General features: G+C 33.7%; 17 protein-coding genes across 25 annotated transcripts; 8 read left to right on the top strand and 9 right to left on the bottom strand.

Annotated features, from left to right (window-relative positions):
• Positions 1-28541: 28541 nt before the first annotated feature.
• LOC119633335 (eukaryotic translation initiation factor 4E-binding protein 3) lies at positions 28542-29446 on the top strand. Its single transcript, XM_038026838.1, has 2 exons — positions 28542-28754; positions 29139-29446. Exons 1-2 carry the CDS (start codon positions 28616-28618, stop codon positions 29345-29347), a joined length of 348 nt encoding a protein of 115 aa, XP_037882766.1. The 5' UTR covers positions 28542-28615; the 3' UTR covers positions 29348-29446.
• Positions 29447-41235: 11789 nt separating this feature from the next.
• LOC119633187 (phosphatidylinositol 3-kinase regulatory subunit gamma) lies at positions 41236-51136 on the bottom strand. Its single transcript, XM_038026570.1, has 3 exons — positions 51051-51136; positions 50092-50965; positions 41236-42334 (listed from the first exon to the last, which is right to left on the bottom strand). Coding segments are annotated over exons 1-3 (1560 nt in total). The 5' UTR covers positions 51052-51136; the 3' UTR covers positions 41236-41649.
• Positions 51137-52053: 917 nt separating this feature from the next.
• LOC119633188 (NADH dehydrogenase [ubiquinone] 1 alpha subcomplex assembly factor 2) lies at positions 52054-52542 on the top strand. The gene has a single exon (XM_038026571.1). It carries the CDS (start codon positions 52079-52081, stop codon positions 52508-52510), a length of 432 nt encoding a protein of 143 aa, XP_037882499.1. The 5' UTR covers positions 52054-52078; the 3' UTR covers positions 52511-52542.
• On the bottom strand, positions 52539-55008 carry LOC119633186 (nucleolar complex protein 2 homolog). The gene is made up of 2 exons (XM_038026569.1): positions 53914-55008; positions 52539-53856 (listed from the first exon to the last, which is right to left on the bottom strand). The coding sequence occupies exons 1-2, from the start codon at positions 54928-54930 to the stop codon at positions 52600-52602; spliced, it is 2274 nt and encodes a 757-aa protein (XP_037882497.1). The 5' UTR covers positions 54931-55008; the 3' UTR covers positions 52539-52599.
• A 5191-nt stretch (positions 55009-60199) lies between these two features.
• LOC119632957 (ubiquinone biosynthesis O-methyltransferase-like) lies at positions 60200-61374 on the top strand. Its single transcript, XM_038026122.1, has 5 exons — positions 60200-60249; positions 60338-60535; positions 60589-60964; positions 61030-61189; positions 61250-61374. Exons 1-5 carry the CDS (start codon positions 60200-60202, stop codon positions 61372-61374), a joined length of 909 nt encoding a protein of 302 aa, XP_037882050.1.
• Positions 61375-66917: 5543 nt separating this feature from the next.
• On the top strand, positions 66918-69309 carry LOC119633375 (ubiquinone biosynthesis O-methyltransferase, mitochondrial). Of its 3 annotated transcripts, none has more exons than XM_038026911.1 (6): positions 66918-67020; positions 67081-67287; positions 67350-67725; positions 67782-67941; positions 67996-68073; positions 69231-69309. In XM_038026911.1, exons 1-6 carry the CDS (start codon positions 66962-66964, stop codon positions 69287-69289), a joined length of 939 nt encoding a protein of 312 aa, XP_037882839.1. In that variant the 5' UTR covers positions 66918-66961; the 3' UTR covers positions 69290-69309. The 3 variants fall into 3 exon arrangements, with proteins under 3 accessions (XP_037882839.1, XP_037882841.1, XP_037882840.1); XM_038026913.1 differs by lacking the exon at positions 69231-69309 and adding an exon at positions 68149-68228; XM_038026912.1 differs by lacking the exon at positions 69231-69309 and having other exon boundaries at positions 67996-68130.
• LOC119633376 (M-phase phosphoprotein 6) lies at positions 68235-69027 on the bottom strand. Its single transcript, XM_038026914.1, has one exon. It carries the CDS (start codon positions 68834-68836, stop codon positions 68336-68338), a length of 501 nt encoding a protein of 166 aa, XP_037882842.1. The 5' UTR covers positions 68837-69027; the 3' UTR covers positions 68235-68335.
• A 521-nt stretch (positions 69310-69830) lies between the features above and the next one.
• Positions 69831-71931, top strand: LOC119633739 (transcription factor E2F2). 2 transcript variants are annotated; one of them, XM_038027447.1, is made up of 5 exons: positions 69831-70178; positions 70368-70477; positions 70555-70810; positions 70868-71225; positions 71317-71931. In XM_038027447.1, the coding sequence occupies exons 1-5, from the start codon at positions 69993-69995 to the stop codon at positions 71397-71399; spliced, it is 993 nt and encodes a 330-aa protein (XP_037883375.1). In that variant the 5' UTR covers positions 69831-69992; the 3' UTR covers positions 71400-71931. The 2 variants fall into 2 exon arrangements, with proteins under 2 accessions (XP_037883375.1, XP_037883374.1); XM_038027446.1 differs by having other exon boundaries at positions 69833-70178; positions 71293-71931.
• A 1203-nt stretch (positions 71932-73134) lies between these two features.
• LOC119633365 (probable ATP-dependent RNA helicase DDX47) lies at positions 73135-75058 on the bottom strand. Its single transcript, XM_038026886.1, has 3 exons — positions 74819-75058; positions 74496-74754; positions 73135-74277 (listed from the first exon to the last, which is right to left on the bottom strand). The coding sequence occupies exons 1-3, from the start codon at positions 74987-74989 to the stop codon at positions 73235-73237; spliced, it is 1473 nt and encodes a 490-aa protein (XP_037882814.1). The 5' UTR covers positions 74990-75058; the 3' UTR covers positions 73135-73234.
• A 1780-nt stretch (positions 75059-76838) lies between these two features.
• On the top strand, positions 76839-80548 carry LOC119633227 (GATOR complex protein MIOS). Its single transcript, XM_038026657.1, has 10 exons — positions 76839-77171; positions 77279-77452; positions 77530-77670; positions 77735-77848; positions 77909-78770; positions 78830-78920; positions 78985-79248; positions 79317-79594; positions 79656-79845; positions 79916-80548. Exons 1-10 carry the CDS (start codon positions 77045-77047, stop codon positions 80210-80212), a joined length of 2538 nt encoding a protein of 845 aa, XP_037882585.1. The 5' UTR covers positions 76839-77044; the 3' UTR covers positions 80213-80548.
• Positions 80549-80963: 415 nt separating this feature from the next.
• On the bottom strand, positions 80964-83092 carry LOC119633519. The gene is made up of 2 exons (XM_038027115.1): positions 82883-83092; positions 80964-82830 (listed from the first exon to the last, which is right to left on the bottom strand). Exons 1-2 carry the CDS (start codon positions 82948-82950, stop codon positions 81042-81044), a joined length of 1857 nt encoding a protein of 618 aa, XP_037883043.1. The 5' UTR covers positions 82951-83092; the 3' UTR covers positions 80964-81041.
• A 4185-nt stretch (positions 83093-87277) lies between these two features.
• On the top strand, positions 87278-99408 carry LOC119633424 (alkaline ceramidase). 2 transcript variants are annotated; one of them, XM_038026972.1, is made up of 4 exons: positions 87278-87971; positions 96616-96872; positions 97238-97375; positions 98900-99408. In XM_038026972.1, exons 1-4 carry the CDS (start codon positions 87876-87878, stop codon positions 99216-99218), a joined length of 810 nt encoding a protein of 269 aa, XP_037882900.1. In that variant the 5' UTR covers positions 87278-87875; the 3' UTR covers positions 99219-99408. The 2 variants fall into 2 exon arrangements, with proteins under 2 accessions (XP_037882900.1, XP_037882901.1); XM_038026973.1 differs by lacking the exon at positions 87278-87971 and adding an exon at positions 95077-95980.
• Positions 99409-99418: 10 nt separating this feature from the next.
• Positions 99419-104128, bottom strand: LOC119633425 (6-pyruvoyl tetrahydrobiopterin synthase). The gene is made up of 4 exons (XM_038026974.1): positions 103959-104128; positions 103746-103825; positions 100830-100975; positions 99419-100333 (listed from the first exon to the last, which is right to left on the bottom strand). Exons 1-4 carry the CDS (start codon positions 104024-104026, stop codon positions 100121-100123), a joined length of 507 nt encoding a protein of 168 aa, XP_037882902.1. The 5' UTR covers positions 104027-104128; the 3' UTR covers positions 99419-100120.
• A 3279-nt stretch (positions 104129-107407) lies between these two features.
• LOC119633097 (transcriptional regulator ATRX-like) lies at positions 107408-120780 on the bottom strand. Of its 5 annotated transcripts, none has more exons than XM_038026326.1 (18): positions 120432-120780; positions 118171-120351; positions 117946-118105; positions 116727-117838; positions 115685-115878; positions 115487-115624; positions 115245-115420; positions 115104-115184; positions 114944-115039; positions 114416-114466; positions 114125-114348; positions 113965-114059; positions 113597-113892; positions 113015-113136; positions 112716-112952; positions 112511-112634; positions 108411-111130; positions 107408-107693 (listed from the first exon to the last, which is right to left on the bottom strand). In XM_038026326.1, the coding sequence occupies exons 2-18, from the start codon at positions 120339-120341 to the stop codon at positions 107588-107590; spliced, it is 8103 nt and encodes a 2700-aa protein (XP_037882254.1). In that variant the 5' UTR covers positions 120342-120351; positions 120432-120780; the 3' UTR covers positions 107408-107587. The 5 variants fall into 5 exon arrangements, with proteins under 5 accessions (XP_037882254.1, XP_037882253.1, XP_037882251.1 ...); XM_038026325.1 differs by having other exon boundaries at positions 118171-120438; positions 120498-120780; XM_038026323.1 differs by having other exon boundaries at positions 118171-120438; positions 120553-120780.
• Positions 120781-122824: 2044 nt separating this feature from the next.
• On the top strand, positions 122825-123772 carry LOC119633869. Its single transcript, XM_038027670.1, has 2 exons — positions 122825-123429; positions 123497-123772. The coding sequence occupies exons 1-2, from the start codon at positions 122980-122982 to the stop codon at positions 123623-123625; spliced, it is 579 nt and encodes a 192-aa protein (XP_037883598.1). The 5' UTR covers positions 122825-122979; the 3' UTR covers positions 123626-123772.
• A 143-nt stretch (positions 123773-123915) lies between these two features.
• On the bottom strand, positions 123916-127018 carry LOC119633868 (repressor of RNA polymerase III transcription MAF1 homolog). The gene is made up of 3 exons (XM_038027669.1): positions 125471-127018; positions 124429-124706; positions 123916-124370 (listed from the first exon to the last, which is right to left on the bottom strand). The coding sequence occupies exons 1-3, from the start codon at positions 125825-125827 to the stop codon at positions 124319-124321; spliced, it is 687 nt and encodes a 228-aa protein (XP_037883597.1). The 5' UTR covers positions 125828-127018; the 3' UTR covers positions 123916-124318.
• A 4013-nt stretch (positions 127019-131031) lies between these two features.
• LOC119632956 (heart- and neural crest derivatives-expressed protein 2) lies at positions 131032-140238 on the bottom strand. The gene is made up of 5 exons (XM_038026121.1): positions 140061-140238; positions 135694-135867; positions 135356-135555; positions 132851-133006; positions 131032-131112 (listed from the first exon to the last, which is right to left on the bottom strand). Exons 1-5 carry the CDS (start codon positions 140170-140172, stop codon positions 131032-131034), a joined length of 723 nt encoding a protein of 240 aa, XP_037882049.1. The 5' UTR covers positions 140173-140238.
• Positions 140239-142340: the final 2102 nt, after the last annotated feature.

Below are 142340 nucleotides of genomic sequence, written 5' to 3'. Positions count from 1 at the left end.
TTAGGTAAATATTTTTTGAACTTGCTTTTATTGTCATTGAAGGTTTTTGGCACTTTTGTGTTTATGTTTGTATAGCTCTATTCGATTGTGTTTATAGGAATTTTGTGTACAAGTTTTTTGCACTTAATCATCGACGTCAATGAATGATACTGACAATCGTTCGAAGGATTTTCTAAGCAAAACTAATTGAAAATTGAATTTTTAGCCAACAAAAAGCTTCGAAAGTGTTAAACGTTGAAAGTAAAATAAGAGTAGGCACAATAGACAAATAAATGAATATTGTATTAAAAGTAAATAAAAAGAAGTGAGAATGTATAGTCGGGGTAGATAAGCTGCAACTATCTTAGCAGATAATATGCAGGTTTAACCCATAAATGATCAAAGTAACAGCTTTGGGTTGAACCTAAATATCAGCAAAAGAAAATTTATGATCGCAAGTTGAGCGAAAACTCTCTATGCAAAAGACACTCTATTAATTAATAGCAAAAATTTAGAAAGGGTTTTCAAGTTTGTGTACCCGTTACACGAAGCCACGAAATGCTTCTAATGATCGGCGCTCTTATATGGTCTTGAATCATGAACATTTTTTCTCGGTACAGATTAAAAAAATCCAAAAATATCGTACGCAGATCGCATGTCCAACGCTGAAATAATAAAATGAGAAGAATAAACTCTCCATGTGAGCTATTAAAATGTAGTAAAAAACACGTAGTAAATACATGGTGCGTGAAGAAAAATACGAATTTGATAGTGGAAAGCCGCATCACAGCGCGTAGAGGCTTGGGCAGAAAACATATATCGAGAATGAGTGTTATTCGAAATTGGACTGGGCAAAGAACCATTGGTGAAATTATATATACACACACCAAGGAGCCGAGAAAATTTTTGGGCTTTAGTTAATAATATGATTTTAGTTACAATATTATGTAAAATTGTGACCACCTATATCCAATAGTGGATAGGATGGAAAAGAGAAAAAGGGAATTTCTTTTCTAAATTACTACTGTGGGTAAATTTTTAGGATAAAATGTTAAAAATCAAGCATTTTCTGAAGTGTTTATTATTAGATGAATTGGAGGGGAATCCAAGAAATAGACCCATGTGGTTCAAATTTCCTCCATTTAATTTTTATGCCAAATTACTATCGTGAGGAAATTTTTATCATGAAACGCTAACAATTTGGCCTTGCGGGTTCCATCAGAATTCTTGTAACGGTTGGTATCCAAAAAATATAGCTACGTGGTCCAAAATCGGTAACGATGATTTTTGTGCCAATTTGCTGTTATAACTACTTTTCATCATGAAATATTCAAAATTAGCTGCTTTACCATGTAAAGGCTCAGCTTGCACAGTAACATTTACGCGAGACGGGGTTTCAAAAAGTGCCAACGCACGTCAGTGTACCAAATTTCATCAATGTATTTTAAATATTGTGACCTGTAGATTGAAAACAAAAATACGTAGACAGTCATCAGACAGACACACGGACAAATAAGCTTAGTTATATTCAGAAAGTGATCGGTGATTCGGTGGGTCACAACGCAAGCTTAGTATATCCCGTACCACAAGTGGTAAAAATTAAAACGGCTTTGGCCAGTTATACCGATTATAATAACCTACACCGCGTGGTACAGTCCTTGACCTAATCCATCCCATAAAGTATCAAAAACTGTATGTTGTTGCTGTATAAATAAACGCTCCCTTTTAAGAAGAATATATGTAACCTATAGAGCCTAAACGATTGGATGAAATTGAGCCAAAACAAGCCGCCGTACAAGCCTCATCAAAATATCAGGCAAGTTGCGATCTGCCCAATAGCAAATCTTGTGGGCTTGAGTTTTAAGGCTTTTTAGTTGTTGCCGACATCCGCACAAACTTAAAGAGAACGAATGGAAATAAATTCCATACGGGAATTATATGTGATACCCATCGACTCATGTTTCTTATATGTGACTGAAAAAGTGTCTACACAGAATTAAGTCGATTCTGTTTACTTATATGTAGAATGAAACGAAGTTTTCATATGTTCCGATTCCCTATAAGTTATAAAGAATTTGTAAAAAGATGGGATAGTTCGTTGAATCTTCGTCCTTATGTTTTCTATTGTTGGTCGCAAATGAAGTATAGCAACACCTATGCTAAAAATAATATAAAAACAAAAGGAGAAGAAATTATATTTGACTTGGACAAGTTTGATCATCGCTTATATCGCATATATATATAGGCATTATTGCTATATATACTTTATAAATATCACATCGTCCATTATTTTTGCAAGATCCTCTCCAAGAATTGACATTTCGTGCCGGTATCTTTGGCAAATCAACGTAGAAAGATACGCAGTCGTACTTCGTATGGAATTCGTTAATATTTATTACAAATTTATGAATGAATTTTGTCTACGTCTCGCGCATTACGTGAAATCGAGCCACGCAGCTTATTGTTCATAACGAAATTAACAAATTTGGGTTTAATGGAAGTTTTCCGGCAGGTTACAATCTAGAGTAACCTAAAGCACAAAAAAACATATACACATAGCTGTTATTTGATTGCAAAACGTATTTGATCAGAAGATAGAGCGATGCTTCATTTGATTGATACGCGTTGAGTCTATGTTGAGCTTATCCGTATGTCTCACTACACTCTACTTATCACACATAATAAATTAAATATCAGCGGATGTGTGCAACAGCCGGAAAGTAGAACCAAAATCATATTTTAAAACAAATTTAAGCATATCTGTCCGTTTGACGTCTGTCCATCTAATTTGTGTTCCAAACTGCAAGCCGCAAATTTTGAAATTATTTCAAGAAATTTGGTAAATTGACGTGTTTTGGTACTATTGAAAATGGATTGGATCGGATGATCCTTACGACCACTCCCTATATAACACCTTACAACAGCATTTGTACTACGCTATAAGTAAATTAAAATTGATGGATAGCATTTAATTTAGGTGAGCGCGATTTTTGCTTTGATTTAAATATAAACGTTCCAACGGAAAGCAGGTCATTATAGGAGAAAAGCATCTATTTTTGAGCATTTCACAGAGAGAATTGGTTCATAATTGTAGTTTAACATAAAAAACACATTAAAGCAAATTCGGCCGGTGTAGTTGTACTTTTCCGTGCGTCACCCCGGGCAAGGGTACTCATCAAAAGCGTATATATCTTTTTAAACGGCAACGAAGTGTTCCTTTTGGTGTTTAAAAAATGGGCCTTTAAATGTGCAATTTTTTTACTTGCTCTGAGTACAGTGATGGTAATGTAAAAGGTGGCATTCAGTATTCTCTGCTGATGAAAACGAAATTTGAAACTCTGATGATGGAAAATTCTGTTAGTATAATACGGATGAGGTGAAGTCATGGCATAAGAACTTTTCGTATATCTTTTAATTTAATTTCTATTAAAAGTATTTTAATCGTCTATAGAACTTTAATTGAATTCAAATCAAGTTTCGTCATATTCTAAGGCTAATATATATAAAATAGCATCATAAGAAGTGAGAAGAGTTTTTTGGCAGCACGTAATGATTGTAAGCGTTTCGCAAGACTTGGATATATTTGAGACGGACATTTAAGATGGTTACAAGGACAAATTTTAGTTTGAACAAGACCTTGCAATGTTCTACATGCACTCGAGTTATTGAAAAATTGGTACATGTAACATCTACTTTTTTCACGTATTCATGAAATCGAACTTAGGCGAGTATTTGCTGTATTTGGACGTAAGGATTTCTTTTTTAAGCAGTTAAAAGTAATTTTCAGGCAAATATGTCCTTCGACGCTCACGTAATTAAAGAAAGAACTCAGTGTTGATTATTTGTAGTATTGATAGTGGGTATTAAAAATTCGACTAAACCGGAAGAAAATTTTGATGTTTACGTGTCAATTACTTGAAAATTAATCTTGATAATTGCAATTAACTGCTATGTCTAATTACTTGATAATTTTAGTTATTGAAAACTGATAAACATCGTAACTTAATACTTTGTTGTTTTCTCACTAGTTTATCAGTTGTTTATAAAATTTTTAACGATAAGAGCATTAAATTAGAGTGAATTTCTTTGTCTTTTTTTTTTTTTTTTGTTTAGCGAACAAACGCACATATATATATATACAAACTTGATATGCCGCATACCAGTAGCAGTCATCATTCGTTATCTCTCTAGCAGAAGCAACACTAAACACATTGAGATGTTTTATTAGCAAAATGGGGGTGTGTTTCGAACCGTTTTAAAGACAAATAAAACTAGTTTTAAATTATTATTTATGCATACGCTGATAAATAAACAATAATTTGGTTGTATTCCAGTTTTAAATACAATGATATGGTATCCGTGATTAGCGTTAAAGTTATAACGACGAGAAAACGAAAACGAAAACGCTAAACTGCGAATCAGAAAGATATAATAATAATCTTCCCAGTGTTAGTTATTCCAGACCCAACGAAATCCACAAATATTTTTCAATAAATTAAAATTTTAATGCGATTTATTAGCATCCAGTTGCCTGCCCTATGTTGCTGCTCTCATAGTCACCTAAATCACTTAACTTAAGAACAAATTGCTAAGCTTAAGAGATACACTTTTTTCTTAAATATAGATTTAGTTATTCAAATGTATTAATCAATTTTGCAAATTCTACAGGTCAACTATAGATAAAAATTTTAAATATAACAGGTACGAATAGCGTACTCGGCTAAGGTCCATCATACAGTAATTCGCCTAATACACTCATTCACTCATTTTCTTAACAAAGCCCTCACATTGGAGGGCGTACTGAAACGTCAATATTCTCCAAATTTCTTAAAATTAATAGATTTTCTTATCTTCTAATTGCATGCGTCATACATAACAAGCCATAGATTAGGTTTTCTCGCTGCTTTCGTAAGAGCCTCTATATATGATGTGGTGTAAAAAATATATTTATTTGATTCAAATTCCCTATGGTTGATTTACGAATAGGGATAGATTTTCGTCATAAGATATTAAACTTGTCTTTAATAGATGTCTTTGGCATCTGAAGCCTTATTTTACATTAAAACCGTTATATCGGGTCATCATTCAAAAAATAGGCCAACGTGGTCCAAATTCGGTTAGGGTTAATTTTTGTGTCAAATTATTGCTATGAACGAATTTTCATCAAGGGTATTGAAAATTGTCCCTGTTTACCATTGCAAAGAATTCAAAGTTTTCACGTCTATTCAGAATACCGAAATGCCCTTACTAAGCGATTATTGTCGCGAAATTCTAAATATAACCTTTTTTTCTCATAACGACTTAGCAAAATAAAGCGTTATATAGGGAGTGTTGAGAGAAGTGGCACGATTCGGAACAATTTCAGATTTGATGAAAATATCCTGAAAATTGCGACCTGTAGGTTGAAGGCAAAAATGCGTAGACATCCAACAGACGGACAGACACGATTAAATCAGAATCATGTTCTGAATTAGTCAGTATAATAAGGGGTGGGATTATCTCAAGTTGGTTTCGGTCTTAAAGACTTTCGCATAAAATTAATATACCCTGTACAACAAGTGTATCGAAATGGCTAAAGCTCACCCCAGTGTCCAGTAAATGTCTATGATTCCAAAAAAAGCAAAAATACTTTCTATAACCGCTATAATCCTTATCGAAGAATAAGGTCGCGTAGAATTTTTAGACAAGTACGGACTAGCGACTTCATACGTACTCCATTCATCGGATTGTTATTAAGCCTGTTAAAACAAGACTTGGATTTGGCTTTTTGACATGGGCCCGATTCCTTGCTAACTACATTCCATATTGTCATTTTCGTTATACGTTTCACCATCTTAATCTATCTTGGTACCATAATTGCTTTACTAAAGTAAAGTCTGACTTACGAAAAAACGCCAAGCGGCTTGACAACAAGGGTGGGTAATAGTACATTTTTTCCAGCAAAATTCTTTGAATGAACGAAGGCTATGTATTTATGCTGTACATTACTTGTGATGCAAGACATGTAAGGTTATGTAAGTGCGGACGTACGTAACACACAAAAGGGATGTTGAATGGACATACCTTTTATTATTATACCGATCGATTTAGAATCATGTCCTGAATTGATCTAAGCTTGTCTGTCCATCTATTGCAATTTACATGTAATTTTTAATACCAGTCGCTGCTTTTATTTACAACAAAACCTGGGACTATCAAGTTGGCATAAAATCTTTCAGGCTGCTTCTCCTTCTTCCTTTAATTTTTTTCTTGCTAACCCTCGCTGTGTTTATGCACATTCGACGGAAATGCGGTGACGAAAATTTTGTTCAAGAATGGTCGAGGAAGTTCGACGACACTTATTCGAGCAAGGATGTGGATGAGCTGCGTCAAAAAAATTATATAAAATCATATCTTCGGAGAAAGAATCAGTCAAAATGTAAATCACATTTTTGGACAAACAAATGACACTTTTGATTTTTACAATGTTTCGTCGCTTTGTAGATTGTTTGCATGTTGTAATTCGTTTCAGAACAATGTCGTGTCTGTTCTTTACTTCCGTGTGAAATGTTTACCAATATAAAATATCATAGATGATCGATTATAATGCACGCCAACCTAATTTTGAACACATTCAATTTTATTGTTTGACGCAGTTGTGATCCAGTTGAACTAGTTGTGAACTAGTAATGTTAAAAACAAGAATCATTTCAATAAAAGAAAATTTCTTATATACTTTCATAATTATGAATACATACTTAATAACAGGAATTTCTAATTCAAAGCGAAAATTCAAACGATGTTGTTATGATGTACACCATCTATGTTACAAGAGTATATTAAATCTCTGCGGGTGTATACAGGAGCCAGAAGAACTTGAGGTGGACTTAGCAATCGGTCCAGAATCACTTTTTGCATAGATCTAAGCTTGTCTACCCGCCCTTTTTTCTATAGGCCGCAAATTTTCGAGATATTTTGATAAAATTTGGTGCACTGATGTGCTCGAGAACTCAAGGACAAACGTTTTTAAAAATGATTTGGATCGGATCACTTTTTCGACGACCTCCTATACCGCCTTATTTCGAAAAGTCGTTATATGAATGCCTGTAGGCCATTGTTCACCATAGTGTTTTTCCTTGTTATTTGTTTTTATATTTTATTAATTAATTGAATTACTTAACTTTTGTGTTTATGTTTATTTATAATATATATTTATTTTTCTTAATAATTAATAAAAAAAATTCTTAAAATGTTGGCAATGAAAGTATAAAAAATGCTTTGCAACATCACTATGTTAAGAACGATTAAGCGAAGAAAATTGAACTCTTTGCGTATAATTAATATATTATCGGGACGGGTAGGAAGGTAAAGAAAACTTTCAAATCAAGATACGTAAAAACGTTCACATCGAACTTACTGAAACCTTTATTTTATGCTTTTTCATACCCATCAACGACGGATGAGGGTATACTCATTTTATTACAATATTTTCAACACCCAAAAGAAAATTGCAGCGACTCTGCAAGGTATATACACACACTCTAGATAAGCGTCAAATTCTGAATTGATCTAGCCGTGGCTCTTCGCCTGTGTCTCTGCATGGATGCATGCTGTTGACACTCTCTTGGTCGCAAATATTAAGACATCAGCTTCAAATTTTTGCAAAAGTTAAAACTTCTCGCTTGCTATTGAACATGGGACCAATCGGTCAAAGGATAGGTCTAGAGTAAAGCTTAAACTGAACACTCTCCTAAGCAAAACTTTGTGGATTTTTCTTTATTCATTTCTTTTTGACTTTTCCTACTTTTTATTTGTAAGGTAAATAAGATGGAATCCGGTATATAAGATCCGAATAAAACTTTCTCACTTGTTGATTTTCATTGCGTGTCTGTGATGAGGCTTTTCTCCTGTAAATGCCATGAACCCCATCCAATATCCTATTATGATTAAATATTGCTTCTTGCTTTAAAAAAAAAAAAAGGTCGTAGATTCAAAAGCAAAAAACTATATCGTCTGCGTACGAGGTTTTATTTCGTATAAACAAAGTAGTTTTAAACTATAAAGAATTTTTTATGTGATTCTATGAAACTCTTCGTGGTACGATTTGTTGTAAAAACACGTGGGTAGGCATTAGAGTTTACCTTAGAAAAATAATTGATGTGCTTATCGTAGACATGCAATTAATGCATCATCTTTTAATAGATACAAAGAAACGAACAAAATCACAATCAACGGGGGATGGGCAAAACATGAGCGCAAAACAAAATATCTCCTGGATAGAAATTTTTTTAAAATTTTTAAGTTTGAAAAGCTGACGCTAAACTGCTAGTGTCTTCGAAAGTTGACAAGATGCAGTTTTAGCAGCATTAAAAAGGCAAATAAGTTCCTAACTAAAATGGTTGCGCTTTTGGCTTTGATGCAATTAATGGAATTTATTTATTTATTTCTAAATCTTGTAGATATTTGATGAACCTAGTATCACTCCTTTTCTGAGCAAAAAATAATTCTTAAGATGATCCACGGTTTGCTTGTTTGTTTTTCTAATGTTTCGTATTTAAATACATAGCAAGTGCTAAGAGAGTAAGCATGTGGGCATGCAAACTTGCCTTATAAAATTTTTTAAGATTAATTCTCTATTCTCACTCCGAGAACATATCTTTTCTTATTCTCTAAGACGCATTCAGACCTACATATTATATTGACCCTGTACTTTGTGCGTATTTGGGCTACGTGACGTTTCACATGTTTCAATAATACATAAGCATATCAGACACGCATTTACAAATGTGTAGATGTATATCAAGATGTATGTATGTATGTATGATAAGTAAGAACCAAGTAAAAAGAGTACAATCAAAAAGCATACACTACACGCACGCACTCTTATATACCAAGAGGGTAACCCATTTTATTCAGCCATTTCCAAGCAGGGACAACATATTTACGAATTAATTTATAAATAAACAAGTAAGAACATTATAAATAAGCAAGGCCAACCTTTAGATACGCTACACCAGTTGGACTAGCACTTTTCTTCACGCATTTTGATAATAATACAACAAAAATTGCATATTATTTTCATGCAAAGGCATACGTATAATGAAAGCTCGCCTACTGGAGGATGCCGAAAACGTCGCATGACGTGATCCAAATTTGGCAAACTTGATTTACTTCTCAAAAATTTTGTAATTTTTCAGTTTCCGTCATAGAAAAGTAGCATTTGCCCTATACATGTTAGGGTCTACAAAATAGACCTATATGATCCAAAGACCCTAGCGTTAATTGTTTTGCTGTTTTGTTTCATCATAAAATATTAAGAATAAAAGATTTTTCGAGAGAATAGAAGATTTTTCTATCCATGAGAAATCATATATAGAATGAGGTGAAGGGTGAAATAGACCCATGTTCCCATTCAAGTTGGGCTCACTTAATTTTTATGTCAAATTACTATCATGAACAAATTTTCGTTATGAAACATTAACAATTAGGGCTTTTTGGCATATCACGGTCTACGTTTTCTGCGAATTGAATATACGATGGTAATCGAAAAACTGACTATGTAGTAGAAATTCGAATCGATAGAAGGTCGATTTCTTTGTCTTCTTGTCAATTTACTATTATAAAACGATTTTCATTATGAAATATGAAAAGTGACACTTTTTTACTTTGTAAATATTCAGCTATCGCAGGAATGATTATATGAGACGGGGTTGATAAAATTGCCGCTGCCGAACCAATTGCAAAATTACGACCTGCAGGTTGAGCACAAACATACATGGACATAACTCAGACGGACAGACAAGCTTGGCGGTCGATATAATAAAAAGTGGGTCCGTTTTAAGCCCTCCGAACAAACTCAATATACGCCGTACCACAAACGGTGTAGGGTACTATTATGGGTTTTTTTTTCGAGAATGTCTCAGTTTCTTCTATATTGTGGGCATGCATGTGGGCACAGCATTGTTTGCCATTAGATTCTTAATATAAATTTGGGTAAATTTGGCCAATTTTATAGATTATAGAAACGTTGGTAGTCCTAGTATTAATAACTGATACGAAAGAAAGAATTGCAATTCTAGAATACCACAATATCAAAACAAGTAAAGAAGCGAATGTCTCATCATAACTGCGAAATATTTTATTCAATATTGTGGAGTCAGTTGGGCGTTCAGAACGATATTAAGTTGATCCTAACAAAGATTTATTAAAGGCTTCACATTAATATTCAACACATACAAACACATGTGCGCATGTATATACTTCGGCGTATTTTTGTTTAATTCCTGGTAGGATTTGTAAACGTATTCAACGAGATTAAGACCAATGCATTTTAAAGGTTAGCCCTTTTCCACAATTCTCACACTTGACAAGGCAAGAGCTAAGCGAACGTATTTCTATATCAATTTTTACGAACGCGAGTATTCGGACAACAGCAAGCAGACGGTCAGACGGAGAGACACTCGACTTTCTGTACATGTGCCTGTTGCAAACGGAACGATGAATCCAGTACACCCTCGTACTTCTGTGATGCGTACACGAATTCTAATCAAAACTAATGAGAATTTCATCTAATCAAATCATAATTTTGTACGCGGACTTTTGTGAATCATTAAGAAAACGTCTACTAAAAAGTTCAATATCGTTCAGGTTGTGTTCCATTAGTACACTTGCGAAGACTACATATAGTATTTTCCACTATCCCCCTACCAGTTTACCTATCCCTAACCTCTTGCGAAATGCAATGAGGTTAAATTATATTCAAATAATTCAAATAATACCTTAATTAAATTTTTTTTTTTGCATTTTGATTTACTGAGTCACTCATATGTTTGCGCTTATTTGCAATCTACCACGCGCACGACATGTTATTAAAAAATATGAGATGACGCAGAACGAATGAGTAAATAAAAGAATTTTCGATCGTTCGCTAAAAAGATCTTTAACGTTTGTAAGAAAGAAAGAAAATCGAATTTCGCGGAAATCCCGCATTAAACACATTTTGAGTTCATTCGCAGCGGTGAACAAGATTACACAGACTAATTAATGAGATATATGATAATAATGAGGATAAGAACAGACTTTTTGGTTAAACGAATCACGTCTGGGTATTAAAGTGTAGATCGCAAGATTTAGAAGATCAAAAATTGCTTACGAAAGTATCATGTATCATACTTGCAGGATGCATTACAACAGGAACTGCTGATCAAGTTTTATCCTTAGCATCGATCCGTTTTCACGTCTTTCATACAGTAATTTTTTCTTCTTATTTCCTATCCTGCCTACCCGAACTATCTAACTGAAGTTCTTTAACACTGAAAAACTGCAACGTCAAGCATACTTTTAGTCGGCAAACTCGTTTGTTTTATTTTTAAATCGTTTTGCAGCAAAAATGCAAAACCATCATGCTACAATTGAATCCATTTTTTTTTTCTAAGGACGATGGGGTGCCGTCAGAAAATTTCCGCAAAGTAATGCGTCACTAAAAGTCAAAGAGTTTCTTATGAGACAGTATGGAAACATTCGAAGAATGGTAGTTAAAGCAGAAAGAGATATATGCCACAAGTCAGGGAAACTATATTTTGGATTGGGGTGGCGCTGAAAGAGTTCTATATATTATAAGTTGCTGACCATAAGCTTGTACTTTTACTACTGCCAGGTGGATGAACCTTGCTTAGCAATTTAACAAAACGTTCGAAGCTTGTCACCCCAAGGTTCATCGCGTGTCAAGTTAACGGCACAAAAATTATTCATCATTTTAATGAAATTTTCATAAATTCATTAAGGAAACTTGCTTTTGTATCTATAAAAACCTATGAGCGACGATTAGTTAGCTGTAATGCCCACGACCAGAAAAGCGAAAGCTGATCAAAAATGTACAGACGTCCTCCATCAACCGTACGGCACAGTATCCGTACCGGATTGTACAAAACTTTTTTATTTGTTTATCTCAACCAAACTACAATATAGAATAATATATAGGGTAGACTTAGACATAATATAAGTCAAGACAATTTGTAGCGCGTTGTGTCGAATCCCGTTTCGCGTTACTGCGAACTCGTATCAAACGCCACTTTCAAATAATATAAATCAATGCAACCTGTCCCATCTTACGTCGAAACCAGGCCTTAAGGTATAAAATTTTATGATTGCTTTAATTTCGTTCAAAAAACAAGAATGCGAAATTCAACCCATAATGAAATACAAAAATTAAAAATGTATTCAAAAAGTAATGATGACGATCACAAAATTAATTTTCATCCAAAAAACACAGTTAATTTATTTTTTTTTAAAAGCAATAAGCTAGAAAAATAAGTAAAAACAGTATAGCGAGAGGGAGCTTCCCATAGTACGGTGTAAACCAATTATTCATATAGCGATTTTCTATAGCGTCTGTCCTTTTCCTTAAGCATTTAAAAAGACGGCGGACAGACATACGTGCGGACAGACAAGCTTAAATCGATGCAGAAAGTGAATCTGAAGTGATTCTGAATCAATCGGTATAATGGAAGATGGATCCATCTCAAGTGTTCAAGTCAAAACCGAACAAATTTAATATGACCTTGTACCATAAGTGGTGTAAGCTATAATATTTGAATATTTGAAGTCATGTAATGTCACGTGTTGTATATAAACTGTGTCTCCGTGTTTGAGTATTGTAAACGTTTTAACGAACGACTGCGTCCAATACTTCTGGGCTGAGTTTAAAAAGAGTATGACATTTTACGACGACATTGCAAGAACGCACACGTTTTTGTAGACTCATCGCAAATTGCAGATTTTATTTCCTTTCTACGAAAAGAATGGTGATAAGAACGCACATTAATTCACGAACACTTGTGTGTTAGGTGGTTGCTGCTGATTGAAAACAGCAGAAAATTATTAAGCAAAATTGTGTTTGTATGATTCTTCTACGCTACTGTTTGGACAGAATAAAAAAAATTAATTTTGAAGGGATCAATATTTTTAAGCTTTTAGAAACTCTTTACTACCTTCCAGTGACAAATATGATATAGTCGATCCTCTTTGGCAAGATACTATTGCCTTTCGGGTAATCTTTTTGGTTATGTAAGTGATAAAGCGATAAATAGGGCTGACCTTGCTGATTAAGAGTGGAATTCCAGTAGAGATCGTTTTCTTGCCGTTGTTTGCGATATAGGCAAAGATGTGTTTCCGATATTTATTGATAAATAAATAATGCTCTGGCAATAATTGTTCTTAATGTTTTCCAAGTGATGGGTAATAAATCATAATGGTTAGCGTTAAGTGTTTGCTGCGCTTGAACGCTTGGCCATTTACCAAAGGTAAATAAGAAAATCTACTTGGTTTTTGTTTGCTGATCGTTTGGTTTTTGGTTTTCTTTTTATTTTTTGTTTTTCCTATTCATGCATCAGTGAAAGGCGAGGAGGAGAAGAAATTTTAATAGTTAGAGTTGAGTTTAGTAATGAGTTCTGAGCGCCAGTGTCAAAGCGCCTAAAATGAATAAATGAGTTTTCATTTTCTGAGTGCAGAGTGCTATAGACAGAAAAATCCTTTTACTAGGTGAACCGTTTATTTTGAAAATAAGGCAATCACACTTTTCTGAAAAAAATGGTAATAAAGACAGTTATAAAGAACATTTTGTGATCTCTTTTTGAAAGATGGAACTTTTTTGGATATTAGCAATATTGCAAATATGCTTATTTTGGAAGTGGGGGCAAGTCCATTTTATTCACTTGCAATTCGCGTAAATGCCAACCTTGCTAGAAAATCCATTAAATATCCCGAAGAAATATTTTACATTCTATTTTGATTTACAAAAGGGACAACTTTAACCCAAACTAAGAGTATCAATTGCATATTATAAGCGACATATGTAAGTATTGGATCGGAGATTAAACAATTTTCATCACGATCAAGTTAATATTCATGCTTGAGATGAAATTGTAGCATTCAAAATATCACAAGAAGTAGCATTGGGAACTTACGGAATGTGAGCGTCGCAGATGGGCACATTATAGCTTACAGTGCCCATGGGAAAAATAAAGATGAGTTTCATATGAATCAAAAATTGTTCCTGTCCAGCGATCAAGACTTTCACATTGTAGAGACGGCAATCGGGTAAACCGATTCCTTGTACATTCACTAGGATTACTATCAAAGCAAAATCAAATGAATAATTACATATGAATAAGTATATATAGTTCTAGTATAAAATTGAGTAGTGTTTTGCTTTTACTAATTAAACGAAACTCTTAATACAACGGAAATATTAACCCTTTAAGTGACGACTACTGACTCATTAATTTTGAAAGTGAAGTCAGTCCATTTAGTTATGAAAAATCTGTCTTATGTTTTCAGCCAGCACTATAAAAACTATTCTATATTAAACTTACATTATCTGATAACATAAAATACAAAAAATATGTCTATTAAGATTTATCGATATTTTGAAATTTATTGAAATCTTCTATTGTGGTGCAAAAACCAACAAGTACACGCACTATAGTTGGCCGCTCATCTTCCTTCAGGTATTTATGTAACGACTTCTCAAAATGGGGCTTTATATCGGTGGCGATCTAAAAGGTGACCCGATCCAAACCGTTTTCAATAGCGTTCGTCTTTGTGGCAAAACACGTCAGTGCAGCAAATTTCATCAAAACATTTCAAGAATTTGCTGTCTGTAGCTTGAGTACAAGAAAACCAGACAGGCAGCCGGACAGGCGTGCCGATATGCTTAAATCAAATCAGAAAACGGTTTTGAATGTGGCAAATTCAATATTTGCGGGCTATGCATTGAGCATAAGAATATAAGGTGGGCAAGCTTAGATCGATTCAAAAATTATTCTGGACTGATCGGTGAGGGTAGCTCACGTCCTTCTCGCTGTTGCATATCTCCGCTCAAACCTAATCTACACTTATATCAAAAGTGGTGTTGGGTATAAAAACAGACTTGCCCCACTTACAAAATAAATGGCTTACATATATATATATATATATATATATATATATATATATACATATACAAATAGATAAGTTTATATATCTAAAATGTGCTCGTATATCTGTAATACGATAGCTGTTATTATTTAAGAACTATATACCGACATAAGAGCACAAACTTTTTAATACATTTCTGTTTACATGTTTTCATGTTTATTTATTCCGTTGGAAACCAATTTGCATAATCAGTGCAATTCATGTCAACCGGCACGGCGCGACGCGCATATTATTTAATGCCATGAAATAATTTTTACAAAACAATAACAATCTAAATTAAAAAAAAAAAAAAAAAAATTATAAAACAAACATCTCACCGATACACATACACGATATGCATGCACATCTAAGCGTAAACAGTGCTGATCACGTGGTAAATATATCTTTACACAAAAATATATCAAATGTTTCGTTGTGTTAAGCTTTTTAAAAGACAAAAGCAATATTGTTTGAAATAGTCAATAAATATAAAATAATAAAAATTTTAACATTTTATTTATTTATTTATTCATATGCAATGCATAGCTTAGCCCATGTTCGCAGTGAAGACGCAAGTAGGTATTATCAGAATTACGTAAATACACTTCAAACAGCAGCAGCGTTTAAGAAAATACATCGCAATATGATTACGTTCAATGAATGAATAAAATCTTATGAGGGAAAGTCGTAGCACGAATATGCTCTACGCGGAAGGGGAAAACGCACCAGGGCGATACTTGCATTATTCTAAAATTGCGAGGGTGCACGTATATATATTTAAATATATATAATATATATATATATATATATATATGTATACAGATTGTCTGGATGTGTATGTGAATATGCTTTTATATATGTTTTTGTATTCTTTTTAACTTACACTTGTTGTGCTCTTTTAACGCTGCTTTTTTAGCTGATTATCAATAAGCCGTCAAGGGGCGCTAGAGCAATGTACGTGCACTTACGTATTTGCATATATATATATATATATATATATATATATAAATTCCTACACTCGTCTACATTCATACTTTGTGGAAATTGCGTCGAGAATGTTATAAAGTAAGTGTATTGACTTAACAGACAGTGAAAGTGATGCATTATAACGACTTCTCTTAAAATTCCTAAATGCATCACGTTTTCAGAGATGATTTTTGAATTGCGTGAGGTTGTGGTTCTTGCGTACTTTTTTTTGTTCCTTATATACACATATATACATACACATATATATATTGAGTAAATCAAGACATGTCACTTGTACCCATATGCGTAAGAGATAGAGGAACGTGTAAAGAGAGGCAGAAGTATTTTTATTTTTTCATTTTAAAAATTTCGTTAGTTACGTTCGAAAATTCTATGCTATATCTTATGCCAATTACACCGCAGATCCGAGTAAAATGAAAACAAGTAAAAGCATTATAGCCGACCACGGCTCACCATAAAATACTCTATACCACTTCGTACAGCGACTTTTCAAGACAAGGCCCAAGTCGTAGGGCAAGTAGTCGAAAAGCAAGCTCCGATCCGAACGATTTTGTGTAGCGTTTGTCTTTGGGCGAAAGCTTCAAATTACGTTGATCGAATGTACTGAGTTTTACGAAAAATATCTCAAAAATTTGCGATCTGTAACTTGAACACAAAAATACATGAGAACAGACAAAAAGACTGAAGTGATCACTTTCATTAAAGGTGGGTCCGTCCGAAGTTCTTCTGGATGTTGTGTGCATCTGCTTAACATATTCTATACCTTAAGTGGTTTAGGATTTTAAAGTCAATGTCGCAAAAAAACCAAAGGAAGAAACTTGAACTAATGATATTTTATGTCGTATTATTATCATTACTATTAGTATTATTATTATTTTTGTTGTTATTGTGACTATCATTCATCTGTTGGCTAGAAATGTGCGCACATACATACCTACACCTGATCATACAAGTATAAGCTCGTAGTGTTTCCGTATATGTGTTTTTGAGAAAGCGGATTGGTCGTATTAAAAGGCTTGATAGGCGAATCAGAATGACCTGTTTCATCTCGGCAGAACGCTTGCAGAACGCATAGTCAGAGCCATGTAAAGTCGACGTTTACGTGTGTTGAGGGTAAGACATTGGCATGAATCACGAGCATCTGAGCCGTCAAGATTACAAAATTTATTTACACCTATGTATGGAACTGCGTCCCCTTGCTTAAGCTACGATTACATTTCTTCCTTAAGACTACAAATCATTGAAAATCTTGTGGAACAATTAGCTACAACAAAAATATAGAGAGTCCTGCTATATATTTATATTAATGTTTAATTCAATGACCGAAAGTATTGCAAAGCATTTGCGGAGATAGTTGTTATAGGGTTAATCTCGACGGAATGTTAAGGCGCCCGTAGTAAATCTCAGATAATTACATCCTATAGATTATAAATTCAGTCTATAATGCAGTCTTTTTTGCTTATTTTACATATGTTTTTTAATCTTTCAATTTTATCATCAACTAAAAATGTATACAATAAGTAAGTCTGTCTGCCCTTTCTGTCCCTGATATGCAAAAGAGCAGCCAAACGTCATTAAACATCGTCGTATTTCTGAGCATGGTATTGCGAGTGGAATCTAAACTTGTAAAGGAATTGAAAACTAGTAAATTTTTTCTTTCGTGATCGCTATTAAAGTCTCATGATTTTAACATGTTTTCTCTAATTTATATTTGTTGTAATTCGCCAATTTTAAATAAGGAGATTTTAAAAGTTTTCTTGGAGGGCACTTAAAGTGTTCGTAATAATGTATTTTTATCGATTAGCCGCCGTTCTGATAAATTTTTTCTGACAAATCATAAGAATTCGTTCATCTTCAATAGTGTAGTAGTTAAGCGTCTAGCGCAAGAATCAAATGAATCAAGAAAATCAAGTTCAATGAAAGGCCTTGAAGTTCACGCAAACTCAACTTTTTTTTTTTTTTTTTGTACATACTTCTCCTTAATGTAAATATGTAAATGTGCACAGCATATATAAATATTTAAGTGCACTTGTACTATAAACAATTTGTTTATTATTTTACTTTATGAACGCGTACCTAATGAAATTTACGAATTTGTTTATTTTACCACATTCCTCTTAATTACATCAGCAATCGTTATATTCATGTATATACGGCAAGTATTCGACAAGAATCTGTTGTCACAAATAACACGACACAAGATTATTTACACATGTGCTGGTTGTTATTGGATGATGATGATATGTTCTCACGTCTGTCAATTGGCTACCGTCTGTAGTTTGCAATATTTTTCGTTTGTTTTGTTTATTTACGTACCCCTATCGTGTATATACATGTATAAAGGAAATTTTAACGACATGTATTTACTAACTAAATACAAATATAATTGGTTATAGAAATAATTAAGAAAACTAAATTATAAAAAATGCGATATAATATCTTGGGAAAAATTGCTCTCATACAAATGAAAGTCTTATGTGAAATCCTTGAAGGACGTTTCAAGGAAAATATTTCGAAAATCTTTGAGTTGCCTTTAAGTGATTTTGGGAACCGGCTTAGCATAACTGTTTATAGGCGCATAAGATGGACATTACAGTTCAATACAATATTTATTAGTACATGTATCTTGATCGTCTTCTTCTCTCATATGAAACCAGCAAAGGTGGTAGTGACCTTCATATCAAACTTTATAACTTGTTTTTATTATTATTTAGTTGCTTATCTTGCATTTAGAAGAGAACGAACAAGTTTATCGATACACACCCCTACACAGGTTTGCTGCAAAATTATACCAAATCGAGGCTGGTTTATAAGAAAACAATAAAAATACCGTTGTATTGCCATAATAATAATAAATAAGTGCACACGATATTATTTTCGAAAAAACGCATAAAAAACAAACATTTACTGCGAGTTATTTAACGAATGTTTATATAACTTTAGTAAATGGCCATAATAATAATAAGAATACATTTCTGAAGTATTAAAAAAAAAAATAGAAAAAGAAAAAACAAAAGATGAATCGCCGACATTCCGGGCTTCGAACAGCTGTCTTTCTATGTAGGCATCAAATAAATCCACTGAAGATTGCTTTATCTTTAAAATTTTAAATAGGTCTTGGAAAAGGGCTCATCAAAATTTCATACATATAGATTTACCACTTATAGCATCCTACATTCGTCCCGTGTTCTTTAAATCCCTTTTGTACAAGTCACATAGATTCTCCAAATGCTATTTTTTTGGCCATTAAATAATAAAACTCTTTTGTTCACAAAAAAAGCATAAAAATGTTCCAATACACGTTTTGTAGCCCTAATGTCTCTCTTAACAATTGCGACTAAGCTGTAACATCTGTTTCGGTCTTTTGCCATCTTATAGGGGCCTCTCGAAGCATGTTATATAAACATGGTCACAATTTTTCCCCCACGCTGCACGAATGCGTCTTATCTGTGACCGTGTTATAGGGCAGTCAACCGTACATACAAATTTAATCTATTTCGTGATTGCTGTAGCTTTCTAATAATAATAGGTGACCGTATAAATGAATTCACAGCACTTTTACCCTTTATTCGTAAAATTAATGCAAAAATGCATTTTTTCTCTTGCAAATAGTAAGAATTACAAGATCGGGGAAATGATCAGAAAAACACAAGCATATCGGGCAATTTATACAGTCCAAAAATATTGTGCATTAGTGTACGAACAGTACAACCGATTTAGTCATCTGCTCGTCCATTGAAATCGCAATTGTGACCTTGAAAGAAAAGCAATTAAAGACACCATATTGTGTCAACGCCCACCATTAAATACCGTACATCTCTCAACTGTTATTCATAAAATGACTTCTTCAGATAAATCATTACAGGGGAAGTGGTCGAAAAAGTAGTTGGATCCGAACCTTTTTCAGTAGCATCTGTTCTTTGGCCCAAACAAGTGAGTGCACCAAATATAAAAACCTCCACAGTAGACAAAAAAAGTGGAACTCATGAGGTATATGAGGTATATTGAAATAAAATCTGACTTAAATATTTTCATAAATATTCGGCTTTAACTTCGTTCTGCGAATAAAACTAAATTGACATTCCATGCAATGTCTACTTCAATGCAATGCAATCAATCCACTTCTTCAGATTTCGTAAATTTTTATTGATCGTTTTTATTCACGAGTCTATAAATTGAAGAAAGGAAGTAAGGATAATTCCTCTCTCCCTCTACCTTACGTTATATAAAAGCACAAACTTTTTTTGTGTATGCCATATTATGCCTTTGTCATTGTAATCTTCAAACACCTATTCTCCACTCTCTACCATCAGAAGTTAGTTTGGATGTCCGGTTCCTCAGTTTAGATGATTTCAAATGTTTAGTTCGTTTCAAGAAGTTTACAGTGCAAAGATAAGCGAAATAAACATCTGTCTGTTAAGCTCCTAAAAACTGTTCTTCTTAAGGTTTAGATCGATTTATGTTATATAGTACGGTCTAATTTGAGTCGAGTTTTCATCCCATTGAGTGACTCTTTTTAAAAACATTCTTGGGTACGAAACAAAAGTGACAAGAAATATCGCGACTCAAAAAATAGTAATGAAGTAAAAGGTTGGAGGGAAAGTTCTGTCGTATTTTGCAAAAAATATTTGAATTCATTTATAAAAACACGTGTTCAATATTAATCAATTATATATGCTCAATTATATATGCTTCCAACCTGTTGCCATCTTTCAAGTAACCTGTGAATTCCTGTTTTGTAGAGGCTCTCGTCCTTGGATTTAAAATTGTCAGCAACTGCCTTAGAAACACTTTGAAAAGATTTGAATTTTTTTCCCGTTAGATAATTTTGCAAAAGAGCTAAACGGGTAATAATCAGATGGCGCAATGTCAGGTGAATACTGTGGATGACCAAGGACTTCTCATCCTAACGCATTCAGTTGCTGTTGTATCGCCATTACAGGTCGAGCATTATCATGATGGAACATAAATTCTTTTCTGCACGTAAATGCACGCCTTCTTTCTTCAATAGCTGCATGCAATTTATCCAACTGATTGCAGTACAGATCTGCATTGATGATTTCTTCCTGTTTCAGCAACTCGTAGCATACTGGACCTTTCCTGTACCACCACAAAAAAAGCAGTACTTTTCGTTGATGGATACTTGGTTTTAAAACTCTTGCTGATGATGTTCCCGGTTTTTAGTAAGAATTTTTCTCTTCCTATCCTCGTCAAGAATACACTTTTCATCTCCAGTAACCAGCTGGTCCAAAAACGACTCCACATTGTGTCTAATCAGATGTGATAAACACATTCTTACACGAGCAGACAAATTCTTTTCCGTTAATTTATGTGGAACCCAAACACTTTGCTTTAACACAAATCCAAGAGATTTAATGTGATCTCCAACAGTTGTTGGATGAATGCCTAATTCTTCTGCGATTTCCCGACTTGTTAAATGTGGATTATTTTCCAACATGGATCGCAAAAATTGTACTTAAAATACGACGACTTACCCTCCAACCTATTAAACACACATACTATTCATCAGTCCAATACTTGAATAATTATTTATTTATCGCTACAAAACTATTTTCATAAAGTTCGACAATAGTGCTCTTATTGTATTATTATCTAACGAATGAAAACATCGACCATGACCTATCTTCTCTTATGTACCTAAGCATATGCGTATATATACAAAACACTAGTGATATTATTCAGTTGTAATTGTAGTTGCTTGCTAATATAAACTATTATGTTTGTGTATTTGTACAAAAAATCATTTTCATTCTGTTCTGTTTATTAAGGCATTAAATGTTATTTGCACTCGTTAAACAGGCAGACCAATAAAATTCGTAAATACTACGTATTAAGTAGAAATATTTATTAAAATTAGAAATTTCACGATAATAATAAAAATACACCAGCAATGCGTTGAGTGAAAGCGATTTAAGTTCGTCATTACCATCAATTACTTTTAAAATTTTTATATTCCCCCCTAGGATATGTACAAAATGAACACGAAGTGTGATTTTCCAAATGCGCCCGTCCGCCGGCCAATCTTTTAAAATGATTGTCTCCGTACGTCTTGTCTTCACAATATCACTTGGACTATGTTTTCGTTCGACTCTGATAAGCTTAAATTCTTTAGAATTGCCTGCAGTTAGCAAAATTTCGAAAATTTGTAAATACACGTCTATGTCCAAAAAGTAAGGCCGATCTAAATTTCTTTTTTTTGAAAACTATCCTCGATAATAATTCGTAGTGCGCAACAACGCGATAATCGAACAAAGGTGTTAATATCATCTTGACTTTTGAGCAACTTTGGCGTGCTTTTGTCGGTCTTAGTTCTCCTTTTGCACGACATTTGCGCGATTGATTGGTTATTTTTTGATCGTATGCGTCATGGTCGAAAACATGCTTTTTATGTCGTAGAAAGACAAGCGTAGTTTAAGCACAGATCATGTCTATGATGTGAAATTTGGGACAGACATCTGTCACAATGCTAGCAATTTAGGAAGAAAATATTTCTTATTCCAGAGCAATTTAACTTGAATATTGCCATTACCTTTTGGGCGCAGCATCCTGTTAAGCATGGAAGTAAACATAAGCCCATAATTATTCTCCTTTTAACTGATAACTGCGAACTTCGACGTTCAGAATATCTTTCTGCTCATATCGTATTCCATAGCAAGCGTTATCCGTTCGAAATTCAAATTCAAATTTTCGCTTCATTTCTTTTCCTCCCATAAATGAAAAGCAGTGCCACAAAGTGTTAAGCCGCGAGAAGCAGTAAAATATATTCATAATAAACAAATAATACTCCTACAGGATGATTTGTTGTATTTTGATAGGTAAGGTAGCATCGGGAATTATCAAATAAAATATTTTGCTTAAACGATATAATTACAATTAATTGACTTTAATTCCATGCTTACTATGTTACCCTTCTATCAGAAATGCTAGTTTATGAATACGCAGACAAACCTTATTGAATTGAAAGAACATCGTGCAATATACGGGCGCATCACATAGCAGGTTGGTTAAGAAATACAACTACCAAGTCCCCATAGTCCCTCGGGCCTAATCTTCAATGGTGCCAATTGTTCACTTTCCACTTCTTTCTGAGTTTCAGCGTAATACATCCATACGAGGTATCCCCTAAATGATTGATCATACTAGTGTGTGCAAAAACTAAGATCAAATATTATCTGTTTTAAATCTTTATAGTTGCCTTCAAAGTAATCCCCCTCAGATAAAACACACTTTTGCGAACGTTTTTTCCAATCCACGAATCATATGTCCACAATCGATTTCCAGAACGATCTTCAAAACTTTCTGCTATTCAGCTGGTACCTCTCCAATCGAGTCAAAACTTTGTCCCCAGAGTCGAAAAAGTGAAAAAAATTCAAAGGAAAATTCAAAGCGATTCGAAAACGTACCAAACGAAGCTAATGATGCTCTGACTGCGCCAAGTTTTGCTCTTTAGAGTTCGCTCTACTTTTTTACAAAATCCTTATATTTATTATTTATAAATATTATAAATAAATTTACAAAATATGGATTTAAAGGCGACCGGATAACTTAGATTACATACTCGCCTTAATTGAAAACTCTACTGCCCTTGGGATATGCACTCGCGACCACCCTTATATTATTCTGTTAATGGGCAAATATGGAAGTCTCACTACAGGCGTGATTCCTCTCTAGCTGTGTCTATATTGATGCGATTAGTATGGCCTGATTATCTTATCTATAAAAACACATCTGATATAACTTCTTTTTTAGAAAAAGAACAACTTTGGTTATAAAATAATTAACTTTGTCAACTTTTGCTAAATTGCTTCATATAAAAATGTTCTTTTGGTGGATTGGTCTTTTAGATGAACCCACGGAACAAAATCTTCTATACTCCATAAGTCAAGGTTTCTGTCTTTAACGAACTTGTTTTTGTACGAATTTTACGTAGAAGTTTTCAACACATGCTAAGGACTGCAAATTATATTTTGTAGTATATCGTAGACGTGACTTTCCAAAGTCGATTGCTATCAACTGCGGATGTATCGGTGAAGTTTCAACTTTTTATTCCAATTTTTTGGGTCAACGGTTGTCTACAGGCATTGTGATCGCGGTCTTAGAAAAAAACAATGTGGTTTCTTCTCATAATTCGTGTGACTTTGTATTACTGCCGGTATTCCGAAACAGTAGTCACACTAAAACGCTCCAGAATCAATTTGTATTTTACTTTATAAGACGAGGTTGTCAACCCACGCAAATCATAAACAAAAAACCATCTTGCAACTTGTGGTGTCCATGTGATATAGTCCCAGTCCCATCTCTGTTCATATATGTAAAATTTTCTTTGAAGTGTATTCTGAATTTCACGAATTGTCTTCAATTTCATTTATAGCTTTGAGAAGTGGGGAATGCGTGCTTCCCATAAAACATCAATTTCAATTCATTTGTAGAGTGTTTCTATTCAGCAAAATTTTGAAGGCCGCAAGATTTTTCGTTAATTATTTGCAAATCAATCGAAACTATTTTTGACTTTTGAAACTTGTACATGAGCCTCAGAAACTTTTGTAGTACGTTTGACATCGATTTTTGCGGCATATTGTAAGCTGACTTCTTTGTTACGATATGGGCCATTAGCAGTCATAATTGCGTTTCTAGACGGACCAAACCCTTAAAACTCTAGCACTAAGCAAATAACATATGTGTCAGTTTAAATATTCCTATGCCGTACTTGCTAGCCTGAATGCTATATATATATTTATATAAAAGTGGAATCTAGCTTAAAAATGCGCTTTAAGTATGGTTTCATTATCGAATATTCACTTATCAAGGTCATCCATTAATTTCTCTGCACATTATCCATTAAACTGAATCTTGAATCAATAAAAATAACATAAACAAATATTGTTTACTATTGAAAGCTGCATAACAAACCATAAAAAATTTAAATAAAATTCTAACGCAGTCGTAGCGAAACATGGCGAAGGAGGACGTTGTAATTACATTTTTAGCGCAACAGCGTAATTGCAAAACGGCAAAAGAATTATAAAAGATATAAACTTATATGAAATTAAAGGAAAACAAGTAACAATATTATAGTCGCGGAGGGGCGATCATTACCAAATACCCTACGCGACCCTTCTTTTGATGTAATTATTCATGTAAACATTTTCAAAATTTGGCATTGCATAAATATGTCGAATGTATGTATGGTCCGATCTGAACCTTTTCAATAGCATTCGCCCTTGGTCAAAAACATGTCGGAGGTGCACCAAATTTCATCAAAATAGCGCAAAAATTACGCTCTATAAGTTGAACATAAAAACATAAGACGGACAGACGGATTGTGAATCGATCGGTATAATAAAAGGTACGTCTATCTCAAATTGTTCTGGCTATTGAACACGTCCGCACTAACGTAATAATACTCTAATATCGCAGATTGTGTAGGGTATAAGAAATAACAACTTTATAGTCGGGCAGCACCGATCGGTTCGCTTAATACAATTTTCATTTCTTCTTGTAATAAAACGCTACAAACTTTATCTTGTTTCCATAAAAAGGCATACGTTCATGCTGGACATCAAAGAAAAAGAGTTATAGGATGGCGCCTCAAAGCTTGAGCTAAGGTAGTCCAAATTTAGCAAAATTAATTTTCTTGTTACCCGCCTATTATTATTTTTCATCTATTTTCGTCATTACGCATTAAAGATTACACTCCATTGCTATGTAAATGCTTTCGTTTAGTAAGCACTCTTATAAGGTAAAATAGAACGTGAAAAACACTATATATATGGTTCAATTTTTGTATAATGCATTTTACGCCTATAACGATTTTCACCAAGAAATGTTAAAAGTATAAATTTTTTGCCTTATAAAAGCATAAGTTTTGTAGAAAAGATTATATGAGAAGGTTATATGAAGAAGTTCAACTATAGGTCCATTCAATACAAATTTCTCAAGTCAATTTAGTAAGCCATGACGCTATTGATGAGCGATTTCTGTTGGGGAATTTTGTAAGATGAAAATTTCTTTCATCCAAGGGCTTTTCCAAAGTAACGCGTTCTACGAATAATCGCTGTAGAAATGGTCCTTTCCAATCCGTTTTCAACAGCGTTTCAAGAACGTTCGTCATTCGATCAAAACACATCAGAGTACCAAATTTTATTAATATATCTCAATAGATGCGGTCTGCAAATTGCAAAAACCCAAATGTGCATCGGCAGACAACAGACAGGCGGGCGATAGAGCTTAACTTATTTCAGAAAATGATTCTTAATCGATCGATAAAATAAAATGCAGGCCTATCTGTTACATAAATATGCACAAATTTACTTTGCTCACCATGTCAAGGGGTGCCTAGCGGTGCAACTAGTCAGAAATTATTTTGCGACACCGAAAAGTAAAATATCGCAAATCATTATCTGCTTTGATTATTTCTTCGACATATCGGAAAACCTGTCTGGACAGACAGCTCTTTAATATATTTCGGAGAGACTCACCGACCAATTCAGAAAATATATGTCAATTTTCAGGCTTCTACACAAGTTAAAATGTGTGAACGCAGAGCGACATTAAGATGTGACTAAAATTTCTTCCGCTATCTCTTTAGCGAGGAAATTCCATGTTTTTTAAATGGTTTTCTAACACAAATTTCTGAATTTTCGTTATGGGATAATAATATAGCTGCAGTGCACACTTCTTATCTTCAATGAGCAGAAAAACAAAGAAAATGCATTTGTTTGACTGACAACAAATATTGAACTAGAATACTACTTTAACTATTAACCTTTGCATTGAAGGAAAGTTTTCGCATTAGTAAAGCAGGCGACAATTATTAGGAGGTAAAAAGGTATTAAAAGAATTTTACGCGAAACAACAAACGAAGAAATAAATGTAATAAAAGAACTTCACCTATAGCGAACGACCTCAGGCAGCTGTCAACCTAAAGCTGTAATCCGAATATTTACTAGTGTTGTTTAAAAGTTCCAGCTTAGTACGGTCGATAATAAAATGGAAAAGTAAAATTGCTTAAATTAAGCAAATCCATGCTTTTAAAAACTCTTAAGAGTCAATTGTCGCTCGCAGGCAGACGTTGAGATGTTTTTCCTTTTTGCTGATTTTTCAGAGTCATATATTATTACAACACTATCTTCTTATGCAAATAACGCCAAGTGCTACGTATTTACAAGGTGAATGTACAGGCGGCTTCGCCTTAACATGGTCAGTTCGTGGTACACCAAACCTTTTGCTATTTTTCTATTTAAACTAAAATATCATATAAAATACTATAATTGAAACTTAGATATAACATAAATCAATCAAGCAGGCAAACTATATAGCGGGTAACGGCTCACAATTCAATACCACACAGCATCCTGTAATGATTCATACGAAGGGCTTTTTAAAATAATATCTTAGATGGGAAGTGGTTGAAAAACTGAACCGATCCGCATCATATTCATAATAAAAGCTAACTCTATCTCAAATCCTTATGGTTGTTGCAGATGTCCGCAGAAACTTAATATAGCTTTGTACCACAACTGTTGCAGGGCAAACAAAATGTAAATCGTGCTTTACAAGTACCGCGTTAAGCGGGGAAACACATCTTCACGTGCGAAGGAGCTTACAATCCCTCCTGAATTTTTATGAGTGAGAGAAGCCTACAAGAGGATAGGGACAGATAGACTAGGCACTTAACAAAATCGATTTAATTGTTTATGCTTATTAAAAATATAAGTACTTTGTAAAGTCTTCAATAAATGCCATAATATATAGCGAATAACAAAATTATCGGTGTTACGAGCAACGAAAAGGAAGAAAAATGAAAAATGCTTTGGTTTCCTTTTTTTCTAGAATAACAACAAATATTAAGGAGAAAACTATAGGATAAATATTGAAAATATTGAATTATGCTGTATTACAGTTAAACAAAAAAAAGATGTGTATTTAATTGCTAATAAATGGGTATTTATTTATACATGTTTTTGGTTCAAATATATGTTTTTTTTTTCATTCAGTGCGCAATATAATCGAATGGCTAATGAATAATATTTATCAGAGAAATTGTAAGTAAACAAAAAACCTTATGAATAAACACATATACAGAATATACAGAACTATATACATACATATATATAAATATATATATACACATATATATATATTAATTATATTGAAATACATATATATATATATATATATATTTGTGTTTATGTATATATGCATTTATATATATCTATGTATATATATAAAACACGCCACGATATTGAAGCCCCTCAAAAGACGTAAGAAACAAAAAGAGAGAGAGAGAGAGAGAGAGAGAGAGATCAATGTTTTTGAACAGAATTTTCTATTTCTGAGATACTGACTGAAATAAAACGAATGATACAACAACAAAAACCATAACAAACAGTTTGCCGGTTTAAGTGAGAACAATGCCAACAAGCACGTTCGCCATTCGTATAAATACAAGCTACACGGGCACTTAGAACATCATTAACGCTGAGAATATCTTAACGGGCGCAGTAACGTGAGAAGAATTCAAAAAAAAAAGAAGAAAAAAAAAATCAAAAGAAAAGTTTGAAATTTAGAAATTATTATTAAAAAAAGTGATTTTTGTTTTTTTTTAAAAGTTACAAAAATAATTTGTCTATTTCAAAAGAAAATAATAGTGAAAATATATTAAGTAAAAAAAAATTAAATAATATTTTGCATAATGTCTGCATCACCGACCGCTCGCCAAGTACTAAGCATGCCTGTAAAAACTAAGAGAATTACTATCTCTGATCCGATCCAAATGCCGGAGGTATATTCCTCTACGCCTGGCGGTACCATGTACTCTACAACACCTGGTGGTGAGTTAACCAAAAAAAAAAAAAAAAAAAAAAACTGATGAAATCGATTGCAGTAAAAAAGTGACTCATAATAAACCAAAAAAAAAAAAGCCAAAAAAAAGGAGAAACAGTGAATAAAAAACTTGAAATTTCTTCTTTTTTTGTGATCATTAGTATTATTAAGCAGAAACGCGCTTGGTAGACTTATCAACATTAATTTCATTGCATTACAGTCGTTGCAAGACTAATGTTTAGTCTTTTTTTTTTTTGTTTTTTTCTTTTGTTTTGTTTTCATTTGTTTACGACTTTAAAATATACTTACTACGCAGTTGTATATAAATGAACTCTTTTTTTTATTTTTTTTTATTTTTCTGATTTCTCTCTTTATCTCTGCGTCTTTTGCAGGCACTAAAATCATATACGAACGTGCTTTCCTAAAAGAATTGCGTGGTTCACCGTTAAGCTTATCGCCACCGGTTAATATACCGGTATGCTTGTTACGCGGTACCCCTCGTACACCTTTCCGCAAATGTGTGCCACCACCAGCAGATTTAGTTAAGAAGACAGAGTCGCTGAAAATCGAGGACCAAGAACAATTTCAGTTGGAACTGTAAGCTGCAACAGCAAACAAGCAACCAAACCAACTACATATTCTCCTGCCTCTTGCGCCTCAATCAACTTATAATGGCTGATTGGATTCGCATATATACTTTAAAAAAAAAAAAAAACAACAACAACAACAACACCAAAAGTTTCGAAATTGTTTAGTTGTACTTGTTACAAGTACTGTTCGCAAGCAATTCCAAAACTGCCCCTGTATTTCTCCATATAGCAGCGACAAACAACAAAGCACATCTACGAAGATGGAAACCTACCTTTAGTGTTTAAGTTTTGCATTTAGTTTTTTTAGTTAATTTTTTTATATCATACTTTTCTTTCTTTCTTTTTTTTTTTTTGTTTTTTTTTTCAACTGTTCCGATTTTTCTTCGTTTTTTTATTGTGGAAAGTTTCAAAAAAGAATATGTTTTCTCTTATAATATTTTGACTTCTCAGTCATATTGACTGGACTTGTATTGTAAAGCAAAAAAAAAAAGAAAACTAAGAGTTTACATTAATTTATATAATTTGTTTTTCAATCTCATCTAAACGTTCAAAAAAATAATATCATTGTGTATCATAAAATATATAAGATTTTGTTATATTTATAAAAGCATAAATTCATATTAAATTAATTAAGTACAGAAAATAATATAAAAAATAAAAATATTTTTATAAAATGACGTAAGCATTATTTAATTTTATTAAATAAAAATACAGTTCGTTCCAATTATTATTATATGTCGTCTCCGAGGAGTTTGTGCAATGTATGAACAGCTTCTGCTGTTTGGCTTTCTTCCGCACTGATGCACCAAATCTCAATCTTTTACTTTTGGAAATTCCAGTAAAAACTGCATCCACGCTAAGGACTAAGAAGTTTACTTATCGACCAATTAGCCGAACCAATAGGATACATACGTCTAGAGCCTTCATTTTCGAAAATTTCTACATTTAAGATACTGTTCGTGACTATTCTCTACACAGACAACACAAGTTAAGCCACATTGGCTTCATAAACTACTTCTGCTACGATACATTCGTTCGTGGTTTCATACCTTTGCTTGACAATGAAAGCAATTTCTTTCATCAATTGAAAAGAACATTCAAAATAGAAGAGATGCCATACGCTATGCTGCCCGCGATAGACAACACGCACTTTGATAGCGGTGTCTTCATAGCACACTTCGCTTTATCGGAATATCACTTGGATTGATTTTTGGAGATATCCCTCGAAGGAGGCTCAAGGTGTTTTCGCGTTCTTTTGACCAAATCTTTTTTTAATGACAGGAAGAAGCAGCGTACAGATAGATATTTCTGTCGAACTACAAAGAGTATATTCTTGTTTCAGGACACTAAAGCTTAATACTTTGTAGACAACTCATTATAACAGTTTTTGAAAATCTTTGGGCTTACCTTTCGATTATCCAAGAGGCGACCATACCAAGTTTCACAACCGTGCTTAGGAAATGTTGCCACGCGTACACTGTTTCATTTTGAAAACGCTTTGAAATGATTGAAAATGCTTTCCGTTACTCTTTATGGGTTTGTTAACAAAGGCAATGAAAACAATTTAAAAAAATAAAAACCAAACAAGTAAAAAAGTTATATTCGGCTGTCACCGAATCTCGCTTACCCACCCACATTAAAATCTTTGAAGCCCCATGCTTTTATTAATTGTCATAAAAAAGTGAGAAAGACAAAGACTTCACTAAAAGGTGTTGCTCGGAAAACTTCCTCTACCTATCGCTATCGTGATGTCCACCAAATCTTTTTTAGAATTAACACACTTGGCTTTTCGCATTCTGCTCTCCAAGCTCTTCTAATTGACACTCATATCGATGGTAATATTAAGAAAAAATTAATCGAACCCCACGTGGAATGCTTTATGAGATAACATTCATTCATTCATTTGAGGAATGCACAAATTAGTTTTAGTCTTGTTTATCCTATAAGTAATAAATATAAAATCTGAGAAATCAGTGAAAATAATGAAAATTTATTCACTTGCAACGTTGTGTGTGCAACGGCGATTTTCTCATTTTTGCATAGAAATAGTACAGTGTTTCGTAAGTAATTGTGGAAAGTTTCAGACTTTTTTCTTTCACAATTTCCGAGTAATCAGCAGGAACACCCAAATTTTTAGTTTACAAAAACGGAATTGCGTTCAGCTTACGCTTCACTGCAGGTTTGCGCTTTGACCAATTTGGCTCATTTGGCTCGCAATCTTTCCGCGAAATTTGAAATTGATATTTTCATTTTTGCGATCGGGAAAGTGCCAACAGCAAACACCACACAAACACATAGACGGACAGACATGGCAAAATAAATTCACAATTTCACGCTAGTCAAGAATATATGCACTTTATAACGTCTCTAAAGCTTCCTTTGGGTGTTGCCAACCTTATGACATTATGAGCGTACCCCTACATTTCAGTGGTGAGTGTAAAGATAATAAAAGTTAAAAATGTTTACAACCAGATAATAAATCGTGCATTTTAATTCACAGTCGAATGAATCGATTGGCTGAAGGTAGCTCACACGTTTAGCGGCGATACGCTGGACTTGCTTGGTTATATTTTCAGCAGAAACCTCACAGAGCGCTAGGCATGTGAGAACGCATTGTATTTACAGCAAAAGATTAATGAATTCGGAAATAACACTGTTCGTGTTTAAATTTGTGGAGCTGGTAGGCAGCCGTTAAAAACGAACGAATTGCGAACGGTTCAACTCTTGAGAAGATTACTGTTTTGTTCGAGACGATTCTTTCTGTCCGTTATTTACTGGTTATTTGAATTAGTTTGTAACTATTTGTACTTAAAATGTCAAAGAGTTGAGATGCACTAAATTCCTTGTTGCTTGACTCGGTTTAGTTATGTGACAAACGTTCACTGTGGTAAACTAAAATAGTAAACTGGAGCGTGAATTTCCATAGATGATAGTCAAATGGTAAGTGAGGAAAAGGGCAGGATCCACAATTGGTAAAAGAACAACACTTAGTGCATGCCGTGTGTGTACAGTATTTGTAATTCAGACATACAAGGCGTAAGTTGTTTTTTTTTTTTTTTTATAGACTATGCATCTGGCAACAACAAGTGTCGCAATACCTGTTGATATTGCGACACAAAAACGCTTCTTCTAACAACAAAAATTTCGTGCTTTATGTCATGCGATTTCATTTTTTCTTTGCCCCGAACGATGCCAAACAAACACTTTCTTGCAATTTATCTTAAATGGGGATGAGAGGAAGGTCTATTTTGAGAACTCCATAAGGGAAGGTTCTTAGGAAGATCGAGACGTATCGTTTACTTCGTCTACGAGGCTGAATCGCTTTGGCAGGTGACCGATATACTGTGTTTGGCGGGACCATCCCGTAGTTATATGAAAAGTGATCGAAGAAGTAGTCCGATCCGAATCATTTTCAATAGAGTTCTTGCAGGGACAAAAACTCTTCACCGTAGCAAATTTCATTAAAACACAAGAAAATAGAACGGACAGAGGAGCTGAAATCGATCGGTATAATAAAATGTAAGTCTTGCATCACAAATGTCTATATTACTTGGGTTTCACTAAAAATAATAGCACAAATATAAACTGTACGATTTCATCTTCTGAAGAGAAAAATGGAGTCGATACAACTTTCGCGCCATAGCCATCTTTTCTGTTGCTCTTACTCGTCACAATTCTATATCTAGATTAGCAAAATAAAAATTTTGTAAAAATACTCAAACCCCGGTGAGAGTCGGCACATTTTTTAATTAAATCTATTTCTAAAATAAAATTTCAAAGATTTTGAAAATTTTTTTCTGTTTTATTTTAAAAAAAATTTGCGAAAATCGTTCGTAGAATCGGCAAGTTACCATTTGCCGTGTCTGCGAGTACAAAATAACGATTTTTTTCTTATGTCGAGAAAAACGCATTAAATTCAGACGAACGATCAAAAAAAAAGTGCTTTCATTAAAGTATGCTCCATCGCTAATCACATCTCTTTCCCATCTTGCGAAGTATTTATTGACCGATTTTTTCACATCTTCGTACGAACCAAAAATCTGATAAGCAAGTGCGTGATCTATCGCTGTAAATAAGAGTAGTACTCGGGATGACGCGAGTAGAGTATGCTGCAAGGCAGACAACTTCGTATTTCCAGAGTACTTCCGCGATGCCATCGTTATCGATTAATTTTTCCATAAGTACACACGCCTGTTAAGTTCGGTAGATTCTTTAATAATACAATGTTTTTGAAAAAACTGTGGAACAACAATGGAAAACTACAGATGATGAAATTTTTATGAAACTATTATTACATACTCGATGGGTTTACTAAGTCGTCTAAAATGGGAAATTATATATGTTCTTCACGTAATGAACATCTCAAATACGTTTTAAATTTTAAAAATATTTAATATTTATTACAATTTGTTATTTATGCATGTAAAACGTCATTTACAGTATGGGTATGACAATACACAAGGAATTTTAATGAAATCGTGCTTTTGGCTTTCAGAAAAACAAATTTTATACTTTATACGAGAGATAGTATGTTTTAAATAAGTTCTGCGCCAATAAAATCGTCTGTTTTGTTCAACAGATTTATAATAATGTGTATTTGAATAAAATATTTTTGAAAATTGTTTTTAAAAAGTCCTCACACAATAAATTCATCCCTTAAATTTTGCCTTTTTCACCGAGCACTCAAGTTCTTTCGATTTATAACATGAAAGGTAAACATATAATTATTTTCATTGGATGCGTCGTAATTCTCTACAAGAATGATATGATCTAAGATTTAAAATTTTGTTCCCGATAAAGGCTTTATGCTTCTTTGTGTTTAAATCAGCTTTATTTGTGCAACGCTTACAACATTTATGTTTACGCATCAAGCATTTCAGAATACACCTATAGATAATGTGTATACCTAAGTCATGACAGCATTTCTTATTCACTTTAGCCACAAGCGTTAGTCTCTTCCCTTTATATATTTCCCTACTTGCCCGCGAGCCTGCGGTCTCAATTGCACATACTAAGTCAGAAAAGCGAAAGAAGTTTAAATTTATGAAAATTCTAAAGTGAAACAATATTGAAATTGAATCTTAATCGTGTATATGAGGGAAAGAAGAAAATAAGTAATTTTTAAATCTTTTATTCCCTATGTCTCATATACATATGAAGACGTAAAATGTTGAAACGATTGCTGCGAGAATTCGCAGTGTATTACATGAAATCGTTTAGAAGGATCTTTATGGTTCATTCAACAGTGTCGGCAATGTACAAAATCGCTATCCCAAAGTTTACGCAAAATTTGGTTTAAGTAGAGAACAGAGTTATTTTTTTTATTGAATCGCAACGCATATAGGAGAGGGTTAAGTGTGGAATAGTACATCGGCCAAACGGCCTCAACGGCTTTACTGACACATGCGGCCTTTATTTTTAGGTGTCACTTCTTGCCTCAAGTGAGCTTTACAAGCACATATATTATATTCGATATTATCATTTGAACAGATTGTTATTGGACATGTGGCGTCTTCAGCAGCACCGATTAATCCATTCTTCGTGAATTTTTCAATTATTCTCTGCAAGCTCGACGAAGTTAAATCAACATTTCGACCATATTTTGTACGAAAATTGGCGAAGTGTGGCCTCCACAATTTCATTGCTTTTGAAATACTGCTCAACAATAAAAACGCGCTGCTCACTTGTAAAATTGTTGAGGTTGCCCACACTTTACCGCACGAATGGCGGCAAATTCAAATCTTGCGGAAATTGTGGGACATCCCATATGATTTTAATCACAAGTTGTAGATTACTAGTACCACTGTTCGCTTGGGAAAAGGACGTTCGTCTCAGATATCAACTTCTTAATAATTTGATTTTAATATTCCTAGAGGATCTGTGGATATTTAAAAATTAATCAGTATAGATCCACTTACGCAGTGCTTGAGCTTCTTAAGACTTTACGCAAAAGCTGGAATAATGTTTATTACCTTGTTTCCATATCATATTCTATACATATGGTCGGAAATACCATTTTCCTTGACCGAAAGTACTCAAAGTTAAAATAATACCTTTTTTGTTTTAATATTTTAATGAACAATTTAAAAAATAGAAAAATCCAAAAATAAATATTTTTTTTATTGCTGCATTTTGTACGCGGAAGAAACATTTTTCCTCACAAACCGTAACGTATCGAAAAACTACACACTTCAGGCTAATTTCGGCTTTTGATCTTATGGTTAACAATCTTAAACAACATTTTTAAAGCTTAGGTCAACTTAGCAAATAAAATAATTTCCAAAAATTTAGAAAACTCTCGCGAAAAATGATTTTATTTTTTATAGCATTTAAGTTTTATATATTTTGCCTTATAGAATAGACGTACTTATCATCACTTTTGTTTTCCATATTAACTCTTTTTTTTTACACGGGTTCGTTTCTACTGGATCAAGTAATTAATTAAAGTACGCAATGCTGGTTGTGAAGGCGTCGAATAATTCCAATTTTGATGACTCGCCGTATAACGCTAAGGTGCATAGTACAACAACAAAATGATTTTTCTGTTCTGTTCACTTTAGGCTAAGAAAAGTTGTATTGCGGACCATAGTGTACTGGCACGCTTAAGTAAAATAACACAATTAATTGATATTCGAGCTTATTCGAGTCAAAAAGATATAATAAATTTGAGTAGCCATGCTAGGGCTAGTTTTAGTCGGCTGGTCGTGCAGCCCATGGTTATTGCCAATATGCATTTCTGGATGGTACGAGCATATGCAATTTTCGTGTCTTTTCCTTCGTTCTCTTGCTGTCACAAACTTACACTTAATAGTAATCTTAAGTGACTTTCTCCATTAATTTATTTTACTTAAGTCAATTCTACTTCATCTCCAAGTCAAGTCCTGAATTGAGATAATAATGAAACAAGTAAATCTTCTTCATGAGGACGCAATTCGGTTTTCAGATAGTTCCCTAGAACGGCCCCATTTTAAACTGCTATCCATTAATGCAGGATAGGACGTAAGTGAAGTTTTTGATTAGCGCTACTGCCATTGCTCCGAAAATGCTTATCACTTTCAATTACCCTTGGCATGCTGTTAATTTTATGAGCTCGTAGGCACCTTAATTAAACCAATGCTTGGAATCTTAACTAAGATATTCATATTCGTCAAGTCCGTGTAACATAAAACTTCGCAATGACATTTGCTCAATTTTCATGCTAATAAAACCATCTCAGTCTACAACCATGAATGTGATTTGGATTCATTACTGTGCTACCGAACCGTGAGAACAAACCACAGCAAGAAAACATTTTCGGCATCAAGTACCGTGCAAAGGACATTCTCTTTTGATATTGTGCTTCAAAATACCGAAAGGCTTTAAAAGTCAAGCGGACAGCTATTCCGGTATTCAGATCTCAATTTTCGCTGGACGATATTATAAGACAGAAAGCCGCGTTAATATCCTCGACACAGTCAAGAAATTTTAGGCAATGTTTGGGAAAAACTGGAAATGTTTTTTGAATTTCAACTTTTGACATGTAACGCAACCATCGAAAAAATTGCTCTCTTTATAATACAAATCATCATCAACTAAAACTTCTGTGCTTAAAGACTGCTTACAGTTTAGTTTTGCCCCTTCAATTACAATAATGGCCGAATCATCTGCACTCACCATCTTTACCTCAAAAAAAAAAAAAAAAAAAAAAATCTCCGCACTTGGCCGACTTTTTCTATTCTAATAAAGATACTTTAAGATCGTCGATAAAATATGCCTGAAAGATTTGATTGCTGTATCCGTGGCAGTTTCTGGATAATAAGTAAATATACTAATCTTCAATTTATTTTACATTGCAGGTGGGTCCTTCAACCGATTGGACCTATTCTCAAGATTAACATGGCATGTATGACCTTCCAAATGTTTTGTCAATTTTTAAACGTTATTCTGCTGTTTTTGCGACCAGAAGAATGTTTCGTACAGACATCACACGGACAAACAGACAGACATGATTAAACCGATTAAAAATTTGATGCTGATCAAAAATGTATATACTTAATGCGGCCTCCAAAGATTGCTTCTAACTATTGCAAACGTTTTGACGGCTGGCAAATGCTCCCATCTTTCGGTAAATTTCATTATAAAAATAAAAGAAAACTTCTGTCAGCTTAAAGCTTAAGATGAAACTTTGCTAATGATGTATTTTTTTTTTTTTTAACAAATATTTATTCATAAATTTTTTTTTTTTTTTACGAAAATAAATTGTATCGAAATAAAAAAAAAACACATTTTATGCACAAGAGAGATCAAATATTAAATCAAAATTTTTAACTTAGTGTCAACTTAATTTTTATTTGCTTTTTTATTTATTTATTTTTTTCTTTTTTTTTTGTAAGCACATGCATAATAATAAATCTATATAAAATTCGTATACAAAACAACGTTGACAATGTGTGTATGTGTGTTTGTGTATGTGTGTACATTTCTTTCTAATATATTGACAATTTTAAATGTTTTAAATTAACAACAACTAATTATTTTTAGATTTTTTTTTTTTTTAGGCTCTTGAGATAAACTTTTACAATCACTGACTGCTTCGTTTTTTTTTTTTTTTCTTTATTGAGTTTTTTTTGCTAAAAGCTTACTGCACTTATTTGTATTTTCACAGAAATTTTAAATAGAGGGCAAAAAGGATATTGAAATCATTTCATAAATTTATAATTTTTTTATATTGCAGTTGGTAAGATAACATTTTAAAAAATAACATAAATCATAAATCATTTTCATTTCTCTTTAATAACTTAAACTTAAGGCGTGTATATAAAGGGAAACACAGTAAATGGAAAATAATTTTTAAATAAAATCTTAGCAAAATTAAATAAAAAAGAAATAAATTGTATTGGTTTTTAAATATACAATAAAAAATATCAAAAAAAAAACAAACATAACTAACAAATATTTATTATGTAAGTCATACACTTAAGAAAACACATTAATCGTCGTTATTCACTGAATTCTAGACATTTCAAAGCAAACTAATCTTTAAAAACAATTAGAAAAGAATGATTTATCTATCTCTCTATTATTAAGGAGATGATGTTTCCATTTTTATGCCGGTTAGATTTTTGTTTAATGTCCTCTTACAAACGCTCGATCGGAGTAATTGTAATTCTACGTTTGTTAATGAAGATTAACTATTTTTTTTCTCTTTATGTTCATAATCAAGTTTTAAATAACAATTAAAAAATTTAATTACCCAGCAAAAGTTTTATCGATACTTTAGCTACTAAACTCTTGCAGTTCATAGCAATTACCATATGTGGCTTATCACTTAAACGCATTCCATTTATTTTTTATATACTATAAGAGAAAGCTAGAGATTCATTATAATGGAGCTTTAGATGGATCCTTTGTCAGTTTTTTTTTTTTTAAAACATGGTACATTTACAACTTGTCCGATCTTGAATATTATTTTTTATAGTAAAGGCTATTCGCCAGGTCGACGGTTCGGTTTTAGATATTTCCAGTTTGCTGCACTGACGGACTAATGACTGTTGTTATTCAATATAAAATAAAAGATACCGATGTTCTTTGCATTATATTCAATCCTTTCTTTAGATATGGTGAAAACATAACCCGAAATTGATCGGTTCCAATGTTTGAGAAGTTCTTCGAGATCGATTTTTTCTTAAATGTGACCAAGCACTCAGGTTGATGATTCCTAACATGACGGCAGACGGAAAGAAGTGAAAGAGATATGGATGTAGTCGCAGCCTAGAATAGATGTGCCTAATCGGTAAGTGTTATTTTTACCGACTGAGCACACACCGTAGCTATACGATCAAAGCGCTACTCCACCACCAACTCCTCAAGATCGCCTAATAACAAATGTTGCATCACAATGTTCCCCTAATCACCGGACGCTATGCTCTTTCTTCCAGCAGAGCAGTTTTGAAAAAACTACAGAACAGAGAACAACAATATCTGGCTTTTATATTATCCGTCTTAGAAGGAACTTATTTATTAAATTTTTGGAATATGACTGACATCTAAAGTGATTAGTGATGGAAGATGCATTGTGCACAACAGCAATATAGCCGGAAGAGGCAGCGATCTCAGCGATATAATAATATATGGCAAAGTCAAAGAGGTCTGTGCGTTTAATGCATTTAAACGATCGTTGTACTTTGCAAGTTTCAAATCGGAGCGGTAGTGTAGACAGTTATGGACCATGTACATAACAATGCAGTGAAATCAAAAGGTAGTGTGCCATGTATTGCGCTAATAACGAAATCGATCAATTTTTATTTGTTAGTTAATTGTCTTAAACACTAAAAAACTGTAAATGGACGGTTGAACGGATGAACACGGTTGAATAAAGTCAAAAATCTCCGCTCTTATGGGGCCTACAAGGAGAGTTTCCGCACGTGACGTATAGAATGACAAAATTAATATACTTTTTGGTAGAGAAAAAAAAGAATGAAAAGAAGAAAGAAAAAAAAAGAAAGAAAGATACATCGTTGGCCAAGACAGATCGTGTCAAGGTAAAGAGTGTTTTACGACTCGAAATAACATCAGAACATTCAAGTTTAGTTCACGGTAAATCTGCCGTTCTTTCCAAAAATTTAAAAACTAGAAATTTGAAGAATATTTAAAATTACGAGTAATCTTTCAGTTAAAAAGATAGTTGAAAAAAAAAAAATAAATAAATAGATATAATAAAAAGATAGTTAAGCAAATCAAAATTCTTATCAGTCAATGCTTGGCGCGAATATCTCTTGTTCTGAAGAAAAAAAAAATGGCAAGTAAAATAAGACGAACAAATAGAAAAAAGCTTTTCCCGAAACACGTTCGGCAAAGGGATGATGAGGAGACTTTAATTACGTCTCGTTTCGAACTACTGTCTTAGTCGTCATTAGCTCAAAGGCAACGTATTTGCAAAAAAAGGGCCAAGATCCGTTCACGTGATATGTCGTTTCATCTAGTCACGTATGTATTATACGTGATGTATATATATATTCTTCAAGATAAATTTTTATATAGGACGTATAAGAGGGAAAATTAGTAAGTAAATACGAACTTAAAGGTAAGGTTGTTGGTTTAGAGAACATTTTTAGCGATCTTCCTACTCACACGGCATTGCAAAAACCTGACGATTCGACTTTTTAGGGCAATGAGTCATTAATAACTTGGAATTGGAAAAACTACACGGCACACACAAGCTGGGACGGACATCAAAATTATAAAATCGAAATACCTTTCTTTTCAACATAAACTTTTAACTGAATGAATAATTTTAAATAAAAATTTTAATTCTAACCTCGCAATTTCCTATTGTTTTGACTGAGTTATTTTTCAATTCTTTCCTGGAAACTATTACAAGATTATCTATACCGTTTTTAATCGTTATTCCATAATATTTACAACTTATATACAACTTCACTGGGTATTTATCATGACTGTAGGCTTAAAGCCTTAGCTAAAACGTTCGTTTAAAAAGAGAAATATATTGTTGTTGTAGTAAAAGCTTTCTTCACTAATAAGAAGACATATAACGTATTGCATATTATCGTTTCAGCACAATAAACAAAATTAACATACGTGAAATTTGGATAAAATATTGCAATTTTCCGCTAAATAAATAAAAATTGGATTCAAAATTCAAAAAACAATTATTAATATTTAGAAAAAATATGAAATCATAATAAAGTGAATAAAGTGTAAGAAAACAAACGAAAGACATTTAAATATTTTTATATACAATCAAACAATAGAAAAAGGAAAAGAAGAAAAAACATTGAAGGCATTCTCTCAATTTTCATATCGCGCGAAATGCAATTACATTTTCCATATTTCCTTTTTTTTAGTTTGCTCTCCCTTTTCGTTAATTTTTATATGTTAATTACTATTTATGGATTCATATCAAATATGTATATAAATTTGGATTATAATATTTCATATTTCTAGGCTACTTTTATACAAACAAACAAAAATATCGAAGACTTTTTTATCATCATCGGCATATATAAATAGTGTTTTTTTTTTGTTTTTTTTTCTTTTTTTTTTTTGTATAAATTTCCTTATTACATAATAAAAATTTTTATTCTTTCTCAGGAAATTCATTTTAAATTAAAGAGAAAAACAATGTTCAACAGCCAATACTAGCACTAAAGAACGTCTCAATCTTTCTCAAGCACCTTTCATACAAAATCGATAACTTACCTATGTTCGCCTCCTAGTCTCTTTCTATCCTTCGCTCTCACTCTCACCATCTCGCTTCCTTTGTTTTGCTGCACGTTCATATAAAACCATTACATTTGCACGTTTGCCGCTACGACTACAGATTGCTGCTACCATTGCCGCCACTGCTACTGCCGTAGGAATGTGCTTGTGGCGGGGTTGCCGTTGGTGGCGTTTGACTGGCGGCCATATCGTTGCCATGAATGGAAGCAGCCGAACCAGTAACTGCTATCGGTGCTGAGGAGACAATTGGCGACGGCAGCATCATATGCTCTTGCATTTGTTGCTCCAATTCGACTTGTTGTTGTTGTTGTCGTTCCATTTCAATTTCCTCCTGCAATTGTTGCATAATAGTGTCCTTATTCTGATGCCAATATACAACCGGTATACGCAGCGTTGTAGTTAATGTGTCATTATGCTCCTCCAAAGAATTACTTGCATAATGCTCGACCAATTTTTTTAATGTATGGTAAATATTGTACGGGGCCGCAAACCCGTAACCGCTTTCAGTTTTAAAGATCATACAATGATTAATCGAATTCTTGCAAACAATTGACAAAGCATAGTGCCCAGCTTCCCGAGCTCGTATCAAAAAAGTGCCAGTAGGCGCTCCATTTAACAAATCATGCGCGTTACTACGTGAACAGTCTTTTAGGAACCACATAGACTCATCATTATGTGGCTGATTGACAACGCTATCGTAACGCTGTTGCCAAGCTTCGAAACCCATTTCAATCAATTGCTTAATATCTTCGTCCTTAATACCAAAATCCTTAAGACGTCTGCAATATAAAAGACAAACGCTATCAGAAAAAAAGAACTTACGAAATTAACATTGAAAAAAACTCTGATAGAACTATTCCGAAGTGGAAGTGATACTCTTCTGCACGTTTTAAACGATATAAATGCAAGATTTTCTAATTAATGAACGATTTTATATAAATATGTGGCACACAGGCGATCCTCTTAAATAAATAGAAAAATTTTTCACTTTTTAATGTTTCGCTTTTTTTTGTGCAACACGTGATTCTTCTCTGAATCAATTGTTAAGTAAAAAAAACTCATAAATAGATTTAAATATACACGTACAACAGTAAATCGAATACAATTTAAATATAAAACAACATTTGGTTAAAACTTCATCGGCGACAGAGAGAGAAAGAGAGAAAGAGAGAGAGGGAGGGAGAAAAACAAAGAACATTTTTTCATCAGAACTCATGGTGCAGAAGTCGGTATAAAACTGAATTTACACAGGTGCTGATCTTGGCAACAACTGATAAATGCATTAAACTATGAGAACAAGACGACGACGACGACGGCGGCGACGACGTCTAATTGTCTAACTGAACAATAGACATTCTTAGGTGCACTGTATTCTAGCCAAAAAATTCGAGTCGATCGCATTCCTTTTAGTATCTATCTTATAATATCAATCAAAAATTATATACCAGGTGGCGATTAGTTCTCAGATTATAAATCGGGAGAGAAGTAGAAGAAAGAAAAATGGGGAAATGAAAAATTTGAAACTATTAGAGGGCATGACAAAGCACATAGCCCGTTAAAACTTGCTCAAAAGATCTGGCGGAATTATGCAACTTTCATTGCATTCATTTCGAAAGAACCGCTTCGATGGTAGCGGCAGCGGCTTGTAATGCTTTGCGTCTATTTTTTTTCCATCCTCTTATGTAACCAAAGAGGATGTTCCCTATTTGCGTAACTTGGTGATGATCGGAGAAAAAATAGGAAGGGTGTGGCCGCAGCCTAGTGGGTGTGTCTAATCGGTAAGCAGCATTACGCCTTTACGGACTGAGCACTCACTCTGGCGGCGGTCAAAGTAAACTCAACCGCACGCTATCTTAGTAGTTTAGCGATTCTTACCTACTCATGCCTCTTTGTTGTCCACGCTAGCTAACTACCTAGAGTTTCTTGCTACGAGAACATATTATAATTCCTTTGAAGGTCGATGGAATAAAATTTAACGACTAGTATGTTGCAGTGACGGCAACTCCTCTGTATTAGGCACTGGACCACAAATCTTGTGCCATTTGAATGATACGCTTAATTTGCGAGGAATAGTCCCGAAAAACTGTATTTTACATAGGATACAACACATCGTTTCGTAAGGTCGTAGGATGACATATAGAGAGATATCGACACTTTTGTTTTTGTTAAACAATGGAAAAATTTGAATTTCGTGTTTAGCATCACACACTAAGCTGTACAACTGTAAGTTGTAAATTAATGATCGGATCGTTATGAAATTTTAAAACATTCCCTGTGGTTCCGGTTGATGCTGTCTAAAAGTCATCGTAGTCATGATTGTATGTCACGCCAACGAACGTATCGAATGATGTCTTCTCTATAATTCGCTTTTTGCGAAGGTATAATGCCTGTAGGTAGTTATTTAAACGGCACGTTAGGAAAACCATTTGAACGGCTATGGAGAGCAAATTTAGATTCATTGATACGAAAAGAGACGTAAGGTTGCCTTTCCCTACTATCCGTACAGCGCATGAAATCGCTGCTAGCCAGAGCTTTAATGGAAATGAAGTGTTTTTTCATTATGCACATGTTCGTAGCTAAATGCACTTTTTATTAATCCAAGTGAGTCACATTTGCCGTCACGTAACGTAGCTAACACTTCTATCGATCAGCTTTTTACAAAAAAAAAAAAAAAAAATCACAAAAATCAACTACATATGCTTTATATACATAAATGAAGCCACTAATGATAAATTTCTATACAAACACGAGATACATTTGTAATTTAAAAAAATGTTCATTAGTCACAAAAAGTTGAATTGCACATGTATCGATAATAGCAGACAGCATGACGACCACAAAAATGGCACACAAACAACAATAATGTAAGTGCGATCTATTTAATCGGAACTGATGAAATGAATGTGTGACTAAACAGAGCAAATTGTAACGTATGCAAAGACTTCATGCTCTCTACTAGAACAACATCTCTGAACTTTAGTTGTTACGTTTGTAACGTGCTATGCCATGCGTAACGCGATAAAGTTTATGCATAGTTTTAATAAGCATGAAATTCTGATTGGATTCCGTTTGTTAACTTAACAGCCGATTGGAGGAATCTGTGTCGTAATTATGGTCATATGAACTTCTGCAATCTGAACTGAAATAGCAGATATGTCATCGGTCGGCCATCTGCATTTAAGTTACATAAGGCCTTGCCCACCTATCAGTTCCTTCACAATTCAACGATAATTCGCAGAAAGCATATGTTTTGTGTTTTTTTTTTATTTTTTTTTTTTTATGTACAATGTAACCGACACAATCTATAGCGCTTTCAATCGGTTGTCATTTTCATAGGCGAAGCTATCTAGAGCCGTGTTTCGCTTATTGAGATGGAGCATACCAACCTATGTTCGATCAACTCGCGGGCAAAAAGACGCCGCCACTCCGATCAACACAAGTTTTAAAAAAATAGAGTCATTTCTCATGTTGTCCATTGTGTAATCAATGGTGGGTCTATCTTAAGCGCTTCTGCGTGTTGCATACGTCCGTACAAGCTTAACATACTTTGTAACCCAAATCATATGGTATAATTTTTACATCCAATATATGGAATTTTTTCTGTGATTATGTGGAGTCCAATTTTCAATTCGAAAAATGGTGAAAAAATTAAATGAATTTTTCTATTGACTGCAACGGCATTTGTGGATAGGTCATGTCTATTGCCATATTGAATTGCCTATATCTCGCCAAGCTTTCTGTAACTTTGTGAAAGTCTCTTATAGCTTAGATTACAGAATCACGAATGCAATGACCAAGTTATAGAATCTCCCAAACGTTCTTTTTAGATTGTTAGAGGGAACACTTTTGTAATACCATATCATAGAATGATGCTGCTTCAAATATCCAACATTTCACCTGCCCTCTAATCTCATTATATCGAAATTAATGCGAATAAATTTTTACAAACTTTATGTATTCTATGAAAATTTCCTACTTTCTTCTCCGTAATTACCCGATCTGCTTCTGAGTTTTTTCTGTAGAGGAGTAATTGGCTAAAACAGCGAACACTAAGAATGCGGGCTGTATGCATACGGGTCAGCGAAAATAGTGAAATCGCAATTTAATAACATCTGTCGAAATCGCGAGTAAGGCTTCAAAACTGAAAAATAATCTTTTTCTTACCAATACTCTTTTCAAGGCTGGCGAAAAAATGTGTTGAGCACACGGGCACATGCATGGATACCAGAGGGACAGACAAGCTCAGATAGATTTAGATAATGATTCTTATTCGCTCTGTACAATAACAGGTGGGTCTATCTCAAGTCCTTCTCGACGGTGTTACAAACGTCCGCACAAAATTAATATACCCTGTACCGTGAGTGGTATTTGATATTAAATATAAGTAAAAATATAAATATTGTATTTATGATCTCTAGTACAATAACGCCAGCAACAAGTATTTAATGTTTATAAATGAGATATTCGTTCCAATTATCTGCAAGCAGTGGAATGTACAGTAAAATAATCATAACTCAACATAAGCCATGGATGGATATTAAGAAGAAGATTATTGGTTCTTTCTTTCTTTATTTTTTTGTATGAGTTTTTGCTAGTTACAATTGGATCCTTCGAATGATTATTCCGCTTAAACTACCTACCCAGCTAGCTACGATGAAGCAAGAGCTGAAGCCTTTATTTAGGTTGTAGGGAAATGTTTTTGGAATGAGGCTTGGTAGGAGAAAAGTTCGGTTTCAAGAATGATTTACATTAAAATAATCCATACATGAACCGTTTTGAAGGCAAAGATCAATTTCTGAGATAGAATTTCTTTCAAATACTCCTGTAAGCCTATTGCTTTGTGTTGACCGATTCAATCTTAAATTGTAAAATATTGCATAAAGGCAAGACCTTAGATAAATTCGTTACGAGACGAATTCTCTTCGTTTTGTTAAACTCACAGGTCGCAAGCGACATACATACATACATACATTTCTTCTGGTTTATGCAAGGTCATCTAAGGCGTTTTCGGGATGGAAATCAATTTGTTCTTTAATTTGTTTTTGTGGCTTACGCTCTGAAGTTACGCTCTGAAGGTAAGAGGAGCCTACCGACACCTGGTTGTAATCGCTTTTTAAGCATGGGTATTAAATTCGTATTCACACCATTAATGTATTCTACTTGCAATGATTGAATAAGCAATCAAAGCTGATTGCGTTTAAGCCCTAACGTTCAAAGTCGATTCTTGTGTCATAATCACTTAAAACGATAAAATGAAACTACTCGGACTCGTGTCACGATCAACCGCGCAGAACGAGCGCTCCACGAAATAAGCAGCAATCAATTCCATATCTAAAGATTGTTTCGGCTGAAATCGGCAAAAAAACTTTGAAGATAAAGATTCGCGAAGAATACTAGGAATAGATCCGTAATAAACTGCTGTAAAGCAATAAAAGAAATTTCAATTCGGAGAAAGACCAACTTTTACGCCACACTCTAATCAAAAGTCAAGAGACTTCGGTGTGTGGAATATTGCTTCAATAATGTAAAAGAAAAAACATACGATGTACTTTGTGGCGTTTTTGGGTCTTAGGAGCTAAGAAATTATGGTTCAATAATCAATTGTAAGCAATATAATCACTAAAAGTAGCAACTGGGAAGAGAGATGAAAACGAAAGCCAGGTAATTTTCCGAAAGATGCTACTAAATCGATCAACTTGCAACGTTTCTACAGTAAGCCCTAGCACCACACCATTCACACTCTTAGTATTGCCTGTTTATCCCTGGTGAACAACTTCTCTAATGAGGTAATCACTTGCAGTATGACCATAAAAGTTTCCAGATTTCCACAGGAGTGTCTCTACGGCCTTAAATGTGCAGAAGCGTTATAGCTTAAAAGTGGCAATATTTTGAACATCATACAGTTTCACAATACTAAAAAAGGGGCTGCTCAAAAAATGCATATTCAATAAGAATTTATAAGCGACGTCAAAAGTGATGATATGACCTTTAGTCGACCGTTTACCTTGTGTTATAAAATTAGAAAAAGAGTGTAAAAATATTACAAGAAAGTTGTGTTTGCTCGTATTAGTCCGCACCCTGTTTGCCTATGATGCTTTATTGCGCGAACAAACGTTAATTTTTTAAATATCTAAAGAAAAAAGGTTTGCGGTGTTTTTCCCAAACCATGAATTTGGCGTCAAGTAATTTTGGCAATAAAGCCCTTACAATGCAATTAAAACAAAACCTTGCGAACTTTTTTTTATTTGCTTATGGGAAGCACTTGATTCCGGTATAGAGAATTCGTTATTAAAAGCAGTCCGAAGTTATGAATATGTTTAAATACTGGAGGGAGACCATCGCCGTAACATAAGAATTTTCATGCATCCATTTGCAGATGGAACCGTTTTTGAAGAAACCGACACTTGCGACAAAAACAAATGAAAAAGTTTGTTACCCAAATTAGATGAAGTTGTATGACCGAGGGCGAAGCTTACATTGACGTCGCGTAATGTAGTCCTAGTCTGCAATCTCAATAATTAAAACAATTAAAGTGCGAAATTGAGATAAAGCGGCCAACTTTAATCGATGAGAAAAGTGTTGTCATCTACCATGACAATGCCAAAGCACACGCATATTTAATGCCTGGCCAAAAAGTTTTGATAAATTCACCGCATAAGCCGCAATTTGTCTGGTCCGACTGTCATTCGGCACTACACTTCGCTCTCTGGAAAACTGTTTTACTGATATAAAGTTCACATCAAGATACCCGCTAAATCCCATGGTTCACTTTTTCTCTCAGATATCGCAGAAAGTGCAATATCGCAATAATGGCATACTAATTTTACTAGAGTGGCCTACATTTGGCCATTTCAATGTGAGATCTCAAAAACGGTATAGGGCGAACCGTACGCGTGGATCAGTTTATTTTCGAAATTGAAACGCCAATCTTATTAAGCTTAAAATTATATCAGTTTTAGTAATTGACAGCGAGTCCATGAAATGATTCAGGATATTCTTAAAAAAAAAGCAGACGACCGGACGGCAGACTTCCATATCGATTCTGTTATTCACTCTGGAAAGGAATGCAAACATTTTGTATATATTTTATAGGGTCTTCGATGCATGGTTCTATGTGTTACAAATCTAATATACTCCCTGTTATGCATATAAAAATGTATGTTTCTACATTTCATGCTTTTCAATTTGTGATCTTAATAATAGTCATGCCTGGTAAAATAAAATCGTGCTTGTGCTTTCCAAACAACAAAATGGAAACAAAGAAATATGTGTTTTGCTTCCTTTTATGATCCGACCGTGGTTAACTTAAAAGTTAGTAAAGTTTCTAATAAAAATTCTTCTATAAATTCCAAAATGTTAAATGATAAAAAAAAAAAAAAAATATTTCATGCATTCCAAAATAACTTATGACAAAGAAATGATTCACACAATAGTTGTGATTTAACTGAAGAGGCGAAGAAATTAAACAAAATATAGCGTACGAATCTTTAAATTTTTACAATATTATCACAAGAAAGAATGCAGTCATGCATCAAATAGAAGCGATCGCATTGTCACGGTGTAACCTGTATTTGAAACGTTTGCTTTCAAAAATTAAGACTAAAACGATTTTTTTTTATTTCTTCTTTTGTAATGCAGAACAAATATTGCAGCCAATAAAAATGCAAATAGATAACAAATATTCATTACACATCCCAACACAAAATATGCCTGACAACAGGCCGAAAACTAGTGGCGAAATTCTTAAATTAGCTTTAAAACATACTTGTCATTAATGCATGCATTAGGTAACTGAATAATTTTAGAAGATTGCAGAAACACAACATCACGAAGTGCATTTAGATTTGTGTGCTTGGACTCCATTTCCGTTAGATTTCAGTTGAAAAGTTGGCAATTTCGCAATTTCTCCGTTTAATTTGATTTTATTTAAAATTTTTTTTAATAATTTGGATTAAAGACAATTCTTCTCGAAAGGCGCATTTCTAAGCAATTTTAATGGCCAAAAATATTTATCGAACACACGTGTCAACCCAGGAGCTGATCGTCTATCTGGTTGCGATTATCGAGTATTTGAAAATTTCTAAGCCTTGTTTTCAACAATTAGTTTTGCATTATGTAGCCTAATTTTTTTTTTTTTTTTTTGCTTATTACTTTTTTATGCCACCTTATCTTTTCCTACTGCTGCAAGTTTTTTATGAAATACTTTTTCTCCGCTTTCGAAGAATATTAAACGGAATGTTCACTTCGAGCGGAATATTATTCGTTTTTGTTTTCCGTTTTTGTTTTTTCATCCTGAAATGTAATTAAAAGTTCACTTATCCATTCATGCATACATAATAGTCGCAAAAGTATAGGCATTTTCCCTAACCTACCGCAATAGAAAATAGAAAATATTATGACACCATTAAAGGGAGATATGTAATATCATGTAAAGCAACAATGAAAGCAAAAAAAGTAAGTAAACAATAAGACGCCAACTAAGAAAATGTAATTCAGTTATCACTGGATGTCTAGTCACATATATAATTGTACTTACACTGTAAATATCTCTTTGCGTGCGATAATTGATTGCAACTCCGGTTTGGCTGCGTTAATCTGACGTTCCAGCGATTTGTATTCCTCTTTCTTTTCCTCAACATAACGATTTAATTTTGTCATTTCAAAGCAAAGATCGGTTAGACGTGCCTTTATTAAAGCAGCATTCTGTTGCAATTGCTCTTGCTCCTGTTGGCGCATTGAATTGCTTATCGCCGCATTGTTATCATTTAAACCAACCTGTGGTTGAGTGTTAATAAATGTTTCAATTAATTTTATTTGTGATTGAAACATTTTCTCGGCTCTCTGGAAAACTTCTTGATGCAATTTCTTTTCATTCAATTCAGTTTCAATGGATTTGAAAATTTTCAACTTTTGGTCCAAGCTTTGTTGATGTTTATTCAAGCGATTGTGCAATACTAAAAACTGGTTAGCCAATATCCGCAAATCCCCATTAGGCTGAAGTTCATCATCATCTAGAGGCCGCACGATCGGGTTACTAAGCGTGATATCTAATGTCTTATTATATAATTTCAGAGAGTTAACTTTATAATAGTTGATCAGTTCAACCACTGAATTAAATTTGCAATCCACGAAACCGTATTTTCCATTTAAATGGCAAATTTTTATGAGCTTCTCTGTGCCATCCTTGATTAGGGTTAATGTGTATTCACCTTCCTTGGAAAGAGCATCACGAACAAGAAAGCTGCCGTCTGGTTTTCCGCTTAATATATTCTTGACCTGCTCGCGTGTAATTTTACCCCAATACCATTCCGCATTACGCAGTTCTTCAGCATTAGGATCATGTGTTTGGCCCACCCCACCGCCCGGTGGTTGCGGCCTCATGGTCGAATAGTGTAATGGTGAGGTGTACACTGCAAAATTTGACAACAATTTATAAACAATATTTTAACAATTTTAACAAACTACAAAGAAAATAATGTATAATATCAAACTCACTTTTTGTGCGTAAATTTGAAACGTGAAAAAGGGGGAAATTGGCAACAATTTCTCTACAAGTTTCCTGCTTCTTTCTTCGGCTGTGTTTTGTTTTATTCAACTTTTTTTCTTTCGCTTTGTCGATTCTACTTTACTTGTATTGCTACTGTTGCTGCTGCCAGTCCTCTGCTACTAAGAGCACCTTTCGTCTTCCCCACTAACGATTAGTATATCTCCAGCAAGATTCACTAACTTACTGATTGGCTGTGATTGCTTTACACCGCACACACCATTCACACTGTCTTACCCTTCTATCTATTTTACTTTGCAAAAGCAGTGTATTCTTCGCTTACGACTTTTTTGCACTGATTTTTATAGCCGGACTTGATGCACGTCGTTGCTAAACAAAAGAAAAACTGCTCGCGGGGAAGAGTTAAAGTTAAAGTGAATTCGTCGATTAGTTAATTTCGTTTGTTATCAGGGTTTGCACGTTTCAACATTTTTTGCCGAACTGTATTATTATTATTTTTTGTTATTGTTTTTCTTACTCTGATTGTATTAGGTGTTTTTCTCCTAATTTATATATTTTAAATATATGTTTATTTTACTGTTTTTTATTCTTTCTTTTTTAGTACAAATTCACATTAACAAAAAGTACTTTTTATGGACTTATTAACTTTTTGTGTTTTTAATGATTAAATAAAAGAAATGGAAGATAGAAGAAGAGGAAAACTAGGTACTCTGAGTACTCTGATTGGAAATCCGTAGGCCAGTGCTGCCAATATTTAATTTTAAACATTATTTATTAAAAATAAATTTTCAGCAAAAAGGCGAGAGCTGATCGCATGTTGTAAATTTGTGTATTAAATTTCGCGAAAAATTTTCTTTCTTCAATACAACGTCTTAGTGTTAATCCAGAACATTGATCATCTGCTATAACCATCCCTTTGTCAGCTGTTTTATGTTATGATGTAAATATAACCTTCAGACAGAAAATAAATAATTATTTACAATAACACAAACATTACGCTGTAAACTGTGGATAAATAATGGCAGATAAGAAACGTGATTTAATTAAAATTATATTCCAAAATTTTTTTAAATCGTTGAGGCCGAGACAGTTTCGCGGTAATTATATTGGTGAAGATTACTTTGGTAACAAATATTATGAAATTCCTGCAAATCCGTCGATCGGTAAACGCAAGCCTTCAAGATGGTTTGAGCCGGCCGATAAGGAAGCTTTCGATCAAGAGCTTACGGCCGAGTGGGAGGCTTGGCTAAGAGGCCGTCGTGATGCACCACCCACAAAAGAAGAATTGATCCAAAATTTACAAATTATGGAAATGAAAAAGCGGAATGCTGAGAAACTTGAAGCTAAATATAAAAAAAATACCTCGGCACCATCCACAAGTGCGATTGGCACTTACCCTAAATACGAAGAATTTGAAATAATACCAAATAAGGATCCGGAAAAGAAATAAATTTAAAAGACACCATGTTTATTTAGTTAACATTAACAATTAATTAATTGTAGAGAGAATTAAATTATTAACTAAACACCCTATAAATTCTACCAATCATCCAAGTCCAAGTCCTTGAGAATGTCTACTTCCTCATTTTCAGGCTCTTCATTTGGTGCACCGCATTCTATCGATGGCTTCCCTAAAGCCATTTTGACTTTCTTCTCTCTTTTGGACACTTTTGTTAGTTGCTTTCGTTTTTCATCGCCCTGAGAGTCCGCAGCCCCCGGTGACGATTTCAGCTTTTCGGATTCTTCTTCAGAATCGGAAGGAAACAGGTCGATTTCGTCGCCTTCATCTTTTATTGTTGCTGCAGATCTTTTAGTGAGCTTCTTTATTTTGGGCAAATCATAATCATCGTTAATGATTTCGCTCTGCGCTGCTTGTCGTCTCTTTTTCGTTTCGTGTGTTTTCACCCAACTATTGTAGTAAATATCCAAGGGAGTGCCTTTGTTGCGAATTTTCGTTTCCCACATTTGGACTTGGGACAAATCCTTAAGGCTAAAAGTGATTTTGGCTCTTTCCTGCTCCACGAATTTGGCATTTTCTTGTATTTTATCTAGTAGCTGTTTTACTTTACGCGAATAATTAGGATTTCGACATACTTTCAGATAACCCTTTAAAGCTACAACAGCTGGCACTACTAAATCACTAAAGGCCAAAGAAGACGATTCAAAAGCTAAATATTCCAAACTTAGCGCGCAAACTTGCTCGACAACTTCATCTCGAAAGCCATTCTCAGTTAATTGCTTTTTATTCAAGCGTAATACACACGTGAATTGCAAGGGCTTCATTGAAACCGACGTGTGTTTGCCATTGAATGTATTACTACGCAAAACTTCCAAAATAAGAGGCAACACGGGTATGAAAGTATTAGTGCCTTTGGACAACGAGATGAGAACCTGTAGACAATGGAAACGCAAAGGAAAATATTGAGCTGTTGGTATAAGTCGCACCGCTCCGATAGTAATAGTCACAAGTGGATACACCAAAGGTTGTAGCTGAGGCTTATTTGCGGTTGTTGACAACAAATCCGCCCACAAATGCAACGAGTTCACATATTGCCAGTTATAAACTGACTGGAAACTGTCTTTCTTTTTCAGAATAACCGCATTTCGTAAATGAATTGCTAATTGACGCACATAAAGGAACACATGCTGATAAGACACATTTAAATCAAGCGCAAACATTTCTACTAATGATCGACGCATAAAATTAATAGCTGGTAGGGTGTTAGGTGAGACAAACTTTGAATTCCGTACATATGAGAAATACATAGCTTTCAACACATGATTTAGCATGGAGCCCTATAAAAATAGACAAAAGTGGATGAATTAAAAATTGCTTTAACTTATTATTTTTACCTGTTGATTTCGTGTAATTTTCAATATGCACAAAAATGATAAAACTCGCACCGCCTCGTCACCAGCAGACCATAATACAATTAATCTTTTTAATATAGTTTTGGTCAAAGCCGAAAATGGAGTCACCATAGCAGCCATCTGATGTAAATGCTTTAGCAGGACCATCAGTATATGTGGACTAGATACCTGCTCAACCAAACGAATCAGATCTGACAGGTAGACACGTAAACAGCTGCGAATTTTTGCCCACTTTTTCAATTTATGCAGAGGCAACGCAGTACCAGATGAAATACCCAGAAAGCGAAGCAAAGCTGGTTGTAAATGTAAAACGCACAACTGAACCACGCCATTAAAAGCAGCTGCCCCAACAACTTTGAAAACTTTAGGTGCTTTAGCTTCGTCACCGTCTCCTGATATACTACACAAAGCCGAACTAAATGCTTGCACTGTTTTGCGTATTGTATGCACAGATACTGTATCATTTTCCATTTCCCTTTGCCACTGACGTAAAATATTCAAAGTAACTTTTTGCGAATCCTCGGCTGCCGTAACATCTTTGTCATCTTCGAAATCGCTCTCATCGCTAGCTACTTCTAATTGGTGGTTTGGTGTGTGTAATTCCTCCTCATCAGCGTCAACGTTGTCTGACGCAGATTCGCTATCCTCTTCAGAATCATTGCATTTTTTTGGTGGTTTTTTTCCATCTTTTCCCTTTGGCCGCTTCTTATTCTCTTCTACAGCAATTTCTTCATCATCGTCACTATCCCATAGATTAAATTCTAGCAACTTTTTATCGTTCTTCTTTAGAAATTCGTAAAACTCTGGATCAATATCTTTAAGCCCTTCTAAGTGTTTTCGAGTTTTACTTTTCTTATTTTCTTTGACATTTTTTTTTAGATGTTTCTGTTTGACCGGCACTGGTTTTATTTTGATCTTGGTTTTAGCAGCGACTTTTTTCGTTTTTGCAATCTTATTTTTGACTGATTGATTTGCCAGCTTTTTCGATGCAACTTTCATTTTTGTTAAGAAATACTTTCTAAAAGCAAATTTTAAATAAAATATTATAAGTAGTTCTGTCAACAAGAATTCCACGTGCAATAAACAGAGTTGCCATCGTCACTTACGTATTGTCTACATATCTAACTGCGTAGTAACGACAAAATACTGTTAATAAAGAGATAGACTACTGCAACAACCGCCAAAAAAGTAGTTTTTGGCAGATATTTTCAAATGAAAGGATATGTTATAGAACAACAATATTTGAAGCGATTATTAATATAAACAAAAAACATACTTGAATATCAAAAAATATCACAAAAAGTGTACATACAGTTTATTTCACAGACAGTTTAATATATTCTTTGTGGGTAAAATGAAAAAATTCGTATTTTGTTGGACCTTTGCTTGTATACGGTTTGGCAATGAAGAAGCCTTTTTTCTGTTACATCTGGCCCAATTTTGTACCATTCCTCAAGTAAAGTTTCCTTACGGTTTTCCATATTAGAAATTTTATTTTTTCCAACCCGCCTATTCAACCGCATGATTTCGATTGCATTTAAATCAAGTTGATGATTGCGAGGAAGAATGTGATTGTTTGGGGACGTTTTACTGCTTGTGCACAATGAGAGATGCATGTTTCGGATCGTTATCTTGCTCTAAGACCCATTTGCCCGAAAGACGGAAATCTTCAAATCGCTAATAAGCGAAATTTAATGGCCGGTCTGATCGCTACTTGTTTTCTTTAGTATTTGAGTTATCGTAATTTCTTATAATAGTCAGAGCAGTAGCACAACTGATTCCAATTATTTTTGATCCGTACGCTTTTTCCCCACTTCTTAACTTTATAATCACTTTTCTAATCTCTTGAGAAATTTCTTGCCTTTTTGTATGTTTTCTGACTTTAACTAAATTACTATTTAAATGTAGGAAAACAAGTACTATGAACTAAAAATGATTTTTTTTTTCAATGCTTCCAATGATTTTCGCTTTTCTGCTCACAAAATTGAGAAAAACACCATTTTAGTACGTTATATTTTTACACATTTAACATTTTTCAAATTTATCTAAATGGCATAACCTAAAATAAGAAATGCTGTGAAACTTCGATAAATTTCATTAAAATAAAAATTTTGGGTAATACATCTAGACTTTATTGGCTTTAAGTACAATAGAAGGGTCCTTGGTGTACGCAGCATGATGCGTTTTTTTGTTTTTCGTGTGACGCATCAATTTTCTCAACTTTTTCCAAGACTTTGTTGGAATTAGCAAATTTTTGTACGCAGGAAAACAAATAAAACAAAAAGAAAAAACTTATTTTAAATTTGAAAGCTATTTATCTAATTTATGTTCATTTTGCACTAATTCAGATCTGTTTTATGTTATATGATTTAAAAATTTGGTTCAATCTATCGTTTTTTAAGGAACGAAAAACGAGAAATAAAGGCGACTTATTTTTAGTACACATTGTCAAATGTCAAATCGAGCCGTTTGAGCCGTTCTTTTGCATTGCTGAACCGCGTCAAGCAAATTATGTTCGATCCTCATTCTTTTAAGCTCATTATTTTTAATTTGTCTATTTATGAAATCTTTCGTGCTCGCAACAAAACTCATCTTAAGCAGCTAGCTGGCTTTAAGGCTAAGGTTTCCTCTATATGCGTTTTTGCTGGCGATATTGTTGCTAACATAACTGTTTTCGAATTTCCTCCAAGATTTGAAGATTGAATAAACTAATGTTTTATTGACTACAAATAACTAACAATTTATAACATAGTTTCCAGAAAGCTGAAATGTTTAAAACCATCTATTATATGTTACATATTTTTTGAGGATAATTACCCGCATGAAATCATTCAAACCAACCTGTGTTAAGTGTTAATAAATGTTTCAATTAATTTTATATTTTTTTTTGCTATTATTAAGATCGAAGAAAGAACTTGTGTTAAAAACTCATAGCGTGACTGGGTATGTAGGTCTTATCCTTTACAGACCTGATCCGTTCCTCTTTTTATATAGCAAAAAAAAAAAAAAAAAAAAAAGTTGAAACGCGTTTAATTTCAACGTATCTGCGAGCTGAATTATAATTCGATTAAACATTTGCTTGCATATGCAGCATCATCAAAAGCTGACCATTGCTTCGACGAAGTTCGATAAAGAGTAAACGTACACCTGCAATTTTCCAGCATCATTTTTATGACCTATGGCACCAAACTGTCTATGTCAACTAACCGAGTTTTTCTATAGAATAACTGTAGCACAATTAGATATCATTGACAATATCTTCTTCGCTGACAGTACGTGGCGCGGACTGAATTCAGTAGCAAAATAATCATTCATAGCTCGATTGAGTTGTCCTTGTTCCGAATTTGTTCCTTTACTTGCAAGGTCACATACTTCCAAACGTAGCTCGCTGTTTGATGCAGTTGATCTAGAACAACAGTCGAAGGTCAACATTATTATATCCACGTATTGGACAAGATTGACTTTCGTTTGTAATGCATATTTATGTAATAATATCATATATTGCTGCTCTTTTCTGTTAGGCTTTGTCTCAACAGATCCGTGTTGGATATGCTATACGTATCTCGTAAACGACGCTTTTCATTCCAATGCCACTAACGCAAACCACTTTAAGCCTACGAATACTTAATCACTTCATATTCTGCTGGCTTTTCATATCATCTATGATCAAGCGTTGTGACTGAAGGACTTTCATAAAGCCGAGCATACGTATTGATTCAATTATCACAGCTATCACAGCTATACAAGTTGACAGGGAAGCTAACAAGGTGCCAATAGAGGCAATAGGGCCAAAATATGTGAATGCAATAAAGTTTGTCGAACTATTCCAAAAATTGCAGTCTTTTGAGTAAACATAATACATATATAATATATATAACATGAATATATATATATATATATATATATATATATATATGTGTGTATATCAGACAAACGGAAAGGCGAGTTTAAATCCAACCCGAAAATGATTTTTAAACTACATGCAAAGTACACCACAATATGTGTAAGGTATTGTCCACGAGTTGGCGCCACATCTTACTTTGACTTAAAATGTGTAACACATCTACGATATGAAATTTACACAATTTTTTTTGATTTTTAACGAGTGGATTTTCGTTTGCAATTAAATGTCGGTACGTTACTGAGGTCTATTGAAAAATTCTTTCCAAGCCAAATATATTATTTCTTGCTTATTTTTAGCAACATTTTAATACTGTGTGTGTGTATGTGCACGTCCTCTTTCTCGTTATAAATTTTTTACATATTTGCAAAGTGCAATGAACTGGAATGTTGATCACGTGCATCTCATAATCGAATCATTTGTAATGGTAGATGTTTAATTAAAAACGAGAAAAGAACATCTTTAACTTCAGTTACTTTTCACAGCCATCATTCGCTTGTTCGAATTAATTCTTAATAAATACATTGTTTGTTGCTAAACTCGATTTAATTAGAATTTTCAATACTAGGGCAAGGTGTACAGAGAATATAACGTGATTGCTATCACTAATAACTTCTTGCGTGAATAGCACCAACTACTGGTTCTTTTAACATAATTCGGCGAAGATCAAAAGATATTGTTTTTAATCAAAGTGTGTACTGAAAGATTTACTAGCATAATCGTTGTTTTCATAGAAGAATCAAAACATATGGTTTAATCGATTCCGTTGCATATAAAACATGCGTAAGCAATCCAGCTAGAGACTCAAGCAAAGAATGTTCAGACACAAAACAAATGTAAGTTCCAACGGATGAAGAGCGTTGTCGGTGGTATTTATCGTTATAGTGGGTCATACAAACCATTCGGCAAACGAAGCGGGACGCGAGAAACACGTTTGTTGATTACGTAGCAATGCCGCACATAAATAAGAGTCAAGGCGAGAAAGTATCACTGAAACCATTCTAATACGTACTTGGAATATGTAAGACAGAAAAAACAAGGCTAACTACCATGTCCATCCTTTTCTAAATAACACGTAACCTAAGTGACGAAATAAGTAGAAGATTAGCTACTTTCCAGTTTTTTACCCTGCACCACTTGTGGTAGAAGGCTGTCCCAAGTTTAGACCTGAGTAATCGAGTAGGTAAGAAGAGCGACTAACAAGTCAGTGCTCGCGGCTTCAAATCGCAAGTACTGTAGAATTTCCTTTGCTCGTTGCTGCAATGAGTGCTCAGTCGGCAAACGCATAACGCATAACACTTAACGAGAAGACATAAACCCGTTAGGTTTCGGCCACCACCTCCTTATTTCTTTGTCTTTCCCTCTCTTCTTTCTGACCGTCAACGCGTTAAATAAATAGGAAACCTCGCCTGAGTGATTGATCATAAACAGAAAATTAAGTTAATGCAAGTGCATGCCACAGCCAGATAGACCCATCGTTTTTTCTCTCGGTCGATTCCGAAAGCGAATCTAATTGTCTGTCTGTTTGTCCGTCTTGTTGTACTTTCTGAAATATTTTGATGAAATTTGGTACGATGACATTATTTGGCACAAGGACGAACGTTATTAGAAATGATCACGATTGAGCCACTTTTTCTACCATTCCCTACATAAGGTGTTATTTTGAAAAGTCGTTGTATGAATAACTGTATCAAACGCAGTAGTACATGGCATTTGACGGTGGGCAGGGTTCCGCTGCAATATTTTCACTTATTTTGGTATCAATCTAAAGGAGGGAAATGTATAAGTTAGAAAAATTTAAGATAAGGGGTGAGAGAGAGAGACAGAGAGAGAGGTGGTGCAACTGATAATCGGCGTACTAGCAACTATCCAATTCATCTTCGCCGTACCATTTTGTCCACTTTAATTGCTGCAACAAGACTCGCAAAATCTATTTTTGAATTTAAAGCTGCAGTCTATGACTCCATAAAGACATTATGAGAGTAATGCAAGTCGCACTCTTCTACCCGTCACTGTTGTATTGTTTTTTTCTCCCCATGATATTTGCGATATGAGTCGCCAAAACATCTCATTAAAAATCGAAAGAATTGCCTTTGTTTGGCTTTCAAGGGTTTCCTTCAATAAACCTGGGAAGTCGAGGAGGTGTTCTTCAATCTCAGAAGTATATTACAAATTCTTAAAAATTCGAACATCTTCCCACAAAATACACACTGCAAATCATTCTGTATCATTTCTCGAAGACAAGCTTCAACTTTTCTTTTTTCTCCAAGTTATTTTTTCGGTAAAAAATAATTAACTGTGGTGGTCTTAATAAAGAAACAAAAATTATAACAAATAGAGTACAACGAAAATACTAAAATTTAAAGTATGTCTACATATACGTTAAAATCATTAAGAAATATTGTACAACGTCAAAGGTACTGTAACTGTAAAATGACTTCAACAAGTTCTAGAACAATTCCAATATTTGCTATTTCAAAATAGGCAAATATCTTTGATATACAGGGTAAATGGCATTCGGTGCTTTGCAGGAATTGATGGCATTCGTGAAAATGTTACCAAAAATTGTACATTACCTGTAGAACCGCAACAACAAATATCAGATCATACGAAAAGAGATGTTCAACACCATAGCAATAAAGCCGAAGGCTGGTGGGACCTTGATGGACCGATGAAAGGATTACACCGTATGAACCTTTTAAGGTATTTTCCTTACATAAGTTGAAATGCATGAATACTATGAATCAATTTTAAAGGGTACCGTTCATAAGAGATGGCCTGGTCGCAAGAGGTTCTGTAGATTCTAAATTAATAAACACTAACAATGTATTACAAAATCAACAAATACTTGAAGTGGGTTGCGGAGGAGGCATATTGACTGAACAGTTGGCTCGTTTGGATGCTAAGATAACAGGCATCGACTTGAGCGACGTATTAATAAATGTAGCCTGTGAGCATTTAAAGCAAGAGGCAAACGCTCGGCTACTTAATAATATAACTTATAAGACCGAATCCATCGAAGCTCATATGCAAGATAAAAAGAATTTTTACGATGCGGTGATAATTTCAGAAGTATTGGAGCATATTGATAACAAAGAGCCTTTCTTGAAAGCTTGCATCCAATGCTTAAAGGTTATACGTTTTAAATGGATTTTTTCTTTTTATTTTGCTAATATGGCTATAGTTTTTTTAATCAGCCAGGCGGTTCCGTTTTTATTACCACTCTTAACCAAACTGTTCGAATGTGGATAGTGGGCGTCCTGATAGCCGAATATTTATTAGGGTTCATTCCAATAGGCACTCATCATTGGAAATACATGATTTCTCCCTTAAATGTACAGAAAATGTTAGATACAAGTAAGTATATATATATAGATATTCATTTGTTTTAATATGAATCGAACTTTCATATTACAGTGGGTTGTCAGACAATTTTAGTAAACGGCTGGACGTACCAATATCGGCGACAGGTTTGGCGTAAGATTAACTCTACAAGCATGGTTTACGCAATGCAAGCTATAAAAACTCAAGCTCTTCAGTAATATTTAACAAGTTCGCGGATATTATCAATTTTAACGCACTAGGCACAAAATAGGCAGACATATCTGCATTTAAATTAGTTAGGATATCTGAAATCTGATTAGAAATGTTATGTGAGGTTTTTAAGATTGAACAAAATTAAATGAAATAACAAATGATTTTAAAATTTGAATAATATTCGCGTAATTTTGCATAACATTCAGGGCCGCGGATGTGTTAAATTTCCCTACAATCCATCGCCCACATCATCATTCAATCTCCTTGACTACTTTTGGCATATTTCGAATTTTATCGAACAACGAATTCTCGTGAACTTTTGTTAATCATCTCGAAAGTTTGCCCGTCTGTAGTGTTCTTACTTGTTTTATAATTAATATTTTCAAACTGCAATATTAGAATCCCGACTACCAAGTTAGTATGCGAGACTTTAAGCCATATGACAACTCTGCCCAGATTGCGTTTCTTGAATACGCAGAGAAAGATTAATACCATGTTTTATACCTTACCAAGATCGCAACGTAACTTCCCGTATTATTGGTCTACAAACGTAAAGCGTCTCCTAGTAAACTAAATTGTTGCACACAACTCATTACACGTGCCAATTTCTCTGATATTGCCAATACGATTGATTCCGATGCAGGCCTTGAACAAAGGCGGTGAAATCGTGTAAATTTCTGAATCACAGCAACTAAGTTATCGCAAAATTCATCACCAAATACATTGACCGCTCTGTAGTGCCCACTGATGGGTCGCCCTTTTATTCAACGTATGCATCTAAGATATTGGAGAACAATTTACTCACTAAGTAACGAGCGGTTTCAATAGCCGGCGACGACAAAGGGTAGCCATACCTAAAAAGAGAAAAAAACCGGCTATAAATATAATCTTTCATTATATATTTTAAAATATTACGTTTAAATTCTTTCCATTTTTCGTTATGAAATGCCCCAATGACTTGTAGTTATTTATTTAGCGGTTAGTTATGGAACCATCGTAAACTATATTACCTGGCACGATTTTCCACACCACCCCTGAGGTGCCGTGATAGTCGCGTTGCCAATTGTTTTGAATGGCTGGTTCTCCTGTAAGCCTACACCATACAATCTCAACTAAAAACTGTAATAATATTTATAATAATAATAATAATAAGCCCCGTTTATACATAATATACATACATAATTAATTCTAATCTAAGTAAACTTGGAACGTTGCTGTGTGCCGGTACGTTGATATCTGCAAAAGAAAAATATTGTAATTAGTGAATTTTATATATAAAGAAGCGTATGCTTGTTTTTCAATCTAAAATGAAATAAAAAGAAATGAATGAATTATACACAACAATAGGTAAAGATAAATGTAAACCTTTGGCGTACAGCGAATCTTCATCTATATGAAGTGATGAGCGAGAAATTGTACATAATTTTTTTGTTATTGTTAAAAGTCGAGCAGTTTACAAGTCGATTAACGGTTATAGCGGCAACCTCCAACCAAACAATATTATTACACTAATAACGCAAGATATTTAAGCAAGTAGATAATAATTCAATAAACAATTGGAAAACTATTTCATTTCAGTTAGTTTTTGAAAATAACATTTAAATAAGTTCTCATCCGTATGTTTATTTCAACTGTAATGTATACTGTGAAAATGAAATTAATTTTCGCCGAACATTTGCTTATACATACAACCTAGTCCGAACGAGATTCTCTGACTAGAGAATATGTTTTTTTTTTAAATTCCCAATAATAGGTCTCCAAATCGACTTGTCTCTTCGATCTGCTATTGCTACAGTAATTTTGCGGTTTTTAGAACACCAGTATTTCCAATCTGAGTTCTTCTTGCGTTAGCTTTAACTCTAACTCTATATGTTTGGCGTGGAGCTTTCACAAAAATAACCATGTCGGAAATAATTCAATAATGCAATGTGATTTCATTTGTTTTCTATTTTACGAATTTGTGTAAAACTACAGTAATTTACTTAATTATTTGCAAACTCTGCTTATAACTATTCAAATCAATTAAGTAGCAGCACATGAAATTTTCCGTTAGAACCACTAACGTACGAAGTAATTATTAAAAAAAACACAAATGAGGTATAGTATACCTACGTCCTATATCATTCGAAAAATATAAAAAGTTTATTTAACCATTTTATTTCAACTATATAAAGACCGCATACGTGGTTGCTTCACTTGTTCAAATATGTATTTGTGCTTATGTTGGTGCAAGATGCATATGCAAATGCATATTCAGCTTTCGTATTCAAAGTACAATACAATTATTATAAATGTACAACTTATGGTCTACTTCACTTTATCTACAAAAAAAAAAGAAGAAGATTTATTATTAACTTTTATACTTGTTCATTCGCATGCATCAAGTACAACTCCATAGCTCATATAATATTTCTTCTCTCTCGAATTTTTCGTAACAATGAGAACAACGTAGACAATCATTCCACATATGTCATACATACATACAATATCTATTCTCGAACTATATTCGGTTAAGTTTCAGTTAATTGAACGAATACTGCTGTAATAATTTGCTTGCAGCAACAATTTAGAATATTTGCCGACTTAAACCATGCGAACGTATTTACGAACATCAATATTGCTGATTACGATAATAACATTTCAACGCCCACACAAATACATATATATGGACTGAAAATATGTGGAATATGTCAATAGCAACTAAAGCGTTTTGTAATCGGAAATCGACAAGTATATGATCAAAAAGTATAATTCATTAGGAATTGAGGGAGAAGACCTGTCGCTGATATTATTACGAAAAAATTAGTCCATCAAGTCGGGTGGCGTTCACTATATCTATTTTACCATTAACGCATTTTAGGCGTATAATATATTTTCATGTAGGGAATGTACAGAATATTATTATTATTATTATTATTATAATTTTAGACTAATGAAATAAATTCTTAGACTAAAAAAAAAAAAAGACATTGAGCACTAGCAACACAGGCTATCGGCGCTAATTTAAATAAATGTACATTAGATAATGAGCTTAGTAGTATTAATAAAGTAATATATAGAATTGATATTCGATTCTGAAGCTGATTTTAGAATGTCCAAAGGGTTAATCGTTCCAAATGCAATACTTCTAGCCAAGCAAAAGTTATGGCAATCGCAGAGAATGTGCTTTATAGTGAGAGTTTGTCCACAACTGCAACTGCAACGTAAGGAGTAGAGTTTAATTTAACATACATGCTTTCATTCACTCATTCGTTTATTCATTTCTTCTTGTATTCTTGTGTTTGGGATAACCAAATTTGCGGAGTTTTAAATGTTGTTTCGAAATAATTTGGTTTAAAGAAATTGCTAGCAACTAGAGACACCAATGAGATTATTAGGGAAACTACGTGAATCTCAGGCGGGTGCCCCTGTCAATACATGAAATATATAAAATTGTAAATAAACGAAATAAATGCACTTACCGTCAATTTCTTACAATGCTTGAAGTTACTCTTTTGTATATGTATTCCATAAAATTTTATTTTCAAATTTCTTACACTTATCTTTGTTTAACTTATTAAATTTTTACTATCAAATTCCTTACACTTATTTAATTCATTAAATGCTATATATTTTAACACACTGTTTTTTTAAACTGTTTAAACCGCTTAGGTCCCATTTTATTTCGTTTATACATTAATGATATTCGATCGGTCATTAATTTCAGTCAGATCTTCACGTATGCTGATGATGTGAAACTGTTTTCTTCCTTCTCTATAGAATCGCAACCACATCAACCTTGAATAATTGGGTTGCATGGTGCTCGATGAATCTTCTGAAACTGAACCTAAATAAATGCAAGAAGCTTTCTTTGTCAAGAAGAAAGTCATTCATTACTCAGTATTTCATGGATTCGCATACATTGGAGGACGTCGATACATTCACAGAATTAGGGGTTCTATTTGACCATAGATTACGTTTTAACTCGCACATTGAGCTCTCGTTAAACAAATCTAGGTCCGCACTTGGTTTTATAAAGAGGTGGTCCAAAGAGCTTGATGATCCTTACATTACCAAAAAGCTGTACATGTGTTTGGTTAGACCTATACTCGAGTATGCCTCCTCCTTCATATAGATGCTATGTAGATTCAATTGAATCTGTTCAAAAGCAATTCTTGCTGTTTGCCCTTAGGAATTTGTGTTGGGAGCCAATTGCCTCTCTTCCCCCTATGAAAATAAGTTGTTTCTGTTGTCGCTTCCTACGTAATCAAAGTAATGGTGCTATTGACTCGCCTGCATTACTTGGTGAGATAAGCTTTAATGTCCCTAACCGCTTCTCCAGGCACTTTCTCTTGGTTAAGCTTAGTCAATGTAAATATAATTATGAGCCGTTTAACCCGCTCAGAGTTGTTTGCAAAAACCTAAATAACGTCTATCACTTATCCTCTTTATCGCGCTCTTTAAAGTCCATTAAAACAACATTACTTAAAGCGCGTGATTTACCTATGTCGTACTTAAGCTAGCTCTTAACCTTAAAAGGTCGTTATGATACGAAAATTAATTATTGTTGACTATTATCGGTTGCCAAGCTTATGCAGGTTTGCGATGGCTTAGGTGTTCATTTGCGATTTGGTCCTGTACCAGTTGTGGGTGTGGCTCTATGCTAGTTGTGCACATGTTTTCTTTCCTTCTTATTTGTTTTATTACACTTGTACTAAGTTTTAATATTAATTAATTTAAGATTTGCTTTAAGAGTCAATTGAAATCGACTCTCAATTTGTTTTGGTTAAAGTTTCATTTATAAGTAGAACAAATAAATAAATAAATAAACTTCATATTTTTTTTTTAATTTTATAACTTTTTGAGTTTTTTTTTTAGTTTATTTTTATGTAAATGTTTCACAAACTTTTTCTCCTCATTGTATCTTTTTTATTTTTTAAAAAACATTTTTTATTCGCAATTATTCACTTCGTGCATCTCCTTTGTGCGCTTGTAGTATGGCTTTGGTTTTTCGCTAAAAGCTGGGGTTTCCCTTTGCATGGTTTATTAAAACAAATACCATATGTTGAATTTGGAGAGAGCGCAGAGTTGCTTTTAAAAAATTGCAATGTTTTGATTCTGTTAACGTGGTTGAAAAGAAAACCGCAAATCTGTTAAATGAGAGATTGCAACAGAAATTAGATCCACAAATCTGTTAAACGAAGAATTACAACAGAAATAGGAACGCAATAATTAGAGCAGACTTTCACATATCGCCCATAACCCAGTTAATCAAAAATTGCCAATTGCAATTTACCTCTTCAAAAATTTTATTTTCGTATAAAACAATTTATTACCCTCTATTTTTTACTTTAAGAATTTACAAAGAAATAACATTTCAACTTTGGCTTCTTAAAAATTCGTATCGATACGTCAAGTATAATTACTTGCACTTTTTGAAAATCAATAAAGAGACTTTTCAACATTCAACATGAAACATCGGGATTAGAACACACCGGTTTACGCCAAATGGAGGGATTTGTTAATTTGAGTCGTTGTTCTACATTGCGTATTTATGTTTGACAATCCAAACATAAAAAACAAACAAATAAAAGTATCCAAAACTAATTCAGGATGCACGGGATGTGTACGTACAACTTGAACTCATTAAGAAGCATTTTACAAAAACAAAGGTATTGTGGCAATAATTTCAAAATTTTATTGAATTATTAATAATTTGATATGAATATTAGGAAGTTACCTTTAAACTACGGAAGATATCGAGTTCGCTTTTATAATGCGACAATCGATAATATTCGTGAGACTGCTTCTGCTTCAGATTTACCGCAGGCAATGTCAGATGTTGCAAAAAGGGAGGTACAACATCACAGTAATTTAGCCGATGAGTGGTGGAATGTTAATGGACCTCTACAAGCCTTACATAGCTTAAATTCTATAAGGTTATTTTCTTATTTAACATTTTATTTGGTATGTGAGACTTATCATCTGTAAATACTTAAAGGGTACCATTTATTCGAGACGGTCTAGTAGCGAGGGGTTCCATCGATGCTAAAGCGGTGAGCACTACACATGTGTTGGAAAATCAACAAATACTTGAAGTAGGTTGTGGAGGGGGTATACTAACTGAACACTTGGCTCGTTTGGATGCTAAGGTAACAGGCATCGACTTAAGCGATGCATTAATAAATGTGGCCCGTGAGCATTTAAAGAAACAGGCAAACGCTCGTCTGCTCGAAAACATAACTTATAAGATCGAGCCGATCGAAATCCATGTGAAAGATAAGTGCAACTTTTATGATGCGGTGGTGATTTCAGAGGTGTTGGAACATATTGATGATAAAGTGGCTTTCTTGACAGCTTGCGTGCATAGCGTAAAGGTTGCGAGATTTTAGTAGAATTATGCTTAGGTAATGTATTTATGATTTTTAATCAGCCTGGCGGTTCCGTTTTCATTACCACTCTTAACCAAACTATTCCAATGTGGTTGGGAGGCGTCTTGGTTGGTGAATATGTGATAAATGCAGCTCCAAAGGGCACTCATCGATGGGAACAACTGATTTCTCCACTAAATGTGCAGAGGATTTTAGATACGAGTATGTTATGAGTACCCATTCATTTTAATATTAAATTTGAATTTTATTACGCAGTGGGTTGTCAAACCATTCTGGTAAACGGAAGTATCTACGAATTCTGGCGGAATAGCTGGCGTTGGATTAATTCCACTAGTATGTGTTATGCTTTACAGGCAATAAAAACGGGATCATTTTAACATTCAAACTAAATATTTCTGTTTATTAAAGGTGAAATTCAAACCTTGTTTTGTATATGAGCAGTCTAACCGGTGTAATTTCATGTTAAAAAAGTTAAAGCTTTGAATTCGAAAGAATTGGTAGAGTGCAAGTGTTAGCGCTCTGCTTCCGCAGTCGTCTACACATATACTGGATTTTATTATGTATAAACTAAGTACTAACTTACAACTATATTTAATTACTTGGCCAAAATTTCATCTCCAATATCGTCACTTTCAGGTTTTTTAAATTTTTTATTTTTTTTATTCATTGTATTATCACTATTAGATCGTTTGTTATTGGTTACTTTTTTATGTTTCTGGAATTTTCTCTGTATTGTATGACTGGCCGCAGCGTAGAATTCGATCATGTCGTTCGTGCTGACTTCTGCTTCTTGCTCGGGCCGTTTAGTGGTTGCTTCTTTCTCGGACTTTTCCAATTCCATTTCTCTTTCAATCTCGGGATTCATCCCTCGAAAACTTAAGCGGCCTTCAATGAGGTTCTCGCAAGATACGTAACTCGGCTCAATTATAAAATTTGAATTGGTATTTAACATTCTGCTGGTCAATTCACTGGAGTACATAGCTCGTCCCTCGGCAACTTCAATTTCTTTATCCACCTTCGCTTTGGTCCGTTGCATAAACTTCATGTCCAAAATGCCCTTAGAGAGCTTTGGCTTACTTGTGCTCTGGTTTGACATTTTTTTAAGTTATTTTTTACTTTTTCAACTACAAACTATTCTTTTTTTTTTTGGATTGTTAGGTAGAGATTGACCAAGCTACAAACTATTCAAGCTATTTATTTGGCTTTAAGCATTAATGATACAAATTTTGCGTGTTTAATGTGGAAGAACGTGACAAGCTTTCAAAATTCTATAATTATAACAACCCAGAGTTGTCAAATGACATTTGACATATTCAACTTTACTTTAAACTGATATCAGTATATCAATTTCGAGATATTTCACCGATTTTTTAGCAATCGCATGCTAGGAAGAAAAATGAGCAGATCTTTTTTCGTCCTGATCAGAAATTGTATGTCTAAATTCGAAAGTAAAACTTTCAGTTTTCTCGTTCTTTTCTAATTTTTTACAGCGCTCAGTTGCTCACTCTTTAAGGAGAAACGCCTAGGAACAACGTTGCGCGCTATTTGATTTGCAGAAGTATATCTCTAATTAAGAAGATTTTCGTAAAAATATATCATCACGCACGTTATAAGTGCTTTTAAGAAAAAATTGAACAAAAAATAAAAGAGCAATGTTTTTTTTGCCAATAAAATTTTTGTTGGCCTTCGATGAAATTTTCTAAACCTCAGCGCCACTTTACATGGAATTTTAATAATTGCTGGTCGTCTAAAACATAAGTGCAAATTTAAAAGTGTGGATCGATGTACAATATTAGTGAAGAAGGTTAAATTTAGAATGTAGGTTATCAACTGCAGTGAGACTATTTTGACTCTGCGTATCGATCTGCAAAGATTAGACTAAAAAACAATTTAATGTCGAAATTACAAACAGATCTTGTTTTTGTCTGCAGTCGGCAGAAAACGTTTTCCTCTGCCTATATTATTCAAATTGTCAAAAAATATCTATCTCTTACAAATTGGAAACATGTGGAAATGGAATTAATGGTTTTTGTTATTTTCACAAGTTTAAAGAATATGTAAACGAATAGTGAAATGAGTAAAAAAGTATCCAAATGGCGGCGGGTCAAAAAAATCGCCAAGCGCCAAATTTTAGAATTTAATAATTTATAAAGTTTTATTAATTTCTCTGACAATACGGTTTTTCAAGTCACAAACATTAAGAATTTATTTGTTTAATATATTGTGGTTACATTTGCGCTAATTTAAATAAAATGGAAACACCAGAAAACACGCCGAAAAAATCAAGTGGAGCAAACAATATTCATGAAGCGCCCACCCAACCCACTGCACATTTAACACCACAAACTCCAAATCGTGTGGTTGGCTCATTGGTACTGCTAACGCAAAAATTTGTGCAGCTTATGAAAAGTAATGGTGGAAGAATTGATCTTAAAGACGTAAGTACATAGCGCGAGGTCAAAGCAGATCAATTTTACTTTCTAAATATATAACTATTATTAACGTTACGCTAAGACTTGATTGCCGATTTTGTTTTCGTTGTTGTCATGGTTAAGCTGAAATTAAGATTACAAATTCAAGTTGTTTCTCAACGCGCCAAGTAATCTCACCAAATTCACATTTTACAGGCGGCTGATATTTTGGATGTGCAAAAACGTAGAATATACGACATAACAAATGTACTCGAAGGAGTTGGGTTGATTGAGAAATCCCGTTGCAGTAGTGTGGTGCGGTGGCGGTAAATATTTCTTCTCTGAGCTCTCCAATTACTGTGAAATGTATATGTTAACATTTTTTTATGCTCTTTTTGTTCAGCGGTAACATTGATGGTCATGACGAGGATTCTATTTTAAAAGCTATAAAAACTCGTAATAAATGTTTGAAGACTTTGGAAGCCGACATTGATATGCAGTTGGATTATGCCCGCCGTAATTTGGGTTATGTCAAAGAGGATAGCATTTGTAGGTCGTACGGGTATGTAACGCGGGATGATCTGCTTTCGGTGTTTGGTGAAGATGTAGTCTTTACGATTCCCAGCCATGATGAGGATGTACGGATTGGTAGAACAAGGGTAATGTTTTGGGTTTAAAAAATTAAATCTTTTTGTTTATATCAAACTTATTTTCAGAGGTCTCTATGTATTTCTTTGGATAACGGCAGTACAGTCGATGTACGATTGGTTACAGATCAAGGACGTTGTTGCACAACACTACCGGAAACGGAAACTGCCCGAAACTATTCACGTCTAGAAACCCCCTCACCTACTTTATCCACTTCTTCATCTACGCATTCGACGGCTTTGACCACATTGCAGCAAACTACCACCAAAGCGAACCTAGTCAATGAGGAACACACGTACTTTTGTAATCCTGAAATGAAAGAAGAAATGGAGGCGTTAGAAAATAAATTAACGGCTCGCATTGTCTTGCAAAGCAGTAAAGTCGGTCATTCGCTTCGAAGATTTTTCCCCGATTGCTTAAATATTGGTATGTAATGCTATTTCATAAACTGCTCCATATGTATGTGCATACAGTAATGTGGTCTACATTTCAGAAAATCCTCCTTTGTTGCCTCTAGATCCGCCGCAATTAGATTATAATTTCGTATTGAGCGCCGACGAGGGTATTTGCGAACTATATGACTTGTCAACCGATTCTTAGTATTGACGAAATCATTAATTAATAATTGAGTAATTGTGTGATGAGTGATCGTTTGATAAAATATTAAGGTCTTATTGGGTAGACTATATTTTGAAATTTGGTAAAGAAACTCTGTATATTTAAGTAAGTTCATTGTCTTCGCGCTAGTTCAAATGTTACGATTAATCAGCATCATAGTTAATTTCCCTTTATGGCCTGATAGTGTATATTTTATAGATATATTCATTTTTAGTTGATTTAATTTTTAGAAAAATTCGCATCCTTTCTCTTTTAATATTTTATTTAGCTAACGTTTATGTTTTTTTTAAAAAGACATTATTATTGAGTAAAAGATATAAACTTTCATTTTTTTTTTATTTTATTATTAAACGTCCCTTTTTGTAAGTTATTTTTAAAAATCGTGAAATTATTCTATTTTTTTCTTGTAGGGGTAATCATTTTTTACAATAAGAACAGATACTTGCCTATTCATTTAAATTAGATTAAAGCTTTGGAGAAATGAAGTAAATGATCAGCGTTGCGCTGTATGTATAGATAAACGTTAATATTGCGGACTTTGTAATCAAAGAAAACAATTTCAAGAAGGGCTTCGCTTTATTTAAAACATTAATATCCCAAATTGATATTTTCCGCAGCTAAGTATGATCTATTCTCCCGATCTCTTTTTCTTACACCGCATTATTATTAATCAATCCTGATGCTTTCAGTTCATGGGGAAGGTCACGAATGCGCACTTAGGAGATGTCCCCTATTCGTGTAATATGGTGACAATTGAGAAGAAGTGGGGAAACTGGCACAAGTTTGGGACTACATATCACAGCTGTAGATGTTTCCCAACTTCATTTCCATTCACACCTAAGTGATTCAAATGTAGGAAATTTAACGAATGTCCTCATTATTTTAGCAATAGCCTACTGATCTGTTTGTTACGACATAAATGATTGAATTCAAACGTCAGTAGACTGAAACTAAATCAACCGCTGGAAGTTATTAATAGCAATGTATTTTTGCTGCCAACTGTGTGGTCTCTCTATTACAAAATGCGAACTTTCCGAAAAGCTTGGAGGTTCAGACAATCTGTAATTTTCAATTGCAATAGGATTCGTTATTTTTGGTCAGAAAGCAGATATAACGTCGTTTAGAGTTTAAATCACCTTTCAAAGAGTAAGATAGTGTGAAACATAATAATGTGTTGCTGGAGTTATGTCACCAATTCGAGCCCTCTTCTGATCAAAGCTCGATCTAAAAATAATGATAGGTTCGCAACGATGATTGCGTTGCAAGTCCTACGTAGCCTTGATAGTTTGCACCATGCGTCACTAGTTTTATATAACGAAGCGCGCAACAATTTTTCTGGAGTAACGGGACGGGCCTCCCTATATTCAATGCACTACACTGAAATTGACAACTGGGATTATGGACTTGTAAAACGAGAAAAAAATCAAATTATCGCTTTGAGGAAACTGGGAAGGGTGTGGAGTTTGAAATTTCTCATACAAAGGAATTATCGAATAAACTTAGGCGTCTTAAAAATTCTTATCAATACATCAGTCATAATATATATGTGTAAATTACTAGGTTGCGAAGCAGGAAAGGTTAATCTTTCTGTATTCATCTAGTCGGGTATTTAGAAATTCTATGAGAATGTTTTCATCAATTCTAAAGTCGTCCCATATTATACTTTCTTGCAAAAAAAATCAGTTATTTTTAATTCTAGTAGAATAGAACAATTTGTTAACTTTTAAAATAATAGTTTGAATCTTATTTATTTACATTAATTGAATGATAAAAGCTCTATCCATATTCTAAATTTTCTTTTAATAGCCATTTAAAAATTATTTTTTCTTAGCCCTTTTCCAATTCTTTTTAACATTTCCACCCACTTTTAAACGTTTTCGTGCTCCAATGAATTGTTCCGAATCATCAGCATCGGCAGCACCGCCCTTTTTAAAACGTTTACCCTTAGATTCCTCAATATCTTTAAGTTCCAATTTAGCCGTACGTTGTGCCTCGTTGACACGTTCTTGTAAAGCCATCACTTCATCTTCCTCGCATTTATACAGAGGCAGTTGTTTACCAAGCAAATGTTCAATTCGTTGATAGAGTTCAACATCATATTGCGTTACAAAAGTAATTGCTTTGCCTGCTCGCCCAGCACGCGCGGTACGACCAACTCTATGTATATAATCTTTACTGTGTGTGGGTATATCAAAATTTAGTACTACATCCACATGGGGTATGTCTAGGCCTCTTGAAGCCACATCGGTGGATATAAGTATAGAACGATTTTTGGATTTAAACTTGTTAAGTGCAGCCAAGCGTTTATTTTGAGACATTTGACCATGTAAAGGTATTGCCGCCATACCTAAGGCCCTAAGCATTAGAGCCGTTCTCACTGTGTTATTACAAGTACTGCAGAATATCATAAAACTATTACCAGCTAACTCGTTCAGTATATGCACCAAGTAAACGTCCTTATATTTAACTGGTATGAATATGTAATATTGTAGGAGTTGTTCGACGGTCTGATATTTATTTGAAACTTCAATTTTGACAGGATCTTTTAAAGAGGCTCTTTGCAACTTTTTCACTTTCTTCGTCATGGTTGCACTAAAAAGAAAAGTACGCCGTTCTTTAGGTAGAACTTTCAGGATCTTATCTAATTCCACTTCAAAGTCCATGTTCAAAATACGATCGGCTTCGTCCATAACCAAGTATTTAATTGCCTTCAGGTTGAAACCTTTCAGGTTTTCCAAATGATCTACGAGACGGCCAGGGGTAGCTATAATTATATGCGGCTTTTTTCCCAACTGCAAGGATTGTGACACCATATCCATGCCGCCCACAATAACACAGCATTTAACACCTATACCACTACCTGAAATGTTTTAATAGATAGGCATTATTTCTCTTACGTCTCAGAAAAGATTTTACAGCTATGCAAGATAGGTCAAGCTCAGAGGTAGTGACGAATTGTAATGAAAGCATATCTTCATAATTATTTCGAGTTTAAATTTCACATCATAGTCAGGAAAAAAATACATTTGAGAGAGTTGCACCATTTGGGAGATTGTATATGTTTAGTTAACTACTTACCTAAAGCCTCAAATTGCTCCGAGATTTGAAATGCCAGTTCTCTTGTGGGTGTTAATATTAAGGCAAAAAATCTCTGGGGATTATCCAGCAAAGCTTCTAAGATCGGCAAAGCGAATGCTCCGGTTTTTCCAGAACCCGTTTCAGCTAAACCAATTATATCTTTGCCTTGTAACGCCAACGGTATGGACTCCTTCTGAATTCTTGAAGGTGTTTCCCATTTCAATTCTTCGCAAGCTTTACATAATGTTTCATTTAAGCCCTAAGATGGTACAATTTCACTTATTACCACAATGCAATTTACAACGATCGTAAGTAGTACATACCAAATCTTTCCAAGTTAATGATTTATTAATCTGTTCCTGGTCGCATTCGTCATCGTCAGTTTCAAAATTTTCTTGATCTTGATTTTCCGACCCATCTTTAAGATATTCTTCTTTATTACTTTCTTTTTTATCGCTTACAATATTTTCTTCATCCTCCGAAGTGGTAGACATCTTTAGCCAAAAGTGTTTCAATACATTCTAAAACACGTGCTTATAAAATAAGTAACCATAATAAAAAGTGGCTGCTTCGGTAATAAAGCCAGAGATGTTAAACTTTTCTTTATGAGACATTTTTGCAAAAATTGCTTTATGAACATTATGCGAATATATTTTCTTGGAAAATTACGAAAATCCCTTTCGCATGTTCTCAAATCAAAAAAAAAGGTTTTCATAAAATATCTTTCTATTTTTTAACAACAATAAAAACGACCCACAATTTTTTCTTTTCTTTAACTTACTTCAATACCTTGCCTTCACCTTCTTGAAAGGTTTTCCGCTAGTCAACAACAGACGACTCGTTACGTCATGTTAAAAAAGGCTGTATACAGACACATACGTACATACCCATGACAGAATTTCTTACGATTTAACAGGATTTCTTACATGGCGTTGCCAACAGCAAATCTGTGCTTACTTTTTTTTAGCCAGGGACATTTGACAATCGCACGTGAAAGTTTATTATATTGGAAAAATTTTGACAAGTGTTAAAATATAGAAAGAAAATATAAAAATTATAGCTTTTATGGTTATCTATAACTATTCAATTAAGTGCAAAGAATTTGTAGCGTATTTAAGAAAAAAAGAACACATTGAGACCTATCTGAATTTATATTTTCCACATTTCAGTTAGATTATGACGATTATATGGATACATGGGTGGAATTTACCGAATTGTATAGAGTGAACACTTAATGTGTTTTTTACGCAAATTAGTTTGGTTTTTCAAAGTATAATTTATTTTTTATCTCAAGTGCAGTAGAGTTTTTTTTGATGCTAGCGCTTTAAGAGAAAAGAATTTATTATTTTATAAGTTAGCCTAAAAGTAGGCCGTCATCATTTTTATTATCAAATTAAACAAAACCGTCGCTAAATTCCCTGTTGAAAGGCAAAGCACGGAGTCGCTTATAATAAAAGCCCAACTTAACAACTTAAATTTATCTAACGGACCAACTTAACAAAAGCCGTCGGCAAATCTTTCTAGTAGTTGCTGGCTTTTCCCATGTTATACTTGCGCTTTTCCATTTTATAACAACTAAATAAATTTAATATGTTTCACATTTTCGATGTAACGTTCTTTTTGATTTAAAAAATAATTCATTTGTCTCTCTCTGTATTAAACTTGAAAAAATGCCAATAAGAAAATTAACAAGAAAATTATTAAAATGTTGTGTTAATATATTGTCTTGGCTTCGACACGGGGTATAGTTAGTAGAGGTATGAACCAATATGCAAAGTTGTACAAAAATAGTACTTAATACTTTTTCGGCATTTAAAACAATCTTTGAAAGAGGTTGTAATTTTCGATTTTGCTCTATTCAATTATTTAATAACCTTTTACACATAACATATATGTATATTGTTTTTCCTTCTTCTTCTTTAACATTTGATAAAAGTTTCAGGTCGTTCGTCTTGTTTGTTTATAAAATAACGCTGATTTTGAAACTACAAATAAATAAACAGTTGCTCATCTCAAGCAGTTGACATCTTTTGTTAAAACTGCAGGATCTTCCTTTTATTTTAACTTTGACCTTTTTGATCATTATTTGCGCTCTGTGTTCTGCCTATTCCTTTTTTGTCTAATCAGTAATCTATTTGGCTAATCAATATTCTGGATATATTTCCAGTATGGAGAGTATGGAGAGTACGATGATTTTGCTTAGTGCGTGACGGTAGCCACATAAGCGAATTCATTCCTTTTTGTTTTGTAGTTTTTCTTCGTTCGTTATTTTCACATCTCTTGTCTGTAGACTTTTGATTTACAAAAAATTAAAAATTATATACCCTGTTCGGCAAAGTAGTAGTAGTATGTAGAAAAGTGTAGTAAGAAAGGATGCATTTATATACATTATTAAATATTTGCGCGATAACAGTGATCTAGTCAGTTTTTTGAGTTGTGGGAAAGTAAAATCTTTGAGAACTTCTTATTTATATCGTCAAAAATAAACATTAAGTTCCATATTTACATTAACTGTTAATGTTTTTATTTGATATTCAACTACTGCAAGAATGAGCGCCAATATACATGGACTGTTTTGGTTTCCAAATTTGGCCGATAAATTTGTTTTATGGGGTCAAGAAATTACTCTATACGAAGTACGTAACAAAACGGACAGACAGGCAGAGCCAGTGAAATGTAAGTTTTCATTTTCCATTATTGAGTTCAATTTAATTTGTTTATATTGAGAGAAATTCGATTCGAAAACATTAATGTTTGTAATGGATGGCATTATTTCCGTTCAGATCGCTTGCCGAATATCTCAGCGAATTTCTTGGCTACTGAAAATCGTTATCAATACGCCCGAGTTGTCCAGCCCTCATATCACAAGCATCGACCGATTATAGCTGTCGGTTTAGGTGACGGCAAGGTTGGAGTGTGTGATTTTCATGATGTAGTAGATAATAGTTGGGAGTACAGTAAGTTTTGGTGAAAACATGTTATTATAAGCTTGCCAGCCTCTCTACTTTCGATTGTTGTTCTCTGTTTTTTTTAGCTCCACGCCAACAACGAATGTGCTTAAGTTTAGCTTGGAATGAATTGGATACAAATGTTCTAGCAATCGGACACGATCGGTATCGGTCCGATTCGTGCATTACAATTTGGGACATAGAGCATGGTTTACCTAAAGAGAGTGGTGAGATTAAATTTTTTTTTAACAAACGTTTTGTTGAAACTATGCCAATGTACTAAATCTTTAGGTCCAAACTTTTTTGGTGTTTCTGAGTCGGCCCATTCCTTATGCTGGGATAAAAACCATCGGGTATTGATAGCGGGCATGAATCAGAAACAAATTAAACTTTTTGATTTAAGACGTAAGTCATTTGATATTTCTCCTCGTACCGCCCCATCAATTATTTGTTGCTCGCTTTTAGAAAACACTGCCACTTGTCAGTCAATACAAACTAAGACTGTGTACGGTTTAGCGGTGGCACCAAATGGTTACTTGTGTAGCTTCTTCGATTCAATAATAATGTTATGGGATTTGCGTGCTATTGATAGACCGCTTAAACAAATCCAATCGGCGAAAAACCATTTACAGTTGAGTTGGTGTCCCACAAGATCTAGCTTACTGACATCATTGCAGCGAGAATCGCCTTATATTACATTATATGATATACGTTGTGTGGATGTGGAGAATAGTCGGGAAGTTTATAGCGTTAAAAAACAATTACTGCCATTTCACACCAAATATCATGGATCTCATAAAGGTTATACATTGACTGCACTTTCATGGCATAATACAGACTTTGAACGCGCACTCCTACTGTCAGAAACTGGCAACGTTATGGACTTCCGTTTGCCTATAAGCATACTAACCGCATCTACTAATCATAAAAAATTACCGTTGCTTTTGCAACGACCTCTTTCGAATGCTTCTCAGAATACGCCAGCGAATGGTAGTGGAGACTTTGCTACAATAGGCACAACTATAAACTCACATATAATTGACAGCAATCTATTAAAAGAGGATTTAGTAAAGGAAACTCGTGAACGAGCGTTGAGCGATTATGGTTTAAAAACAGACGCCAAGCGTTTAAGTGCATATCTGAAGAATGTTTGGTTCAGTTTAGCTAATTTGTATCGCATGGAGGAAAAACTTACTGGATTGAAGACCATTTTGGGTATTGGCATTAGCCATACATCCGAAGCGTTTATGAACACTTCTCGTATTGAATCGCATGTCCTCCAATGGCCAGATTTCATAAATAATTCGAATAGTTTAATATGTTACAGGTATGTATATATCGAATAGCAAGTTTTTAAAGTTTACTCACAATAAGCTAAATCTCTAGAAGTGAACAACGCGACAAAGCCTTAAAGTTATGTGGTTGGGCATTTGAACAAGATTTGGAGCGTTTCATTAGCACCTTATGTGAAAATAAAGTAAAATCGACTAATGTATAATTTTCTTATATTATTATTTTATTTTTTTTATTTTATTTTGCAGGAATACAGCCGAGCTGCGATGATTTATGTATTCCATTTGAAAATTTTGGGAGCTTGTGACATCCTCTCTAAAGCGGTGGATCAATCTAGAGATCCAAGTATGTTTCGTATTGCCGCTATTGCCTTATCTAGTTTCAATGCTGATCGTAGCGTTGCTATATGGCGTAATCAGCGTTCGATGGCGAATATGCAAATTCAAGATGCTCACTTGAGAACAATTTTCTCATTTCTTACAACGGAAAATGAAAATTATGACTCAGTTCTGGTACCTTACCTCTTAATCAATATCGTTATTTTTGGTTTTTTTGTTTTATTACCTTCGCTGTATCGTAGATGGAAGAAGGCATATCGTTAGCCGATCGGGTGGCTTTTGCTTGCAAATATTTATCGGAGAATAAATTGTCGGATTATGTTAAATTGCAAATACAAAAGTCTATCGAAAAAGGCGATTTGAATGGTCTATTGCTTACTGGTGAGTCGCACGATGGAATCAATATTTTGCAAGCGTATATGGACTCAACATTCGACATGCAAACTGTTGCTCTTATCGCTATTAATTACTTTCATCGTGACCTTTATAACGATCAGCGTATACAGTTTTGGATAACGAGGTTTGCTCTTGTTTCTTTTTTTGTTTTAATTTAATAATATGCTAAAAAATGTACTCTTCAGTTACATGGACTGCTTAAATTCATGGGGTTTTTGGGAAAAACGCGCGGAATTAGAAATAAAAATTGCCAACTTACGCTCGAGCAATCGACCGGCACGTACCGTTTATTTGTCATGTAATTTTTGTAGTAAATCCGTATCAAACGCATCGCAAGACGATCGCTTGCGTACGGCATCTTCAAATGTCAACAAGGTATCAATGAGCAACAACATAGCCTGTAGTACTAATAAATGTTTACCAATATTCTGTTTCCTTCCCTAAGTTATCTTCGTGCCCAAGTTGCCGTAAACCACTGCCACGTTGTTCACTATGTCTTTTGCATATGGGCACAACCTTAAACACTTTTCCTGCTGGCGAGGATGGTCACGAAAGTTTAGGTTGGCAATCGAAACCGTTTTCAAGGTGGTTTTCATGGTGTCAAACGTGCCGTCACGGCGGACACACGGAACATTTAATGCAATGGTTTAGACAAAATTCGGAATGCCCGGTTTCATCTTGTTCCTGTCGCTGTTTTGATTTGGATGCAATCAATCCTGCAACTCTTCATGATCTATCTTAGTTATGTTACTAGACTATGATGAAATTGAACATGTTATGTTCAGAAGGAAGGCACAAGGCAAAGAATTGCCCGTATATGGGGAGAAGCATTTTTACCTAGCATTTCCAAGCTAAATTGGAAAATAATATATGTAATTATTTAAGAGCACATTTTATTTTAAGAAATTTGACTCACTAAATGGCTTTAGCTAAGCCAGAAGCAAATGATGCCATCAAAGGCAAAAATGCCTCATATTAAAGTGATAACGAGATGGTTGCAAAATATTTTTATGGTCGCAATGGATTGAAAATATAAATGTGTAAACATGTGAGCAATATAAATCATTGGTTTACTTTATAATTAAATAAATTTTCCATCAGATTTTATTATTATTATCAGCTAAATATCAAATTCAAATTGTACATATTAAAAATTCGCAGACATACATATATACATGCATACATTTCTATATATTATAAACGAAAAGACAAATATTCTTCTTTGCCGAAGGGAACTGTGTTATAGAATATTTATTCAGACTAACGAAATATGCTATGCATAGTGAACATCAACAAGTGGATGCTGATTTTCCGAGCAAAATCACCCTAAGCGATAAAATTCATTTCCACTTCGACATCTTCGTTAATCGTCAAAACAGTGGAGAGAGTTCGTGTTGTCAATGAGATATTATAGCCCATTGCATAACACAGGAGTGAATTTAGGGAGGGATATACGCTTAAAATCGGAAGAACGTAACTCGCATTAATGAAACCGTGCAGTTTGATTTTAAAAATGAATTTTATTAATTTATGTACGATGGAGGGGGAGTGAGTGTGCGCCTATTTTTGCTTTAATTTTTTTCCGACTCAAATTCCTGCAATTGCTCGCGAAATTGTTTTACTTCTTGAAATTTTTCTTCTAACAAAGTATTGTAAAACTCGAGGAAGTTCCTCTTTTGCGATATACGTTGTTGGTGGTTGCGTTCCGCTGTGCTCATGGTCTCTTCATTTTTGGCTTCCAAGCTTTGAAGTAGAATCTCGTCAGATTTCACCCGCGCATCAGTCTCTTCTATTTGTTTGTGTAGGCTCGATGATTTATCTAGCAATTGCTGAAACTCCAATTTAAAACGCAAATCTTCTTTCTGAATTTCCTCATTTAAGTCACGTAGATTATTTTGGCTGCTAGCATGAGATTCACGTAATATGATTAGTTTACTTTCATTTTCGGCATGTACGCTGATTAAACATTTAATATGATGTTGCAATTGTTGTATGGTATTGGTTTTTTGTTCTATAACATCCGCTGTTTGACGTTCGATTTGATTGAGACAAGAAAATACGTTTTTGATGTGTTGTGCGTTGAAGCGTAATGGTAACTGGAGATATTTGATTATATCAGTTTTTAATTTTAGCGCATCAGAAAAGGCAATGTCGCGCATATGAGAATTAAATGACTCAACTTGCTCTTTGATTCGCTTTAGGGCTCTAGAAAAAAACACCTGTTGATTATGATCGCGAGCATTAAGATCATACACGGTACGCTCAACAATATCTGCGTCTTGCTTAAGCTGCTCGACTTGCGTTAGAAGTTCGTTGCGTTCTTCAACTGTACCCTGTTGTTTTTTAATTTGCTCTTGTAACGCAGCCTTATCTTGTTCGTGCTGCTCTATGCCCGCTAATAGTTTTGTTTTTTTAATCTGTAATTTTTCAAATTTCCAATTATACATATCGTTCTCTTCGATCGTAGATTTTAGATTGGACTGTAATGTTTCGCCTTCATCGCTTAGTTTTATTTTAGCGTCTACCATTCCTTCATTTGCTATCGGTGCCTGCTTTTGCAAATCTAGTAGTTCCTTAGACAATTTACGGTGTTCGCTGCCGATAGTGTTCACGTCTTTGACGCCGCACACTTTCTGGATAAGTAAATTGCACGTTTGTCGTTGTAATCTCTTAAAATCATTCTCCATTAACTTATCCCAAAACTTAAAACCTTCTTCGGAATGACATAGCAATTCTTTCTGAAATTCCAAATCAGATATCTGTAAGCACTCGGTTATTAAGCAGTCTCCTTCTTGTGGCTTTTCCAGATCGAATAACTGTTGAGAACAATCCATATCCGATGATATAAAATCCATAAGAAAATCAAGTAAAACTACAACATTACCGAATGAATGCTGTGTGTTTGGCGTCTTAAGCCATGATTTGTTAATTGTGTGCGGATAATTCAGTTCATGCAAAATGTTTATAATATCTTCAACATAGTTTTGGCCCATTGTGAATCGGTTCCCACAAATGCGGCCAAGAAAGTAGCCAACTATCGCGACAAATTGCTTTGTAGATATTTGCCGTAAACCTTTGAGTAGAAAATCAGTTTTCATTCCGCCAATATTATCGATACTGATTAAATATTCAGTTATGCGTTGCGTCTTTTCTTGGATCCACTTTTTGTCATTATGTAAGGCAGTATTTCCTCCACCACTATGGAATTTTTCGGCAGAAAATAGGGTACGCTTGGCTAATGGCGTCTTCTGAATAGAGGAAGCAGTTTGCTGCACGGGTACGCTCAAGTACGCATTGTTACCCTTAAGTCCGTGAGTTTCTAATGACGACGACCGCTTTCGGACCGCTATACGACTTTGTCTACAACGATTCATTCACTACTAAGTACTACATACAAAAATGCTGAAATTACCTATTTTGTCGCGTAGCACTACTCTTGGGTTCTTCATGAAATTCTGTAGTGCGTCTTGGCATCTGCATTTTGCTATTATTAATTGATCTTTTCTGCTTTCGAGTCTGACGTCGTAGTTTCTGGCCTTTAACTCAATCCTTTTGCATAGAATGTTAACCATGTAAAAATAAAAATTAAATTGAAGCGCCTTTCAGTCAAAAATTATGGTCAGATCTTCGGTAATTGTTGCCAAATTTCACGATATTTTTTACGAAGGGATTGTAATGCAAAATAGTTGCTAAGCGTTCTTGCAAAATACATGCAATGTACCTTTGCTTGGCTTGGAGGAAAACGAAAGTTGATGTATGAGTTCATATGCATTACGTATGACTTTTGTCAATATTTTCGTTGTCTTCATTCAATTCATTTCCCTAGATTAAAAAATACTTTTCGGTCATTCGATGCATCCCCATACATGTACGGAGATTACCTGTCATGAAATGCGTGTCCGAAATGGGGCAAACCAAGGAGAACTAATAATAAGAGGCCACTAAAGCACAAAAAAAGGTTTAATATTTGCTCTATGCGGTCCGATTATTTATTTATTGAAATTCGTAAGTATAAAGCCATAGGCCAGCATGCATAGTTAGATTAGTATAAAGTATGTGTAGAGAAAGCACTATAGATTAATCAAATAATCATCTTGCTCTATCGCTAACCGATAGTGTCAGACAAATTCAGGGGTTTAAGAACTAAGCCAATTTTCTGTTCAAAACTTTTCTGTCAAAAAAGCATTTCAAAATCAGCGACAACGCATTCCAGTATCGAATGTTCACCCAAAGCTTTTGACCAGACATACGCGGAATTGATATAAAAGAATTCGTACTTGACTTAGAAAACTGTGGTCGTTTGATTAAAAGCTTCTCTGCTTAGGGAAAAAATCCACAATCGTCGCCTACCAGATCAGAAAACTTATTCACGAACATATTGAACAAAAAGGGACCAAACGCAGAATGGATGCTTGTCATAAGCTAGATACGGTATCAACCAGAGAAGAACTGAGGTAATCTGCTGACACAAATGAATGCTTGCGATGCCCTTACACGTTTACATCCAGAACTAGGGAAATTAATTTTATAACGCAGTTTATTTAAAAGTTTAGTGTGCGGAACTCTCTCAAATGCTTTTGTTAGGTCAAGAGAGATAAAAACGCAAATATTTCCGTTGTTAAGGTTTTCTCTAATAAGTTCAGTAAGGGAAACCATAAGAGAGAACGAAAATCGTGAAGGTAAAAGTGATTTTGGGAAACGAACTGTAGAGTGTGTTCTCATCTACGTTTTGGAAGAAAACGGACCTATCTCTCCCAATGTAGCGATGGATGATAGTAGCATGCGGCCAGTTGATTGTTTTAGAAGGAAGATGTCATTAATAGCATTTGCACGCAGCTCCTCACGAAGCAATAAAACAAATTCTTGGACTAGAAAAAAAAATTGAATACCAGCAACGATTCTATTTTCGAAAATAAAATTCGATATTAGGCCGATAAGTTTTAATAAAGTAACATATTGAATTAACATTACGCCTTGTAACTGATTTCAGGACGTCCATAGGGTAAGGAGTCACAAAGCAATAATTTTTATATTTTAGCTCTTTTATGTCGGGTCAAATTGGAAAGTTTGAAAGTAGGTTTTCTTCTTTAAAACTTGGAAATAATTTAATTATAATTAACATTATATTTAGAGCGACAATAACCGTAGGCGTTCTATACTACAGATAACAAGTCATCTTAAAATTTCGTTATAAACAAATTCGAAATTAATTGTGGGTTAACAGTCCTATTCTGTCAGTGCGAGTTGTCAGTTCTCCTAAAAGTAGTGCTTGATTGTGAGGCTTTTCGTCTGTTTCCCATAAATTTGGTATTGCGAAGCAAAACTCACAATGAGCTAAAACAATGTCAATGTTGCAAAAACAGGGTCAGCGGCGGTTCGAATAATGAAGCGAATCGAACGTTAATTATTGATATATTATTTTTAACTCTTAAATATTTTAGCGATCTTTTCCTGCGCAATATAAAGCTTTGTTTTATTTATTTTCAAAATCGCATAATAAAATTCCAATCATTTTAACACTTGCATCGAATCGCGTATTAAACATCATTGAGTTGAAGGGGCATTATCGCCTTTGATTTCATAATGGTGTACTATTTGAAAAACCCGCTTTAGCACAAAATCGATATTGGGAAGTTTTACTGAGGTTTGGCATTCGGGATATCAAATGTGATAGAAAGTGACAAAAAACGCTGCCAAGCAAACACAATCACATCCTATCATGGCAATTTTTAGAAATAAAGATCTATGAATAATTAATTTGTTTAAATTACTTTTATTATTATCATTGTTTATTATTATTATTCCTTATTATTATTTTTGTTACTATTGTTATTGTTATTATTATTACTTTTATTATTTTTATGACTTTGTTATTATATGGTTATTATTATTATTAATTTAGCCTGAGAAATAAATTCTAAAACTACTGTCTAAGTCTACCGCCTCCACCCCACTTGGCCCACTGGGCATTGAGTTGTTAGTCTCGAAGACTATTTCTAAGTTATAAAGGAGAGCGCTCACTTCTCAACCCTGTTGTTTATATCCTGCTACAGTAGTTTTTTTTGTAATTAAATAAATTTTACTTAATTAGATAATTGTATTGTTACATTTTGAGAACTAAACAGACATTTTGAAATGGCTACGACACCCAGGCTTCGAGTTTGATAGAACGTGACGGTGCTTGATGAATGGTGATCTTCTTAAACGCAAATGTATAGATGGCGGATCCGGATGTTCATTAGGACCACTCTCACGTTCAGCTCGAAAATCATTCCTGTCGATTAACCAAGACGTGCACCAATTGGGGGAAATTTTCACCCCACAATTGGCGGTAGTTCTGGTCTTGAATAACAGATTTTAAAAATATTTGCATCTGATCAGAAGTTACAGATGAAAGTACGCCAGAGTTGGCGATGTTTTCTAAGTTAGTTTAAGTTCCATGTGGTCATTTTTTAACTTCATGCTTTTGATCGATTAAGAAATGTTTGCGCTAAATTTCGGTTTCCTATCTTCACTTTTTGGGGTTGCGACGATTCATAAAACTTTTCCGCCGCGGGTGCCGTAAATTCAGTTCTAAAAGGCTTACTAAATCACTATTCATAGTGTCGCAGACTTTTAAAAGATACTTACTACGTTCTTGTTCAGCTCGGGCCAGAGACACCGTGACAAAATCGCATAATTCTCTCTTTTCATTCAATGTTTGCTAAGGAGTGAAAAAGCATTAATTACGTACAGGAAATTGAAATATTAATTTTTCTGTTTAAAAAAAAAAAGATAATAACACAAAGCCAGCGACATAATTAGCCGACGATCTGATTACTGTATGAGGAACAGTATAAATAGCTTATTAAGTTCTTTCGGCCATCTATTCGATTTAGATTTTGAAAATCTGCAAACAACAATATTAGCAAAGAGTTTTTATAACAAGTTGTATTTGTGAAATGTTATGAGGTAAGTAAAAATTCGGTTGACTATAACGGGGAAAATTTAACAACCTTCATGATAAGTTAATGAAATAGTTTACAGAGCCTTAACTTAAAGGCACAGAACTGCATTTTCTCAAATTAAATAATAATCTTCTCTTCCTCTCTCTCTGTCTCTGTAAAAATAAAACGCTTAATTTGTTAACTTCATTATCCCTCTGCCACTGAATCTATTCGATTTATATCAAATGTAACTTCGAAGTGTACCCGCTCTGTTCATATTTGATATTCATGGATTTTTCATTATCATTTCATTCCGGAAGTGTTATTAACACAATATCCGGTCTTATTGGTCTTTAGCGTGTTTACCTCCCATCGCTTAGCTTGGCTTTCTTGGTTTGTTAATTTCGTTAAAGAATGAAAATGCAACGAATTTATGAAGTTAGCAAACTCTTTTGTATCATTGTTACTATTGTTCCTCAGATCAATGATTTTGGCAGTTGTATACATTCAGATGTTTAAAGCCTGAATTTTACTAGGTATAAATATTTTATATATGTTAATTTTTTTTTTTTTTTTTTTTTGGTTTTCTAAACCTAAAACTGACAAAATGTAAAATAAATGATATTAAGTTCGTGTTAAAAATCTTACGATCAATTCAAGCTATTGTTCATTAGGTAAAAAAATTTGTTTTCAAATTCTATGAGCTCGCGCTTTTCCATATCTCTTTAGCTTTAATCGAACACAATATAAGGCAATATTAGAAATATAGATTTAAACACGCAATAATTCATAAAAAAAACATTTAAAGTAGCCACACCGGAAAAATCTCAGAGTGCAGTAAGCAACAAAACAACAAAGAACAGTTGAAAATAGTTGATTTTTGATTTCCATGACGGGTGGTTGGTGTGTGCATTGCGCTAGACCGAAGTTCCAAATGCATGGATTAGTTGTTAATTGTAAAGGCAAATGATTAATAACGCACAAACTTGAAAAAGTCATATATGATGAACAAAGGATTGATTATAAAGCATAAATGAACTTAAATTAAAAATTTAATTTATTTAAGAAAATTCAATTACGTAAAATTACATAATATGAAAGAAACATAATATAGGCATATGCAAATATATTTGTGAGCAGTAATTAATAGCTTTAGATTTTTTGTGGGTAAAAAAAAAAAAAAAAAAAAAAAAAAAAAAAAAGAAGACCAAACATTTTGAAATTATTGGAATAAAATAAGAAAAACGTGCCAAAAAATCATTACACACCAAAAGCCAACGCACGCACCAAGAAGTTAAACTAGTCAGAGTATTGAAGAAATTTGCTCGTGAGACAAAGAGCAAACAGTGCAGTCGCAAACATATATATTCTTATCCGGTTGTATGCTGGCTCAGATTTTCATTGTACATTTGTTTACTTAAAAAAAAAGAAGAAAAAAATAAATAAATAAATATTGCTACTACAACAGACTTTTACGCAATGGCTTGGGAGCATTTGCGCCCGGGCAGTTCGCCCGTCGATTGGTGCGAGGGCAATTATCTAATATCATCGAATATAGCGGAGTTTGTGAATACAGTATGTATGAGATTTGACCGTATAGTATGGGCGTATGTGCGTTTGTCTTTTAACTACAATATACTCCTGTATGCTACTGTTTATGCAATTCAGTGAATGATATTTTGATTCGAACTGATAATCATTATTACATCCAGCACAAATCGTTTATTATATTAAGCAGTTGATTGTTGTTGTTATTATTATACTTAGTTTAGCCAGAGAAATAAATTCGAAGACTAAACTCTTAACATCCTAAAAGCATCTAAGGTTATCGGCTTTGTTGAAAACTCTACCGCATTTGAGATTCGAACCCACGACTATTGAGTTGTAAGTCGAGATCTCTTGTCTCGACTTGGCCACTCAAGGGGATATTAAGTTGTTTAAATGATTTGAACATCAGAGCATTCAAAAAAGGCAGAGCTTGAGTGAACACATAGTCCTTCATGTTGCCCGTGGAAGTCGCAAGACTATGTTCTCCTCTCGATAAAAACTTTTTTTTTTTAAAGAAAAATCGTAATTGCTTCTGCAATCGCATTTTAAGAGATGAAGAATCATATTTGCCATTATTCAGGGCACGCACTCCTCACTAACGTAAGAAGGTGCTTGCACCGGACAGAACCATCTGTTGTTATAATCTTTACATTGTCTTCTTTTTTGTCAAATTCACTCGACAGTTGCGTGATTAGTCATATTGTGAACCAGGATTATCTGTTGCCTGAAATTGTCTTCATTTTCGCCAAAGTGCAATAAGTTTGACCACTATTAGTAAAATTCTGATAATTTCACCTTAATCGCAAGTGTGCTTAAGTATTATAGCAGAAAATCGGAATCCGAGTTTTAGTGGTAGTATTTGCTATTTTCTCAGCAGCAATGCTGAGCCGTGCTGTTAGTATACCCCTTTCGCCCGAACACATTTACAGAGGTTAACTATAAAAGTTTTGCTTTAGATATGATAAGAGTAGGGTTTGAGTGGCACATCTTCTAATTTGATCAACGTGAATAACTGCAAACAAAAATGAATAAACGATCAAAAGAGGAGGAGGAGGATATTTTGGAGACCCATTCGGATATATATCACAACGATTTTTTCGAGCATATATGCTACGCACACACAATATATCTTGCGGTCAGCTTTTGGCCTAACAGCTTTTTTTCCTTCCACATGCAAAATATAATTACCCCATAAGACTTTTACGAATTTCAGTCATCACCCAACGTAACGCATACACTTGACTCATTTTTCCTGCTTTTTTAGTATCAGTAAGTAACAATATAGTAAAATTATTACTTATTTAGGAAATTCTTAACCTTTCAATAGTTCATCTTGAGTACTCTCAACATGAAGATAAGAACGAGTTAGATTCGTAGTATAAATGTACGAATCAACTGTATTTCTAATACCCTACACCAGTTGTTGTAGAGAGGGTGTGTCAATCTTGTGCGGTTGTATGTAACACCTAGAAGAACTTGAAAGAAGTCAGCCTTTTATTACATAGCTTGTCTGTCTGTCTGTCTGTCCGTCCACCCACCATCTGCCTGTCTTGCTTTAAACGTATAAGTCACAATTGTTCAGATTTTTCATGAAATTTGATAAACTGACGTATTTTGGAAGGAAGAACTCTATTGGAAAGGATGTTGATCGTACTACGTTTTCGGCTACTTCCCATATAAAGCCACATTTTGGAAAATCGTTATATGAAAAACCGTGTTAAACGAATGGCCTAAAGTATTTTATGGTTCGCCAGTGTTTTCCTTAAAGAGTATATAGAGAGAGTCCTTTCAAAAAAAAAAAAGCACGTTTTAGGTAAATCGATCAAAGGATCAGTCTTACTTATAACGTATAACGCGTGCAAAGATAAAAGTTGACACGTATATTCCTACAATGCCTGTAAAATGGAAACAATTGGCCATGTCCAACCATATTCCAAAAAGACATTCCTTTGTCAGAAAATCTTAGTTTTTTAATTTATTTTAAATTAATTTAGTTAATTTCGCCGTAAATTTGTTTTTATATGGAAATGTTTGTTTTTTTTTTTTTTTATTATTGAAATAAATGTTATTTGTTAATATGGAATAAAAATTTACGCTTTCAAAAAAGTTAACTGACGACGCTTGGTTTTTTTGTCGTAATAAGTTAATTGTGCAACATCGAAATTTTACTCTGTTTATGTTGAGTGAGTACATTCGCCATCGATAATAAAATGATTAAACAATTAAAAGTTTTTAAAGCGTTAAAAAACAACATCAGGCTTAAAGTGTATTCATTAACAAGAACAAAGAGCAGCCGGACGATGATTAGTCAAACATTTAACTTATACCGAATGGAGTCTTTTGTAATATTTTATATTTCTCAAATTTAATCTGAAAGAAGAAATTTCACTTATTTTTATTACGCATACAAACGTGTGCCAATTACTCGTGTGTGTACTTCATAAACAAAAAAGTTTAAAGACTAACAGTGAAATCAAATTCGTGTGTATACCCTACACCACTTGTGTTACAGCATATGTTAACGTTGTGTGGACGATTGTAACAGGCAGAAGAATCCGATATGGATGCATCTCTTATTATACCAGTTTGTCTGTCTGTCTGTCGGATATCAAATGATCGCGGTTTTCGAGACATTTTCATGCAATTTAATGCAGTGACGAATTTTGACGTGAAAATGCTTCGGATCGGACGACTTTTTCGGCGCCTTAAGTCGTTATAAATCAAAATGTTTTAATTTTTTGAATTTCGCAGGAAAAATCGTTTAGTAATAGTATTTCCACATTCTAACTTGATGTGAAAACTTCGGATCAAACGGGGCAATTTTTGAACCCCTTTGCCCTATAACCCTTTCTAATTTTCAATATTTCTTGATGAAAGTTCATTCATCATAATAATTTGACACGAAAAGTTAACCTTACCCACCTTGGATCACATATGTCCACTGTTTGGATCGCAACATGTAACAGTGTAACAGTGTCAATGAGAAATAAGCCTTTAAATGTCAAAAAGTTAAGATATTGTATAATGAAAATTTGTCCTTAGTAAATCAACCATAGAGAATTTGGTTCACATAGATCTACTTGATAGATCGCACCATAGTCTCTTGAAAGCAAACCCTTCTATAGCGACAAAGCCTAATTTGTGGCTTATTATGACGGAAGCAACAAGAAAATAATAAAATCTTTGACAAGTATATACAAAGTTTGCCACGTTGACGTTTGTGTATGGCCCAATATGAGGATTTCCATGGAAATTAGGCACTTTCATATAAATACAGTATAATTATTGATGTATTATTAATTAAGTGAAGTAGTGCAGGGTATCTATTATTGGTCTACTGCTGCCATACTTTAGCATTCTTGGTTAGCACAACTTCATACCAATGACTTACACACGTTTACTTGGAACGAAAGGTCAAGTTAGTGAAATAAAAATTTAAGGTGTTAAGAGCTTCCTCAAATAGTTGGCGGAAATGGTTTTAATTTATAGCCAGTGGACAACTGTGTCTAGTTTCAAGAGTTCAATTTCCGGCAAAAAAGTCAAATTTTTGCTAATAAATAGGGTAGAAATTAACTTATCCAGAAAAATTCTTCACGTTTCACTCGAAAACCTTGTTTTAAAGTTGAAAAATCATATTTCAAGAAAAGATTTGAAATGTGTTTTAGACAATATACCCTCGTAGTACACGGGTATACTAAATTTGTGCGGATGTATGCAACACCCAGAATAATTTGAGATATCAATTCAGAATTATTTCCTGAATCATTTTCTAAATTGATCTAAGCTACCCGTCCGTCTGTCCGTATTGTTATCTTGTGTTTAACCTACAATTTTTCGCAATTCTTAGGATATTTTAATGATATTTGGAACACTGATGTGTTTTAACGCAAGGGCGAGCTCTGATGGAAATAGCTCGGAACGGACAACTTTCTCGACCACGTCCCATACAACACTTTATTTTTAAAAGTCGTTAGTTGCTTAACTGTACTAAGCGCAGTGATGTAGAGAGTTTAATGGTAAGCCATGTCTTTCTATAGTGTTGTTGCTTATTTTTATAATGAACTTCTTGTTTTAACCCCAATCCCAATACCATAAAACGTTCCTTAGCTGTTCAAATATTCTCCCCCATTCCACTCGTTTCTCGAAGATTTTGTCCTAACAAGGGCCACTTTTGCTGCAGAGTACGTACTTTTGCACTTTACGCGGAACGAATCGCCAGAGGAAACGGTAAAAAAAAAATTTATATTTCTATGTATAGGCGAAATTATAATTAACATTAAGATCTTCCCCTACATATACTCTTCGCATGTCTTGGGAGAAGTAATAAAAGATTTCGAATCGCTAGCCTAGCCTCATACTTGAATTTGAAAAAATCATATTTCGAGAAAAACACGTTTCGATTCGATGATCATCTTGGTGAAGCATTTACTTTGAAATGGTTTAAGTGAAATGGTGTTAGCGAATTACAGAAGATTCTAAGCATCTATTAAACCAATAAAAAGGAAAATTTTCTTTAAAAAAATAATAGTAGCGTCCCCTTTAACAAATTAGCATGATGATGAACGTTTACATCTTTATGTTAGCTTTCTATTATCACCTTTTATACGGTGGTTATATATCTCGATTTGCGAAAAGAATGAGATTTTCACATGTGTTTGAGCAGAATTTGAACAATTTACTACTAAATGTGTGGTAAAAAGCTCATATAAAGTGGAATCGAATCGAATTATTGCGTATTCGAAAATATACATTTATTCATTATGGAGTAAGGAGCAATTTACTCTAGAAATACGCTACGATAGAAAAAAGTTAAGCCAAGATTTTTTGTCTCTTTTTATTTCAAAGTAATTCCTTATGCCATTATTTGCAGCGGAGCGTCAAGTAGGTCTATTTTCTGCATATCACCGCATATAAGAATTCTCAGGAAATGTAGACCCTTTTATGCCAAAAGGACCTAATTGTTAATATTTTGTGATGAAAATTTGTTCATGATAGTAATTTGACATAAAAATTGAGTGGACCAAATCTGAGCCAAATAGGTCTATTTCTTGCATTCACCCTTTACAAGGTTTGTCACGTGAATAGTAAGCCCGCCAGAAAGATATTAAATTTTTAATATTTTTAAATATTGTTTGGCATTTGGATCATATAGGTCTATTTGTTAGACCTTAGAGAGTCTAATTTCCAGTTTTTTGTGACAAAAATTGAAAAATAAAAAAATTTTTATGCTAAGTCTGCTAAATTTTGATCACGTCTTACTAGGCTTCCGGCATCCTCCAATATGTGGGCTTTCATGAAATATATGCCTTTGCATGAAAATAACGTGCAATTTCCGGTATATTATTACCAAGAGGAGTGAATAATTGTACTAGGCAAAGCGGTCTTGTCTAACAACAACAATCTCCTTACTTGTTTGTTTTCTAATACGATCAATCAATCATTCAGAGAATGCCACTAATATGAGGATGGTCGGAAAAAAATGAGGAAAAAGAGAGCATCGTGCATTTGTCTTAGATAAATGAAAGCAATCGAGCCCGTTAGCTCGCGCGCAATTAGGATGGCTGCTTCCAAATTTGTTGCGCCAACTAAAGGCTTGTCTTATCCATTCAGGCCTTCATTTCAACGGTATTTGGGTCTATGGTAGTTTTATAACTTTTAGATGTGTTTTCTCCCACATCAGTATAGCTGCTAATCATGGCCACTTTGTATAAGTTTGAGTATCTACCTGTCATGCTTTAGATACTTTAATTATGTCTTGTTTGACAGATGGCGCTAATTGTACTAAATTTCATATTGTTACGGAAAAGAATGTCGTATTTATTATGCTATGAGCATAATAGTAAAAGTGCATACCTCAAGTTCTATTAAAAATTTCAAATACATTTTTTTATGCTTTACGAGCAATAATATAAAAATATCGTGTCATAGTAGCCGTTCTAAATCGCAGCAATTAATTAATTTCGCACTTGTTAAAAATCGTGCCACACAATGTCGCTTTAGTAAACGAAAAACATGCACGTTTCTCCTACGAATTAATGGCAATACGTAGTACATTCATCATCCGATTCATTTATCATCATTCAAGAAGAATGTTCGCTATGAATATCATAATTGGCCTTTAATCCTATCAAAATTTTCCTCGAATATTGCCGCATAACTTGCATGGATGCAAGAGCACCTTCTCATCTGCGATTGATTCGCACAGGTATAAACTGGAAGATTGCGTTCTAACTTTTCATTAAGATAAAATTTAATTTAATTTTTGAAACGAAATTTTTCAAACGAAATTAGTTCCTTTTAGGTAACGAAACTAACAGAACACAATTTCATATTTTGATAAACATAAGGAAAGACCAATCAAATTCCCTTTTCCGTTTTCACATAAATCTTTATGATGGGTACATGAATTTTAAGGTATTTAAAATTCGTCTCAAGTTATATGAAATTTTTGTGATTGTTACAATTGTGTGGCTGCATCTATTTTTGATCTCTTTGCGAGCTATTGCATGAAACTGCAATAATTGGCACACACTGCACATACATTTTTTACAAGGGGAAAAACTATTGAATTGTAGGTAAACGACATAACCGTGTAAAATGTCGTGGAATAATTTCCTTTCGCTTTGAAATGCAAACACGGGCTGTAAAGTACCATGATATGTCGATAATTTCGACATTTATTATATGTTAGTGATAAGATTATTCATTGAAAAAAGCCTTCAATTTATTATTATTATTTTTTTTTTTTTCAATAATAAATGGAATTAATATTGTCGGGGGACTTTGGTCTATATAAACTATGTAAGGTGTACTCATTTCCTAAATATATACATTTTCGACGTAATTTTGTTAAATGTTTTATTTATTACATCTGACTTTTTTTCCTACTTATCTAGCAGCATAAAAATTACCTTTGAAAGGAAAATTATAATCGGTGATGACCGAATCTTTATACCCATCACCGTTATCTTAAAAGAAGGAAAAAAAAAGTAAAAGAACTTAATTTTCATGTTCTATAATAGAGAGGGGGCGCGTGCCGGTTTTTTCTAATTTCTAAATAGAAATTTTTATCGTAGGGTAGGCGTGTCCTTGAAAAGGTTTAAGTCATTTCCAAATTCTTTTGCAAATTTGTTGCGTAGACAGACAGATTAACAGACGTATAGACAGACATGCTTAGGTACTTTACAAATTTGAAACGGGCCAAGAATTTTTATACTTTATGGAGGCTTTTAAGCTCGTTGCTGAGTCTTTTTCAATTTTTCATTCCCTTCCCAGTTTGTTTATTAGAAAAACACAAGAAATTTGAACTTTTTGTGGCATCAATAGCACCTCCACTTCGTCCTTGGTAAATTTTTCCAATTATGTACAGGTGCTACGCCATCGCCCATTGAAAATGCGTTCAAAGTTTGTACATTTATCAGAAAAGAGAAGTGTTCCCAGTTTACGTAACGCTGCGGGTATGTCCTTCGATCGATTTGGCCCATTTTCAATAAAATGCTGCATGCTTGAACTTCCAATGTTTCTGCCAAATTTGAAGTCGACAGTTTCATTTTTGCAGCCAAGAGAATGTTTGCACCGGACATTGCACACACGGACAAACGGACGTGCCTAAATCGATTTAGAATTTGATGCTGATCAAGATGCCGATATATATACTTTATGGTGACCCTGATGCTTTCTCCTTGGCGTTGTAAACGTTTTGATCAAATGGATATACCTCTTATCCTTCATTGATTTTTCGGCATAGTCATAAGAATGGAGACAATACATAATCGATTTTTTTTTCCTTAATATGACCAAACACTCAAGAGATTTCCCTTATTCGTTTAAGAGGGTAACGACTCAAAACAAGCGACGAAAGGGGGAGACATGCGACGATTTCATTATGTTTTAGGTTCAACAATCAAATCTACAAAAGAGACGGTAGAAAATATGTGTTAGTAAATTTGTCTACATTCCTAGTGAAAAAAACATTTGTTATTTATCGGCCTAACACTCTCAGAAACTCCTACAATGCGGATATACGTCTATCTTATGTAAGTGATAGATCGATCTTTTATTATATTCATCGATTCAGAAAATGATTCTAAGCTTTTCTTTTTATCTGTCGGTCTGTTATTTGCCCACGTATTTATGCTTTTACCTTGAAGGTCGAAAGTTTTGAATTTAATTATGCAAATCGATAGAGAAAATGATTCTATCTGTCTGTCCGTCTCACGTCTGCCTATGTATTTTTGTGTTCAACGTTCAGGTTACAAATTTTTTAGACATTCTCATGAAATTTGGTACGCCAACATTATATTTTAGTTCCCAGAAAGAACGCTAGCGAAAATGGTTCGGATCGGACCAATTCTTCAATCATTTCTCACATAAAACTTTCATTTGAAAAGTTATTATATGAATAATTGTATAAAGTGAAGTGGTTTAGAGTATTTAATGGTGCGCCGTAGACTACTACTACTACTACTACTACTATTACTACTACTACTACTATAGTGTTTTTACTTCTTTTCCCCCTAAAGTATGCAAATATTTACGACATTTATGATAGATTAAATGATAGATTGCTTGATTTTGATTAAACGTTCGAAATAATTGCATTAATATATTTTTAATAGTTATAATATTTGCCATAATCGATGAAAATTTTTTCCTTTTCTTTCATTCGCAGATAAGCAATTTTTTATTTATTTTATTACCGCCAATATTAATGTGTCTATTCAAAGACTATGGTCGTTTCGTAACACCCGGCATACATTTAGTATGGACTTTATTGATTATAGTGGGCCTCAGCTCCATGTACTTTCATGCAACCTTAAGTCTGTTGGGGCAATTGCTTGATGAGCTCGCGATTCTATGGGTCTTTATGGCTGCTTATTCGCTATTTTGCCCTAAACGTTATTATCCTAAGTTTTGTAATAAAAACAGGTAAATAATTTCATTTTACGCTCGTTCTCATATATACTATTATAGAATGAATGCATAAATTCACAGCCAATTAATAACAATTGATATCGATCGTTTCATGATAGGCAAACAACACTTAACAGTCACTTACATCCAATACAAATTACTTATGGCAAAACTCACGCACTTTACAATTATCTACGTATGTTTAAGATATGTACGTATGTATATAAAAAATAATTTATTTAGATTAATGCTAATATAATTGTTTTTTAATGGCGACATTATCTACCTGTTATTACTATCACTAACTTTTGGTTATAAAATGTATTAGTTTTCTAATAGAATTAAATTTTTTTTTTTTTTTTTTTTGTTTTTTATTTTAGGCGGGTATTTAGTATTTTAATGTTTATTTCTGCTGTAACGGCAACAGGACTTTCTCTCTGGAAACCTATCGTCAATGCTTTTGTCTTGATGGCTATGGGCGTGCCAACCATGTATATGTTATATAAGGAATTAAAAAGGTAACTGAAAACATTATAGTAACATATTTTTTACCAAACATTTTCCTCATTTTAAAGACAACGAAAATATGCAAAATTTCTATGCCGACGAAGAGCAAATATTCTCACGAACTGATCCAAAAAGACAAGAAAAATGTGCACGTAAGGACGTTATCATCGTCACTTCATTCTAAAATTTTTGAAAAGAAAAAGATAATACATTGCCCAGAATTTATTTTGTCACCTTTAAATTCGAACGCATCTTAGCAAAGCGTTTTTGCCAGCATACAATGAATTTATCTTTGGCGGACTGAGATATTGTCCTTAGCTTCCTTGTCGAATTTCCTCTTTGATTATAGGAAATAAAAATGGTATCTAACTTCGGAAACTGGAAAAAATCAGACGGAGCTATAACAGGTGAGTACGGTGTTTGTTGGATCAAATTGGTTGAGTGACGAGTAAAATAGACCTCTTTCGGAAGCAATCAGACGACAAGTGAACATCAAAGTATATATATGAGAACTTAAAATATACTTTAACTGTTGAAGCAACTCTGTAACGATTTCCGGGAAACAACTTCATGACTTTGTTGAATCCTAACCGTTACAGGTCAACTGGAAAGACGCAGATCATCTAACGCCTCCTGTTAAATTTTTAACGTCAATGTTTCGTTTAAAATAAAAATTTTTTGCTCAACTAATCTTCCCATAATAAAAAAAAAATCGCAAAGCTAATGAGAAATTACCAACCAATACCTACTTCTCAATCCATTTGTATACAAATTCGAAACAACTAAGAAAATAAAAATTCCATACAACTGAGAATGTTTGAATACGTTTGTTTACATGTATTGTGCGACTTTTGAGAATAAGCGTATATATACAATTATCAAGAATTTTGCATGTATATGGAATGCGGATACGCGGCAATATCGTTTACAAGCCTTTATGGTGAAAAAGTGCAAATACTGTTTGCATTGCGTACACAAACACAGTACTATTCTCAATTGAGAATATGTCTGTATCTACACTGCGATCACAACAACGTTATTACATTACCTGTACTGTGGGATGTAATCAATTTTTGCGGATAGAAAAGGACTCTAATTGATTAAGGACAATTGATTCAACATCATTTTCTGAACTGTTTTAAGCTTGGCTTTATGTTGTCTGTTCCGCTGTGTTCAAATTTACAGATCAGCCTTTCCTCTTATGACGGCCGAGTTTGAAAAAAACATTTATTTATTTACTACCCATATATTGGCACACGATTAGACCTATGCACTTGCAAATGTTATGAATAGCAAGCGCTTGGCATGCTGGAGATAATAAAAATAAAAGACATTTTTGTAATGCATTCTTGCCGCAAATATTGTGGGATATATATAAAAATACACATTGTTAGAAATTCATTCGATTTAAGTGCAATTTTTTCATGATATCGCCAAAAAATATATGTGAAACGAAACCGTATGACTTTAAATTTGAGACTGAAAAGCAGTGACTAATTAATCAAAGATTTATTTTTTTCTTTTCTTCTTTTTAGAGTACGAGATCAGCGAGTCTATCGCCTAGGATTAAGATCAACTGCTGTATGGTTAATAGCAGTATTTTGCTGGATTAACGATCGAATGTTTTGCGATGTCTGGTCAGCGATTAGTTTTCCATATTTACATGGATTTTGGCATGTGTTCATTTTTATTGCATCGTATACGGTGCTAGTAGTTTACGCTTATTTCTACGTAGAGAATGAATTGCCTCAGCGTCAGCCGCTATTGAAATATTGGCCAGTTGATGAATTTGAGTTTGGCATACCTTTTATAAGTATACAAAATCCGGGAGCACATTACAAAAGTGATATTTAAGAAGTGAGAAATTTTTTACTTTAAAAAATGTCCTTCAAGTGATAAGTTAACGAAATTAATATTTCAGGAGTTAGAATTTAAAAGAAAATAGTAGTCAACATACTTAGGGACCTCTTGATATATATTTTAAGTTGAAAGACATACTTTATTGTTATTTAGTCAAAAATGCAAATTTATATTTAGTAATTTTCATTATTATATCAAATATTTAAATATAATAGTTGATAATTAAAAGTTTATTAAAAATCTATTATAAATATATAGTTGAGATAAAACATAGTTAGCTATTTAATGAACGATGCACAAACGTAACGTTATATCAAAATGAAACTCAATATCAAATATTGTTGTGATTGAAAAACGTTATATTAGAAATTTTAATTGAATAAAAAAAAAAAAATTATAAGCTTAATTAGTATATAATGTCTACAAAAGAATATTTACGTACAACATGTACACGCGTATATACTTTTATGGCGTAAATTGTAGACTTATTTTTCAGGAAAGCATACAATACAAATAACTAGAAAATTTTTCCTTCTATATTCTAGCATTTATATTCTTGCATGCCTACGTTTGTACGTATGTCAATCAAAACTGTTGCTCAATTCCTTTTCATAAATTCAAACAAACGTGAGCTTTATTATATCTATCTTACTAAATACAAAAATTCAATTTTATCCTGAGAGAAAAAAAGAAAAAAATCAAACTATTGTCAATTTTAAATCCAAAGAATAAAATCAAAGCCAAAAAATATGCAAGAAACATCGAATGGAAGCTTTGTGTATTATTTGTATATGTGTTTTTATTAATCAAAATTTATAAACTATTTTACATAGTAATTCTCGTCGCCGCTGTTGCCTTTGGTTGGTTGTCTCTTATCGATTTATTGTATGCCGTCTTTAATCAGAATCTGACGATATATTTGTGCAGCTAGTTTTAGATGAACGTTTATTTTGCAAATATTGATTATTGTTATACGGATACGGTCCACGATAGGTAACAGAGTTCTTATCAGTTTCGTACACTTTCACCTCATATAGAAGTTCTGCGTATTTCAATTTATCACGTATATTATCCCAAATGAAAATTGTTAGATTTTCAGTGGTGCTAGGCTTTAAATAAAATTAGAAGAATAAAAAAAATAACATTTATATCAAAGGTTTCCCTTTTTTAAGTTCTCAATAAAATGTAAGTTATTGTCAATAAACGCATTTTTCGGATTATAAGACGCACCTATTTACATAAAATAATGGACTCAAATTTTGATTGCTTCTTATGGTTCGAAGGTAACATTAAAATCTTTTTTCATAACATTCGAGGTGCGAACTGAATATTGCTACTACGAGTTATGTTATTAATAAATAAAAATTTTGATCCGAAGGTAACATTAAAATACGTTTTTCTAAAAATCGCCTTATAAATTTGAAGAGCATCTTATCGTCCAGTGCAGTGCGTCTTATAGAATTATCAAGAGAAGTCAGACAGACTTGATTAAATCAAGAATAATATCAATGCATTATAAAGTCAGCTTACCTGAATATGAGAAAACCCAATTGACTTTCTTTTCCGTAAAGTGAGTATAAAGATCTATATTATTATTTAGCTTACCAAGTCCTTGAAATAATCCACATCCTTATCGAGGTTTTTATGATCGAGTTGCTTAAATATAACCGCATCCATTGCCAATTTTATATCAGTTATATTCATAACCATACCGGTACGCTTTTCTATGGGACCGCGAACAGTTACCTCAACTGAAAAAGATGAGAAAATTAAATATAAAATATCAAGTGAAAATATGATGGTGAGCCACGTCAGACTATCAAATACCCCACACCACGTCGTTTAATACTGTTATTCATATAACGAGTTTTTTACACAAAGCGTTATATGGGAAGTTGTTGAAAAAATGGTCCGATCTGAACCATTTTCAATACCGTTCTTATAGGGGACAAGAAAACGTTTGTTGTACCAGATTTCATCGAGATATCTCAAAAATTCCGACCTGTAGGTTAAATGCAAAATTATGTTGTTGGCTGTCAGACGGACAGACAGACAGACAGCATCGCTTTCTGTATCGATCTGTAGAATGAAATTCAAAAGTTCCGACCTGTAAATTAAATACAAAAATGCATGGCGAGCGATGAGACGGACAGACAGAAAGGCAAGCTTAGAATCCCTTTCTTTATCGATCGGTATAATAAAAGCTGAATGTTGTTCATACAAACTTTATATTCTATATAACACCTATATTATACATAAAACCCGTACTATATAACACAACAAAACTGATACACTATACTATACAATATGTATAACAAAAATTATATCACAAATGGTGCAGGGAATAATAAGGCAGAAAACTATATCCGCAGTCGACTTCGTTGCTGACTATTAACTAGTGAGAGGTATTAGCAATAAACGTAAGTAAAACATTTCTAGAGATGAGTTCGAGTTTGAAGAGTTGATCCCAGTGGAATAAGGTACCTTAATAGAGTATACGCCAAGTAAAGGCATGCATATACCTTAAAGGGGAAAACATTGATAACACTAAAAACATTGAGTAAAAAGCAATGAAATCTGAAGTGAAAATTAAAGAATGCGTTCATGAATATCATGCAGCTGACCTAATTAATAAAACCTATTATGCTAAGAATTTAAATCGTGCATTACAATTAAAAATTCAAGGAAATTCATTTATGTTCCACATAGAAAATCCAAATGCAATTACGTAGAAACAATGAAAGGCGACAACAATATAGAAGATGCATAAAAGCTTAACTTTACATTTTTAGTGACCAAGTACGAGGGTGATACCGTGAATGCATTATAGACAGTCTTTTGATGTTTTTCGTTAATATGGTAATATCACGAACAACGAAACGAGGTAAGAATGCTTACCGAGCCGGAACTGCAAGGAGTCACTAACTCATTCTAAACATTACTCAGTTTTCTTTGCGTGTTTTGCGCAAGTCTGTCCATTAAAAACCTTAAAGAAGACTTTCTGTTTATTACAACATTGTTTCTTTTTAAAAATTGAAGATGCAAACCTGAATTAGTTGATAAATTTATTTAAAGTTTTCTCAACTATCGGTATCGTCCTAGAGATGGCATTAACATTTAGTTACTTGTATCTTATATTATATCGCCATCACATCTATTAATAGTCTCGTTTCAGTCTTACAAACTATTTGGGGCATCTGTGTATACATAACCTACTTTCAACGATCAGCTTTTAAAGTTGATAACGGTCTGAAGATTAAGAATGAAGAATTCCACCGGTCAAAACTTCACTCAGAGATAATATTGATTTGCTGTATGCGTAACGAATGTGCATTCCGTTGAGAAAATCATCATGAACATTAGCTACAGTTAGACATTTTCTAACCTGTAGCTGCCTGATAAGAAAGAAGTGCATTGACTTTCAAACCCAAAGGCGAATCATATTTTTTTTTTCAATAATCAACAGATAATTCTGAGATTCACTTCGCATTAATGGGTTTTATTTAGTAAAACTTGCCCTCAATTCCTAATTTACAGGCATAAAAAAAATTTAAACGAATTTTGACGATGTGAAAGATTTCGGGTCTACTCGAAAAACATGAAATGAAGTGTACACCATATTCTACTTGAAATAACCGTTGCGGTTTTTCATGTGATAATCACTTTGATGTATTTTAAATAGACCATAAAACTTATAAAGTACACACGCTTTTTTAACAAAAACAAAAAAAGCAAATGAGAACATTGTAGTCGGACGAGGTATCCGTTAAATACTCTGCACCACATTAATATTATTATTATATATTAATTTTCATCACCACATATTAAAACTTTGACTTTTCTTCTCCTCAAATCTTTGAAGAATTTTCATCAAAATTCTTAGTAGGTTAGGATGCAAAAAATAGCTATAGTTAATTTTTTCATGTTAAATTACTATTATGATATAATTTTTATGATGAAGCATAGGAAATTGCGCCTGTTTGTCGTATGAGCTTCAGCTTTTGTTATATGAGAGGGGGTTCAAAAGTTGCCACAGCCAGTCCAAAGTTAGATATGGCGTTATATGGGGACTGGTCGAAAAAGTGGACCGACCCGAACCATTTTCAATAGAGTTCATTCTTGGATTAAATTTTACTGAAATATTTCAGAAATTGCAACCTGTAGCTTGAACACTAATTTACATCAACAAATATGAAGCGCACAGGCGGACAGACAAGCTTAGATCAATTCGGATTATAATTCTGAAGGTATAATAAAAAGTAATCGGTATAATAAAAAGTGAGTCTACTTTAAGCCCTTCTACGTGCTACGTACGCCCGCACTAACTTAATATACTCTCTACCACAGTTAGGTGTTCAGTATAAAAACAACAGAACACAAGCCCAACATGTATTGTATTATATTCATACAGGGTCATAAAATAATATAACAACAACGGAAGCATTTGCTTAGCCAATTGTTAGCTAAAGGAAGTTTCAACTACCTGTATAATTATACTTAATAATATATAAAATTAATTACCTGTGTAATTATGTCCATGCCCATTCGGATTGTTACATTTACCATAAATTTGAGCATTTTCTTCATCACTTAAATGTTTGCTAACAAACATTTTCGCAAATTGACACCAAATCAGAAATTAAGCAAATGCAATAGAAAATGAGATGAGTAATAAAAATGAAACAAAAATATTTACTAAACGAAAGTGAAAGGAGAAATTAAGAGAGAAAGTACCTATGTAAACGATGACTCGCACTAAAGCACTCTTTACGCGTTAATAAAGCAACAGGTTGCTGAGACATTATTCTAAAATCCGTATTTAATTTAGTCAGATTCGCAAACTAAATGCGTTAAATGCGTGTGCTCACAGTAAAAACACGGCTTTGAAACTGACTGAGCTGACTAAACTGACTGACTGAGGTTCGATATGGTTGTAGAATCTATAGCGGTTTGCTCATGAACTCACCACCATAATGAGAGTTTAATACATTTATTATCTAGTTTGTCATCAGGAAAACTATGAGTGGAGGAATTTGGAGTCTTTGTTCCCTTCTATTTTTTGTTGGTTTGTAATTTCGACAATAAATTATTGAGAAGCCCAAGTCTCAAGTTCAAGTCTCTCTCAAGAGTTTTCAATAAAGCCGATCGCCTTACATGCTCGTGCTTTAACAGTTTAATCTTAGAATTTATCTTCCGGCTAAATTAATAATAATAATAATAATCTTAAGGGAAACAAAATTAAGTACATCTCTTTATCTAAAATAATTGCAAATTTATTTTTATTTAGTCAAGCTGTTCGAAGCGAAATGATGGGTATTTCAATTCTACTTTTACCCGAAAATGTATGAAAATGTCTCACTTTTGCTTTGCATGTACTCAGGAAGAGAATGCATCGCATGTTAGAGTTCTATAAAAACATACATATATGTAAATTTTTGAATTCCTTAACGAAAACCAAGAACATCAAATGACTTTGCTAGTCAGAAATACTTCCTGCCAACAAGGAAACTAATGTCCAAAACTGATAGAGAAGACTTAAACTTTGAATAAGTTTTATTTTTTCTACCAATCTTTACGAGTTATATTCAGAAATAGACTTGTGTGTACATTGTCGCCCAGTCTTCGCTCGCTAAGTCAAAAAATTGACATGCGAGCCCAAAAAAACGGGAAAAATTTCAAAACATTATATAGAGCCACTTGAATACTCCCACCAATACGGTGGGAGTATTGTTTGAAATATTTAAGAGGACTTCTCTTATTTTTGCGTCAAAAGTCTTGTTTGCTAAACGTTTTCTACATATTCTTTAGCGATAACATTTTATTACAATCGCAATATTATTTAATTCTCCCCCGCACTTCAATTGTTTTCTTTAATATCTTTCATGGCTGAGAGTTTAATTTCACTTATGTTCAAATTTGCTCTGCTCTCTCCAAATCTCTCTGTACAGGTATATGTCAAAACATGATTCTGCTATTGTTATGTTAACAAAGTTAAAATTGCTTAATTTTAAATCTCTTTGCTTCTCTCTCTCTCTCTCTCTCTCTGCCTCTCGCTACATCTTAATATTCACATATAAGAAAAATTAAAATTTATAATTTAGGTTTAGCGATGTGAAACATAATAACTTTAACATGTAAGCCATTAGGTAAAAACTTTTTATCTTACTTTTAATGTTCATCCAACTAAATTCTTTCTCACGCCATAACGTAAACAATAATAATAATAATAGAAACAACAGGTGATAACAATGAAGCAAATAAACAAGTTCCATATATTACTTTTAGGACAATTTGATAGAATTTTATGACTCTCTTGTATTTGCCAATAAATAAATAACTTTACGTACTTTGCAACTCTGCATGCTCTGAGAAATGGAAAATTTCGCCCTTCCGACATTCGCTTGATAAATAATTACATGTGCAAATATAATTCAATTCATTCCATCCAAAATCAACCATATTTTGTTTTGGTGTATGCAATACGTTTTTTAAGTATGCACACTCTCTCTTTGTCACGTTACTTACTGCTTCGTTCGTCTTTATTATGATACCCTGTGATTATCGTAGTAAGCTCGCAACTCGATAAAAATAATTACATGTGCGATTTTCATTGTTCGATTTTCTGTTTGTTTGTTTTTTACAGAAAATATCTCCTCGTAGAAGGAGATTTCTAAGGAATGTTTAAAAAAAAATTGTGTTCATAGCATTATTTCTATATTAGTTGAAATTACGACATGGTAGTGGGCTTTCAAATGTGCAGCGCGAGAAAATTGAACAAATGAAACTTGCTAGCAAGAAAATTGGCGAGAGCGCAGTTGCGACAAGCCGGCAACGCAATACGGACTCAAATTTTCGGAAAGACCTGGACTATGGTTGCGTTAAGCACGGTGAGAGCATCCCAACTATAGATTAAGAGGCATATTCGACATTTCGCAACTAATGAAAATATGATTTGCAAGAAAATAAAGGTAGAATTAGGTCTAAATGTAATAAGACAAAATATTGTAATGAATTAAAGTTTGAATGCGTACAAATACTTATTTATGGGAAGATTCCCTATGAATCTTTCCCAAAGTGTACTTTTAGTAGGACGAGGTGTAAGTTGTTTTCCTACTCTGCTCGGCTTAATAAGCGCCAAGTCTGTCCGTCTCTTAAGATGCTAATAAGTCTCGGCAAGATACGGTCCCTAAACTTTATGCTTAGGCGGATTGAACGCCTTTGGTTTACGAGCGAGTTAGACGCTTGTTGTTTGAATTGTATTATAACTAAGTTCCTTATTTAAATTGGCAATATTTATATTTAATTCTACCATGTGACATGCTAACGTAATCACTAATTAATTGGGGCGGCTGGCATTTTTTTTTTTGTATTCGTTCTGTTCATCGGCACGGAACTGCTGTCTATGTATGCGTTCCTTGATTACGTCCTGGTAATCAATGGTGTTGACGTCGTCGCCAACAAATAGCGGATGGGCGTGTTCGAAGTTCAAGGGGATGAAGAAGGATGTGCCGTGTTCTGCCTCGAAAGCTGAAGTGTTGTTCTTGGGTGGGATCATTGTGTGGGCGGGTGTTATAGAAGGTGTTTAATATTAAATATGGGGCGCCTGGCATCGTATTGCATTTCGTAATGCAATACTCAGCCAGTTGAAGTGCGACAATATTTTTGTTTTTTTTTTTTGCTACAGAATTATGCAAATGTCGCACTTCAAAGTGGATGCATATGACCGTATGCGATCACGCTACAGTATGCAGCAACTTAAGAACAATATAGGTCTTAGATATGAAGACAAAATGGTCAAACCATGTGTAACTCAGCGCCATAAAAACGCATTTGCCGACAATTATAACTTTTGGAAGGAAGAGTTCGAAAATGTTACATTCAGTGATAGGGAAAAGTTTTATTTGCATCATAAATACTGTAGGAATGTTTGACAAATGTGCTACAAGCACAACAACGCAGAAAAGTCAAAAAAGCTCAGTCAAGCGCAACCCATAATCAGATATCCTGCTTTCGTCTATCAATCGTTTTCAGGCCTCCTTTTAATACGCTTGACAGAACTTTGTGGGTGATTTCGATATATTTTTTATTTAATCTAAGAAAAACATTTGCCAACTTTTCATTATTCAGAAACAACACATAACCACGTAATTGCTTCATCTGTGAAAAACAAAAGAACCTTTTCCTTTATTTGAAGCATACGGATAACTTATAAATAAATTTTCTTTAAGTTCACTTATTTAAAATAGGTATCAAAATTATGAAAGTATATACAAGAAAAATATTTTCTAAGTATCAAATTAATAATTTATTTAAAAAAAATCTGTATTGAAATTATACCTAAGACAGACATATATACAATCACTTTACTCTTTAAAACGTTTAGTTTCAATCCTAATTTCTTTGGATAGAGAATCTGTGGCCTTACGTTTCGCTTGTACGGGAACTTTGGTAACCGTCGTGCCACCACCACTAAAAATATAAGAAAACAAAATAATGATAGCCGTCAAAATCATTTTTATGAATTCAATTGAAAGTGTTTTCATATTTATTACTTGTTTTTCAGAGCCCACACATAGGCGCTATATTAGCATTCAACTACCTGATATTCTTATGATCTCAAGATTGCAAATTGTGCCTAAAACAACAACTTTAAGTTGAAAGAAAAATTGGGCTTAATTGAATTCTGCGTCTGCTGGTTTGTAGATCAGAAGCAAGAACTTCCTTTTGAATGTTACATTGGCCTCTCAATTTCCTCTCATTAAAATTGCATATCAATTAGAGATTTCCTTTTATCCCGTAATTTCTTTGTCTTTTTATAATTTTAAAATCAAATCAAATTAAAAATAATGTGTAACGGAAAAGATTTTAATATACGCATGTAACTGAACCTATATGGAAATCTATTATGCGCATAAGAATAGACAGACAGATGAATATTTCTTAAGTTATCCGCCCTTATTACATTGATTAAGAACAAATAAACATTCAACGCGTATTTCTCTATATACCGTAATCAATGAAAGAAATCGAACTTATTGTATTGCTTTATAGACGCCATAACTGTACCTATATCTCTCATGTAGCTTCTTGTAAAGATTTCTTGTAAAGCTTACAAAACGCCAATTAGCCAATTAAAATAATGAATTTTCATATAATAAGGAAAAATTAAAGCAATTAAATGATCACCTTTTAGTGGGAGTTCCAATAGCAACCTTTTTATCATTGATATTGGTTTCAATAATGTAAACATTTCCCGATCCAGAAGAATTCTGTTTCACCTCCACAGGTCGTATATTCACTGTATTTCTAACAATATTTACAGTATTTGAATTCGCTGTTGAAGGTATTGTTGGTGCTGAAGATGACGATGATGATGATGATGGTAGCGATGATGATGCAGAAGAAGTTATATTTGTTGAGGAGATAGTGGCAGGTATACGATTTTGAAGTAATGTTTTGTAAACATTGCTTACGGAAGGTATTGGAGAAAGTTTTGGTATAGGGGAAGAACGACTCAAATTCGCATTCATTGATGGATTTGATTTTGTTAAAGTTTTCGTTGAATTATTGCTACTATTGAAGTTGTTGCTGAGCGGACTCAGCATTGCCGATTTAATGATAACGGAATTGCTTTTATTATTATTATTACCATTGCTCGTGGCAGCGGTTGACGGCGATGACTTAGCCGTTACTGTAATCGGCGAAGCTCTATTGATAACAGTTTTTTTAATGGCAGCCACTGACATGGGCGACTGTGTGTGTGTCGCTGCTAAGCCTGCACTTGAATTCTTTTGCAAAGTATTGGGTGATGAAATACCGCTACTGGTTGCATTGCGACCAGTATTCGCGTTCATTTGCGTATTACTGGACTTAGCTAACACAGCGGCTGCTGTTTGTTTAGCCAAAGCAATCGTGTTTGAGTTGCTAGATTTCGTAATATTGATCGACGTTGGAGTGGCCGTTGTTCGTGTGGCAGTTATTGTTAAGCCACCACGATTCATTGTTTGATTCTTGGGTACAACCTTCCGAAGACTGTTTATATTCGTTGCTGACGTAGCGTTAGTAACTGGAAGCGAAGTTTTCGTCCCTACTGAGGCAAGAGCTGGCGTATCACTAGCAGACTTTTTATTGACACTACCTGTAATCCTTGATTTGATCATTTGATTACTTTGGTTTGCAGTGGAATTGCTAATCGTCAAGCCAGTTGACGATGTGGCAGTACTAACTGAAATTGCAGGCTTACTAAGACTTTGAACATTATTAATAGAAGATGTTGTAGTCTTGCGATTACTATTGCTATTTGATTGCGATCCCTTAGGGAATATGGTCATATTGTTAGAAGCTTTCGTTAAATTTTGCTGTTGTACTTGTGTTTTTGACGGCGTCGTGTTCGTTTTTAGAGCCGTTAAGGATATACTAGGCGATAAATCATTTAATTGCTTTGATATGCTTGTAGTACCAGGTGGACTTGAAGTTGGTATAATTTGCATTTCCCCAGAATTTTTGCCAGCAGAAGATTTAGAATGTGGATAAATTATACCCATATTGACAGTTGATGAATTTGCCGTAGAATTGCTAGAATTTCCATTGGAGTTATTTGGATATAAAATGCCCATATTTACGGCACGGTTTGAATCTAAACTGTTTGCCGAATTCGATGATTTATTGGGTTTACCTGATGCTGTACCATTCATATTACCAGATTTTTGTTTGGGTCCACTGGATTTTTGATTCGATGAATTCAAGGAGCTTGATAACGCCGAAACCGGGGAGCTTTTTACTGTTCTGGTATTATTGCTGCTTTGAGTTGTACTAGACGAGGAAGTTTTCGCAAGTTGCATTGAGGATGTAGGCGTTGCTTTCCCGTTACTAATATTTATTGTATTTACACTGGAAGTTTTCGCAGATGTGTTATCTCGATTACTAGATAATTTACGTTGACTATTGTTCATTGTATTAACAGAACTTACAATTGCCGAACTATTCTTTATAGCACCGTCTGGTCCATTTTTGTTATTTCCTTTCATTTCATTTCTTCTATAGTTAATTAAATCGTTGGTTGTCTCCCTTCGAGACATGGAATTACTTCGTTCTTTAGATTGTTCATTTACAGACGAAGATTTTGTTTGTTGCTGATCCACGATGTTACCAACACCAAGCGCGCTACGCTGTTTGGGTCTTAACGTTAGATAAGGTGCTGGCTCAGTGAATTGATTTGCAAATTCATTTGTCGAGCCTCCCGGCAAGTTTGTTGACCCCTTCGGCCCGCTCGAACTACTATTCATTGAAGATTGATTCGATTTTGTTGTTTTTGATTTTGACTTATCAAGTATCGTAGTGCCTGACGTACCTAAGCCAAAATCACTAGCATAACTGTACATATTGGTGTAAGGACTACGGAAAGATTGTGTATATTGTTCAAAGGCCGATAAAAGAGACGCGTTACTGCCGGCAACATTACCTCCCCCAGTACCTAATGGTGCGGTTGATGTGATTGGCATACTATTTGGTAATGAAGCAGAAGGTGCCGGTGAACTGTACATAGACGTATTCGGCAATTGCGGTAACATGGGGGGTAAACCAGGATTCATTGTTTTTGAAACAGCGCCTGTTAAACTTGGTGAACCGCTCAAAGCGGTGCTAGCCAGCATGCTTAAGTCTCCCAATGCCGACAAAGGATTACTGGGCGGTGCTCCAGGTCCTGAGCTGGGAAATCTCCCCAATAAATTAGGATTGGGCGCCAAAGGTGATGTATATTGACTTAGATCTGTGTAACTGCTTAAATTTTTATAGTAATTGTAAAAGTCCAAATACTGTTGAGTGGCTGCAGTTGTATTATTAGCCTGGCCCACCATAGATTGCAAAAAGGGTTGACCGAAACCTCGGTAATTAAATAGAGATGACATCTAATATATAAGAGAACAGAGAAATTTGAAAAAAGTTATTATGACAAATACGCAAATAATTAAAAGGTAGAGTATATTTTGTATGGTTGCGGTTGATGTAAAATATGATTGAATATGCATTTGTATTGTTACATCTACGAATATCTCTGTATGGGAAAGAAGCTGTAAAAAAAAAATAATTTTTTATTGAAAGCACCAAAAATCTTTCTTTAGAAAAATAAAAGTTTTTCCACGAAATTGAAAAAATGTAAAAAAACTGCTTCGGATATTAATTTAAATAAATTTAAAATATATTCAACAAAATATATTATCTTTAAATTTCTTCTATTTTCATCTTCGACACTTTTATTTTGAAAAAAAAAAAAAAAAATCAAAACGACATCTAGATATGTGCAAGAGTTATCAATGTTAGATCCTGATTTTTGCCATCGCGGAGATGTTTGCCCGTGACAACAGAGGAACCTGCCTAGATCGATTAAGAATTTGATATTGAGCAAGAATAAATACTTCATGGATTTTTTGAGGCTGACGAGTGTTACAAACGTTTTCACACGATGAATAAGCATTTTACTCCTGGTTGTAGAAAGCAGTTCTTAAAAAAATATCAAAGAAGAGTAGAGTGAAAAAAGACGTCGAATGCAGTCATCGTTCTGGTCAACAAGATGTTCATGCGGCTACAATTGCTTCGATATAAAAATATAGCTCCGTCTTATATTACTTATCTATGTTACGTCTATTTGAAGTAGACGTAGCACAATCATAACTCAAAAAAAAACATCCAACAGTAAATGTTAATAATACCATAACAAAGCTTCAAATAAACCGTAATTCGGCCATTGTCAAAACCCAGCAAGCAGCTGTAAAACCAATATTGATTTTATTATCGTGCAAAATAGAGTGAAAGCATCATAGAGTCATAGTGATTAACAAGATGTTCATGCAATTATATGCCCTTTGACCTGAGAAAAGTTCCCATACTATTTTATAGCTACTTTACACTCAATTGAATAAACCAAGCAAGAGAAAGTAGTTACTTAAATTTTTTTGTTCAACGTTAATAGCTAAAGGGGATTATAAGAACTACTAAGCCAACCACTTTTTTCCAATTTCTCGAGTTTTTAATAACAATATGAGTACAGTTAGTTTATCAAGCTACTGTCAGAGTTTGGAAGCTTAAGAAAGTGCATTTGAGTGTTTTTGTAATTAATTTTTTTAAGAGATTAGTGCGGCTATTAAAGTAAATTACTTGCTGTTCAATACAAATAAAGAAAACGGGTAGTTAATAGAAGTAAATGAAACCGAAATGAATCAAAATATTTCTCAAAAAAATCAAAGAAATTATAAAAAACAAAAATAAAAGCAAATCATAATAATACTCACATTTTTACTACTGTTATTATTATTAATATTACTTGCATTACTTGCACTAGAATTACTCACATCTAGTCCCGCAAAAGGAGACATGTAATTTTGTAATTTTGAGGCAAGGAAATTATTTTGAAGTCTGTAAGGAAGAACGACAAAATATAGGTGATTATTAGCAAAGAAAAAACTTATTCGTTTTTATATATGTAGAAAAACTTACTCTTCCAGATTCGGTAGCTCCCGAACTTCTGAATTTAATTGTAAGTCTCTTTCGTAGGCAGTCCAAGCTTCATTTTTCTCCTGTTCGCTTAATTCTTGCTCAATTTTATTTTCCAACAAGCTGTCGTGTTCATGGTACTTAAACACTAAATCGGGAAAAGAACGTAATAACCGAGCTAATATGCTGTCCTGAGGTAATGTGGGGGTAGGACGATTGGTATAATCAGGTTTCGTCAAACTAAACACAGGAATGTCGACTAAAAATTTGAAACCATTAATAATGAATTAAACCATGCATACGTGTATAGCTCAGCTAATTCAGCCATATTGTAATGTCGATCAATTTGTTGTTCATCAACCACTCGGAAACTCATAGCCTGCTTTGTGACCGAACGAGAATATACCTTCTCTTCCATAGTGCCCTGAAAGTAAAATATACAAATGAAGCAAATAAAGCAATTATATTCGCCTTCGAGCGAATCCCGGGGACCCACTACCACGGACACATAACGTATGCGGATATACATTTTTATCGTTTATCATTTAGAGTTATGGTAAAGGGTTGATTTAGAGAGATTACGTATAGAACAGATAGTAGTGCACAATTTCAAATCGATGTCGGTGCTAAGTTTTACGTAATTAAAACTAAAGTACAAAAGATTTTCGGTTGAGTTTTTTCGAAATAGTTTGTGTATAAAAATCAGAAATGGGCCATTTTGTTTTCAATACCGAGCTGTGGGATCAATTCGAGAACAAAAATCCAAACAAATCAGAAATGTGTAGATCTAATGGAATCTCGTATTTCGAAACATTAAAAAGAACATGCCTTGGTAGTAGGTACAAAAATTAATATTTATGCAGAAATTCCTTTGTAGCGCCTACCATAGCTAATAAACGATAAATGTAGCAATTACGTTTCTGTCCTAAACGAAACACCCGAAATATATTTTGTTGATCATTTGAAGGATTCCATGATGTATCTAGTATAATCACCCGGTTGGCGCCTATTAAATTAATACCTTGGCCACCAGCTTTGGCCGAAATCAAAAACACACGTGCTCGTTTATTTAACACATTATTAAATACGTTAATCATTTCGTGACGTATAGTTTTCGGTGTTTTGCCATCTAATCTATAATAGTCTTCGCCCAATACCCACTGTGAATTCGGATTGACATCTGTGAGTATGCAATTAAAAAAATTTCCAAGTTAAAATATTCTCAACCATTTATTTTAATAGAGAAACTTACTTAATTCCTTTAAAACTTGAGGATCTTTTTCAGTAATTTTCTTAAAGAAATGCTCCACTACATTTAAAACAGCCACAAATGCTGAAAATATTAAACTGCAAATATATATATATTTAAGAAACTGTTCATACATTCATTATTTTTGTTCTACTTCTCGTACCATTTTTCGCCTTTTTCCTCACACATTTGTATTATATTGAACATGGTTCTTAGTTTATTGCTGGGCATCACGGATTCTAAATCTTTTTCACTTAATAAATGCCTCCACCAATCATTAATTACTGACATTTGACCTGTCTGGCTATCGTATATGTCATCGGGTTGATCATCGTCAGATTGATTTTTAATTTTTAAATCTTTCTCTCGATCCTTCTTATTCTTTTGCTGTATAAGTTCAGAAGAAATATAAGAAATGTTTTTAAAAAATATTTTTTAAGAAAGTTGAACTTACATTAACTGCATTTCTCCATGCGTCTTCTAATACCTTTGGGTGAGTCCAAATCTATAAATAACGTATATTTGAAAATTGGTGAGAAAGGGAATTTTGCTATAAACAATAATATCTAAGGTGTTTATAAAATCTCATTAAATTGATTTTAAATGGATATGCAGGAAATCCCGCAATACACAAACACATGAACACTTCACGTCAAGTAAAACTTGTAAAGATTTAATTTTATATGAAATTTTTTGGAGACCGTTAAAGAAGTCTCCTAAGACTTTGAGTGACCAAGAGAATGACGGAAGTTTACTGGAAGCCAGCGTGATTTAGGAAATGATCGCGGAACTTAAAAATCTCCAGATCTGCGGTAAAAAGAAGTAAAATGAACTTGGATCGTTCCTTAGGTACCGTAAAGTGCTTGAAATTTTTTTTAGTACGGAACGAAGTGATTCTTTCCCACTTGAGATTACAGCGTGTTTAGTTGATTACAAGATTAAAATATTTTGTTACATGTTGAATATTAATGCAAATATAGACCTTTCGCAAACAAGTATAATCTGTTATGAGCCCTCTGCCGCGGTAATGATCTTCTCGATTCGCTATTGATTTTAAGATGAAAGTATACAAATTACTCTAGAAAGAAGAAATATAAGAAATATCATTTTGAATATATATGTCCATTTCCACGAGCATTTACCTGAACTTCAGTCATTGGTATAAATAAAACATATTCAAATTTTTGCGGTAAAAACGTTTTCAACAGTTCAGCTTCTTTTCGCTACAATTAAAAGCATTATTTCATATTTGCATACAAAATTAATCAATTGCATTATCATACCTGAACAAATTTGGATAGCTTCTTATGTAAAACAAATGATCTTTGTTTCATCACTTTTATATCAGCTTTGCTGGAATCTTTATGTTGTCCATTTCGAATGGGGTTAGCATAAAGATTAGCAAATTCTTTTTCCGTTCCCAAAAATAAGGGTTTAATAAAATTGACCATGCTATAATCTAAAATATATATTTAAAAAAAGCAGCTTAAGGATATGTTGAAGAATTACTAATAGGAACACTTACATTCTTTGAGATTATTTTGAATAGGGGTACCGGTTAAGACAATTCGACGTGGTGTTACAATTTTAGCTACCGCCAAACTAATGGCCGATTTACTATTTTTAATGATATGTCCTTCATCGCACACAACCAAGTCAGCACCTAATTAAATTGGTTAACACAAACAAATTCAATTAATTACTCACAATAGAATGAACTTACCGGGATCTAGCAAATAACTATTGACGTTTTTACGTATCTCTTCCAAGCGCATAGGATTTATAGTGCCTCGTTTTTTATAGGAATGGTAAAAAACTAAGGTCCGAAAAGCCTCGTAACCAATTAAAAGACAACCAGCTCTTGTGCTATTTGACAACGACCATTCTCGTAATATGTTTAGCTTTTCGTTGATGTCACTGTAATCATTTTTTTTTTTTTCTTTCAATTATTACAAACAAGATTTTCAAGGAAGACTTAGAAAACTGTTTATGAAGCTAAATTATTCTCTTTTTTATATGCTTTAAATCGCTTTCATACAAGCATTTTAAAGCATGAAATTTTCTATGGCTTATCTGTTAAGTGTGTGTGGGTGTGTGTGTGTTCGATAGAGGTCCTTGCGGCAATCTTCTTCTAATTATGATCTTGTCGACGAACCGAATCCAAACTATCAATTTTATTTTTAGCATATTCTTATATATGTTTTAGCGAGATCTTAGAATTGATTGTTTAAAAATTTATCTTTACACTTTTTAACTTGATAGTTTGGACGGATGCGAATCTGTAAGCCCTTAACATTGACTTGCAATACCAACTAACTCTGGACAGACAAGTATTTTTGCTTTTTTACATATTTTAAGGGTAAACATGTTGCTTCATCTAGATCCACAACGAAAGCCACGAATAAATTGCTGTCAGTTTTCCTAAGTGTTTTAAAGTTTTCAATTATATTTTACGAGATCTGCTTAAAGCATTGATTTATTATTTAAGAGAAAACTTTTATTCATAACAAAATATTGCCACCTCTGCTTAGCATGTACATTCTCTAATGGAATTGATTTTTCTAAAAGAACTCTACGTTATGGATCTTGCTGAGTGCTTCTAAGTGTCATCAAAACTGCAGGTGTCTTCCACTCAGGTGTCACTACTCTCTCACTAAATATCATAAGAATTTGTAAATGTTACAAATAAAAAACAAAGTTGTAATATCCCTGTTCACAGCTTCGGGCAAATATTGAATTTTGTACTCTTAATTCATATGACTTACGATGTATCGCTAAAAGTGTAAACTTTGAGATTCTTTTGTCGTAACGGACCCAACCATCGAATGATTTCATCTGCCCAATTCATCACCGTACTTTTCGGGCACAAGACTAAAATTTTTGTGGTTTTTAGTTCCTTAAAGGAAATCACAGTATGCAAAAGAGCAATTAGTTGTAGAGTCTTTCCAAGACCCATACAATGAGCTAAAATACAACCAGAACCAGCGCTCTTCTTAAGCGAATCTACACCGCCGTAACAGGAATCGTACATAAAGCGAAGTCCATCGCATTGATGTGACTTCAAATAACGCACAATTTGTGGATGAACCTTAATAAACGTTTTTGTATCCTTTATATAATCCAACACAAGATCTTTGTCTTTATCAACTTCAGGATGCTCTTTAAGTATCTTCGTTAACATCGTTTGTTTCCTTTCCAAGCGTGCAATGCGTTCATTTTCCATTTTTTGAGCTTTAATTGTCTCGCCAGCCAATTGATCCTGCCTTAGCATTGGTTTAATAGCTCTTGGTTTAGTCTCATTAGGTGGCTCGTCAATAGCTTCTACATCAGAACTCTCCGAACTCAAACTAATTAACTCTTCGTCTATACGACTAATACGCTTACGTTTTTCAGCGTCAGATAAAAGTTTATCAAGTTGCTTTGGCTTTGCGTTTCGTTTACGAAAGATGAAATTATCATTAAGCAGCTCAAGATCTGAAGAGGTTGGTGATCCTTCTCCTTCATCTTTTTTTTTCAATTTTTCATCTACTATATCTTCAACTTCTCCATTGTCATTGCTCTTTTCGCTGGTGTTTGCTTCGGCGGCTTTATCCATTTGCTCCTCTTTATCACTGTCTATTAACATGTCATCGTCATCATCATCCTCCAACTCTTTATCACTATCTTCAACTTTAAAAGTTTTCAAAAACTTCTCTACGAGGGGCGAATTTTTACCGCTATCATCATCATCTCCATCAGACGGTATGTTCAATAACTCATCATCCTCGTTTGATCCTTGTTCATCCGAATCGCTACTGGATTCATTCAACATTTGATTTTTCACATCTTCATTGCAACGCTCCAAGAATTGCTTCTCTGTAATGATTTCGTCTTCGGACTAATAAGGATAAAATTTCATATTAATTAATATTTAAATCTTCAACTAATGGAATGTATCACCTTACACGTAATTTTCAATTTATGTGTAGGATTCTACATACTCACTTCACTTTTACTGTCATCTGAACCCAACTCATCATCCAAAAAATCAAAAGCGTTATTTACGCCTTTATTTGAAGACAATTTTGATTTGGATTTATCACTGGTTTTACCAGAACTGCCAGTATGTGTGGATCGCTTATTAAGGGCATCTAAGTTCAGCAGACTACAATTTTATAATAATTTCAGTTGGCTGAATTTAAAGCAAAAAAATTGGAAATTAACTCTTACCGTTCAATCTCTCTATCATTCTTATCGCTCTCATCTTCAAAATCCATTAAGCGTTTATCTTTATTCTCTTTATCGCTCTCGCTATTTAACGATAAAGAGGCTGAACATTTCCTTTTCATTTCTGAAGGCTTCTCGTTAAGCTCACCGCCAATCTTGCGATTCGCCGAAGACAGTAAATTCGTATCACTTTCCACGGAACACCGCTTTGCGTTAGACTTGTTCTTAATGCCAGTAAGTACACCATCACTGACACTGTCGAAAAGGTCTTGGCTGTCATCCACCTCAGACAGTTTCTTCGAAGATTTTAATGACTTACTTGGATTTGTAACGACTGAGCGGGCACTTTCGTCTGAAGAAGACAATGAACTAGTGTTCGACAGTTGCTCACACTCAAATATCTCAGATTGTAAATAGTTGGTAAGAGGTACACCGTCATCATAGTCTTGTGATAATTTGCAACCATTTTCTTCTTGATAATTTAAATTCGGCATTTCTGGAGCATATGTGGAATGCGATGAAGAAGACGAAGCTGGCAACTTTGACATCCTTTTAGTTTTCGCATTGTCCGCTTCTTTTAGTTCACAAATCTTAACATCGCCTTCATCGTCGTTATCACTTGGCGAAGATGAACAAGATTCTAATGAACTATCGCCATTATTTAATAGCTTCTTTTTCGATTCCATATTAAGTTTAATGCGTTTATGCCTGGCCATCGATTTTAAGGTAACTTGCACCTCCATATTATTGGTTAACGATAAGGTGTACGGTTTGCAGATTAAGCGAAAGTGTTGTAATTGTTGTCGTACGTAATTTTGCAGTTTCCCTTCAATATTCGTAGAGGCTGTGGCGAAAGACTTGCAGTCGTTTTGTAAATTTAAAGCGAAGTCTTCCAGTTTTCCTAAGAAACTTGTCACTTCATTTTTATTAATGGCTGTTTCTTGCCGTTGAGCTAAGGAACCAGCTTTGCAAAGTAAATCAAATTCTTCATCGAATATTTGTTGTTCTAAGGGTTCCGAGCAATTTTCAGATTTATTCGTAGACTGCGTAGGCGGAAGGCTCGTAGGATGATCCGTTTTGTTGATATCAGAACAATCTCCTTCAAAGTCAACGACAGATTCCTTCAACATATTTTGCTCTTTAGCTTCGGCTGGTGTTAGCTGACAATTTTCTTCCATTATATTTTCAACACATTTATCTAAAGTTTCTTTTAAACCCATTTCCAATTCTGATTGTCCCTCCATTATTTGATCGTCTTTTTTATGTTCTTTCACAATCTCAACATTATCCTTTGCCTCCTTAAAACTCTTTAAAACTTTATTCATTTTTTTTTCATCTGTCTCGTTCAATAGGGAATCCACTAGCTCAGTTATTGTTTGTTGATTGGTATTTGCAAGAAATTTCGTCTTTAAGTGGTTAATTAAGCTATGTTTAAGATCTTCCACCTCATTTTTGGGGAATACCTTTTCTTGCGAAATGTAACAATGATCGCTCATTATATTCGATAACTGCGATAATTTATCTTCGTTCTGTTCCACATCAGCTTCATCTTCGTCCATCTCCTGTGAAATACTTCGATTATGATTATTTTCTTGGGTCAAGCTACGATTAATTTCATCAAATACGTCTCCTTGTTTGTATACTTCTGTTTTTCCATCCCATACTATGCGGCCAAGACTAATAACTGATTTATCACTTTTGCTATCTGTGTCCTCATCCTCATTGGCAAACTCATTGTTCTCATCTTCGCTATCAACATAATGCTCGAGGGCGTCATGTTTTGGTGAAGCATAAACTTCTTCGACTTGACACATATCCTCCTCCACGTAGAAACACTTGTCCTCACTTTGGCCCAATAATCTCTCCTCTTCGCAGCTAAAGTCCATTACTGAATTCTCTTCTTTTATATTCATGTCGTTATTTGTACATGATTCCGATATTTCTTGCCCCACGTTCCCACCTTCGTATTGTTCTTCTTTCTCTTTTTCCTCCTCGGACTTTATTAGGATTGCTTCTTGCGTTGAACTATCTTCTAATACACTTTGTATTAATTGTTCCCACATGTCATTCGTTTTATTTCCTCCGCCAATTTCTTCATTGGTAGGATAATCGGTGGACAAATTTGCTTCTAATTCTTCCTGGGTAACCCTATTCAAGTCATCATCCATTAACATATTGGGTGGCCTATGAAATGGATTCAAAGCCATATCCAAACATTCATCGCCATTTTCCATTTTATAACAATTCTTTCAAAATTCACTTACAGCTAATCTGCGAAAGAAAAATATCTGTATACTTTAATTGTCCCAAGTTTTCTTTTGGGTATGTACATCGAAAAAGTTGCCTTTTTTTGTTTCTTTTTTTTCTTTTTTTTTTTAATAATACCTATTGCGCCCATTAATGCAAAGAATGTTAATATACAGCAGCTTTTTCTGGTTTAACACTTTTCTAAATAAATTGCTTTCACAGTAAATATTTTCTTGCGTTTTCCAATGTATTTATCACAAATTAGAGAAAATTATTCATCAAAATCCTATGAAAATCTTAAAGGTTTGTTTGTTTGTTTTTGAGAACATATTTTTTGTTGTCTCGTTGATTAATGCAGTATTGTAAGTTTTTGTAGTAATATGGATTTATATACATATATATATTGATCAGTTTCCATATATTGAGGAATATCGTAAAAAAGTAGGATAGACCGTCTTGATTTCTGCGCTTTTTATAATAAAGCGCTTTAACGAAAATTTTTTAGAATTGCACTAAAAAATGAAAAAAATGGAATTTGATCTCTTCATGCGTCTCATTCATTAGGAAATCCATTAGGTATGTTAGCATTTGTTGATTGGTATAACAAATTTCATTTTTTTAGCGGTTGTTTAATATTTTCCACCTCATTTTTGGGATTTTTGGGTGACACTTTTCTTATGCAGCCCAAGACTTTGCATTCACATTGGCCAGTTGCAAATAGGTAAAAAAATTGTTAATTATCATTTGATTCACAGAGCGTGCATTTTTGAAATTTATTTCTTAAGAAGATGAGTGAGACAAACTATGAAGGTAACATTCTCAGTTTAGATTGAATATTGTCGATTGAGACTATCAAGTTCAAGGAAGTTCATTTAGCATTGAAATTCGGCTTTAGTCACTGACATCCTTTAATTTATCAAAACAACATGTAAGCTGACGACAAATGCCAAGAAAATCTAATCGTCAGCAAATTGCTGGCGATTGTCACCAAATACGCTCTCCAAGTTGTATCAAATCTGACGACAATAAAATTGCTGTCGCTGAGAACAAATTTGCATTAGCATTGAGTATAAATCAAGCAAATTTATCTCTCAAATCTCTCTTTTAGAGTTGCATTTGTAAAAAAACAGCTGTGAAAGAAATATACGAACAGTTGTTAGAACATGAATTATAAATTCAAAAAGTTTAAAAAATTAAAGAAAAAGGAAAGTGTCCGAAATTACGTATGTGAATTGTGAGGAAAAAGGACAACAAATTTGGTAAAAGCAAGTACAGTCCTTTTTTTAAATATCGAGCTAACGGTGTACATTTCCAACGCAATGTATCCTAACTTCCTTTTATGCTCTTTCATTGAAGAGAACAACAATGACAACAGCGGCCACCTTCAGACAGGTTTGTGGGATGCTTATGCCAATAGCGCATTCTCAAAACGAGTAAGTAAATTGTTTCTAATTTTTACTGAATTTAAAAGAATCGCAAACGTCTCTGTGGCGTTGCACAATGTTTGCGTCCACTAAAAAGTGTGAGGAAATCATTTGATTATTCCCGCACTCCAGGCGACCTATGAAGATGATGGTGTTGATGTTTGTGTTGTTTTTTAGAGGATTGCTGATACGAAATTTATAAACATAGCAATCTTTGAAATATTTTTACAATATTAACATAAAAATTAAATAAATACAGAAACTGTACGGTTTTATTTACCATTATCTACTTTTATTTACTTCATGAAAAAAACGAGATGAAGAGGATATCATTTATATGCATTAATCACTTTAACGGAACTTTTAACATTTGCTTTTATGGGAAATCCGTAAGAAAACCATACGGAATAATTAACTTTTTCGGCAATAAAAATTTTGAATATTGGATTTGATTTTATTACCTTTTTAACTTGTAAAATTCCACATCATTTTCTATTGATTTCATTTTGCATGTTTGTTATTGTTTACCATACGTAGTTTACTTATATAAAACAAATAAATGTCAATTTGGCTCTCATTTATTAACTTTCTCTCATCTATTAATTTATTGTAATGGAAAATTTGAGGGAAGTATTGGAAGGCTGGCGTCGATAGTATATGATTAGCCTCTTGATGATAGTCAATTGTGTCCTAAAATAACCAGACGATAATCACCTGATAGCAAAAATTCTAAAAAATGCAACAACAACATATCTGTGTTACTACTTTTACCGCAACAAAATGCATATGGCCTTACTTTTAATATGTAAATAATACCACGGCAAATGTAAACACAAATTAGAATTTGCAACAATAAACGCACAGGGAGCAACATTTTGCAACACCAACTACACACAGCACCATCTTTACAACAAAAAAGCACACAAAGAGATTACAAATATGTTGGTTGGTTAGTACTGTTAGGAAAATAATTTAATATTAACAAGCCTGTTTTTATAATACAATTTCTAATTTATTTACGATAAACGTGCAACCAAGAAAACACGTACTTGGTATATTTTTGAATATAAGGGATATTTGTTAATATTTTGAAGAAGAATATTTTTTCCTTGCAAACAATCCAATTAACCCTGAAGCAAAAATGAAGTCAAGATCAGAATCTGCGAAAATTGGTTCGTCGGCTAAATCTCCAAATAAATTATCGAAAGAAAGCACTAAGCAAACTACGGCAAAACGAAAAGCTTCAACATTCAAAGAAAAGTTAAGTGTAGGTCGATTGACAAAGAAGCAGAAGACTTATAAAAACAATCTTCGTGCTTCTTCTAAAAGAAAGATTCCGAGAAATAAACTTACAGAGGCTTTAGAAATGTTAAGAAATTCCGATCATGAAATTTGGAAAGATGAAAATATTTCATGTAATCCGTCCATACATCGATGCTATGAAACTAATCCAGCCATGACGAGCACATATGTGAAGCTGCAATACGCTCGGCAATGTCTATTAAGACGAGATTGGGAAAATTTAATCAAGATTTTGACTATATCTACGGTGGACGAAAAAGAAAGTCGTTACTACCCACTATTTGTAAAGGTAAGCTATTTCATAATTATATATTAAATATTCTCAATATCTGAGAATTATTGGTACAAAATTCCAGTATGCTGCTTTATGTTTGGCCCATATCGATTCGGAGCGATTTAATTCATTTACAACACTTATTACAGACAGCGAGCCGGAAAAAATAATTAAAAAATGCACGGAACTCGATCCAAAGATTGAAACATAAATACCTCACCTTTATAATAAAGACATTCATCGAGTTAAAGCTCAGATTTATTTGTAATAATTATTATTTTAATATTTTATTAAAGAAAATACGAAGATTCATAGATAAAGCAGGATTATTTCTTGTTTGTTCTTGCCATTGTGATCTGCCTAATTGCTAACTTACTTCATTACGTAATTGCGAAGTGATGTTTTTATTGAACGTGTAATCAAATATTAAATAGTGAATTACGTAAAGCAATTTATTTAAAAGGAAGTTCTTGTGAAGCTGTCAAAATTGAAAACAACTACCGAACGATTTTATGTTAGTTCTTGAGATATTTCATATTCAATTAAAAACTATTACAATATCTGGTGCTTCAAGCATGTTTTTCTAAATCTACATTGTATGGATATGTTATTTTATAATAATAATTGTTTAATTTGTAAGCATCGCGCGTATTTAAAGGCACAAATTCTCACATCGCAGCTCTCACCTGCCTTTGAGCCGATAAATACACCAACAGTTGAGATTTCAAATAAAAACTAAGGTTTTTCCATTTTTCAAAAAAAAAAAAAGTATATCTGAATGGCATTATTAAGCTAAACGCCTGGTCATGGTTAAGACAATTTCTAAATAAGTTTTTGTCATACCATCACAATACCAATAGTAAAGTATATGCTTTAAATGTTTTTACATTTCTCTGCAAACAATTTAATAAAAATCATCTTCTATCGAAACATCCGTTTCGCCAGCGTAAAGTGAACTGAAATTAGTTAACGAAAATTAACAAAATGAATAATACTAAAGCTTAGCCTACTTACTTTACTGCACGGCAGGTAAAGAACACAATACGCTTTAACTTTTTATTGTAAAAAAAATAATTGAATGACCATAAACAGCCTGGCTCGCCGAAAGGGTCTGAGCTTAAGTCCGGATTATAGCTGTAAATGTCACAATCATGCAAATTAATTTCATCATCGATAGCCGACCACATTGGTTGTCTCAGACCCTGATATTGATCACCAGCTAAAGCCGATAAGTTTGAATGCACGGAATTCATGACCCATTGCAAGGATGGTTCTTTACTGAACTCGTGACTCTGAAAAAGAAAAAATTATAATAAAAAAAAGACGAATCTTGTTAATGCACTCTACATTCTCAAAAAGTTGGTATAATTTAAAATTACAGACACACGATAGTGTTTTTAAGAAACTATCGAATATATTTTTAATTAACGTTTATTTGGAGTTTTAAATTGAATTAAAGAACTGAACAAACTATGATTTGAAAATAGCATAATGGCATTTGCATTACAAAGTTTAACTTATACTTTAGACTTTAATACTCCGATATTCAACTTTTTTTATTTTTTTTATTTTGGAAAATAGAACAAATTCAACGCAGGAATGTAAATAAATCGTAAAAAGTAATATATTATCTTTGTTCGATTTGTAATTTATAAATCTTAAGTACTTTATCTAAAAATTTTATATAAAAACCATACACACATACAGATTAACGGCTTCACCATACAATACAATATTGTCAAGCATTGAACTTTTCTTATCAAGAAATTTACTATACAGTCAACGAAATGTTTACACGAACTGTTGAAGATTTCACGTGATTCATATTCGCGCCTAATATTTCTGCTATTAATAATATATGTATGCATTCATCTACAGTTACAAAAAGTTCGTTTACAATTTATTTGAAAGAATGTAGTATTTTGGTCAGTTTTCTTAGCTGTTGGGATAACTATAAGTGAATAGATTTAAAGTTTATAGTAAAGCTCAGTATGATTGTATAAAATGTTCGCCTCAAGATGATTTTATTCCAATGTTAGGTGAAAACTTTCCTTACCTTAGCTTCAGAGAAATCATAATCTGGTTCAAATGACGCATTTAATGTGGCGATTAAATAGAATAGGGTCTTACGCGAAATTGTATCGCACAGAATAACACCTTCGTCACCAGATTGGCTGTTGTTACGGTGAAAATTTGGGGATAGATCTGCCAAAGTTTGGGGCGGCGAAAGCGCCTGCAGGTCATGTGGCCCGTAACCATGTGTTTCCGCGGTAAAACGTTTATATAAAGCCTTGTCAGCGGCTACCATTTTACAGGAATAACTTTCGACGCGTCCGAAAATTGTACTGCCGCCAGTAGCAATAGATAATGCGTTATTGATGGCTTCGAAACGAGAACTTTCTAGGAGTTTCATACTGATAACTATGCAATGCAAATCCCAATTCTAAGGAACGCACGAATACCGTCAATCCAAATTACTACGATTTTCACTAGTCCGTTTCTTTTTTTCTTCTTCTTAATATTTCGTAGCTTTGAAACCTTCACTTGTCTAACGATGCATATAACTTAACAAGCTAAATTGTGTGAATTAACGACCACCTGGCCCTCGTCTTGGGTTTACAGATTTATGCTCTTTTTTTTCAAAACAATAAAATTCAGTTCCAATTGGAGTAGAAGGTCGTCGTCACTTTTTAAGCGTTGATGCCCGTCAGCCGCGGTTGTTGGTACGGTATTCTGTTGCCTGCTAAAACTCTATATGTCGCTATTGATATATTATTTATGATTTGCATTGCCGTAACTGTTTCCATCAATTCGCAATTGAAGTTTCTAAACATTGTCGAAGGGTGTACAAGTATTCTCTTTTTGACTGCGTTTCTATTTTCAGCTTTGCTTAAGAATTTTTGTTGCTTCTTCTGCTGCTTAGCTAACATTACACCTTTGAACAACTCGATTTGCAACAAAATATTGGTCTCTTCTTTTGCTTAAAAGTTTTTTTAACTTATAATTCCTTTTTTGTTTATTCAGTGCGTGACGTTTTTCAAAATGGCGTCACTGCAATTGGATTTTTGTGCAATTGGCTTTATTTGATTGTTTGTGTATGCCCTTGTGTAAGTTATATGTCCACTACACTGAGTATTCTAAAAAAACCAAGTTTTTATTGCTTTTTAGTCTTTTTTGTTTGCTAATAAGTGTGTGTGTGTTTTCTTTATTAGCGAAAACACTTTATTTTGATCACTTCCACTTCTGCACAAAAACACTTTGTGTTTTATAAATGTTCTAAATCTTTCATATCACTCATATTCGCAATTAACCGTAATAAAGACATTCTTGTAATTGAAATATCTGATTATATAAAGGGATTTAAAAAAAAGAAATTTTTGTTTTTTAGATTTAAAAGCGCCTTCTTTTACGGCATCAGACCCACTTTACGTAGTAGTAGCGACTTCAATAAACTGTCATACTATTTGCAATAGCGTAAAATAGTTTGGAATGAACTAATTATTTAACTGATTTTTGATATCTTTTTCAGCGGATAGAAAAATTTCTGTGGAAATTATTGATTTTTGCAAATAAGTGTTACCACTGCTTTGATTATTATTTACGAATACTCAAACAAATTAATTTAATGCATCTACAATTGCACAGAGTAACAGAGTTGCTATAAAATAGAAAAAAAAATTTACTCAAGTTGTACAACACCCTGTGCTTTGTGGATTTCAACTCGTACTTAAAATTGGTAAAAGGTAATTTAAATTTTATGTAACTATATGAGTGAGTATATTCGAAAAGACCATTAGCGTGAAAATTGTGAAATTTCTTCAAAAAGATGTGAAAATTTCTCTTTACAATACTTTTAATTTTATTGTGATATATAATAATAATAATAAAAATAAAGCTTTCAAAAAAATAAATTTTCAAATAAATTAAATTTATTTATAAATATATTTCCTAAATGTAAATATTATTATTCTGGCAAAAATGAAAATAAAATTCTTTAGATATAATATGTCTCCAGTATAAACCGTAATGCTACAGTTGTTTTAAGTCAGTATTACATAGAAAGTCTCCTACACGTTAAATGTACGGAGTAAAGTCAAAACCCTCTGCTTATTCAAGAGTCATACATATTTAAAAAATCAGGTATCGCCACTTGAGAAGTATAAACGGGTTTGTTCGGTAAATTTTTTAATATATCATAATATGAAATTTTTATACAAATGTTTTAGTTAAATGAATGCAAAACGATTAAAATGTTATGTTAGTTAAACAAATTTTAACAAAAAAAAGAAGCATTTATTTTAATTCACTGCATTCAATTAATCGAGATCGCTATGCAGATACAGTAAATTTAGAGAAATAGGGAATATCGTCGCCAAGGGGTGAACCGTTTGCAAGCTTACCTTTTACGATCGTAAAATCATAACTTTATGTGCGTATGAGTATCTTTTATAATTTATTCCCATTTTTTAGTTACTTATATTCCAAGTGTTGAGCACGAGTAGTTTGTAGAATATATTTTGATCATAATTCATGCCAGCAGGTTTGTTTAATGAAATCTTATATCTTACTATTTATTGGTGCATATAGCATCAAAATTGTTTTAAGTTGGCAATTTCTACAGGTACTTACTATTGTGTAGTACATTAATCGTTCAATGACGAGCGCATATGACTAGCCAGTCAGTGGACGTGACTGCAGGAGTGGAGATGAACAAGAAAGGATAGAGTTGTATAGGAAAGAGTACCGTTGGTGGGTTGTTCCCAAGGCGAGTGGTGCGGCAAAAGAACGACAATTTACGGTAGTATATCGCATAGTGTGGAGGCATAAAGTGTTTTGAACACACCTTCGTCGCCTCTAAGCGTCTGGCTCTTTCGCCGTATGCGGCGCCCGTTTAGACGTCTGCCTGGTCTCTGCGTGGGAGAGAAAAATTGACACAATGTGTTGCCATGAACATGTCCATTATCACGTATAGGAGATCGTTGGTGAACAACAAGAGGAAGTGGGGGTAAAGAGGATATTGTGGTTCTGTTGCATTTGTCGATTACAACTCTCATTGAATCGTGAAAAGTCGAAGTTTTAATATTTTATGATAAAAATTGATCCATAATAGTAGTTTGATATAAAAATTAGTTGTGCTGAATGTTGAATATGTACCACAATTTTTGGACGGAAAGTAAGCCTTTATTTGCAAAGAGGTCTAATTTTTAATATACAGTCCCGTGACAGCAAGTTCGTACAAAAAATGGTATAATTTTTGTGTTCTAAGCCAAAAATAGGCATTGAGTTAGACAATGTGGTATAGAGTATTTAACAGGCGACCTAGCCGGACGACAAAGTTTTCACTTGCTTTGCTGTGATTTGCAAAACCAACATTTGCTCCCAGAAGATATATCAAATGTTTTATTGCGTGCTTTCGATTGTGTTTGATATGATTGTAACTATCATTTGCGAGTGATCCGTCTGTCCTTCCATATACGGGGGAGGTATCTACTAGTGCTATCTCCTATTACAGGTTGGTAAGGATGGAACTAGATGATTACGTATGGAAATAATGTTTCCTTTCCTTACTAAGCGAATTATATAAAAATTGATTATGTGTACAATCACAACAGTATCCATAAGAAGTTGCTTCTCTTGTGTTAAATATAGGGACGTGTTTAAAACATTTATATGACTGATTTAGGATGCACATATCATTAACGCCTAATAGAAAAAGGATGTAAACAATGCATTGCCTAAAACGTAATATTTTTTTTTTTTTTTCATATAACATTTTACCCATTATTGCTTTGCTTCGCTTCGCTTCTTTATAAATAGACTTGCACCGGCTTAGGTATGTTTGGATTAATTCGAGTGAATAATGCGTGCCTGTACAGAAAGGTGTAAATGTTTGTAATGATGTAAACAAATTGTATATTTTCCAATTGAATAGCTTTGGAAGATCTTGCTATTTACATTCTTTATGCTTTTGCTTTGAAAAAAAAAAACGAATGCAACTACATCAAATTAAAAATATTCTTATCCCTTGCCTGTCAAAAAGCTACACAAGCTTTTCTGATCCATATGTGTAAAATAGAGATATAAAAGTGGACAAAGATATAGAACAAGAAATGAAAAAAGAGCTTAAAACTATATATTCTAAGAATCAAAATGGAACATGTTACTGAGATCGAATACAAGCGGATTAATATTGACGTTCCATTTGTAATTCCTTTAACCGCAAAAATTATGAAAGAAAATTGAGAATATTTTCTTTTGCAATTTCAAGTGATTTTCATAGATCATAGTTCGAATTTATGTAAAGCACAAAAGGTAGTTGGGATTAAAAAACAACAACATTTGCTACAAAAAACACAACTAAAAACAGTGTGGTAGAATTGTTCATAGAACGACTTTTCAAATAAGGCGTTATGTGGGAGTTGGTGGAAAAAGTGGTCCGATGCGAACCATTTTCAGTAGCATATGTCCTTCGCCCCAAACACATCGATGTGTCAAATTTCACCCAAATATATTAAAAATTTCGCCCTATAGATTCAACACAAGAAAACAAAACGGACAAACTGACGGACGGACAAACTTACAACAATTTAGAAAGTCCTTATCAATCGATTGATAGAATAAATGGTGGATCTATCTCAAGCTCTTCTCGGTGTTGCGTACATTCGCATAAGCTGAATCTATTCTTGTACCATCGAATTCAGTCACCAAAATACAACCACATATTTGATAAAAATGAATTTTTGAATAGAAAAGGTTTCATCACTTAATAGCAACTCAAGGACGAATGCTGCTGAAAACGGTTTGTACGGGACCGCCATATAACACCTTACTTGGCGAAGTCGTCATACGAATACCTGAATAAGAGAAGTGATGTAGCATAGTCCTTGATGGACCGTGTCCCGCGTTAATGTCTTTACTTGTTCTTTTTCCGGGGGTTTGTAAAAATATTGCTACAATTTACCTATAAATCTACTCAGGAAATGCATTTCCATTAAACCTTGACCTGGAACAAATGTCGATTAAAGACTATGTTCATACATTGAGTTAAGTCTCTCGATTGCATTATCGATCACGAATATTAAGAAATCGCGCATTCCAAATTCGCTTTTACAATAGCAAATACACCTTTTACGCTTACCATTGTATTATTTTACTCATTCGTAAAATTCTTAAATTCTCAGTGAGGAAGGAAAATAAATACATCTTTTTACTCAAAGTACGCCTGATAAGTGGAAAAGGAGAAAATGAATTTTGTAAACAATTCTTACGTTCGACGTGCACGATTTAAATGATCTTCCGATGGATGATGAGATGGAATTAACGTAAATTTTAATTTGTTTTTAATATAAACAAATTGTGAATGAGGAAGTTTTTCAAATGAAAGCAATTCCGATAGAAATTTAAAGACAAATTTTGCTTCTTTTTGAAACAAGAGTGAGTAACCACAAAATAAAAGATTTTTATTTATTTAATTTTTTTAAAATTTTTTTTAAATAATCTCAAACGTCTTTATTAATAACTTTGCGTTGCTTTTTTACTTTTAATTTTATTTTAAGATTGTACATAAAGGAATCCAATAGTTAAGATTTAACTTAAATGTAAAGAAGCACAAAAGTCTTACTCTTGCTCTGGAATTAACTCAGAGGCCCATACATCTTGCGGCCAGCCGGTGCGGCCTTTACCAAGCCGATTTGTTGACTACAAATAAATTAGAAAATGATTATATTTTTTAAGGCATTTTTATAATTATATTTTTAAGATATGTTCGCATAAAAATGGAATAAATGAGAGATAAGAACTTAAAAGCGTATAAAATAATTTAAAAAAATGTTTCAAATCGTTTATCCTATGCTAGCAATGTTAATCCGTGTGCGACGGTAGAAATGACGAATAAATGAAACACATGGCTCGCAAAATCAATTCATATATGTGTGTTTTTGATTAGCCTAAGAAAGTCGAAAAAGAATTAACATAAACATAGACTTAAGATTAGCATGTAAAGGAGCTATAGCGGAGCACGAGTTACCGTTACATTACCCTGCAGTTATTCATGTTAACGACTTTTGAAAATAAAACGTTATATGCGAAGTTGTCGAAACTAGTGTTCGTCCTTGGCTTAAAACTTGACAGTGTATTAAACTTCATCAAAACCTATAGGTTGAATATAAGAAAACAAAGTGGACATACGGACAGACACGGTGATTCTGGATCGCTCCAGAATGTATATGAAAAGTGGGTCTATCGCAAGTTCTTCTGTGTGTTGCAAATATCCACACAAACTTAACATGCTCTTATACCGTAAGGGGTGCGAAATGTAAAAATACGATGACTATCGATAGCAGGTATATATTAAAGCAGTCGAACACAATTTCCGACGAGTTGCACTGAAGATGGTTAACAAATCGAAGACAAAAACATTAGTATTTCCCATGGGGAAGGTACGGCGTGAAAATATTGCTTTCATTAATCTATCCGTAATTCAAAAAAAAAGAAAAAAATCTGTGCAATGTTTATTGAAGTTAGCGGTGGGCGTCCAAGATTCGCTTTAAGGCAGAAATATAGTTTACTTGTCGTTCTTTCTTTAGAATTATAGGGCCATGTGTGCAGCTGCATAAAGCACTGGACCATTAAGCAATTAAAAGCGTTCTTTTATCAATATACGTATGCAGATGTAAAAGGCTTTTATTTTACAGAATAATATGCAGTTTTATCGTACTTCTCCTCTTTGTCTTTCAATTATTACTGTATGAAACACTTGCCGAATCGAATGTAATAACGTATAAGTAACGAGAAAAAAAAAAAAGAACAAGGAAAGAAAAGGCCACTTACACAATATTTGCCATCAATTGAAAAAAGTTTCATCCACCCTTCTTTTATATAAGAAATCAATTGAACGGCCGACATTAGAGATTAGAATTATCCACCAAAAGAGCAAACAAAATATTTATATTTATATGACTTAAACATATTTATGTACTTAACATAATTGTTAAGTGTTGCGGTTGCGGTTTTATGTAAAGCATCTATATATGTTTTATCTGCACCAAAACGCAGAAAGTAAAACTCTATAAAAATACAATTTACTTAAGTGTCATTTAATGAGCCTGCCTGCTTATGCTTGCTTGCTTGCTTGCTTGCTCGCCTTCTCTTGCCTCTATTAAATTTATATCTCATTTATATATAAATATATACGCACATATATATATATATATATATATATAGGTATGCACTTGTATATCTGTGGGATGAAATTTATCTCTGTTTTCTATCACATACAGCAGGGTTAAGCTTTTGTTATATTTACATGATATGCCTAAATACGAAACGTAAACAATTTCCTGGCAATTAAATAAACCATAATTCTTAATTATGCCAATTTTCAATGTAAGACAAATAAATTATTCACATTTTCGCAATTATCATAAATTCCTCTTACCTTAGAGTCATATCTAATATAATTTCGTTTTTCGTGGGAATTTTTTCTATGCGATGGCTTCAAATCAGCTCGAAATCCTGTTTTAGGATCTTGATCGCCATCCAAAACTTCAACCAAATATTTTATATACAAAATCGCCAATTTTAGGGTTTTAATCTGAAAAATATCAAAATTAAAAATATGTGTTTTTTTTTTTTTTTTTTTTTCTTAATATTTAATTAACTTGTAGTGCATAGTGCGTTGTTGATTTTATTGTACCCATCGTTAAAGGATTTTGGCAAAACGATTGCAAAAGCCCAGAAGGAAGCTTCACAGACTCCGGAAAATGTATGCATTTTTGATCAGCATCAAATTCTAAATCGATTTAAGATTGTCCCTCTGTCCAGCTGTCTGTGTAATGTCTGTTGTAAGTGAAACTAAAACTATGCGCTTCAAAATTCTTGCACGCAGGTTGGCGTTGAAAATAGGCCGACAGTATCGCGTAAATATAATATAAAAAATTGGTTTTTTGCTCACTACTCATAAGCTACAGCAAATAAATATACAAAATTTTGAGCGTATATTCTATGGGCTATGCTGTAGCACCTATACAAGGATGGAAACGCGTGGGAGCATATTTCAAAAACTCCATAAAAAATATAAATTGTTTGCAAGTTTTTAAATTTAGAATTCCCCGTCTATTCATCCGTCGATGTGTTACTCCGTCTATCTGTCTGTGTGCTGTTTGTGGCACCTTTGGTACACATTCCTTCGTTCGCAAAAAAGATGATACAACTTTGCAAAAGAAGTCAGAGAACACGCATACAAGGCGTACAGGTCTACACAACCAAAACTGAGAATGTCATTGCTTTTCATATCTTTTGCTTGTTACTCACAAACACCATATAAATAACCACTTTTACTCTGAAAATAGGAAAAATCAATTGAGTCCATCCAATTTTATAGAGCATGAAAATTTAGTTCTTTTGCTCACTTTGTCCGTTTTGGGATAACGGTGATGGGTATAAAAGATTCGGTCACGATCGATTATAATTTTCTTCAGGTTCCTACTATTCGAATAAATAATTTGATCGCTTAATGAATGGAAGATGACGCTTTTCAATGATCATCTCTTGCGGATGCCTAACAACAAATCTTTAATCGCATAGTCATTGTATTTGTAATTTTATGTCATCTCTTGCAACTTCTTCGATTAATGTCCTGATTATGAACAGTCTTTGGATATGGTGACTTAGCAAGCGATCTTTAGTTATTTTTTCGTTTTCGCTGGTAAAGTATATTGAAAAGCAATTCCGAGCTTAAGTCGTCTATACAGTGTCAGTTAAATTTTATAAAGAATCTGTTTTCATTTGAGAGCGCATTTAAAGCAATTGGAACAAAGTAGCAGCATTGCACCGATCAATGCAGAATCACTTCTTGAATCGTTTTACGATTGTCTATCCGTTTGTTCGCATTTTTTTGTCCAACCTACAGGTCGTAATTTAGGAGATAATTTGATGAAATTTGGATTATGAATATATATAAGTCTAAAGATGGTTCCTATCAAAAGCGAGAATATATGCATCCATCTCCAATATATTGTTTAAAATTTACGCCACAAATCTATCAAGAGTGGAGTTTTAGTAGAATGCATTCATTTTAACGCACGCTGGATTGAATTTTATTGTGCATTTTTGGTCGCGTTAGTAAACCGATTGAGATACTTTTTGCACTTTCTCGTAAATATCTAGATTGGATTGAAAATTATCGACGGAAAATTGCCGGTATTTTCGAAAGTTGTTTCAGTTTCTTCTGCATAGTGGGCGTGTGTGCGAGCAGACCACCTCCATTTTTAGAACTCATATTTTTTTAATTGATCAAAAAACGTTTTTGCCAAATTGCAGCTTCCTATCGTCATTTCTGCGACTGTGACGATTCACTAAAATTTACCCGGTTTTTCATAGAAATAGCTATACAACAGCAAAAACCGATCAAATTGACGGACTTCATAAATCTGGTGTTATTTAATAAAGAAAAAATCGGGCAGATTGCAACATCTTTTCCGAAATTTTGTTAATCTAAGACTTCCAACGAACGGTAAGAGAGGGTCTGATCAAAATAATTAGATGGATGGAGACTGGCGACTCATCTATGGCGATGGATGCAATATATTCCAAAATGTTTTTATTGAGATTTGTGTAAAAACGTTTCCAAACATCTCTTTTAGACAATCTTTTATCAAATTATACGAGCACAAGGAAGGTGTTTCAAAAATATGGGAAACATATATTACACTAACAAAGCTTTGGGAAAAAAATGAAGATGTAGCTTGAGCAGGACCAAAAGCATTATTAATCATAGTTAATTCATAATTTCGATTACGTATAGAGCATGAAGCGCTTTACTATTGTTGAATAGTGCAAAAGGTCATATAAACTTTTCTTCTTCACGATGAAGTGAAAACATTATTGTGATGAAGGATGATAAACGTCTTTGATTATTTTTTATAAGCAAAATAGAACTTACCTTAGAAAGTTTTGTATCCGATGGTACGTTTGGTATTTTTTCACGCAAACATGAAAATGCATTATTTATGCTTTGAGTTCGTCGACGTTCTTTTTTATTCGCTGTATTCCTCTTTTTTATCACACGGACTGGAGGAACAATAGAAATAGGCTTTGGTGAGATGTTTGTAAACAAACTATCTTGAAGTTGGCCTTCCATATCTTAAATATATAGAGAAATTTGTAAAAAATAAAACATCAGATAAATACATTATGCAAATCTTCAAGTACAATATATATATATATATATATATATATATATATATATATACACAATATAATGCTTTCATATCTATTTACCTTCTAAATCTGAAGGGGATCCAAGGCAATAGCTTGGCGATCGATAATATTGATTATGATTTGTTGTAATGCTAGCTGTCAAAGTACAAGTAGTTGTTGTTGTGGTATTATCATTGTGCTGACAACAATTTGATTTCGTTGCATCGCTTCTATAAGCTCCTGAACTCCACGAATCTAAATAAGAAGTAGACTTTTTTGTAATTACTAAGGCAAAGCGTACGAGAGAACAGCACAAATTCTATAGAAGTCAGAGAAAACGTTTATAACTTTCTTCTCAAACACCTTGATGTTGCTGCATTTGTTCAGATATACGGAAAGCATCCAGGAAGGTTTGAGATCGACCTGAAGAGGCATCCTATTGAAAATGGAGTAGACTGGTCCTTTTATCGATCAAACGAAGCAATACATTGGAATCTTAAATACTTGCCCTTCTCGTTTTGAATTCTCCTTCCCTAAAAGTTTTTTGCCCTATTTCTGGCCTCTCCTTTCAACTCGTCAAAACTGTAACTCTGCACTTTTAGAACTTTTTCGTCCTCGTTTATTGTTCAATTCCCTAAGTAGTTAATAGTCAGTACATACACCGCACAAGAAATCGAATGCATATATAACTTTCTGCATTATTATAAGCTGCATATAACAGCAACAAGGACTTGAAATAGACCCACCTTTTATTATACGGATCGATTCAGAATCACTTTCCCAATAGAAGTTAGCTTGTTTGTCCGTCTGTCCTACAAGTTTCAATTTCTGAAATATTTGGTTTCAATGTGACACATCGAAGTGCTGGGATCCAAGGAGGAACACTATTGAAAATGATTCGGATCGGGCTACTATCTCGAACACTTCCCAAATAAGACCTTATTCTAAAAAGTCAAAGTCACATGAGCAACTGTATTAAGCAAGGTGATGTAGAACGCTGCCTATAAAGTTTTTACTTATAACGTAACTATACCGCGATTGATATCTAAGTTTACCGCAATAAATTTGGATCACATAGATCTCTGCTACGAATACCGCGGCCTTTATATGGCAATAACGTCTCATTTTCAGTTTTTTTACGAAGAATAATAAAAAGCATGTTTTTACTTTAGCAAGATTAAATCGCATAAGCATTCTTATGAAATGGAACCGAACGTCGTACATTTCGGCATTTTATGACGAAAATAAATGAAGCGCTGTATAAAGTACAGTTGTGCCTGACAACATTTTATTTTAAAACTGTAATAATTCAATTAGATCCGTGCAACAGATTGAGAGATCATAGAATGAATTGCATAACACGAACTGATAGCGCAAGAAGCACTGCCCGTAATAAATTTTTTTTTCCAAAACTGTAAACTGTGTGTTCCGGTGAATGGTTGTTATAAGCAAAGTTCAAATCGTTTTCTTTTTTTTTTTTAAATCAATTTCCAATAACGCGAGCTTCCCCAACGCTTGGTTGTTTAAAATAATGTCAAATGTATTCTCAATTTTGAAAGCAGTTGGAAAGAAATATTTTCAAAATTGAGATAATTTGAAATTTGTAATAAACAGTTTGAAGCAGGAAGCAGAAGAAGAAGAGCTGAGATTATGTTTACGAATCAAAGTGTCGAAAGTTTTCATCACTCAGCATTCAAATAGAACTCTTCATCACATCTTTGTTTATCAATTTTCCAGCACAACAGGTATCACCTGCAGCTAACTTAAAAACTGTCTACAAATCAAACTGAATTGATTCGGTTCGGTTTAAATTAAACGCAATAAATTGTTTTTAATGCTTTTAATGTTATTTCTAACAGTGTGAATGTTATTTCCTACTTGTTAACTGAATTCCTTGTCATGTCTGCTGTTAAACGATAAAAGGTGAATATGATCCTTCACGTCCGAAAGCCTAAAACGTTAAATTGCTTTAGAAGTCTTCCAAAGTCTTCTGTATATTTTCCTTGATCAACTTGCAACTGTTGAAAGGAAGAAAGTACTGATTTGCTTGCTGCGTTATGCAAATATTTTAGTTAATATTAAAACAATCGCGCATAACCTTTCTGAACCTTTGAGACTTCATGAAAATTAATTATAAAGACAGTCAAGCTACTTTTATTTAGATGAAAATACCTCGCTCTTTATCACCCGAATTCATTTAGAATGTAGTAAGAGCAGTTTACGACTACAATGCTTAATGGTAGAGTAAACTGCTGATCTTTTTAAAAGTCTCTAGTTCTTATTACGCACATGATCAATTTAGGACAATTCCAGATCAATTTTGCAAATCTGTAAGCAAATATAGTCATTTTCGATTCGAGAGAATCTTTACCACAGACACTCACACAGTTAGGCAGATGGACATGTAGGCCAGACAGATATGCTTAGGGACATTCCGAATTTGAAACTTGCCAAGAATTTATGTACTTTGTAAGCTTTTTGAAGCTTGCTCCTTGGCTTTGCAAAGGTATTGGAAAGAAAACTGCAATTTTGATATATCATAACATTTGATAAGGATGGCCAATTTTTTCATTCTTACAGGTGCTACAACATGGCCCATAGTATACACGTTCGAATTTTTGAACATTTATTTACTGTAGTTTATGAGTAGCGAGCGAAAAACAAAATTTTTTATTCATTCTATATTTACGTGATACTGTGGACGTGTCCTTCAACGAAATCGGCCTATTTTCAGCACCAACCTGTGCGCAAGGCTTTCAATGCTTCAGCAATTTTGAAGACGCTAGCTTTCATTATAGCAGACGTAGCGCGGACGGGTGGACAACCAGACGGACAGACGCACATGCTTAAATCGATTCAGAATTTAATGTTGGACAAGAATATATATATATATTTTTCGGAGTCTCTTCCCTTACCTTTCGAGGATGGGTATAAAAAAATAGCCATAATTCGTTTTTTTCTCCGGGTTAGCTTTCGATATGCCGACGGCACATGTATATTTCCACTGCTAGTAGTCATTTTGAACCACAATACATAAAATGCGGATTTCTTTTTGTTCTAAAGACATTTGTGCTCTGTTTGAAATCAACATCTGCCCTAGATTGTGAAATAAACAAAACTTCAGAAATCCAATTGTAAGGATTAAGCAAATTATATACGGCCGTGAGCGAATCTTTTGCACTCGTCATTGTTATCCTATCCTTTACTTCCCCAGTGCTTTAATTTGATACCCAATTGATTATACTGCCAAGAAAAAGCGGGTTCTCCAATTCGTGAGGCCTACGATTTTTATTTTAAAACTAACACATTTTTGAGCAGATCAAATATCTTCTTCATGTGAGGAACGTGCGGAATAATTTTCAACATTCTGCCTTGTTTGCCCTATGAGTAAAAAGAAGAATACGTAGAAAAGTGCAAAAAATACAAATTTAATCATTTATATAAGTTGATATGGGCGTGAACGAATACTAGCTTCTCGATAAAGTAATAAATGGAAATTTTCAGCTTTCTCTCTTTCATAATTTATGAGTAATAAGCAAAAAAAGAAAAAAAAGTTGCTTGGAAAACTCGATACGTGCCCAGTTTACGCTGCACGGTGGACCTGTGCTTTGATCAATATGTCCTATTTTCAATACCAAGCTGCGTGGGAGAACTCCTAATATTTTTGCTAAGTTTGAAGCCGATAGCTTCATTTGTCCGACTAGAAGAGAGACGGGCGGACAGACACAGGCGGAAAGACGGACAGACATACTGCTGATTAAGAATGTATTTATTATGGGGCCCTTTGAAGCTTCCTTCTAGGTTCTGTTGCGAGGCATATACTCTTCATCCTTCGGTGATGAATGCGCGACTTGAACATATATGTTCAGATTATTATTCGACTGATGTATTGATAAAATAAACTTGCCCGTACACTCATGGTTGTCTTGCGTTGCCTATGCGTGGTATGAAAAAATTGTCGGGCACACTTTCAAAGAAATCAAGACGAAAATTACTTTGAAAAAATTAAAATTTCATTAAAAATTTCCTTTCACAACTTAGAAAAAAAAATGTCTGTGCGCGTGGGCGTGAACCGATAAGAGTTTTATGCTTTACAAGGAACAATAAGGTAAAGTAGATAGGATAAATGATTCAATGCTGGCACCTTTCGAAGAAGCATTAAATGCAGAATATTATAAGTTCATCCTTTTAATGTAAAAGCGTTACTTTGAAATTCCGTGTAAATATTTTTCAAAAAAAAAAAAAAACGGTTAATTATTTTTACAGTGTCAACCGTACACACCATCTAACTTTATATGAATTTTTACTATACTTTCAATATATTCTTTGCTATATTTGTTATCTAAAACGTTTTTATAATTATTTATTAATTTATTTGAAAAATATTTTTCATTTATTTATTTAATAAGAATGTTAATTTTTAATCTGTTTTGCAAATTTCTTCATACTTTCGATTGAATTCATATCCATTAAGCGTCCATAATTATTATAGTAGACATTTTCACATTGATAAAATGGTGATGTTTCGCGACATATTTGCGCCGTTTCGTATTTAGACATTTTAATGTTTAAATGAAATTATCTCAATATTTAAATATTTATAAATTATTCTCAATTTATTTCATTATATATTATTCACTTATTAACGCTCTACTCTACTAATGGCTGAATTACAAGTACACGCGATCAATATGTGACTGAATTCATATATTGAAAATTTCAAATCGATTCAATGAAATTTCATTGTGTGTTTACATTATTTGCTGTCATGAAAGTGAATTTGCGTGGTGTGTGCAACTGCCAATCAGAGAACACGCATTTCATGAGTACGTTCTGATTGGTTGAAATTGCTTGAGCAGTGATGGTATGCTGCTGTTTTAACATAGTGCGAAAAAGTTCTCGCTTCTTCACTTTACATTTCATCGAAAACCCTTTTCTATCCCTTATACTTCACATTCAACCAAACTTTGGATCTAAAAGAGACCGTCTTATACATTAAATATTCGCGTAAAATAGGATTAATAAAACGTGTAAAAACGTGTAAACGGACCCAATGTTAAATTTCTCTTAATTGCTGTGCACCGCTTCGCTTTGCACAGCTACACTCACCGTTATACGATTTAAATGTTTCCTTTCCATAAGGGGGCTTACAACGCAGGGAATTACAAATGTGAACAGACGTGGTACAAACTCATTGAAGTAACTGCGGACTTTTTTTTTTGTATATAAACTTATTCATCTTCAGTATTTTCTTTGGGAAAGCAATTTTGAAACATTGGATACAAAAGCAAGCTCGAAGTTAGGACACCACATAAATAATTAATCAAAAATTTACTATACAGAATATCCGTGTGCTAATCACTACTTAATTGAAAGCAATTCATTAAGAGATTGCTAATGGACGATAAAAGGTAGGTATCATAAGACAGCAATGTACGCAAATGTGGGGGCGTATGTACTTATTAATACTTGTCTTATGGCTTTAGGGGATCTAGGTGGGCATTGATTGCTTTATATAAATTTAGAGATTTTTTTCTTTAGAAAATAAATTTGCTCTTAATTATAAATGCCTTGCAATTGCACAAAGGGTGGCATGAACAAAATTGACGCAGCCACCTAGGATGATAAGAGTTAAAAGATGATAATAATAAGGTGTTACAATCAACTTGGAGCTGGAGTATCATAAGGCAAATATTTCACGATCTAGCTTTTTTTCACTAGAAATATTAGGCTTTAAGCGTCCAATTATACCCTACATCACCTATGCTACAAGGTAAATTAAGTTTATACGGATATGTGCAATGCCCAGAAGAACTTGAGACGTACCCACCTTTTATTATAACGTTCAATTCCGAGTCACTTTCGGAATCGACCTAAGTTACACTAAAGTTTTTTGGCCCAATTACACATATTGCGAATGGTCCGAATCTTATCAGTTTTTCGACCATTTCCCTTTTTCTGACAATTTTAGAATTAGACCAAAAGATCTTCGTGAAAAGAGTATGAGGAAGAATATTTGAAAGTGAAAGAGCATTTCTATGATCTGATGACATGGGATTGAAGACTAAAGTAAAAAAAATTATAGAAAATTTATTATAATAGAGAAACAAGTCAACTTCCAAACTTTAAACACATGTTTCTCGAAACATAGATTTTAAAAACGGCACATAGGTCCAAAGACTTCAATAATTTCATTGCTTAAATAACATACTTTACTTCCAGTATTTTTAAAATAACATTCTTTAAATAAGTCCGCGTTGTAAGTTTAGCTACATCTAAGATTGCCTTTTGGCCCGATTTGGCCGAATTTTTACTCAAGTACTTGCACAAAAATCAAAGTTTCTTAAAAATCCTACGTATTTCCATAGCTAGAGACATGTCGGCCAAATGATTTTTTTTAGATTCAGCTTTAAGCCATTACATAATGTACTTCTTTCAATAAAGGATGCGTCGATAGCATGGCGAAGATGTTGCCATTTTTTAAAATTTTTGTAATACTTAAATAAGTGCTTAGTAACCTCGTCAACTATTATTATTTTTTTGTGGTACCCTTCCTTCCAAACAAACAAAACCAGCAAGAAGGCGCTTTTTCTAAATTGATACAATGGGCTTAATAAGAAGCTTTCGCGAATTGTAAAAGTGCTGTACTTCAATTTGTTTAGTTGTCGGTTTTTGTTATATTTCAAGAAATTTGAAAAGAGTAAGGTGTTGCCAGTCTTTGGTTAGAA

The sequence above is a fragment of the Glossina fuscipes genome, unplaced genomic scaffold (assembly GCF_014805625.2).
Source record: "Glossina fuscipes isolate IAEA_lab_2018 unplaced genomic scaffold, Yale_Gfus_2 2, whole genome shotgun sequence".
NCBI lineage: Eukaryota > Metazoa > Arthropoda > Insecta > Diptera > Glossinidae > Glossina > Glossina fuscipes.
Note: the sequence above shows the minus strand (reverse complement) of the source record. Positions and strands in the feature narration are given on the sequence as shown.

Coding starts and splice junctions, on each gene's coding strand:
- LOC119633335 (XM_038026838.1), top strand. CDS start 28,616: ATGTCTGCATCACCGACCGCTCGCCAAGTACTAAGCATGCCTGTAAAA. Junction 28,755..29,138: donor GTACTCTACAACACCTGGTG/GTGAGTTAACCA, acceptor CGTCTTTTGCAG/GCACTAAAATCATATACGAA.
- LOC119633187 (XM_038026570.1), bottom strand. Junction 42,335..50,091: donor CGCAAAGAGATATTTACAGT/GTAAGTACAATT, acceptor TTTATATTGCAG/ACGTCTTAAGGATTTTGGTA.
- LOC119633188 (XM_038026571.1), top strand. CDS start 52,079: ATGGCAGATAAGAAACGTGATTTAATTAAAATTATATTCCAAAATTTT.
- LOC119633186 (XM_038026569.1), bottom strand. CDS start 54,930: ATGAAAGTTGCATCGAAAAAGCTGGCAAATCAATCAGTCAAAAATAAG. Junction 53,857..53,913: donor AAATTACACGAAATCAACAG/GTAAAAATAATA, acceptor CTATTTTTATAG/GGCTCCATGCTAAATCATGT.
- LOC119632957 (XM_038026122.1), top strand. CDS start 60,200: ATGTCTACATATACGTTAAAATCATTAAGAAATATTGTACAACGTCAA. Junction 60,250..60,337: donor AATATTGTACAACGTCAAAG/GTACTGTAACTG, acceptor TTTGATATACAG/GGTAAATGGCATTCGGTGCT. Junction 61,190..61,249: donor ACAGAAAATGTTAGATACAA/GTAAGTATATAT, acceptor TTCATATTACAG/TGGGTTGTCAGACAATTTTA.
- LOC119633375 (XM_038026911.1), top strand. CDS start 66,962: ATGCACGGGATGTGTACGTACAACTTGAACTCATTAAGAAGCATTTTA. Junction 67,021..67,080: donor AGCATTTTACAAAAACAAAG/GTATTGTGGCAA, acceptor TATGAATATTAG/GAAGTTACCTTTAAACTACG. Junction 67,288..67,349: donor CATAGCTTAAATTCTATAAG/GTTATTTTCTTA, acceptor AAATACTTAAAG/GGTACCATTTATTCGAGACG.
- LOC119633376 (XM_038026914.1), bottom strand. CDS start 68,836: ATGTCAAACCAGAGCACAAGTAAGCCAAAGCTCTCTAAGGGCATTTTG.
- LOC119633739 (XM_038027446.1), top strand. CDS start 69,993: ATGGAAACACCAGAAAACACGCCGAAAAAATCAAGTGGAGCAAACAAT. Junction 70,478..70,554: donor AGTAGTGTGGTGCGGTGGCG/GTAAATATTTCT, acceptor CTTTTTGTTCAG/CGGTAACATTGATGGTCATG. Junction 70,811..70,867: donor TACGGATTGGTAGAACAAGG/GTAATGTTTTGG, acceptor ACTTATTTTCAG/AGGTCTCTATGTATTTCTTT.
- LOC119633365 (XM_038026886.1), bottom strand. CDS start 74,989: ATGTCTACCACTTCGGAGGATGAAGAAAATATTGTAAGCGATAAAAAA. Junction 74,755..74,818: donor CATTAACTTGGAAAGATTTG/GTATGTACTACT, acceptor GTACCATCTTAG/GGCTTAAATGAAACATTATG. Junction 74,278..74,495: donor GGAGCAATTTGAGGCTTTAG/GTAAGTAGTTAA, acceptor AAAACATTTCAG/GTAGTGGTATAGGTGTTAAA.
- LOC119633227 (XM_038026657.1), top strand. CDS start 77,045: ATGAGCGCCAATATACATGGACTGTTTTGGTTTCCAAATTTGGCCGAT. Junction 77,453..77,529: donor AGATAATAGTTGGGAGTACA/GTAAGTTTTGGT, acceptor TGTTTTTTTTAG/CTCCACGCCAACAACGAATG. Junction 78,771..78,829: donor AATAGTTTAATATGTTACAG/GTATGTATATAT, acceptor CTAAATCTCTAG/AAGTGAACAACGCGACAAAG.
- LOC119633519 (XM_038027115.1), bottom strand. CDS start 82,950: ATGCAGATGCCAAGACGCACTACAGAATTTCATGAAGAACCCAAGAGT. Junction 82,831..82,882: donor AGTGCTACGCGACAAAATAG/GTAATTTCAGCA, acceptor GAATCGTTGTAG/ACAAAGTCGTATAGCGGTCC.
- LOC119633424 (XM_038026972.1), top strand. CDS start 87,876: ATGGCTTGGGAGCATTTGCGCCCGGGCAGTTCGCCCGTCGATTGGTGC. Junction 87,972..96,615: donor TAGCGGAGTTTGTGAATACA/GTATGTATGAGA, acceptor TTTCATTCGCAG/ATAAGCAATTTTTTATTTAT. Junction 97,376..98,899: donor TTATATAAGGAATTAAAAAG/GTAACTGAAAAC, acceptor TCTTCTTTTTAG/AGTACGAGATCAGCGAGTCT.
- LOC119633425 (XM_038026974.1), bottom strand. CDS start 104,026: ATGTCTCAGCAACCTGTTGCTTTATTAACGCGTAAAGAGTGCTTTAGT. Junction 103,826..103,958: donor GCGAGTCATCGTTTACATAG/GTACTTTCTCTC, acceptor AATGTTTGTTAG/CAAACATTTAAGTGATGAAG. Junction 100,334..100,829: donor TGGATTATTTCAAGGACTTG/GTAAGCTAAATA, acceptor TTTTATTTAAAG/CCTAGCACCACTGAAAATCT.
- LOC119633097 (XM_038026324.1), bottom strand. CDS start 120,401: ATGGAAAATGGCGATGAATGTTTGGATATGGCTTTGAATCCATTTCAT. Junction 118,106..118,170: donor AATGATAGAGAGATTGAACG/GTAAGAGTTAAT, acceptor ATAAAATTGTAG/TCTGCTGAACTTAGATGCCC. Junction 115,040..115,103: donor TACCAATGACTGAAGTTCAG/GTAAATGCTCGT, acceptor TCTTCTTTCTAG/AGTAATTTGTATACTTTCAT.
- LOC119633869 (XM_038027670.1), top strand. CDS start 122,980: ATGAAGTCAAGATCAGAATCTGCGAAAATTGGTTCGTCGGCTAAATCT. Junction 123,430..123,496: donor ACTACCCACTATTTGTAAAG/GTAAGCTATTTC, acceptor ACAAAATTCCAG/TATGCTGCTTTATGTTTGGC.
- LOC119633868 (XM_038027669.1), bottom strand. CDS start 125,827: ATGAAACTCCTAGAAAGTTCTCGTTTCGAAGCCATCAATAACGCATTA. Junction 124,707..125,470: donor ATGATTTCTCTGAAGCTAAG/GTAAGGAAAGTT, acceptor TTTCTTTTTCAG/AGTCACGAGTTCAGTAAAGA. Junction 124,371..124,428: donor TTTACCTGCCGTGCAGTAAA/GTAAGTAGGCTA, acceptor AACTAATTTCAG/TTCACTTTACGCTGGCGAAA.
- LOC119632956 (XM_038026121.1), bottom strand. CDS start 140,172: ATGTCTAAATACGAAACGGCGCAAATATGTCGCGAAACATCACCATTT. Junction 135,868..140,060: donor GGATATGAATTCAATCGAAA/GTATGAAGAAAT, acceptor CTTCTTATTTAG/ATTCGTGGAGTTCAGGAGCT. Junction 131,113..132,850: donor ATATTAGATATGACTCTAAG/GTAAGAGGAATT, acceptor ATTTATTTGTAG/TCAACAAATCGGCTTGGTAA.